Source organism: Pezoporus wallicus, unplaced genomic scaffold (assembly GCF_028554395.1).
Source record: "Pezoporus wallicus isolate ANWC-B61680 ecotype Strahan unplaced genomic scaffold, APGP_CSIRO_Pwel_v1 contig_6354, whole genome shotgun sequence".
Taxonomy (NCBI): domain Eukaryota; kingdom Metazoa; phylum Chordata; class Aves; order Psittaciformes; family Psittacidae; genus Pezoporus; species Pezoporus wallicus.
Window position 1 is genome coordinate 2,345,850 of NW_026638688.1, and position 125,181 is coordinate 2,471,030.

The window sequence follows — 125,181 nt, forward strand, 5'->3', positions numbered from 1 at the left end:
TACCTTGACTATTAATTCCCCTCTCTGCAACTTTCACCCATTACTAGTAAAATTCTCAGGAAAATAAAGGCCCAGTAATAAACACAACAGGGAAGAAATTATTATTTTTATTTTTCAAAAGTATAAAAAACCTGTACATTTGACAAAAGCTTTGAAAATCACAAAAAACTGCTGGGCTACTCCCTTTGTGTGAGGATCAGAGCAGGCAAACAGCTTAGCACTGATCTGACTAAACACATGAGCCTTGAAATTCAATACTAAATGCCAGTTGAAGTATTCTGCCCCATCCCTGGCAGTGTTCAAGGCCAGGTTGGATGGGACTCGGAGAAAAGTCCAGGCACAAACTTGCCAACAGAGTTTTCAAGTTGACAAGCAGGTTGTCTTGACTGCGGTGCCGGGAGACATGGGGGATGTCCCCATATGGCTACAGGAGACATCCTTATATAGGCCCTGGGCATGCATACATATTCATGAGGCTATGTATGGATTACATTAGTAATAATAATACATTAATAATAATAATGTAATCTACATTAGTAGATGGAACTACAGGCGTGCACCAGCACACCCAGCAAGAAGAACTGGCATGGTTTAAGCTCAGCCAGTAGGGTTGAGATAAGAACAGTCCCGTAACTAAGGTATAACACAAAACCACTACTGCTGCCACCAGTAACAATAATGATAAGGGAAATAACAAGGGGTGAGAGTACAATCACCCACCATCCGTCAACCGATACCCAGCCCAACCTGGCAGCGATCTGGGCATTCCAGGTAGCTCTGTCCAGTTTATATCCTGGGCATGACATGCTGTGCTACAGCATAACCCTTTGGCTAGTTTGGGTCAGGTGTCCTGTCTCTGTTTCCTCCTGGCTTCTCCTGCCCCTCCTCACTGGCAGAGAAAAAGACTGAAAAGTCCTTGATCGGAGTAAATGTTACTTGACTCACCAAAGTCTTCAGCTGGTGCTAACAGCACTGTCCTCAGGCTAAAGCCAAAAACACAGCACTGCACCAACTACTAAAGAGAAAAATGACTGCTACAGCTGAACCCAGGCCAATGATCTTTAAGGCCCCTTCCAACCCAAACTGTTCTGTGATCCTATTCTGGCCCATCGCAGTTGAAACAAACAAACAAACAAACAAAAAAAACTGCATTATTTTCTCCTCTGCTTTGAGCTGTTCAAATACACAAACCTTTTTATAGTTTGGCAGTTCAGTAAAACACTTCATTTAAATGCTATAGAAATGCAGGGCATTTCTGTACACTTTTTCTACAAATACGCATGTTCAAGAAAGGAGCAGTCTTCAATTATGATTCCTTAACATTCAAAATCTACTAGGATTTTAGCTCTCCATCCGGGCATATCCTTGTACGTCAGACAGCATACTCAGAGATACTAACTATCCTCATCCAGAATCTCAGGGTATTCCTCCCAGAACTGGTCCCCGATAATGTCACAGTGCAGAGGAACAACTTTAGTCCTAGTCCGAGTCACTTCAACTTCCTTTTCTTCTGCTTCCTTGGGCAGTTTCATTTTCTTAGTCATGACTTCATTAACCTGAAAATACAGTTGACACATTAGCAGACAGGAAAAACTCCAGAGGAAATTCACAAATGGACAAGAACCAAAGCTACAGAAAAAGGATGCACACTACATAGCATCTTTTGAAAGAAAGCCTATTCTCAGTTCAACCGTGAGCAGCTGAAACTGCATGTCATCATCACATGGCTTGAAGAAATGACCTTCAAAGTCACCTGATTCCAAATGTTCCTGAATAAAACACAGTATTTAATTTGGAATTATATAAAGCAAATGGGAAATCATGCAAATGTCATTACCAAGAAAAAAATATGCATAAGGAACAAGCGGACTGTATTCCCAGGTGGAAGCCTCTATCCAATTAGGTCAAACGAAGTAATAATAGGCCAAACAAAGAAACAGTAGGCCAAAAGGTCAGAATTCCTTTGCAGTGGAAATACCTGGGATTTAGTCCTGTGAAGAAGGGCCTGACACAAGCCCCAACTATTATCATATCAAAATGACAACGGTCATTAAAATGTAGTTTTTCAGGAAGCAGAATACTTCCTGCATTTTCACAACTGGTAACACCAAGAAACCACGGGTACAGTTCCTTAAACAAAGTAGATTTGTCTAGCAAAAACATCAGTCTTGTGTAATTCACAGAATCATTCATGTTGTAAGGGACCTCTGGAGATCATCTAGTCCAACAGCCCTCAGCCATTGATACATCTATTAGCTCAACAGTCATTATTTGTACCTAAGTCACATTTCAAAGACCAGTTTCTATGCTATGCTCATAGATACACATCTCTCAAAAATATCTCCAAAATAATTACACATCTCACACATCATTATAAGGTAAATATGGTTAGTTAATACACAGACATATGTTAAATACATAGACATATATTTGGGATATAGCTGGTGATCTTACAGTGCAGCTTATCTGCCATAGTGTCCCTACTAAAACCATAAGCTTGAAGCAAGTGGGAAGACAGCTTTTTACCTTTTGCCATACTAAGACAGTTCCTTTTCTGTACATCAGAGGTTCATTGTTGTAGTTGATGTTGAATTCAGAAAAGAGTATTTCATTCTTATCTCCAGCCAAAGTCCCCTGAGGGGAAATGAAAAGAGAAAATACTTTTAAAGAAAAACAAACAAACTCAATCTCCAGGGTAGAAAAAGGGTGAACATCGGATGAAAGACTGACATTTAGGCGGGTTTTCACCTTGAAGTCACAGGGTTTAACTACCTCTTCCAACAGAGGAATTACTTCCAACTGCCAAATGAGGATATTAATACAGAGAAGGTTTTGTTGTCTGTTTGGTTACATCTTTCAGACAAACAGATAAAAGTCAACAGACTCCAAGAGAAAATGATCTGCTCAAGTCTGCACGTTCAGGCAAAATCCTACAGAAGGGACTGGGAATCAGTACTAGCTGAATCCTGCCATAATACTTCATGCATACATATACTGGATGTTTATATGACATTTCTATGCTTTCTGAACTTGCTAATGAAGGATTAAAATCCTACCAATATTTGTCCAAAAAGACAGTGTTTTCCAATCAAGTTAGCATCTGTACAATTGAAGAAGTTGAATCTACATCCACAAAATTATTATTATAAGAACAGACAATCCAGCCATGGCTGCTGGGTAGGCAATTGCAGCTTTACAAATCTTAGCATTTTCTCTGGAGCTGGAAAAAAACATGATCTAAAGAGACTCTTACCTGCAGTCTATCCTGTGCTTGCACTGGTGTCAAACCACTTCGCTGTACAAGCATCCAAAACACTGTATTATAAAGGTTATTAATATGGCCTACAGAAAAAGAGAAAAGAGAAAGAGTATTTATCAAACCTCAGTGACTACTCGGAAAAAAGAGCTTTAGTTTCAGAGCTGTACTCAAGAAACAGCCAAAAAAAAAAACAGAATTAATAATACCAGTTGCTAGAGATGATATGATCTTTCTGATTAACTCTTAAGGTACTGCATATCATAAGAATTACTAGAAGACACATTTCTTTGTAATTCTGAAATTGGAGAGCAGAGAGTGAAGACTGTTTCTGTGAGAGCAGAGAGCGAAGAGTGTTTCTGTGTAATCTAAGTTGTCTTCATTTGAGCAATAGGGATTAGCTACCAACAAACGCCTAGGAAGTAAATCCAAAGGTGTGTTCTGGTGTGGAATATACAGCACTGATTGAACATCCACATCTCTTCAAGATTCCCCTGGCTAAACAAACTTGGATCATAAAAAACAGTAAGTTAATTCTATTAATATTTGAAATATTTCTTGCGCTGAACTCACTCCCAGGATGCAACAAATATGGTTGTAAACTGAAGGCTCAAAATTCCAGCCAGTATTTCTGTATCCATACAAAGCACAAAATGATGCTAATATTGTTGATTTAAAGCTATCACCCTACCTGCTGATACCTATATACACTGACAATAAAGGCATTTGTATTCAGAGATGAAGACAACTCAACTGCACAAACCCGTTTTCTAGAAACACTTACAATCTGCTTGTCTCCAGCTGAGGTAGTCCTTTAAATTCTGGTTGCTGGGATACAACACAATTCGGGCATCGAATCCTGGTGGGTACAGAAGTGGCTGGTCCTTGAAGTAATCCTTCCAATAGAAAACGTAACTTGAGGCAAACTGGGAGACCACATGAGTCATGAACTTGCTTGCAAACACAAAGCAAAAGGAAATAGAAAGAAACACATCAATGTGACTCGTATCTGTGATTATCTGAGGTGTAGTAGCTATTGTTCTGGTGGACAGCAACATTTCTTAATTAACAGCCCAACAGATGAGCAAGGACAGTCTTCTGAAGAACAGGAAGTACTGAGAATCAAGGAAGTTTGGAAAAAGTAACATTTTCTTAAAAGAATGTTTATTCTGTCAATGCTTGTTTCCAACGTTTCTATCATCAATTTTGTTTCTAAATCTCTGTATCACTGAACATATTTTCCTGAAGGATGACTAGCAAACCCTTCACATGAAAAACCTGAATTAGATACACTGTATACACCCAAACACAGCCCAACTCTTAACTTTTGTATGTAGATAAAGACAAACCTAAAGAATTAGAGGTTTAGAGATGTAGCATCAAAGCAGCTGTTACCTTGCTCTTCTTTTAAACCATTTACTCTTCTTTTTGAAGACAAAACTGTATTCATCACTCTGTCCATAAGCAATAGCAATATCCTCCAGTTCTTCCATCACTGTCTGGGCACACTTGGTCATCAGATGAAGAGCACGGTCATCATTTGGCTTTTTGAACTCATGCTGCTCAGAAAACCTTCAAAGCAAAAATGGTTGAATAAGAACCCCTTAAGAAGCCACTAAAAATGACATCCCTTTTAGTTTCCTCACATTTGCCTTCTATCAATATGGATTTCCAGTATCCTGTCAATACAGAGAATTCGCTCCAGGTATGAAAAGCAATAACAAAAAAACTTTTTATACACTCTGGATAACCCATTCTCTTTCCTGTCAGTATCTCAGCCTTATTTGTCTTTCACGACTGGGTTCTGTATTTCACTTGGAAAGGATGACAAATATAAACTCACTTTCTCCCATGCTGCCTTTTACACTCTATCCAATACAGGCAACATTATCATTTACTTCTTAAAACTTGACAGCTTTACCAGAACTCTTTGACAAACCCAGAGACCAAATCCCCAGCAACGGATACATCATCTAGCACTTGAGAACTGCGTTCTATTGATCTCCAGAAAAGGTGAACGCCGCACAGACACCGACACCAAACACAAATAAAAACCGCTGTACACCAGTTGCTGGCCTTCCCCCAGCAACTGCTGCTCCCCTCAGACACTGGTATAACCGTTTCCCTACCACGCTGCCGAAGGCACCGTTATGAATCAAACCATGGCCCTCGGAGGCAAAGCACCGGTAGCAATCGGAGAGGCAGAGCTAAGGCCTCACTCTGGGGGTGAGGGGAAAGGAGGAGTTGTTAACCCTGCGGAACCCGCCCAGGCCAGGCAGGGGGTTGCCAAGACTCCCGCATGGCGGCAGCCAGGGGCCCTTCTCTCGGCCCAGCACTCACAGCCAGCATCCCAGCGCCTCCAGGGCTTCGCGCCTCCGTACCCCGGACCCGTCCCCCCCCTCCACTCGCTGAGGCGCCGCCAGAGCGACCACACTGCCAGAAGCGCCCCGGCCATGAGCTGCCCGCCCGCCCTCACCTGTGGAAGTTGCGGCCGTCCAGCCGCACCACTATCCAGCAGTTGGGCAGACAGGTATCGTCCGCCTCGAAGTCCCGCACGTACTCGAACTTGCTTTTCGCCATGGACAGGAGGCGGCGGCAGCGGCCGCGCAACCTGCACGCCCACCACCCGCTCCCGGCCGCCTTAGCTCCAGCGGCCCGCCCGCAGCCCAGCATGACCAGAGCGGAAACGGAAGCGGGGTGAACACCCCTCCCTCGGGGGAGCCCCTCTGTGCGTCTCGGCGGACCTCTCTATGGTTACAGCCTCGTCCCGGGGCGTGACCGGCGGCGGAGCCTCCGCCAACGGTCCTCGAGGCGCGCCGTTGGTGGGCGTTGGCGGGAGGGCGCGGCGAGCTTTGGCATCAACGGCCGCGGGCGCCCTAAGGGGCGGCCTTGGGATGGAGAGGGGCCGGCGGCAGCGTCCGGTCCCCCGCAGCGGCCCCCGGCGGCCCCCGGCGGCATCCCGCCACCTCCCGCCACCGGAGGACAGCAAGGGTGCCCTCGGGGTGCTGCACATCAAAGTGGAGGAGCCCGGTGTGGAGCCGGGCAATGGCCAGGGCTACTGCGGGGATGGCAGAGAGTCAGGGGCAGGGTTCGGGTGCTCCCAGGTTCAGGAAGTGGGTGAAGAGGCTTGCGGTGCCATCAAGAGAGAAAGGGACCATGAAGTGTTTGGCGGTGAATGCCAGAACGAGGTGAAGGTGCTGGAGAAGTGGGGGAATGGGAAGGAGCCCTGGAGAGACGGTGCTGTCAAAGTGGAGATGCCTGGTGTGGCCTTTGAGGCCTTTGGGGTGAAGGTGGGAAAGGATGATGCTCTGGCTGGATCTTTCTGTGGGCCCGCCAATGCTCTGGCTGGATCCCTGTATGGGCCAGTTTCTGCTCCTACTGGATCCCTGTGTGGGCCAGTTCCTGCTCTGGCTGGATCCCTGTGTGGGCCAGTTCCTGCTCCTGGATCCCTGTGTGGGCCAGTTCCTGTTCCCACTCGATCCCTGTGTGGGCCAATTCCTGTTCCCACTGGACCCCTATGTGGGCCAGTTTCTGCTTCCGCTGGATCCCTGTGTGGGCCAGTTCCTGTTCCCACTGGATCCCTATGTGGGCCTCTTCCTGTTCCCACTGGATCCCTTTGTGGCCCTCTTCCTGCTTCCACTGGATCCCTGTGCGGGCCAGTTCCTGTTCCCACTGGATCCCTTTGTGGCCCTCTTCCTGCTTCCACTGGATCCCTGTGTGTTTCTGTTCCTATTCCCACTGGATCCCTGTGTGGGCCTCTTCCTGCTTCCACTGGATCCCTGTGCGGGCCAGTTCCTGTTCCCACTGGATCCCTGTGTGGGCCTCTTCCTACTTCCACTGGATCCCTGTGTGGGCCTCTTCCTGCTCCTGCTGGAGCCCTGTGTGGGCCTGTTTGTACCAGCATTGATGACGGCAAGGTGCAGCTACGTAAAGGTTTTGGGTTCCTCTCTGAAGATATGAAGATCCCGGTTGTGGTTCACCCTTTGCCTCCTGGGACCCGCATCCAGATCCAAGGCCCTCTGCCATCAGGCCTGCTCCACATGCCTAAAGTGCCGGTGAAAAAAGTGCCACTTAAAACGCAGTCTTTACTGGAGCCTTCTGTAAAGATCGAAACCAAAAACATTCCCTTCACAGTACTCCCCGCCGATGCAGGTATTATATTAAGAGAGCTTGCAAGGGTTCTATAAGTGGCACACAGGTAATCAGATAGGAGAACATAACTGGAGAGAAGCGTCCCTTTGGATAGAGTGGAGTTTGTACAGCTCTCTTCTTCAGTGTGAGATGTAATAAACATGTGGGAGCATGTTTGTTAAACTCACTGCAGTTTTGTCCACTTACTCCCTGATTACATTAAACCCATTACAACAGTGTTCAAAATTGCACTGAGATGTGATTGCAGGTTTTAAGGTCAGGAGTCTGCTTGATTTTGAAAGCTGTGAAGCATTCATACACCTCACTCAGAAAACTTGCACATGATGAATGAGGAACATTTGAAATACCTGCATTAGATTTATTTTTTTTTTTTAAGATAACTAGGTTTTCAAAACTAGGTTTTCAAAATTAATGACTTAAAAGTGAGGTCTGAAAGAATAGAAGACTTTTCCCCTTTATTGATAATGTAGAAGAGCTCATTTTAAAACCATTTTCAGAGAGGACATCACTTGCTCAGGGATCAGTTGTGAGGCATATGGGGGCTCATCATGACACCAAACCAATCTAAATGCAGTCTGTGTTTACAAAGAGCCAAGCTGGGTGTCATGTAACAGTCATTGGGTAATGCAGGTTCCTCCAGCAAAATGAGTCCAAATCAGAGAAAAGAGAGACGGAAATCAACAGCCAAAACCCAAACTGGGAACAATCTCAGCTGAGAAGCCAGGGACTCCACAGGTGTGGGACTAAGCTGCTGTATCACCATTAGATCCGGTCCCTGCTTCCCTAGGGTTTTGGGTACGTAGGTCTAGTGGAGATGGCAAATTTTGCAGTGACATGATCTGCACTATACAATGTTTCATTTACAAATTCATAACAAAACAATCTAGCCAAATGAAACCCAAAGCAGGGTGTTTGCAGTCCTGTATGCTGCTTTTGGGCTTTTTCTGTCTTTTTATTTAATACTATTTAACAAAAGCCAGGTAAGTGATTCCTTGGGCAGTGGTTCAGTGGAGGTCAGTGAAGAGCACTCCCTTACCCTTAGTTATTTTTCTAGGAACTGCTCTCCAAATGTGCATTGAGCTTCATGTATTCCAAAGCTCCAGTGATTCTTTTGGTTGGTGCCAAATATCCTCTTTATGCACTATTGAATGTAACCTGTATGCATATATTGCATGGCAGATGATCCTCTTTCCTTATTCTGTTGCACAGGTATGCCAGACACTCCATTTAGCAAGGACAAAAATGGCCACGTGAAGCGTCCAATGAATGCATTTATGGTATGGGCAAGGATTCATCGGCCCGTCCTAGCAAAAGCTAACCCAGCTGCCAACAATGCAGATATCAGTGTTCAGCTTGGATTGGAGTGGAGCAAACTGACTGAAGAGCAGAAGCAGCCCTATTATGATGAAGCTCATAAAATAAAACAAAGGCACAGAGAGGAATTTCCTGGTAAACAAGTAACAAGTCTTTTATTTACCTGAATGCTTCAGAAGTGCAAGATTTTTTGAGAAGTGTATCTCTTTCATTAGAGCAAGTAATAGAAAATGATGACAAAAGTTTCAAAAATGCAGTCCTCATGTCAGCTTTCTAGTGCATGAAAGCACATTAATTCTTTACAACATCCAAAATGATGTTTCACCCTTCATAGCCTCTAACCACAGCTACAGCAGCTTTCCTGAATGTTTTAGTAGTCTAATAGCCAGATAGTGAGTTTATTGTGAGCATGGCCTGCTGCATCATTTCATGTCCTCCAGAAAGAGCTGCCCAGGTGGCCTGTGGTGACACATGCATCCATTCCTTAAAAGCAGGAAAAGGAAATGCCACAGGAAACACAAACAGCATTGTATATTCTGTGGGATTCTTCCATGTGTAGACTTGGGATTCCCAAATAATGGTGTGGAAGATGTTGTTTCTCAACCTTTCATCAAAAAGGTTAAAAATTTGTACCCTTCACAAATCCCTTTCTCCGTAATGCTGCAGTTCAGTAAAACAGCAAAAGTACTTTGAACACTCTTTTTAAAAGCTGTTGAGATACCAAGTGTTGTGATCCTTTCTCTCTCTGTTGTCTTAATCCTGCTAGTTCATGATTATGGCTAATCTGGGCAGATAACATCTGACTAATCTGTCATAAACAAGGAAAAGATAAAAGTCTCTCTCATCCCCTTCTCACTGCACCCTTCAAAAGAAAAAAGGGCTTCTTTAAAGTGGCATTAAGGGTTAGACTATGCAAGAACCCGAGCTGCTCAGTGTAAATTCATAATATACATCTCTCATATATACATATATATACATAATATACATCTCATATATATACATAATATACATCACTTAGTGTTTGGTTAATCTTGTAAGGTAAAGCCAAATGTACTCCTCCAAAATCTGTACAGGATTCCTAATATATCATATTTTCCATTGTCTCTTGTAAACTGCAGGTATGTGTGGGACTTAATGGGTTAATGAAGCAATCAGGAGAGATCTACATTTTTAATAGAATCACAGAATCAATCACAAAATGGTGTGGGTTGGAAAAGACCTTAAGGATCATCTAGTTCCAACCCCCTGGCACAGGCAGGGACACCTTTCACTAGACCAGGTTGCTCAAACCCTTGTCCAACCTCACCTTGAACATTTCCAGGAATGGGGAATCCACAACTTCTCTGGGAAACCTGTTCCAGTGCCTCATCACCCTCATAGTGAAGAACCTTTCCCAATGTCTCAGAATACAGTCATAGTTTATTTTCACACCAAAAGCCCGTAATACAGTGTCATGTTCTCTTTAACATGCTTCCCTCAGCAAGGCCATGTCACTCTCCATTGTTCTGCTTTTCTTTGTCTCACAGTTACTATTTAGTAATATAAAGCCAATGCCCAAATATGTCAATTTTATTTCCACCTCTGATAAAATGCCCATTTGCTGGGTCACTGAAACAAATGGGGTATTGCCACTGACTGTAGAAGACACTTTGGGACTCTTCCTTTTTTTATATATTTTAGAATTGCACATCCCATAACTTCATGTAAAGAATGAGACCATCAAAAAAATGGGACATCTGTGTCTTTTTTCATCTCTGACAGATTGGGTTTATCAACCACGACCAAGCAAAAGGAAGCGTTTTCCACTGCCTGTCTCTGCTGTATTTCCTGGTGTTTCTCAGAGTGTCATCACTACAAATCCAGCTGGCATTTGTCCCATCCAGTCACCTGCTTACTCTGTTGTCATCCCCAATGTTAAGAACAGCATTGGATATCCAGTCTGTGAGTTTTCAGTAGTGAATGATTTTAAAAATTCAGAATTTACCTATTGTAATAAAAGTTATGTATGTAGTAGTGTAGATGTACTTAAAACAATTTCTTGGTCTTTCTTGACACCACTAGTTCTATCAGTCCTCTGCACTGCATCTCCATCTCCCCATCTCTACCTACTGTTTCCTCAGCCTTTTAAATCCTTCTGGCTTTTTCATTGCCCACAGATCACTGCTATTGTATTTGTAGCTCTGGTTCCCTCCCTCTCAGTCTTTTTGGATATCTGTTACTCAACACTTGCTTTCTGTCGAGCTACAGCTGTTTCCTTTTCTTGTCCTGTCTCTACCACATGTCTTACCTCACCAGCTCTAACTGCACTAGTGCTCAACCCTGTCCTACCACTTCTAAAACAGCCCATTAGCTCAGTCCATGGCACCTCCACCCTGGTTTTAATGTTTCTTCATAGTGAGGGCAACATTGCTCTAGAGCAAATGCTCCGCAACTTAGGCTGCTTACAAGAGAGAGCAGACAGAACTGTCAACAAGGACATCCAAAAGGATGCTAGTAGGGTGTTAGTAAGGTGTGTGCTGAAATGATAAAGCAGTCACTAAATCTGAAAGTTTTCATTGACACGTTTTCCATGAGCAAGTTACTTAGCTATCTAGGCACACCAGTTCTGCATGTAGGTGTTATGGACTTGCACATGCTCACAGTTTGAGCTCAGCTTTATACAAACAAAAATAGAATTAGAGAAGGAATATATTGAAAAGTTGTACCTAGCCTGGAAGGATTTTGATAAGACATCAATATGGGCAGTGAAATAGGATATAGTATGAGAGCCAACAGTCCTGTGTAATAGCTGACCTGCTCATTTTGTAGTGTAAGAAGTCTGTCTCAGTGTATGAATAGTGGATTTCAGCAACCAATAGCTTAATGGCATTTTTAAGCGTACTGACAAGGGCTGCTCCCTTTACGATGAGACAAGAAAATGAAATGCCTGTTTACACTGTGTGGTAATATTCAGAGATGTAAAAGAGAACACTCAGATTTGTTTAGGTGAAGTTCTGAGTTAATGATGTGATCCGTTCTCAAACTCTTCTGTAAATTTGACTGAATAAAGTACTAATTTTCTTACCCTGGTATATTTTACAACGTTATGCTGTCCTCCGATGCTACTATCCTATTGTGATTGAAATTATTCTTAAATACAAGCTGTAAAGATCTAGATGCATCTAAGTCCTGTTGACTTGGAATTTAGACTCTTAAACTAGGTAGTGGGCTTTGAAAATAAGTATACAATGTGTTTTGCAATCTTTTGTATAAAGGCAGCTCTGTTGACAGGAGGTGTGATTTGAAAGTGTACATTCAAGTGTACTGCAAAACATTTAAAAGTGAAATTGGCTAGTGGGTACTTTGCTGGTGAAACAAGAAAGCAAGCATATTGGAGAGTAGGGTGTTTTAACTGTTGCTTTTGCTTCTCATTGCTGCTTTGGCACCACAAATATTTGTTAGGAATTTGGCTCACTCAAAGGAAGCAAGTAGATCTGGGAGGTTTCTGTGCTTCAGACACTAAAAACACACTCCAGTCCCATTCTGTGACCATATCAGGACATGACACAGACCTCACCAGCCTCATATCCTCAACACTCACTAACCAATTCCTTCTTTCACCCTTGGGTTTCTGTGAAAGGTTGGCTTGTCTGAGTTCCAAGTAGCGTATGACAGTGAGTTGCAACAAAGTAATGCTAGGACGTGTTTTGGGGAAAATGGATCTGGATCTGCCTGTGGTTTGCTATACTGCCGTTTGTGAAATTACTTCCTCTGTTCATGTCTGATAAATAACTGTTCTGTTTCCTAAAGGTGAGCCTCCGGCCATACGTCTGCCAGCTTCTTCCATTCAACCTGCTGGTCCAATTACTCTTTTCCAGACTACTAGTGCAAACACTGCATCAGTGGCTGTTCCAGCTCCAGCCCTGCCCCTGCCCCCTGTAATTTCACCACAGTGCTTTGCTCAACCTGCTAAGACAGAAGCTCCTGATGCGTCATCTGGGCTCAATTGCTCTCTGAAGACATCTGCACCAGTTTTTATTGAGAGCTTCAGTGGAAACCCAAGTAACATAGCCAACACTAATGGCAGATTTTCTGTCTCTAATAGTGAGCCCCCCAGGGAGTACCCAGGAGTTTCTATTTTCCCTAGAGGTTTACCTCTTCCCCAGGCTACCCCTTTTCTCCACTCACATGTCTATGACATTGCTCAGCCAGCTGGTCTGTTTGGAGTACCTCTTCGGTTTCCATTTTCCCACTCTTACATTGTACCTGGACCTCACTATTTCCCATCAAGGTAATGAAACCTTTCACTACAATACCAGTAAGAACAAATGCTAAAAGGCAGTCTTTTGACTGCTTTCCACTTTATGCATCTAAGTGCAGTTGATTTCCACTGAAAAGCATTAGGTAGTGTATCTATATTTAGAAACTGATCAGATAGAATTACAGTACGTGTGTGAGATGTCTCCTGGTACTATCATTGGGGCTGGCATAACTACCAATATTTCTGAATCCCAGCCTGGTGGGAAATATCTCCAGAATTCTTATATAAGTAGTAATACCTGTTTGTTTTTTTTTTATTTTGAAGTCTCTGGGCAGTTAGTCAGAAATCACCTAATCTGAGAATTTACAAGCTAACACATGTAATATTCTGTGGGTATTTCCTAAGCTAAGCATGATCAGAAGGCACCAATGCCCTCCCAGCAGCAGGTGTGCTGCTCCAACACAAGTCGACTGATGGCCTACTGGTGCTTATTCTTTGTAAGGCATCATTTTTATTTCAGAACTATGCAATATCAAACATAACAAATTATTATGACAATTAGACTGAAGTTATGCCTGTTTATACACTGCTCGTTCATACTAATAGCAGCAACCAGTATTTTCCTAGAGCAGTAAGTTACCCAGTCAGAAATTAAGGCTGATGACCTATCAAACCTTAAAGACATTGGAAATACAAGATGTCCTTTAAAGAAATACAGGACACATATTCCCAAAATTGCTCACGATGAACTTTGCTTAGCCCTTGGTCTCTGGAATTACAGTTTTGTGAAGCCTCTGAAGGAGAGGAGTGTTCTTGTACCATAAAAGACTGCTCTGAGTTCACACATTAGCAGGCTTCAGAAGGCTGCCAGCTTTGCTTATACCAGGATCTTTCTAATACAATGATTCATAATTTCACATTCCTATAAACACATTTCTCGCATAAATGACTCATAATTTATGAGTAGCCCTGACAGTGCAAATGCATGTATGCAGATTTATGCACTAAAAATTTAAAGATTAGACTGGAAAGATGTATCATTTCCCCTAAGCCTCAACAGACATTGTACCAACGTCTTTAGAACATCTACGCTGTTTATAACTGTATATTCTCCAAACAGTAACATTGACAACCACAAGGATCCTCTGTCAGTCCTCCTGTTTAATAAGAGTGTAGCAGATGCAAGAGTTTGCTTCAAAAAATAAGTAACAGTGTTTTACCCAATGGCTGTCACAGATTTTGGCATAGAGAAATAACACGAACTGACTTTTGGTGCCTTTTTTTTGCTGTTTTGGGAATACTGGTTAACATACTGCAGGCTGACCAGATGCTAGTTTATCTGTGGTGTTATTTCATTCATAAATACATTGGGATTTGAGTTTGTTTTCAAAGCAACATCATGCATGTATCTAGCATGAAGGCGTGCACATGCACAGATATGGAATTTGTGCACAACTCTTGTTATGGGCCCTAGTGTTTAAATTAGGCAAGGTTTTGAAGTATGCGTTCTGAATATTTCAACAGGGGAAGCTGGCTAGCAGAGAACATTAATGTCATTCTGTTTTTCGCAGCTGAACAGCAATCTGCCTTTCTGAAGCCAACTTTCAATCTCTCTAATTGCAGCACATGCTCATTCAGCCGTCCCCCATTTGGCCGTGCGAATTTCCCCAACTCAGTGCCTGAATGCTTTGGCTTTTCTGAAGACAAGTACCAAAGGCAGGAATTGATGTTTCCAGCTCTGGAGGGAGCCTATCCTTCCAAGGAACACCCAGAAGAAAGCACACGTGAGAACCAACACATCTGTGTGCGCCTTGAAGCAGTATCCTCTCAGAGCAACTGGAATGAGGGGCAGGTTGTAAGGCCCCTACCACAGCTGGGTGTTGGAGGACTGGAGGAGCTTTTCTCAGCCACTCCATCTAGTTCCTCCAGCATCCGCATAGTCAGTATAACTGATAGCGATGAGGAAGAGGAATTAAAGTTGTTGCAAGAATTGTAATTTTTAAAACATTATAATCCAGAGTTATATTTTAGAATGGGAAATAAATGTTTTCCTCAACATTGTCTTTTCAGTCAGTGTGTTCAATGGAAAACCCATCTCACTTGAGCAAGCTGTACAGATCATTTTGAAGAATCTGATGATCTGTTTACGATTTGAGGCTTAGGCCCCCTATGTCCATTGGGATTGCATTGTTGATAGAGGTACAGATGAAATTTCCACATGCTTCCAAACATAGCCCTAAGCCAATGTAAAGTAGATATCATCTGGGTTCTTTGCATTTTAAGTTTTCAGTCTCATATCAACCTTTTTATGCTTTTCTGCTTCTGTGGGTTCATAACTCTGTTTTCCAAGTCCAAGATCAAAACCTCTCATTTGAGAACTGCTGCATTTTGTAGGTAAAGAAGGCGTGAGTGAATCCTGTCTACCCTACATATTGCAACTGTGCTGTGAACAGCCCCCTGGTCCCACTGTATCTGCAATGCAGATGAACCATTAAAAGGGAAGTCTTATAAATAGTAGAAAATGTGTGTTCTGCCTAAATTATCTTCTCAGTGAAAGCTGATCTGGCCTGCAGGAATGCATGTGGGCAAATGGACCAATTCCTACACAAAGTATGTTTCAGGGTATAAAACAGCTGCTTCTGGGATTATTCTCTAGATCTAACTTTCTCCTTCTCCCATTTTTCTTTTTATGCCCTATGTAGTAGGATAGAAGACATATTTCAATGCACCAGAACCTAGAATGGCTGCTTGCCATGGATAATGCAAATTTACTTCCTCCTATATGGGGATGTCCAGCAGTGGTTTAAGGGAGGTGCCTCAGAGCTGCATGGCTGTACCCTCTTCTTGTTGTGAACTTGCTGGTGCTTGTAGCTCAGTGAACTACCCACCTAAACCTGCCTTCCTATGAACCATTCCTTAGCATGCTCTGGCAGCCCTCCATGGGGGAATTCTCTGTTGATAGAAGAAGGTTTTAGCTCCCATTTCTAGGTCATTTACAGACCACTTTTGAACTTATCTCCTAAATGCAGATTCCTGAATTGCCAAGTATCTTGGATGTTATTTCTCCTCTTGCAGTGTGTGAAGAGAGCTGTAGTCAGGGCCAGTCCCTTGGTGTGTGCCCTCCTGCAAACCTGATTCATGACAGGGCAAAGGGTACTTGAGACATGAGAGAGACATACTCTACTCTCTTATAATTGTTTTCTTCTTTCTCTACTGTTTACCATGATCTAAATGAAAAATCACCTCACATGCTTCCCAGCTTGAAAAACAAATCAAATGCAGATTTTCCAAACAGTTTGTTTTCCTCCTGCTGCTGTACAAGTCAAAAGATATTCAAGAGTGCTTCCCAGTGTGTCACTGCCTGTGGCTATCCATTTGCAGATACTTTTCCTCTCCAAAGCTACTGGAAAGTTTTGTGGATTGCATGGTATTAAAAGCCCTTTCACTGTTATACCTGTTCCCCTTCTCTTACAAGAATAATGATTTCAGTATCCTATGGTGTTGAAGTTTGCAGGTGGCATGGAGAGGACTACAGTGCTCTGCATGTACAAATACAGCTTAAAAGATGCAGTGTGTCTGCATGCCTCATCTTCTACCATTAAGTTCTTTTGCCTGCAGGAATGAAGCAAAAGTAGCAGCAGTGACCCACCCTTCAAAGAAAGCCCAGAGACTGCTTTGATATCATTTCACTAGCAGCACACTGGGACAAGCCCTTGCCTAGTACCTGATCATCTTACAGCATTTCACCCTCTTTGGCAGGACAGCTGCTCTAGGGATCTTCCAAGTATGTCCTACATGGGTGGTGGAAAACCAAAGCTAAACAGAATATTCTTGGTCAGCCGAAGCTGTTCTCTACTGTTAAGACTCTGAGTAAAGAAGTTTGCTGTTAAATCACCAGTTCCCTTCATGGATTCACATCCTTCTTCCTTTGATCATTTCAAGTGATTTGAAGGAGGAAAATAATCTGAAAAATTGAAGATTTCGCATTCCACTCAAGTCAGCCAAAGACATAAGAGTTCTTTCATCAGTGCAAGTGTCTGTAATGTAGAGGTAAGGCAGGACAAAAAGTCTTCTGCTTTCTCCTGCTAAGACTTTGATTCTTGGTAGCATTTTCTCCATTGTCAGCAGGAGGCTTTTCAGAGCCATTTGTTCAATGAGCTTTCCTATTTCTGAAGAGAGAGTTCCAATGAAATACTGCTGAGCTTTTAGTATGATACATGTCCAAGTCATTCTGTGCATAAGTCTGTTTCCTGAACAGGCATTCTCCTCCGTAGGTCTTTCTCTTTCCTTCTAGGTGGCTAACTCCTAATTTAATATGAAGGTAATGGGAGAATCATCATCTTTTGCTGTCCAGCTAACAACAATAGTGTAAAATCATCTTGCAAACTGTTGAGTAAGTACAGAAACCCCACTGCAAAAACATTTCCATCAGCTTTGCCCTGAGGAAACTGAAACACCTAATTTTCAAGCCCACTGATCAACTGTATGCACAGCCCCTTTGCCCTGGGTGCTGCATGGAGGCTGCTGCTAATAGGTCTACCCATCCCTTGATCATGGGGGATGTAACTGATAAGGGAACAGAACAGAGACTTCCAAATTCCCAGCTGCAGACTTTTAATCAGGTAGTTGTGGTCCTGGGGGAAATGAGTCTGAGCCTGTGTAATTCCAAGATAACTGAAAGCCTGACTTTTCTCTGTGACTCAGGCAAATGTCCCATTGACTTCGAGAAGAGCCTTTTGAAGAGATGGGTACAGGCAGGATCTGACTCATCCTGTGCCAGAGCAGGTAGTTATAGCATCCGAGCACTGCTACTAAGGCTAGAAGCCCTTGAGTCTTTCCATGCAACAGTGTCTCAGTAATGTAAGTGATGTATCACATATATATAGATTGAACTATAGATAGCAACTGCACAGCCTCTGATTATATTTTTATAGAGGGAGTTTCTGGTGATTATAAATTCAGATATCAATTCTCATATTACCAAGAGCCAAAGATAAAAATATCACTCTATAACAAATGCAAATATTGCATGTATTTTGTTTTTATGATACTTGAACGCTGACAACAATCACAAGCAGTCATTGGCCTGAGTATTGTCACTATCTCGAATTAAAGAACCTTTTTTTCTATTTAATGCTTTTTTTGAGCTGATCTTATAGATGATCTTCTTATAGGGAGCAACCCCTATGAAGATTATTCGTACTGAGGAGGTTTGTGACAATCTTTCAGTCTATTCACAAATAGACATGTTCCCATCAAAGTGCTTGATTTTTTTTCCTTTGGGTAGACAGAAATTTCTTGCAGGGATGCAAGCAGAATAGCTGAATTTGTGTCTAAATTTGGCTTGCATTTTTACTTATTTATAATAAAGGCATCAACAATAGTGCCATTGTTTTCTTTTATATTACAAGCAGCTATAAATAAGTGGGGGAGTTCATAGAAAATGAAGTTTTCCTTTCAAGATCCTCCATATGATTAGAAAAGTGCAGAAATCTGGTTCCTGGATTTTTGCTCTGGGAAATAACATGATTTAGTTGTGTGAGGAAAACTTGTGACCTGTGTTCAGCTAAAAAGTCATTTATAGCCCACTCACCCTGATGAGTCCCTCTCTGTGTCACCAAGATGACCCAGCTTTCTTCTGTAGGGTTATATCAGGAATAAAGTGACTGTCACAAGATCGCAAAGGTTCAGCATGTGAAGTGCTGGGGGAGAAAAGGGATATATATGAAAGCCATAAATCAAAATGGTATCTTCAAATGGAAACACTCATATTCCCTTTGGGCAACAGTGGCAGGATTCAGCAAAGACCTTCAGTGAAAGGTGGTTTCAATAGTATAAATCAACCTCTGGACAAGAGACAAAACCATTACTATTATCTAGCAAACCTTTTTCTAAATGCAATATGAATTTCCTATCAGCCTGATTTACTGATATACTCAGAAGTGCAGCCAGGTGTAAATGCTCCCCATTTTTAAAGCTGGTTTCCTGGAGGTTCACCTATACAGGCACTTTAAGTAGAGATGAATGGAAAGGGCTGTCTGGATAATGTGGATCAATGGCTGGCTGAGGAGTACAACTAAGAGGTAATGCTTTTTCCTGCCACTCTGAGCTGACCCCATAAAAATCTGTGTCAGCCCACCCTTGTTAGTGTGGCTGCAGCTGAGCTGGCTGGAACTCACAGCAGAAATACACTGATATGAGGCTGGAGAAGAGAGGGTTCCAGGAGACCCTATATCAGCCTTCCAGTATCTAAAGGGGCCAACAAGAAATCTGGAGAGGTGTGTAGTGACAGGACATGGGGGAATGGCTTTAACCTGACAGAGGGGATATTGGGATGAGATCTTAAGAAGTTCTTCCCTGTGAGGGTGCTGAGGCACTGGCACAGGGTGCCCAGAGAAACTGTGACTGCCCCATTCTTGGCAGTGTTCAAGGTCGGGTTGGATGGGGCTTGGAGCAGCCTGCTCTAGTGGAACGTGTCCCTGCCCATGGCGGGGGGGTGGAACTGGATGAGCTCTAAGGTCCCTTTCAACACAAACCAGTCTATGAGGGAAAACAGTTGCTTTTCACGAGCTCAGCATATGCAGTCCACTAACTTGGACCCCACTCTCCTTGTGCAGCCCTGACCCCAGCAGCCAGCCACTGTGTCTGGTGGTCCTCCCAGTGCTCATCCCCCTGGAAGGCAGAGGACCAGCAAAGAGATGGTGAGTGGACTTCAGCCAGTGGCTCAGCCCTGAAGGATGCAGGAGAAGCAGGGATGCTCCTTTGGGACCCTCATGGGAGTGAGTGGATATCCCTGAAAAGCAGCACAGGGAGTATGAGCTGTGGATATTCCCAAGTCCTTCCCCAGGTCTGGCCCCTCCATCTGGCTTAAGGGGAAAAAAACAGTGAGCATCATCTTGCTTCTGCCTTTAAAACCCAGCCTGTATCCCCTAAGCTGTGCAGGGGCAGTGTATTTCCCAGGATTGGAAGGGTTTAGGATGCTTCTGGAACCATGGGTTTAGCTATGAACGATTTGCCAGGATTACACATAAACATAGCAAATGAATAAACAACTCAAGCCATAGTACAGCTCCTGCAGGATGCTCTTGACAATGATTTGGCTGCTTCCCTCCACCAGGTCTTCCCTCTTCGCTAGCTTTTGAGGCACAATAGATTTCCGTGCTGGAAAAAGAACCGGGGGGGGAAGGGGGAGGATTTGCAGAGGGACCCCCAGGGGGGTGCTCAGGCTTCCCCCTGCCCCGCGGTGCCGAGGGGACAGCCCAGCCCCACCACTACTGCACCGGCTGCATCCCCGGGGTGGGGTGAAAGAAGAAGAGGAGGAGGAGACACCCCCACCCATCCCGAGGCTGGGGGCTGCAGGGCCGGAATTGGTGGGAGGAGAAAGCAGCGCCGGGCGGTTTTATACAGCGGGGAGGTAGCGGCGGAGCGCGTCTCCTGCCCGGAGCCATGTGGGGCTGGGGGCTGCTCTGCGGCATCGCCCTCTCGTTGCTGCCGCCGCCCCGTGAGTGCAGGGATGCGGCTTGGGGGGGGGGACACGAGCCTGCTGCCCCCTGCCCTAGTGCCCCCGGCTGCATGAGCCCCAGGGGAGGGAAGAAAGGAGGATGGGGGGTGGTTTGGTGGGGGTATCCTTCCGTTTCGCTGCCTCCTCGCCCGCGTTCCCCGCGTCCCGGGGTGCGGGCGGTGCTGAGCGGCTCCTCTCGTGTCTCCCCAGCTGGAGCGGCGGAGCGGCAGCCCGAGGTGGTGGTGCCGCGCTGGGCAGCCCCGCGTAGCCCCGGCACAGAGAAGGTAAGTAGAGGCCGGCGTTGGGCTTGGTTTTGTCTTCAAAGCGGAGTAGTGCTTCAAGGGGGAGGAACGATGCGGCGGTGAGCGCAGGACCTCGCGGGGTGCGTCTGGGGGCTTTTAGAGGTTTGGGTTTTTTTTTGATCGGCGGGGCTGAACCAGAACGCCCGTCTGCGACGGGGAGCGGCTGCAGCCCCTCCACGTGATGGTGATAACGCTGATAATATACCCAGGGGAATGGTGGATTCCCCAATACTGGTTGCTTTTAAGATGCAGCTGGGCACGGTGCTGGGGCATCTAGTCCCGGTCATGCTTTGTCTGGAAAGGTTGGACCGGATGAACCCTGAGGTCTTTTCCATCCTAGTGTTCTATGATCTTGTGGCTCCATGATTTAAATCCTAGGAAAGGCTGGGTGAGCTGGCTGGCACATCCTGGGCACTGAGTGTTGGGCTGCTCCTGGTGACTTGCCTTCATTTTGTGCAAATGCTTGTTGTAATCATTTGCTCTTTGCTACCCTTTAAAACCTCGATCGGGTCCATCTGATCTATATGGCTGTGAAAGGGGAGTGAGGCAATGCCATCAGTGGCATGTAAGGAGCAGCTGAACAGAAGCATCTGCTTTAGGAGATGAATCCCAGCTATGAGGGTGCTTCACTGAGAGAAGCCACCCGGCAACTCACGTGTATTTAACTGTGTCTTAGACACTATCAGTATGTTTCCACTCTGTGGATGGGCGGAGTGGTGTGTCAATAGTCTAGCCATGCTGAGAACAGCTATTGTGCCAGACTGAAACTCAATGACAAGCCGCAGTTCAGCTTTCCCAGCCTTTGTGTTGCCACAATCAAGAAGTTGTAAGTTGCATAATTAAATGAAAGAGGAAAATTCAGATGGTGTTATTTACAACCAGACAAGGGAAAGCTGCAGCATTACACCAAAGAAAAATCATGGCATCTCTCTGTAAATGGTGTTACTTTGGGGTTTATGGTCTCAAAGTTTCTAGGACTTTTTATTGTGCCATATTAAAAACAAAAAAATAAGCTACAGTCATTCTCTCATGCTCTTACTTCTCTTAAAAATATCCTTACAGTGCTGCCTGGAAGTTTTGATTCTCTGTATTATTGATAGTGATACAAATACATCTGGTCAGCATTTCCCCTTATACAAATTTGCTGGGTCTCAGGGGTCATACTTGGCTTGTTTCAGGCAAGTTCCTGTTGGCTCTAAAACCGGTGTTAGCAAAGCTTATGTCCAGCTGGGATGTTTCAGTTACACAGCAACCGATGGACTCTGAAGTAGTGGGATTATTGAAGGAGAAGGGAAGGCATTCTTGGTAATCATGATGTTTGCAGAACCTTTGTGAAGAGACTTGTGTGATCATGGGGAACCTCAGACTCCCCCCAGTTATGGGGAAGGCAACCTGCATTGCTTATGTGTTAGGAAAACAACAGATGTACCCCAAGATGTACTGAGCACCTGTGATTCAGTGAACCAAACTCAGACCCTTAGAATTAGTTGTTGTTGTATACTCTAAGTGTATTAACCTGCTTTGCATCATCTGCATGTGCCTGGTGCAATATCCTGGAAACTGAAGGGAAGATGAATAAACCCCAGAATACGAGCAGGGAACTGATGAAAGAAGTTTGTAATTGAGCTTGGAATTGATGAAATAGCAAATGAGTGTATCTCTGGGCTGACGGATCTTTCATCAGAGCATCCTATTCAGTCAGCCTTCCTTTATTTTGCTCTCCGTTGATCTGTTCTGTGAAATCCTCCCCAACTGAATACGGAAATGTTATGAGTTAATCATTTCATCAGTTTTCTTTCAGTTGAATAGGGAAGCCAGGATTATTTCTTTTCTGGGGATTTTATTCTTCCGTTTCCTTTATGAGCACTCAGACTCAGAAATCCCCAGATGATCTTTGCTAGCGGTCCTGCATTGAGGGAGGTAAAACTGGAGACCTCCAGAGGCCATTCTAGTTGGTCCTCTAGAAAACATAGCCTATACTTTCAGTCTCTTGAATGTTTGGGGTTCCTTTAAGTGTTGGTTTTAGTGTAAGCATTTGCCATTGCACTAAGAAACTGGGGTCCTGTCTGTTAGCACAAGTAGTCCTTGGGGAGCTGGCTGTCCTAGGTCCTCATTTGGAGCTGTAGGCAGATTGTAAGCCATGGATGTGCCTGTGAGCCTCCACACATTAGAAAGTTGCTGTCAGGGTTTCCAGTACCTTGGCAGCCTGAGACTAGTAGAAAAGCAGCTGTGAAATACTGTCTGAACAATGGTTAGAACCTAAAGACATCTAAGGAACCCTGTTGCATGCTTTCTATTGGCATTTTCTGTGAGTAAAGACCTAAATGAAAATTTCTAGATGAAGCACGATTCCTCCTGTCCTGACATAGGCTCCTAAAAATGTCTATTTCTGCTGTGACATCAAAGGAAGCTTTGGTTAACTGGCTTCTGTATTTGACTTGTAAACTGCTGTGATGTGGTCCTGAGCATAGTGTGCAGGAGAAGAAGGTGTAGCACATCTTTCCCACCCAGTTGCACCTCCAAGCACACTAGCACCAGGACTTGTTGCTTGGTCTGAGTCCATTATTCCTCCTGAGACACCAGGGTCACTAGCTCAGGTACAGCATCCCATCAGTGTGCCTGTACCATGGGGATGCAGCAGTGCGCCTGGAGCTGGGAGCCACCATGGCCTGTCCCTTCCATTCCCCAGCATTCCAGGTCTGAAGGCAGGAGGAAGACAAGTGGTGGTTTAAGGTCAGCTGCAATTTCCAGGAGGACAGTTTGTGTTCTGGATATGTTCATGATAATGATGATGTATGAGTAACAGGTACCATCTCCTTTGCACGCAGCATCCCTTCAGAGCTGAGGTTACAGTAAAGGCAGAAGGCCAGGAGCTCATCTTGGAGCTGGAGAAAAACGGGTAAGTGTGCTTGTGCCTTGCACTGTGGTCTCACTGAAATAATGAATAAGGATTACAATGAAATCAACAGGAAAACCTCCACTGACTTCAACAGGGTTTTGATAAAGACAGGATAAGGAAGTCCTTTTCTGGATTTCAAGGTTATTCCAGGTCTGAGACCTTGCTGATATTAATCAACCGAGCAGCACTACTGTAACAGAGCTTTGTCAGCAAAAAAAACAGACAGTGACCTGACCCTCAGTGTGTGAACTTATTTTTGCATCATAATTCTTACTACATTAACTATAAAATGTTGCTGATATGAAGTGCTTTATGCTTGATGCTTTAGAGTCAGTGTGTCTCTAATGAGGATTTCATTTGCTGTGATCTGAAGAGGTCCTGCCCTGTTTCCTAGGAGAAACGATCTGACAGTTTCAATTCCATTAGTGCTGTTCATGCTAAATTGGACTGAAAAGAATGCTTTTGCATTAACTGAAATGCAACCTCCTCTCAGGCACAATGCAGTAATGCTGTCTGCTATCATAGGGTGTGATGGGTATTGAATTCAGCTGCAGCTGCAGGAGGTTAAGGTACATAGAAGGATTCTGGTTTGAAGGCTGCTCCAGAGCCTCTCTGCCCTGTAAGTATATTAGTTTCCAGGGGTGGAACAGCAGCTGGAAATATAACTGCTAAGCAGCCCACTTGCACTGTTGGTGTTTCATTTCTTTTTAAGTGGGTCTGGAGATGTTTGTCTACTGGAATCAGTAGGAATAACAACCTTGGAATAATGACCCTGGTTGTATTTTAAGTGTATTATATGGACATTCCAACCACAGAGCTTGGGAGCTCAGCTTTCCTCCTGAAAGACATCTTCTGACACTTCACTTATTAGTTCTGATGGCAGTGCATAAGCCTAAATGATATTCAGGGTGTTTTGGAGGAAAACCAGATTTTTCTTGACATTGCCTGCAGTGAAGACTGAAATCTGATGGCTGGTGAAAGCAAGTGCATCCTATGGGGTGATATCTGTAATAGGCCATATAAGCTACTGGGAGTTTTAGTGCTGTAAAAGCTGGTTCCCAGGCAGTCATGCACCTGTGTAAAGCTAAACAGAAACAGCTATTAATTCTGTGTGTTTTGGCATCTCTCAGCTTGGAAAACAGAGAAGACACCAGGCACCATGAGCACTGCTAACTCAGTGCTTTTAATGCAGGAAAAACAGCTGTTGCTGACAACAGTCGTCAGTTCTGAACTGAATCTGGAAGCAATGTAACTGGTAATGCTGTGGGGGGTCTTCTTCCTGGGGGAAGAAAGGGCTGTCAGTGTTCTGCAGTCACTATGCAAAGGTGAATTTATCTCTGGCAAGGGCAAGGATCCTGGCTGAATTAATCTATTTGTGCTCCAAGCATGCTGATGTAAGCCCAGGTGCCTCGCGGGAGCAGTGCTGTGCTACTTCCAGTGCACACAAACTCATTGCTGGTGTTAGTAAACAGAATAATAATAATAATAGAAGCTTTCTATTGTGTTTATTTCCTGAAACGCATTTTCATTCATTGAGATGTATACACACACACTTCCACTGCAGGATGAATCGCATTACCGGGGCTGATGAAATACGGCAAGTGGCTTGGAGGTTTTTTGTTCTTATTTTCTGTGGAAAATACAAGTGATTCATAGGCAGCAGTGCTTCACATGGGAATTCTGCCAGGCCTCAGGTCCTTGTTCAAGAAAGGTGATGGCACAATCCCCATATGCAAGTCTGAACTTGATTAAATGAGAGGCTCTGGAGAGCTGCCACTTTTCAGAGACTTGTGAAGGTGTAGAAGTAGTTTAGAGACACTCAAAAGAGAAGGGATGAAGCAAACAAACACATGAAGTCCCTGAGAGCCTGTGGATGCTGTCATTATCAGCATCCCTAGAGCACTTCTAAGTAGAGGTAAACAACTTCTCCTTGTCAAAGCATGCAGCAAGGCAGGATCCAGCCTGACTCCTCAGGTTCCCAGCCTGGGGTTGCTCCACCTCACTCAGCTCACCACTGCTGCTGTTCAGCTCAGGGGTGTGAACACACCAACCTGGCTCCTGTTTACTCTCATGTCCATATCCTGGACTCCCACCACTGAAGAAAGCATGAAATGATTGGCATAAACCAGGTCTGGTTGGGATATGATTTAACCAATGCTCCCAAAGCTAGAAAGGAGATACTCCAAGCTAGTGATACTGTTGTAAGTGATATTCTCAGTGGATTAGGCAGGCTTGTTACACATTCATCACTCTCCTTATGGAGAGACAAAGCTGATGAATATGAGCTTGCTTTGAGAGCTGGGGTAATAGTCCCAGTCTGAATGGCTTTGGGAGTGATGCACTTGCTTTGAAAGAAACGTGCAGTTTTCAATATGTGGAAGAAATGTTCATGGCAAGCCTGTGATTTCCTATTCCATATGAAAAGGACATTGTGTTCATCCACAGAGGCAAGACACAGAAAAGATTGCACATCTTTCCTCAGGACTGTGCACACTTCTGTATTTTGTAATGAGCTCAGCACAGTTCTGAGTGTGGGCTTCGTACATTTACAAACACAATTATTGCATTAGCAGCTAACATAATATTGCATTATTTCCTGTTCAGGAGCTTGATAAGAAGGTGGAACCACACTGTAGTTCCAAGCAGAGTTCACAACATTAATGTTTCTGAGTAACAACAAAAGCATATCCCCAAAACAACTCAGGCTTGTTTCAAGTGACTCAAGTACATGTCCCGCAGCTGCAGGATTGGAAAGCTCAAAGCTGCACAAACAACAAATATATGGAGAGATGCCTATAAAACAGCTTTAAATTTGGCTGAGGCTTAGGAACAGAAGAATCTGAGTTGCAAACCTTGGATGAAAAATGACTTTTTTTAAAAGGCATTTGCATTTGTTAGCAAAAGGCGGCTTTGAGCCAAGCAGGGAGGGGGTGCTGGGACACTGGATACGTGTGGCAGCACTGCCTGGTGTGAGCTTTTTCTTTTCAGTGAAGAGGAGAGCTCATGTTTGCACAGCAGAAACCTGCGTGGAATTTGTCTTTTCACCTGAGCATCAACAAGACTTTCCTCCCTCTCCTCTTCCTCTGTGTGTGTCTCATGGGGACAGGAGACTTGGGAAAGGCGCTCTCAGATGCACGAGGTAGTGAAGGCTTCTCCATGGGGTGTCTCTGCATGCAATGGATCCCATGAGCAGTGTGGGGCACAGATGTGTGTTTTGCCTGCGGCCTGCCCACAGCAGATGTGATGGTGTGGGGCACTTGGTGACAGAGCCTCAGTGGAGATGAGCAGTGGAGATGGCTGAGGACAAAGGAAGTCCAAAGGTTATCATCTGGTCTGACTTCTGGAGCAATCCAGGTAGCTATTTTTAGGCAACTGGATCTGAAAGGGAGCAGCATCATTTCCAGTCACTTTTGGCCCCACCTGGGTAGGCAATGAGTGTTCCAGCCCTGCTCGATGCTCTCAGTGATAAGAGATCTGCATGTCACTTGCATTTCACTGTTTCCTGCTTTTGCTCATTTCCAGGGCCTCTTCTATCAACTGAATGAGCAAAAGGGGAGGTTGCTGCCTGCCTGCAAGCAGAAAGGATATATGAGATTATTCCACTGGTGGGCTATATATCATCAGTGTCTAATGGGCTTCCTGCATGGGGAGAGGGTAAGGGTTATGTAAAGGAGGGAAATTGAGTTTCATCTTGCTCTGCTGTCTCTTGGAGTCATCAGGAAAACAGGGTTGGGACCTGGAAAACCATAGCTGCTTTTCAGGCTCCTGAGTCCCTTGGGCTATTCAGTGATTTTTCTGTGAGGGGCAGAGGGGAAATGGAGCCCTTTAAATCTTTTGTGCACTGACTCATTATCAGCCAGTTTCCCATTTATTTTATTTCCCTTTTCCTGTCCAGGCAACTTTTTATTGTTTGCATTGATAAGCCAACAGGCTATGTGGCAAATCTGGCTTGGGTCCTGATTTGCTTGGGTTATGTGGTGAATATCAAGGATGATGTGGATGGCAGAAGGGGATGGAGAGTCTTTAGCCTGTGATATTTTCCCAGGCTTTATAAATGACTAGTTTAGTTCCATCTCAATAGCTGGGAAGCTACTTATCCCTTCCAAACCACTGCTGTTCACACAGTAAACATGTTCTCAGTTATATCAGGAAAGACTCTTGAGGAAAGGAGCTACAGAGCTCCAGGCTTTGTCTGGATGAAACTCGTCAAGAAAAAAAACACTGGATTCCATTGATTGTATAAAGTGCCAGGTTTTGGCTGGAGGATTCCAGGCAGGTGAAAACTCTGATTTCCCAGCAGTGGTGGATATAGAAAGCAGGCCTACCTGCTTGTGTTGTCATGGGTCATGTGTTGGTGGTGTTCAGATGGGGTTACTACAGGTTTTGACAACAAATTCTGACTTTAGGGAACACTTGATTGACTGGGAGGTAAGGGGTCAAACTCTCCTTCTTACCCTACTTGGATTCTATTGGGAGGCAATGGAGTGGGACCACAAATTAGAGATGTAAATCTGATGTCTAAACTTTCTTGGGAGAATCAATTCCCTCCACCCCCAGATGCTGGCAGCCTGGCTGGACAGATTTACTGTGATTTGAGGAAAGGGACAGGGAAGGAGATGTAAGTGCTTGCAGACTTCACTTTTCTTGGTCCCACAATTGAAGAACTGAAAGTCAATATTTCTCATGAGAGCTTCATGGGCTGTTTGGCTTTTGTTTTTGGGAAGGAAACAAAAAATATGTCTGACTCCTAGATGCTCCTGGGTGTGTTTAAATCAGCACTGTGCATGCAGTCAAGCCCCTTGAGCCCCAGTGAAGTTGCTAATGGGATGAATTATAGAAAGTCCTTCTTGCTTCAATTAGCAAGAGCTCCAGCATGCCACCAAGGCCCTTTTGTTGCCCATGGGTGACCTCTGGCTGGTAGAACCGAGCATGTTCATGGGAGTCCCCTGTGATGGAGGGCTCTGAGCTCCTTTTAGGCTTGTGCTAACAAGCGGTGTTTCACATGCTAAAGCAAACTGCTTCCATTTATCAGAAAATAGGGGTGAGGTTCTGCAGAGCAGCCTTCAGTGAACATAGCTGTGGGAAGAAGGCCCCAGCTTTCTGCTGGTTTGGGGAGTGTGTTGGTGTGTCCCTCTCCCCTCAGCTGCTTCTCTGCTCCTCTGTGGTGGATGGATGAGCCAAGATCTTGCACCGTTCCAAGTGCCACAGGGGCAGCTACCCATGAAAAAGCTGGATGTAGCCCCATGCCCTCAGCCTGCTTCTCCCACTGAATACCATCAGCTTGTGTGTGAAGTATGTGACCTCACTGGCATGGCATCTCGATGTGGCAAAACAGAGCCATGCTGCCCTGTAATGTCAGCTCTGCACGGCAGGGCCCTTCCAGGCAGCAGCACAGCGGCGTGGGGAGCAGGGTTTGGTCTCAAACAATGATATCATTGAGAGGCTGGAGCAGGACCAAGATCACTCCACGTCAGTCATCAGCAGAAACAAGTCTCAAGCCATCTGTACATTATGGCACCAAGCCACTCTTCCTTTGCTTGGCTTCCTTGCTTGTATTTAACCCAGCTCCCAGGGCTTTCTGGGGAACAAATCCTGCCAAGAGCAGGCTAGTCCACCCTGAGCTGCATCTTGAGGAATGACTGATCTTGCCGAAAGCTGGTTGCTTTTGGAAAGGTGTGAGGGCCTCTCTAGAACAGCCTGAGTGCTCATGTGTAGCTTACTCTGGCCTCAAACAGCCCCATGTGTCTGCAGCTGGGACCGAGGCTTAGCAAAGGAGAGTGCTCCTATCCAAAACAAGCTTTTCCCCTTACTTCATCAATTCTTCATGCTGATAACTCCTCTAATGAGGGACTCCATGCTGCCTTTTAGGAAGATGATGTGTGCTAGCAATCTGCCAGCTGCCTGACTGCATCTCAGAAGCCTTTAAGTGATGCTAATTTGCATCCAGACTTCTGCAGCTTCATCCTGAGCTGCTAGAGGGGTCATCACCGAGATGTGTAATGTAACAAAGGAAGGATCAAATGGTACCGTTTTTTCCAGCAGGGAGATGAGCTCTGTGCTCTTCTGGAAACAGTGAAGCAGGTCCATCAGTGCTTTGCAGGGCTGAGCTCCCCTGCAATCAGCTGCTCAGCCTGGCAGTGCTGCTGTCCTGAAATGATGATAGATAAGGCTTTGGAGTATGTGTGTCCACTAACTTCTCCTGTTTATAAAGCAACAAGACTGGCTGATAACTCTGGTGTACTCTGAGCTGGAAAGAAGGCTTCTTTTCTATTTATTTACAGTTTGGTGGAAAGCTTGATGCTAGCTGAGGAAGTGAGTGGGGCTTAGAATGAACTTTCAGAGGCTCAAAGTAAGATAGCACCCAGGGAGTGTTGCAAGAACAAGATGTTCTGTTGGTTTTCCTCTTTCCTCACTGCCCTGCTCACCGCACACCGTGTAATGCTGTGTGAGAGCCCTTCTTAGTGCTGCAAGAGTCCCAAAGCTCTTCTGTGTTAAAGCAGGGTAAGGTCTTCAAAACAGGGCTGTTTCAAGCTCAGAATAAGAAGCTGGACTTTTTATGTGGAGCCTGCTAGATAGGAATGAGCTAGTAGAGAGAGGCTTGAAAGTTGTAACATGGCACTGCTCAGCCAGATGCTTTCAGTTCAGCAGCTGCGTAAGTAACCCTAGAAATTCAGGCAGACCTCTCAGCTCCTTAAGCCACCCTAGAAGGTGCTATAGCCTCAGCCTGCAGGTAGAAAAGGATGTGCACACAGCAAGTGTTGTGTGGCATCATCCTGTGCCCTGAAACCTGCTGTGCTGGGCTCTGGTGCTCAGCATGGCCCGGCTCAACACTTGGGCTGGGTGGCAGCACCAGGGGGCTGGACAGGAGTCAAAGCACTGAGGAGTTTCATGGTTGAGGCTGGACGAGAGATAAAATAGCTATTCATAGTGAATGCTTTCCAAGAATAAAGAAGCGGGAAGAAAACATAAGCGTGCTTGTTTGGGAATGAAACAAATAGGCTGTGCAAGCCTCAGCTACTGGAAATCCATGGGCTGGTGTCTAATTCTGGCTTTGGTAGCACTGGGCGGGGATGCACACTGGTTTACTGTCTCCTCTCGAGATGACAGTCTTACACAGACCAGATACCTGCCAGAGCACGTTGCTCAAGGCAATTTCCTGTGAGTTAATGCAATCTGTTGATTAAACATTTGTTTCTTGCAGCCTCATGCTGAGCAAGCTACTGCAGTCAGGGAGATGAAGGGAGTTACTTTCTGTGGGATGATGCTTCTGTGCTTATCTTCAGTTTACAGACCTGAGATAGCTGAATGCAGCGATCTCTCCTTCTAATCACTGACAGGATCTAGTGATGAGAATTAGCACATCAGAAAGAAACAAAATGAGCTTTCCTGGGCGACAGTGAACTTTGGAAGTGAAGATAAAAGCTGTTGCATTCCCAACATCAAATGCAACACTGGCCCACCGCTTTGTCTGACACTAAGCCATCATACTTGTTCAGGTGTCTGAGCCTTTGGATGGTGGATAGGGAGAGCACTTTCAGACACTGATAAAAGGTTGGATTTTCTGTTGCTCTGGCCTAATTTAGTTAGATACTGCAATCACCCAATCCCTTATTTAAACAGAAAGGGTAGATTAGACCAGACTGCACATACCAAAACCCAAGGCAGACGGAAAAACATTTGGTTTGCCTCTGATGCAGCTTTCCTCATCCAGCCTAAAGAAATCAAGCAAAGAAAAGAACAAAATATTTGCTTTCTTGCTTTCTTGCAGGCCATAATTCAAAATGTACCGCATGAAATGCATTGAACAGGGATGCAGAAGGACTGCCCAGGATGCATGTAGTATCCTCGTGGCATGGCAAATGTCACTTCAGTGGCCTGGTAGCACCGTGGGGTTGCTGCAGAAGCCTGTTTGATAGAAGGGACATGTCCTGTGATCCTTCTCCAAGTTTCTGGACTGAGGACATTATTTTAAAAAGCTGCTTTAAACCTACATTTTATGGCTGCTGAGATGGACACAGGATATGACCTTCTTGGTTTGGCCCAGATTTTGACTTGCTGTACTTTTTTAGATCACTCTTTAGCAAATGCAGATGTTTAAAAAGAAGGAGAAGGCTGTTTCCTCTGGAACAAAATCAAACCACTTACTATTCAGTGCACAGGAGCTCCTTTTATAGGCTTTTGGTCTGATCCTGGGCTGAAGACAGGGAGAATATTGTCTGTATGAGGTTGACACGAACTTATTCAAATTGGGGAATCAGCATTTTCCTAGGAAAAAGATGTGAATTGGCTTCTGAGCAGAAGTTGAAATGCAGATGCAGATTGTTCCATTATTGTGCTCAGTTTTGGGCACTGGTGAGAGTCTGGATTTCAGCTGAGAACTTGCACCAGTGCCCGAATGTGTCCTGAACTGGCCTGTGGTGTGCTTGCTATGCTGGACTTAGTGCTTTGAATCTAATCCCAGTATATCTGGGGCATAACTTGGCAGTAGTAAAGGAAATTCTGCACAGAGACTTTTATCCATTAAGGGACAATGATGATGCTGGGTTTCTGCCATTTAATTTAATTTAATAAATGGCTTAAAAGAGCCCTTAGGAAGATGGGTGCTGTGCCCTGTCAGAAGTGGATGTGCTTCATGAGAAGTGCTCAGGTCCTGCCAGGGCAGAAGATAGATGGATGTGGCAATGTCAGCTATGCTTCCACCTTCTGACCTTCTGCCATCACATCACTCTGCACTGTGAAGCACAGCCTGCGGCATCGGTCCTGCAGCAGCTCAGATGGCTCCTGTGCCACCAGGAAGCCATTCACTGCTGCCTCCCTGGGGACAGCATTAGCAAGTGCCTTGCAGGCAGAATGTGCTGGTCCAGAGCAGATTGCAGAGATACAGCACTGCTGGTGTCTCACAGGTACCAATCTCCTGCCTGCCCTCTCTGTGTTGCACTTGGTTTCATGATACAGATAGCAAATAGTTCACAGTGGTGGTTCACAGCAGCAGGAATGTTCATACTGACTTCAGGAAGAGCTGGATCTAACCAATTTTCTAGCACACGGAAGCATATAAAGAAAGGTTTTACTGTCTTTTGTCTTTTCTTTCACCCCCTCCATGGTGTCTGCAGAAATCTCTTTGCACCAGATTACACTGAGACTCATTACAGCCAGACTGGACAAGCACAGACCATCTCTCTGACCGACACGGTGAGTGCAGTGACTGCTTTCCCTCCTGTGGCTCTCTGTTATGAGAGCCAAGGTCAGCCACCAGCATTGCTCCCCTGTCTCTGGGTGCTGAGAAACTGTTTATTCCTCCCAGTGCTCATCCTCCTGCTTTTAGTTTTGCCACTGGGTACTCCACACTGGGGACATTCCCAGCCTTTGGGAAAACCAGCCCGTGTAAGCTGGCTCCTGTTCAGTATAAAACCCATAAATCACTGATCTCACGCAGGCCTTGGCTGACTCTCCACTGCAGTGGCACAAAGATGTGTATTGGTCATAATGCAAAAATAAGAGATAAAACCCCCATGAGATCATCTTTACTAATGCTGCCCCGGGGTGAGGGGAAGGGATGTGATGAGCACGTTGGCATTTCTACCCCAAAGCCTCCTTGTCCCTGCCAGAGGCTGCCTTTGTCTTGCCAGGAGCCCCCAGACATGGACTTCCCCACTGCCCATGGTGTCACCCTCTCTGGGGCTGAAGGCACATCCTCTGGGTCCTGACCCAGGGCCAGCTGCCATCAATAGGCAGCTCCTGTTACACGCAGAAAGCCTTGGATCAGCCTAAATGCTGCAGCCATCTGAGTTGCTTCCTTGGGGATTAAAGCTCTCAGTTTTCACTGGCAACAAGGAGCTGTTTGATGCACTTACATGGGCCATGCGTGGCAGCTAAAAGGCCGGATTTCAATGCGGACTCGCAGAGATTTAGTTCTGATAGTCAGTTGCCAAACACAGTACAAGGAGAACAACTGCTGGAGTATCGGCAGTACTCATGTGGGACTCTGATGCCCAAATATAGTGTGTGTCCACCCTGAAACTGCATTTCCATCCCTGCTCCCTTCTGCCTTCCAGGACCATTGCTTTTACCATGGGGTTGTGAGAGGCTGGGAGCACTCCAGTGTCACGCTCAGCACATGCCAAGGGCTCCGGTAAGTGCCTGCGATGATGCTGGAGCTGTGGGAATGCTTCTGCTCAGCTTCTCATCATTCTGGGTAGATTAACCTCTTCTCTAAGGCCACCCAACCAAGAATTCTGGGCATAAAAGGGAGCATGTTGGGGAAATGCAGAAATTTGGGTATCATTAGGAACCATGGCCTCCTAGCCAGCTCCTAGACACCGTCCTGCTTTGTGCTGGCAACATGGACTCGTGCAATGAGTGAGTTTAACTCAAGAGTCCATTGGAGCGGAAGACTCAGTGCTGCATCCATTACAGAGACAGGGACAGGACTCACCACATCCCAGCCCAATGCTCTACACTAATGCACAAACCAGCTCCTCCCATTCTCTCACAAGTTTCTGTGGGCACTTCGGGGCAAAGTCTTCAAGTCTGAAATTCTCTCTGGGTTGTGAGACCTGCTCTCTGCTTTCTCCCTGAGTGGTGCTGGGGTTGTGTGTATTCTGCATTTAAACCCTTCACTTTGGTAGTAATGAAGTCTTTGGCAGGAAAAGATGGTCTGTATCCTCAGCAGGAGTAAGTGAAACAGCTCATTGTGACCAGGGAGCTGCATTCATTTACACCAGCTCAGAGTTTGTTTCCAAACACCACATGGGCTTTATTGATATTAGTGGTCATCTGCTCTCAAGCACTGATTGGAAGCTGTGCTGATGGGACCGGCTCCAGCCAGGAAACAGCCCGAGCCAAAGCAAACCTGAGACATCTTAAGTGACTGTAGCACAGGCCAAAGAGCCTAGCGAGATAAACAAGACAGTGCAGCCACCTGTGGCTTGCAATGAGTAATCTGAAAGTTAAACTGGTCACAGGTGTGCCTTGCTCCCACCAGACTGCCTTTTCCTAGGCTCTGCCTTCCATCTGTGAGGGAGAGTAGAGATGTCTCAGTGTGTACATGCAGTTGGGTTCCTGCATCCCTGCACTGTCAGCATGTGCTGGCAGCCCCTTGGCATCCTTTTCTGATTGCCAGGAAGGCATGGGAGCTGCACACACATAGCTGTTTTCATTCTGAGCCTTCACAGGGAGGTGTGCTGCCCATCGAGCCATGCATCTAGTGAGCATCAAGCACAGATGTCCAGCTCTCCTGGCTGTAACATGCTCATTGAGAAAACCAGAGCCATATGGCTGTGTGCAGGTCACAGAAAGAACTGTGTTTTTGTCTTTTGTTGACAAAGTCTTTACATTTTTCGGGTCAGTTCTGTTAAAGATGAGTGTCTGCAATTGGTTGAAAAGTTTTCACTGCCCCTCCAAGAAAAAGCTGTACTTAAAATTAGTGCTTCTCAGGTTCACACTGTTGCAGCACATCTCCAAAAGCCGCTCAATTGAATGTCTGAGGCCCACTGAAATATGCAAGCTCAAGGATTCTCCCCTCTGAACTCAAAATATTCCCATCCTTTTTGTTAATGACCTAAATGTGCTGTTAAGGATAAGCTCCTTGCCAGGGTCAGACGGGAACTCAGCAGCAGCAGAAGGATTTGTCTGCAGTTGCTGTGATAGTAATTAGCTTTCCCTCTTATTGCTTCCCATTTCAACAGAGGACTTATCATACTGAGCAGCAATTCCAGCTATATCTTAGAGCCAGCTCCTGACAGCCCAAACCAGCACTTCATTTACAGGTTGGATGACTTGAGATTGCAGAGAGGAGCCTGTGGCTATCAGGACACCGGGGACACAACCAAAGACTGGCTCAGGGACTTCACAGCTGGGATGAAACCACCACGCCAGAGGGTGAGCAGGGCTGAGGACAGGAACATGGGCACTGGCTGTAGCTAAACTGACTTGTGATGCTTGGTTGCTATAAGTCAATCGTATCTGGAGGTCCCTGCATGTGATGGGGCAGGGGGAATGGCCAGTGAAAAAATAAACCGGGAAAAACAGCCTGTACCTATGTTTTGTGAAGAGCTTCTTGGGGGATATTGGGGAAATAACCTGTGTTGTTGCTGCTGTAGGTGAAACGGGAGGCTCTGCAGGCTACGAAGTATGTGGAGCTTCTGCTCGTGGCTGATTATGCAGAGGTAAGAAACAGGATCATGTTTGTATCAACTGAGCACCGGGCCCAGAGCAAGCATTCCACGTGCAGCATCTCCTGGGGTGGGGAAGGAAGGTGGAACTCAGCAGGTTTCCTCTTGCCATCTCAATGGTCCTACCCCCACCAGCAGACAGGGAAACTTGTGTCTTGGTCTCTTTAGTTCTAGCAGCCATGACTCCTCTGCCACCCACAACAGCCCACTGTTGGTTGGGGGAGAGATGCAGGTTGTGATTTGGATGAAAGATGAGGGTTAGAGATCAGTTTTGACCTCCCAAGATACCAGTGGTTGGCCCTAGTTATTGATGGGAGAGACTGCCTTTAGCCTAGGGTGACTTGAGGGTTTCCAGAGCAACATGCTTCTAACTCTGCAGTAGACTTAATCTCTGGAGAAGATAACTGTGATTATCCTCTGCCCTGAGCTGGTGGCAGCTATATATAAATAGACATTTTTAAGGCTCCAGATCATAGAATAGGGCTGGAAGAGACCCAGTGAAGTTAGCAATCCCTCCCCCATCCCCAGCCCGAGCAGTACACCAGGCGTACTTACTGACAGTGCAAACTATGCAGTGTTTTGCTGATCATTTAATCTCCAGCACAGACATGAGTCAGGCTGGTCCTGTCCGTAATTTAAAACTTGAAACTCCAATAGGGAAAGCCACATCATGCTCTGGGCTATAATTTATTCGGAACAAAACTAAAGGCAGAACCTGTTTGTTTTCTTTATTGGGTAGCAGGATAACAGGGAAACTGTGAGAAAACACATTATACTGCCATATGTTGTTCATTTGATTAGACAAGCTGGGGTGGACACCCTTGCAGTGTTGTCATTAACTGCCCTTGTTTTACTGTCTGCCTTGCCTAGAAGAAAAGTCCCAGGTTTTGTTGTCTGTTAAACAAAAATCTAAACATTTTGCACCTTTAATTCCTTAAATCAAACAGTTCCCTAAAATTAACTTCTAATTGCCAGCTGGTTTAAACAGGCAAATTCATTCCTCACTGAGTGGATGAGTGAGATGTGGTGAGTGCTATGGCAGCTTTGACCTCAGACATGAAGTGATGTTACCATGTATTTTACCTGGCACATTTGTCAGCCGCTGGCTCTGGGGGCTCTGAGAAGTTTGGGTTGCTCCACTGTGTTACTGTCAGTGCTTGAGTAACATTGCTGCAGTGGGATGCTAGGGATGAATTCTGAATATACATGTACTCAGATATACAGTGAGGAAAACTTTTGGGCTTCCTTTCGTAGTTTCCTTCTTATTCCTAGAGTAATGCGACTTGTTTTAATGCACTTTTGCTCTCCTTGTTGCCTTTGTGTTGCCTGACATGTTCATTTTGTTCAGTTTCAGAAGCATCGCTTTAACATTGAAGCAACAAGGCTTAAATTAGTGGAGGCTGCTAATTATGTAGATAAGGTGAGATTGGGTGTGCGTGAAATGGGGAAGCCAAATCACAGATCTTGAATGATAAGAATTGTGACAGAGGGATTCTGCCTTACTGTGGGTGCAAATAATGCTGCAGCAGTTTTTCCCAGTGGAGCAGTTTTTCTCTACTGCTTTCCTCAGTGACGTGGGGAGTGCAGAGCATCTTCCAAACAATTCTGTTGTTGGACATGAGGGATGGGCTGGGGGAATCTCCATTCCTTACCTTGGAGCCATCATGAGCATCTCTGTTTTAATACATCTCTATTAACTGCGTTACCTAATAAAAGGGACTGAGGTATTCTTTCAGGCCGTCTTGGCAACTTGGCAACTAGAAATCCTGGCAGCTAGAGCTGGAAGGAGCCTTCAGAGCTTGTCCTTGCAGTGGTACCAAGTGGTACTTTTTGGATCTACTCCCTTCACTTTCCCCTTTTCCCCTTAAACTCCTTCCACCCCGCTGCCCATGAAGACTTGTCCTATTAGTACTTGTCGCAGGCAGCAGGTCATTTCATTCCCTTTTTCAGGAATTTTAGCCTATGTAAAGATAAACATGATGTGAGTCCCCAGTCTTGGTTTCTCTTCTTCTTTCACTTAAAAATGAAAGTTCGGCATCTCTAGTTGAATCAAGTTTAGGTTTTGAGTGGTGCACATTTCTCTCTGCAGAGCTGCATCACAACATTGCAGTGCATTGCTAGAGGGAGCATCTTTTCTGGACACGTGTATCTGTAGTAACATTTAGCAGGGTTCATACTCAATATTTAAACATCTTAAAAGAAATCAGTGGTGCTCATTTTGTCATCTCTTTTCCTTCCTATATCTTAGTTTTACAGATCCCTGAATATCCGGATTGCCTTGGTGGGGCTGGAGATCTGGAGTAATTGGAATAAATGTGATGTAAGTGAGAACCCCTACTCCACCTTGAAGTCTTTTCTGGCCTGGAGTAGCAAGGAGCGGGTGCACAGAAAACACGATAATGCCCAACTAATCACGTAAGTTTATTTCTCCTCAAGTAAACCGCTTCTGACAAGCGGGTTTGGTGGTGAGAAATCAGTACGTAGGGTTGTATCATCCTAATATTCAGAGTGGCAGATTTACATAGAGGCTGCTCAGTCAGCATTAAGTTCTGGCACTCAGAGCACAACCATGTTAGGAAAAGTGGAAGTCCCAGGCTATGCAACAGTCTCCATGCACATGCATCAAAGTACATCAGCTTTATTGCGTGTGTATCACACACAGCTGCACATGATTTCTCACAGCTGCATGTAGAGCTTCAAGGAAATCTGTACCATAAGCAAGACCTGTTAAGGGGATCTAAACCCTTTGTGGAAGTCATTCATTCCTAGCTCATCCCACTGAGGCACAGCAGACATGGTGCTGCGAGCTAACTGATGGCCTGTGACTCACCCTACTGATCCCATTACAGCCAGTAGCTATGGCCAGCAATGCAGACGTCATAGGAAGATCTCCTTACCTCTTCCATGGTAATTTATCCACCAGTAAATAATGGCAAGTCAGGAGAAACCTGCACAACTGAAATGCAGTTTCCCTTGTTTTGTTTGGTTGTTTTTTTGCTGGTTGTTTTTTTTTTTCCCCCTTTAACACTGCTGTATTTCACCTACCTGGTCATGTCCTGAGCACAATTTTCAGGGCTCCCATTTCAGACGTGCTGGCAGGGATAATGCAGAATTCTGGCTCACCAGGCAGGAGCCGAGCATGGCTGCACCTTGGAGATGTTATCTAGTACTCTGTCAAGTCCCTGAATCCCAAGCTGGCAACTGTGGGGCTTATGGTAAATTAAGTGTTCACAAACAGTTCCCAGTTAAGGATCCAGAAATAGTCTTTTCTGTGCTTGTTGCAAAGCTCGGCAGGAGCACTTTTTGGCACGAGACCATTACAAAATATAGGCTTGGCTGCTTGTCCCATAAACCCAAATAGTAGTCCAAGAAAAATAGGTCTTAAGGCTCTGTAGCTCTGCTATGATGTCCTATACTTGAAGATGCTACTAAAGAAAATGTGTTCACCTCATACTGTGTATATGTATGAAGTTGTGGACTGCAGGGTGCATTTCTCTACCTTGCCTTCCCAAGGGCCTCAGTGCCAATTCATGGTCTTTTCTGGGTTGATTTTAGGGGTGTGCCCTTCCAAGGTACCACAGTGGGCTTGGCTCCTGTGATGGCCATGTGCTCTGATTTCCAGTCAGGAGGAGTAAACATGGTAAGTAATTGCTAATACCAAATATGAAGTATCTTTCCAGCAGTGGACACATAGGATAGACACCTCCTAAAGCTCAGGAAGTGAGTATTTCCTGGGAAGGCCTTTATCTCATCTCCTTATAGGCAGGAATACCTTCAACAGATGTTTTCTACATGTAGTAATGAGAAATGCTGCATACCCCATTGGCTCAGGACAGGCACAGGTAAAATGCTGATATGCCTCTTTGACTCTTGCACAGGATCATTCTGAAAATGCCATTGGTGTTGCTGCTACCATTGCCCATGAGATGGGACACAATTTTGGCATGAATCACGATTCAGCTGGCTGCTGTAATACCCCTGCAGAAGATGGAGGATGCATCATGGCTTCAGCAACTGGGTGAGTTCATCTTACATGATCTAATGGAGAAATGCAAAGGGCTTCTTACAAGAGCCTTGGTGGAGTAAGAACTACAAATGCAGACTGGTGGATCTGTTGCTGCCTGTTGCTGCCAGTTCTCTCTATTTATGGAGAAAATACTGCTGGGCAAACCCTGGCTCATGTATCAGTAGCAAATTGATATATTCCCAATGAATTTATCCTGCCTGAGATTAGCCTTAGGTAACACAGGCACCTGACAGTGTTTAGAAATGGAGCTCTAAACTGTCTGATAAAAAGGAAGATTTTCCTATCTTCAGTCCTGATAGACCCTCAGGACCCCTCTAGCCCCTCATCAGAGTTTGTGCTTCCCATTCTGCCGTACCAAATGATCCATCAACCCAAAGCAGGTTCAACGCATGTAGACACACATCCTTCTGCAAAACCTGGACTGCCTATTGCCAGCAGGTACAGAGAAACAGGGGTGACCAGAACATGTGTGACCTTGGCAGAGGTTTCCGTGGGTTTCATTTCTGTGTTGCACATGATATGCATAGATAGATCATTGACAGGGTTTCTAAAGCATCTGGTACAAAAGCTCGTGTGTGTTAGAATGTGGTAATGAGAGGAAAAAGGATTGCTTCAGGAAAGAACTGATTTTTATTAAAAGGCACAGTGATGGGGCTATAATTCTAAGTCAGAAGACATGAGAACAGATTGACTGCATATTGTAAGAATACTGCTTGGTTTCAATGAGGCACAGAAAGCCTGTGTTTAAAAGAAAACAAATAGCTGGATTTGAGAGAAAGGGGAAACCCACAGGGATCCAGCTTCCATATTTCAGTCACGTAAAAATGTCAGACAAACCCATTCACTTAAAGCCACATTTCCCATTCCCTCAAAGCTTCCTCCTTGGGGTTTAGCAGGGAATTTTCTCCATAGATATCTTCTTTTGTGTACATTATTTTCTCCAAATAAGGAAGAACATTTAGGTGAGAAGTGAAAACATCGTGGCATGCAAGCAGAACACGCAACTTGAGCACACATATTCATGGTCATATATAGAGTGCATAACTTCTGGCATTGTAGCAACAGAAATGAATAATTCACATAGCAGAAAATATTCACATCCTTTGCAATGAGGCAGTAGATAAGAAAAAAAAAATGTTGTTTTTAGCAGTTAGATTCACAAGCAGTTATTCACAGTCTGAATACTGGATTCTCCGGCTTTTTCAGGCAGTTAGGAATAAGCCACAGCATCAGTACTGAGCAGGTAAGGACAGACATACTTGTTAGATACCAAAGTCAAATTTAACATATTTTGCTTCAACAATGTTTAATTTTTAAGGCCACTCTTTCTAGACAGTCTTGCAGTGCAATCTCACCTAATCTTCAAATGTGATCCAAATGGATCTGATTTTGAACAGGCACACAAAACCACAATCTGCTTTAGCACAGTTTTACAGACTTCAGAGGGAGACCTGTGTCCTTTGGCACTTGTCAGGATTTGCATGTGCTCCTTTTTGGTTCTCTAGTCATTGCCCATGTGTGTCTTGATGTTTCTCTACACTGTCCACATTCAGGCACCCATTCCCCAAGGTGTTCAACCGGTGCAATAGGAAAGAGCTGGAGAAGTATCTGCAGTCTGGTGGAGGGATGTGTCTCTCCAATATGCCGGATACCAGAAAAATGTATGGTGGAAAGAAATGTGGAAATGGCTACTTGGAAGAGGGGGAGGAGTGTGACTGTGGAGAGGTGGAGGTAACAATTGCTCAGATCCAGCCATCTGGGATTTAGTGGGACACTATGATTTTATTATGTATTTCACAAGTACAGTTATGTGATATGTAAACAGCTTTTGTTTGTGCAGGAAATGTGCATACCTTCCCTGTATGTAAATGTATACACAACGTAAATCAAGGTTGTAAAGTATCATGTCTAACTCATAGTGTATAATAATGCAATGTATCCCAGAACTCGGGGATTCTGTAATCCATGGCTGAATGGAGGTGATGAAAACTTCATTTGAAAAAGAAAACAAAAAAGCGATCTTAGATATTGCATTTCCATATGTAAGTTCACTTTAGTTACAGCTCCATTCCTGATAATGATGGAGCTTCTCTTAACACTACATCTCACTTTTCCTAGTTCATACTTTGACTAATAAGACGAAAGTGAGCTGGAACTCAGATTTGCCAGATGTTAGGAGCAAAACTTATGGTATCCAGTCAGTTCAACAGAGGATACAGTTATGCAGTACTGTAATTCAGCACATGCTGGATATCATGAACATATTGTAGAAGGAAGGGTGTTACTTTCTGTGCATGTAATTCATCATTTATGAGAACAGATTAGCCTCAGCTTCACACTTCAATGCTCTGGCATGTTCCTGTCTTGAACATCTGCCTTGTAAACTCCACTGCATCTCTCTGTCTTTTAGGAATGCAATAACCCCTGCTGTGATGCCAGAACCTGCTCCCTGAAGTTGGGTGCCGAATGTGCTCATGGCAGCTGCTGTCATCAGTGCAAGGTGGGATCTCAGAGTTTTCCTAAGAGAAGAGAGGGAATAATGGTGGTGGAAATGTAAGGCTGAAAAATGGAGGGGAAAGGGGAGCAAACACAACCAAATGTGGAGTTCAGCTCCTCACCTGCAAACAATGGTCTGAATTTTAGGTACAACAGTTACAGTGCAATCAAACTAGTGGGGTCCTTTCTTCTAGGTGACCAATTTGAGTCCTGTGATAAGGTAAGCTGTGAGTGCTGCTGGAATGAAGTCTCACTGCTTCTCACTTAGGGGGTGGGATGAATCAGAATGAATATTTCTCTCTTTTGGCTCTAGAAGAAATCTAGACAGAGTATTTAAAGCAAACGCTTCCTCTGGGGATTAGTCTGAAGCTCTGTTTGCTCTGCATCCTCTTTTTCTGTGATGCAGTTGAATTCCTTTAGCCCAGGTGCTTGATAAAGGAATGCTAGCAGAGATAATTGTATACATATGACCACTAGAATTTTAAATCTCAGCTTTCCTTATAGAGGCTGGTTAAAATGTGTTTCTGATTTTGGAGCCAAAGATCTCAAGGTTTGCCAACAAATTAACCCGAAAATGAACATAGGCAAACATTTCTCTGGAGCTCAGTTTTGTGTTTGCACGTTTACCTCTGTGCTCTTACTGACCTATCCTGGGTGTGTGGAAAATAATATTCTAGGAATTCACCTGGACTCACTTCTTCCACAAGAGACTTGGAAAAACCTCCTGGATGTGCATGCTCTTTTGTTCTCCATGTCTGTGGTGGGAAGGACAAGAATGAACTGGGTAAACTCATCAACAAAGGAGACAGAAGTTACTCATTAGAAAAAAGTCTCCAGCAGAAATGACAGCAAACAGTGAAACAAACTTCCCAAAGAGGGAGGGTTTTGAGGATAGATTACACAAACATCTGCCAGAAATGGTTGAGTTACATCAGATCCTACCCTAGGGTAGAGGGAGATGGACCAGTGTCCCCTTGAGACCTTGCATCCCTATTTTGTGTGCATGATCTCATCACTACCTAGGGAAGGGATCCAGTCATTAATCTGATTTTACACAGCTCACCCACTTAATGAAGCTGCAGAGTCATTTGGATCACTGCTGACCTCAAAAAGCCCAAGATGAAGTGGATAAAGAGACACATGCAGGATTTTTTCTCATATACAGGGATATGTTGTGCGAACATGAAACCACAAAGGAGCCAAGCAATAATTCAGTCTTTTTCCTTTGTATCTTTTTAGCTGATGTCTCCAGGAACTCTCTGCAGGGAAAGAGCAGGACTTTGTGACCTCCCAGAATACTGCACTGGCGAGTCACCGTTCTGCCCCTCCAACTCTTACCAAATCAATGGGGCTCCCTGTGATGGAGGAAAGGCCTATTGCTACAGTGGCATGTGCCTCACGTATAAAGACCAGTGCATACAGTTGTGGGGGCCTGGTAAGGACACTGCTTGCAGTAAAATACACTGTCTTTTGAACAGGCAATATTGTGTAGCATCTTGCTATTATTACCCTGTGTAAAGCAGTAGTACCTTCCATACATGTTATCAGTAGCAAAGTCTGAGGAGCCTTTTCTCCTGCCCTGCTTGCTGGGAAGAAGCAGCAGAAATTTTCCATGTTCAAACCATCCCAGAAATAGAACAACTGAGTGGTTAGCATGGGGTGAGGTGGGCTTGGAGGCTCCATAGCCACATGAGTCTCTTCCATGCAGGAGCAAGGCCAGCACCAGATGCCTGCTTTGAGAAGGTTAATGCCGCTGGAGACACCTATGGGAACTGTGGGAAGGACATCTATGGCAACTACAGGAAGTGTGAGATGAGGTGGGAGAGTGGCAGCCAAGAGCTGCTCATTGGAGGTACTTCTATGTATTACAAAAATATATGGCAGTAGACGAAACCAAAATATGGGTCAGTTTTATTACCCCCCTCTGCCTCCTGGAAACCAGCTGCATCCCTGCTGGACATAGAGCTCTTAAGAGCTCCTCACACTGCAGCTTTAAGTTTACCATTTCCCCTGCCTTTTGCATTTTAAAACACCTAGCTGATATTTTTTTTCAAAGTACCAGAAGAGGGGTTTTCAAGTCCATAAGTTAAATGTAGCTTTTAAAGTGAGACAGAAACTTCTTAGTTGTATCTGTGATTTTGTTGAGGCTGGCCTACCCACGGGGATATTGAAAAAGTGCCATCAGTACCCAGCTCTGTTGCTTGGGCTAGCTCTTGGGAAGTGCTTGATGTTTTGCCATTCAACAGTGACTCAACACTGCTGATTTAATTCACCTATAGAGCTGATGCCTACAAAACTTTCAGCAAGCCAGAAATAATCACTTTAGCTTTTCCTTTGAAATCAGAGACGCTAAATGTGGGAAGATCCAGTGCCAGAGCTCTGCTTCCAAACCCCTGCAGTCCAACGCAGTGGCCATAGATACAACTATCCTCATGCAGAGAACGGAGCTGAGGTGCCGAGGGACCCATGTGTACAGATCTGACAGTGAAGAAAAGGAGATGCTGGATCCTGGCTTGGTGCTGACAGGAACAAAATGTGGGAGCCATCATGTAGGTACAAGCCTGTAATGGCTTAGGGGGAAGTTCAGGATATCAAGCCATTCATTTCTTATGTCTAATGTCTTTCTAGATTTTTATAACAATTTCTTAGAGGCTTCTGAGAAGCAATGGAAGAAGACACACCAAAGGCCATACCTTAAGTCTTTGCCAGATGAAGGCCAGGGCCGGTGTTGAATTTGGGAACTGCTAGTTGGTTGAGGTTGTCTTGCTTAAAGGTGAGACACGCCATAAGAAATCAAGACACCTGAAAGTTCCCTTAGAGACTTGCCACATGGGCATGGCCAAGCTATCAGCTTCTGAGCTCCCACTCCCCTCTCTGATGTGTGTTAGCTGGGACTTAGGGTAGTGATTATATTTGCTTGGGAACCAGGTTAACTTTATGGCCTGTTGTCTTTCCCAGGGTATTAATTGTGTTGTCTGGGACCCCACAAGTCACAAAATGACACGAGGCTGTAGTATGGTGCATAACCCAGAGAGCTAACACTGAGTTCTTGGATCCTTTCTGTACAGGTTTGCTTTGAGGGACGCTGCCAGAACACATCCATCATATTTGATTCTGAAAGCTGTAACAAGAAGTGCCATGGTCATGGAGTAGGTGTTGTCTTTTTCATCTCCATTTCAGACTAAAGCAGCATGGGCTGCCATTCACCTGTGTATGGCTGTTCAGCTCAGTTCTGATACCATGCTTAGGTTTGCTCTGGACTTCAGCCTCTTGATTTGCTCTTTTCTGTCATGTTTGATGCATTTTCTGGTCTGTGGACTAAAGTATTTGAGTCTTCCTATTCTAGGTCTGCAATAACAACAAGAACTGCCACTGCAACCAGGGGTGGGCCCCCCCATTTTGCAATAAGCAGGGAAGGGGTGGAAGCTTGGACAGTGGTCCCCCCATGCCTGAAGGTGAGTAGGACCAAATCTACTATGATGGCACTTCAGAGGCACTTGAATTAGATGAGGAGCAGAGAGTTTTCCGTTTAACAAACTCTACTTTCTTGTCCTCAGGCTCTTCAGCAGTTGCAATAACTCTTGCAATCCTGGCTCCCATTCTCCTTCTCATCATCGTGTTTTTATTCTACTATCTGAAATGCTGGAATAAATTTGTTATCTGTTCTCTAAAGAAGACCCCGCAGTTCAGGTAAGTTGTCAGCGCGGTGCCTTGCCTGCCTGCATCCATTATGTTAAAACACAATGGAAAATACAACAAAGAAAAAGGAGAAAATGTACCAAGGAAATAACACTCTTTTCTTTCTGTCATTGCCAGTGACACCTCTGGAAATGGACACGCAAACCCTGCATTTAAGTTGAAAACCCCGCAGGAACAGAGGAAGGTAGGGGCAAGGTCAACTTCTACCTCCCGGGGGATAGTTGCTGCTCACTACAATATGGGATGCGGTTCCCTCTCCCACTGTGATTAGGAAGAGGTTCTATCAAAGGATGGGTAAAACACCTACTAGACATACTGGTGTTGCAGGAGAGGTTTTCCACTATGTGGCTCATAGTCCTTATGTAGATCCTCGAAAGTGTAGCAGGGAGCAAAAAGGTGGTTTGAAGCGGAAACACCTAACACCAAGTCTTCTGCACAGGTGATTGGCTTCCCTCAGATCCCATCAAAACCTCCTCCCCAGCAAGCTCCAGGGCTCCAAATAAACCTGCAGCAGCCACCCGCCTTCTCCACTGGCTACATGTGTGGTGCGGGGCAGCCCAATGCAAAGGACACTGCCCGTCGGACACCCCCAAGCAGACCAGCACCTCCTGCTCCCAGACCCACTGTCTCTCAGGTACGGGGTTGTGCTGCTGTCCTGCAGATGTGCTTTGATGGGAGGTTCGTTCTGAGGGTAACACCTCTCACCCTGGTAGGGTGTAGGAGTTACTGTGCTCACTAGCACATGCTCCATTTTGCCACAGGACAATCACTGGTGGTCTGCCTCACTTTGTAGTAGATGACAATGACCATGCTCAACAATAGCACACACCATTACTCTTAGTTCAGGTCCCCTGATACCTCTGACCTGGACATGAAGTCAGGTACCTTGGATCACAAAGCAGCATTCACTTCACCAAGGTAATCTAAACATTTTTTTAGCCTCAAATCAAATAGATAACGTGCCAGGAATGAAAGGACTGTACAGACATTTCCCTGAGCAAGCCTAGCACAGCTCTTCTTACCATTTGTATGTATTTTGTCTCCTGGAAACAAACTCTTCTGGGATTACCAGTCAGTGGTAAATCTGAGGTTCAGTACTGAGTACAAGATCTCCATGCCTTGGGATGATCCCCCAGGTATCTTCTATTTGGCCATTCCTGGACTAAAGCCTCGGGAGCCTCAAATAAATTGTTATGTGAAGCATAAATGAGACTTTTAGCATGTTGCATAGGAAACATTAGACTTAACCCAGACTGACCCCATCTTATGTCAGCATCCTGGCCACAAGTTTCTTTTGAGTGTTATAAGGAAAGGGTTTTGATTTATTTCTTTCGCTAGCAATTTTGGTCTAAGCTTAGTACAGATCCCACATTGTTATGGAAAAGATGGTAAATCATTCAGACTGCCTTAACTTCATTTTACCCAAACATTTCCCTACTTCCTTTACTAGGTTAGGGCCAGCAAAGAAGCCAAGGGCTCAGCTACAGGATAGCAGGAGGCTGGCTCCCAGGCAGTCTCTGAAGGATAGAGAGGAAAACAAACCCAAAATACTTTAGTGAATGGGATTTGTTTCTAGCTCCATTGTTCCTGAGAATAGCAGGCACTTCAGCAGGAAAGAAAACTAAAACAAAAGCAGGAAGCTGGCTGTAGTCAATAAGGAATAGGTATGCTTCACAGCTGGTTGTTGACAAGTTCCCCACAATCTCCACTGTGCTCCCTCCTCAATGCATCATCTCTTTATTCAGTCAGGTCCTCTAGATGGAATGATTTGCCTAGGATTTTCAAAAGAAACTTTGACATTTTCAGGTTGGGGATAACCACAAGGTGTGGAAGGTACAGGAGAAATAATTCATTCCAGTCTTTGCTAGTGTCAGTGTCCTTCCTAGACGTTTGCAGTTTCTGCCAGATTTGCTCTCCTGCTATTCCTATAGGAACAATTTGGACCTCGTGGTTGGTGGCATTTAGCCTGCTTTGTCCTTCCTGGAGTCACAGGGCAAGGTCCTTGGAGAGAGCAGTGGATCCTCAAGCATCGGCTGACGCATCCGACAAGCATTGCATTTGTGCATAGTCTAAGGACACTGCATGGGTTTTGGGTCCCCTCCAAGTTGTGAGTGCAGCTGTGCTTATTAAGTCAACACCTGGAAGCCAGCGACAGCTCAGAGACTAAGCAACAGCAGGCAGTTGGTTCTTGAGTGGGTAACTTCTCCCCAGGGGCATGCTTTACACTGCAACCCACTAGGAGAATGGAAAATACAATGCTCCGAGTATCCTACTGGGGACAGCTGTGTGCACAAACAAAGTCATAACTGATGTAGGTGGGTGCAGGGCTGTGTGTGTTTGTACAGGCACACATACATATACAAGTATATAAGGTTTACAGGCATTGTATTGGCAATTGTGTAGTATGAGTGTCTTAAGTGAATGAATAATGTGGCTGATTAAAAGGCTCTGGAACACTGCTTCCGTATTACTTGCAAAATTCAAGGCTTAAAATTTCTGGATCCTGTAATAGCCAGAATGTGGCATACTTTCAGCCCACAGCTCTATTTAGAAGGTAGAGCAAGGTGGAAACCTTGCTGCCCTGTTTGGTTGTCCTCAGTTTGAAGGTAGCTGCCCAGCAGCCTAAAGCCATCAGTCTTCATGAAACTTCATAGGTGAAAAAGTCCTGCATTTTGAAAGCCACTGATCACCTGTAAGACAGTAAGCCACAGCAGCAGCTACCTGTGCTCCATCCTTTCTTTGGAGAGGGTGAGGTCTTTGCAAGCATGGATTTTTACCTGTATCCCTTCAGTCTTTGTCTCAGGCAGGGATGCTACAAGCAGAGTTGCAATCGGGACTCCTGCCTCGTCTGTAAGGTTTCTGCTGTTTTTCCTCATCCATCCATTAGATATAAAACTGCAACTACTATCTCTGTTTTCAGGCTGGGCATCTGTCCAGGCTGGGAAATCAAAACTATTTCTCTCTTGTGTAGGATATTTCTAGGTCCCGGCCACCGCAGAGAGCTTTGCCAGCCGATCCCATCCCAAACAGATCCAGAGCCTGGCCAGGGCACAGCTCTGCCATCTCGCTGCCTCCTGCACACACTAGAACCCCAGGACAACTCCAGCCTGTGACAGAGGTAGGCACTGAGCACAGTGATGGGAAACACAGCAGCGTCCCCTCACCACGAGGGAATAAAAGTATTCTGAAGGGAATAACCTTGCTATCATATTGCAAAACATCTTCATACACAGTGCTGGTGGGTGGAAATGGAGAGGCTGTTGGGTTGGTTGCCTTTATTGCAGGGCAATAAAGTTTACCTGATCCTTATTGCATTTACTGAGTTAAGCAAAACAGTTGACTCAGTTCTCCACATCCCTGAGCACTTCCTCAGGTAAGAACCTGGGAGAATTTCCTGCGTAATGTGTTAGGGTATGAATGCATGTGAATGGAGACAGGCTTCCCCTGGCTGGCTGTAACATCAGCTCCAGGAAGAGATGGCAGTGTCTGCTTTTCATCAGTGCTCACTCCTCCCTCTTTTCCCTTTTTCCATCTCATCCAGAATACTGGTGTCAGGATGGCTGGAGCAGTGAATATCTTGAAGCCAGGCTCCCGGGGGCAGTCATGAAGCACACTGTTCCTGGCTGGCTCCAACCTTCACAGGGGACTGGATGGCCTTCATCACCCAAAAACCCATTCACGGCCACAGGCAGGGTCTTGGCTCCTCTCCTCCAGCCTCCCCTGTTTCCTATGTGACTCAACAAGCTGCAGTCAGGCTTGGCAGGAGTGCCTCCAGGAGCGGCACCGGTACATGCCAAGCTGAACTCAACCCTCTCTGCTGATAGCGTTTTCCATATAGGAATGACTTGTTCATACGGTATTTAAATATTACTGTGCAATATCCAGTGCTGGGATGGAGCGATTTCACGTGTTTCTAATCAGTTATTTAAGTCTTACCAGGGAGGACAAGCTCTGAGTGCAGGTGCTGGCCTGGATGGACTTTCATGTAAGACCCAGCCCTGTTGGCTTCCTCAGCCCATCCACACAGCTGCAGGAGCATAGGTTGGTGCTATACAGAAACCACTGCCTCCTGGGAGAGCAGAAGGCAGCTGTTGAAACTTTCTTTGGCTTATTCTCAGTTTACAGTGGGTGGCAAATGAGGCCACAACAGGGAGCAAACCATGAAAATATTCCCGGTTAAAGTAATTTGTGGGTCACAGTGGATTTTGATTGGCTTTAATAGAGTGGATTATTTTCCCCATATAATCGTCTTCAGCAAGAGCGCTGCAACTTGCCAAGTCCTCCAGCACTCGCTTGTCTTGCCTCAGTGCTGTACGACAGGGAAGCATCCCCAGTGCAGCCCATGTGCTCTCATCTGTGGCACTGGGACACAGTCAAGGTACGACAGGGAAACTCTGACAAGAGTAAACAGCCAGAAGGAAGCTCAGCAAAACCCAGTGCTGAGACCTTCTCTCCAACATGCGGTACCATGGATCAGTGACATATTTGCACGTGTCTCCTCAGGCTTCAGCCTGTGCTGAGCAGTAGTTCAGCATGGGTTGTCTGCTCCCCATACCGGTGAGAAACCTACCTTCAAATTGCCCAGGTGGTAAACCAACATGGATATTACTGCAACACATGGTGCTTTTGTGGGGCAGCTCGTTTACTCCAGGTTTTTCTCCAGTATGTGAATGGAGAGAGCTGTCTGTGTGCACTTTAAGCAGCTGATGGTTCTGACCCTGAGGACCTTCCCTTATGACTCCCTGCATTTTTTTTCCTCACAACAGTTTGGGCTGTTTTACATTGGTTTTTCCTCAGGATTTTAAATTAAGACCTTTAGTTATGCCAGATTTCTTCCTTTTTCTTTTTTTTTTTAACTTGAAATGATTTCCTTGGAGAACACAGGGAATGCTGGAGCTATGGTTACAACAGTTCCGTTGTGTCTGATTCATTATGGACAAATCCTCAGTGATTGCTGCTGCGCATGTGAGAAACTGTAATATTGGCATAAAGTCTTGTCTGATGGTTCTTTCCCAAAAGTTCTTTCCCAAAGATTGAAAAAGACCCAAAACATAACAAAACAGATAAGCCCCAAGCACTCATTAAATGTGCAGTTATTTGTAGCAGTTAAATGACTTAAATCCTACTAGGTTTTGCAACTTCACTACCTCTTTCTCCACAAGGAAACAGTACACAGGGTCTGTCTTGAATTTGTCATCGAGTATTCCTTGTCTTGACCGTTTTGGACCTTTTTCTACCTTCTATATGCCTGGAACAAAAACCATCCTAAAATACTCCCCAAAATAAGGGATGGCAAGTGAAAAGACGTCAGCTTTTACTGTCTTTTTCTGTAGTTGGAATACATTGCATATAAACAACCTATTATCAAACAACCCCCAGATTTGCTGTTTCTTGGGGCGCAGCTAGTGTTGCTATGTAATGGTGTGTTTTACTGCTCACAGGTGGAGCAGTAGGCTGGACACATGCTGTATGAACACTGTAGTAATACAGCTTCAACCACAAGAACTTGACCTTGTATCTGAGCCCTCACTGAAGGCAGCAGCAGACTTCTGCTGCAGTCAGTGATCTTTATCAAATGGCCACCAAAAAATATCACTAAAACTATTTTCACTGTATTTTATGTGATCACAAAGCCCATGGGCACACAAAGCTCAGAGAACTGCATGTGCCCAAACTCTAATGGAAAACCTTATCGCTGGAATATCGTAAAGTCTCCGAAAGGTAGTTTTAAGTAAATCCTTTTAAGTTTTTATATATGTGCAAGTTGAGTGAATGAGAACGGGGGAACTGCAGGGGGAGTGAAGATGGTGAAACGCTGGGAGAGCACATACCAAAAACACATCTCACTTTCTCCTGTGTCCACATATTAATGGTTTACAATAATGTTCTCTATGCAAATACTTGAAGAATGCAATTCATTGTGCCTTTTGCCTGGTTTTAATAAATTTGTCAGTTGTCATTCGCAAGTGTGTGTCATTAATCGGTGTGCCATTTCATTACCTCGATTCAAACCTTCATTTTACATAGGGCATTTGTCCACAGATGGCAGAGAGCAAGAAATGACTTTTATGAAATGCAGCTCTAGGAAGTGAGGAAAGAAGATCCCGGCTACAGGCTTTTTCTAAGGTTAGATGCATGAAGCATGACACCAACTACAATGACAAAAAGAAGCTCGAGAGGGAGTTACTTGGATTATTTTCTGCTACCAAACGAGGGCGCTGCTGGTTTATTCTCTGCCCAGATGCTCTTCTGTACTCAGCTCTCCATCAGCCTGTTTATCTTTTAGGGCTTCACCCGTAAGATCAGACAAATCACGAAAAACTTTCAGATTCACCTGCAACGGTGTGGTTTTGGTTTTTGTTGGGTTTTTTTGTTGTTTCTTTTTTTGCCTTTTTTTTTTTTTTTTTTTTTTAGAAAAAGCCTTTATTTCATTTTCCACATTCCAAAAAAATAGAATTGAAATATTACTACAACAAGAGATTGCATATTCCCACCCCCCAAACCCATGTTGCATTTGCTCAGCGATGCTCAGGCCCAGGTATAATCAGGTCAGCATCTCAGACAGCATCAGTGCTCCAGGGCTAACCCAGGCAGAGCTGCCTCTGGATCAAGCCAGCCTGGCAAAGCCAGCTCAGGCTTTGCTACTCCCTGTTTGGGATTTACTGTGAGAAGATGGGCTTTAATCTCCGTTTGCAGCAGGATGGGAAAAACTTTAACTGCAGCAGTACCTTCCCTTTTCGCCTTCCAGATTAAAATGTTATTTCTCTCATTTCTTCATCGTCACCACTGACAGAACTCCAAGGGGGCTTTGAAGGTGACCCATGTGCAAGAGTCCAGGTAACATCCATGCTGTATTGAGAAAGATGGAGAGGAGTGAACACAACCACTCTGGAGTAAACTGCATCCCTACAGCTCTGCAGAGCATCATCCACTTATGTCTGTTTGTCTTTTAACATACAACTCATACCTCCCTTTAAACAACAAAAACGCTTTTGAGTTTAAATGATAGCAGGAAATGTCATGGGGCTCCAAGAGCTGGGAGGCTCTCCAAGGTCAAGACATTTCCTAAGAAAAGAAATACTGAAAACTTACAGCCATTTGCTCTTTCAGCCTGAAAAGACAGTGCTGCAGTGTTTCTCCTGACATGGAGTTTACCTTGCCAGAGCTCCCAGCCTGAGCAGGGGCTGCCCCTTGCTAAGTAAGGTCTAGATGAGGGCCAGTGGCTTCCCCAATCACATCAGCATGGCCTGGGCACCATTGCTGCTAAGGAAAAAGCCCAGATAAACAAAACGCCATGTAAAGCTAAGTAACACTAGCTAGTTACTAACTAGTGCTGCAGGGAAACTCCTGTACCTGTCAAAAAACAAAAGCTGAAAAAGATTTATTTGCCATCATCCTATAAAATCATTTCATGGGTCCTGCCACTGAGCCTGAGTGAATGCCTGCTCCAAAATTCACCATGTTTTGCCATATTCATCGATATTCTTGCCCCATATTTGCAAAGCAAGTAATTAATAAGGATGAGCAGAGCTTGAATAGATGTGCTTGTCTCTTACCTGTCAGAGATACTGGTGTGTATTTTGGAGCTCATGCAAGTGCCTAGAAAGAGGGAAAAAAGGACAAAAAACCACTAATCAGTGATTCAGTCAGGGCCTGGAAATAAACACATCAATGGCCACTTGGGGAAGGAGTGCAAGAGTAATTGTTAGAATTCCCTGCCAAGAATAAGAGATGGGAAGGGGCCTCAGAGATCATATTTCAAGAGGATTTTCATTTTCAGTGGCTGCATGTATTAAAACCCAGTAAGGACTAAACCCGCTCCTTGCTGCCACATCATAACAAAGATCCAATCCCAAAGCCCTGAGAAAGACTTGGTTTGACTCTACCAAGTTTTGGATAAGACACTGTTGGTTTTATTTTCTGCTTTTCCTTTTCTAAACTGCTCACTAGCATCCGGAATATTGACATCAACCCATTTACCCAACCTCCAGACCCTTGCATATAACACATTAGGTGTAGATCATGAATACTTTGGGTTTATCCTCTGGGGCGATGCTGGAGTTGTCCACCTCTATCAGGATGTTCTTGTCATCTCGGGTGACTGGTGCTTGCTGCTCACTCTGGAGGACCTGTGGTAGATTCCCTAAACTGACATCCATGTCTTTGAAAGCATGGAGTAAAAACACCCCCAGAATGATGGTGAGGAAGCCACAAACTGTCCCAATGATGTCAACAACTGTCATGGTGACCCACTCCTTAAAGAGGATGACGGAAGTTGTAATGACGATGGTGGTGAACAGTACGTAGTAGATGGGAAACACCAAAGATGTATTGAAAATATCTAGAGACTTATTGAGGTAGTTAATTTGTGTAGTGATGGATGCCACCAGCGTGACGACTAGGATCCACGTCAATGGGTGCTGCAGCACAGGCTGGCCAGCAAAGAAGCCCTTAATGGCAATTCCCAGGCCCTTGACTGAGGACACGGAGAAGGCACCAATAACAGAGCAGATGGTGAGGTAGATGAGGATGTTGCTCTGGCCATAGCGGGGTGCGAAGTAGAAGATCAGGAGGAAGCAGACAGCCAAGAGGATCGCAGCATAAGCAAGGAAACCTGGAAGAGGAAGAGATATAACTCAAAACTGAGCAGTGGGCATGGGGAGCAGTACATCCTGCCCAGCCCCAAGAGAGAACACAACCTCCCGCATACCTGGTTCTTTCAGCTTAGAAGACATTTCCTCCAGAGTGGTGACCTCCTCGTCCTCTGGGGCATGTATCACCATCACAGTGCTGCCCACAAGGCTCAGCATGCAGCCCAGCTTTCCCAGCATGTTGAGCCGTTCTCCAAGCAAATATGAAGATAGGATGGCACTGCATGGGGCAGAAAAATGTCAGCAGGTCCTTTAAAGTCCTTTACAGAAGGAACAGCAGCTAAAATAAGGTAAAGAATGCCTTCATGTGATATAAGAACATAAATTTAGAGTAAATTTGTTGGATTCCAGTGTGTGATTACACAATCACATTGCATCTACCGACAGCTGAACCCGCAGAGACGCAGGTGTGATCTCCAGCTCACAGCTCTTGTATCAGCAAGGTGAGGAAAATGCTGAAGGCGTTAGCACACCCTCAGGAATATTTTCAAGGTCTACAGATTCACTTAGGAGCTGCTGGCCCTTACTAAGCCTTTAGATCCCAAGGAAATGACTCCTGAGAAAAACAGAGATAAAAAACCCCAACCAAACAACAAAAGAGTTACATCAGTTGTAACTAAATCATCAGAACTATTAAGGCCCAGAGAAGCTCTGAATGTACAGGGGCTACAGATATATCTGCAGAAATATATAGTTGTTGTCCATAAAAATTTGGGACAAGACACTGGAGCAGCCCTAATTTGTTTCTGCATTTCACTGTTAACAGACTTTCTAGAGCCTTCAGTACCTGGAGTCGTGTATTTTGATATGAATCTCCTTCTTAAGAATAAATAAAATAGGGTTTCAGCCCTTTTAACAACAGGCAGAAATACAAATGCACAACATTAAAGCCCCCTAAAAGCCTAGGACTTAAAAGGCAAATGACAGAGTTTAAATACAAGCCTGACTTTTTTGACCCTTTTAGATTTCCATGCTGTTCACTATGAGAACAAAACAAAACAAACAAACAAAAGTTTGAATTGGTAAAAGAACTGTAAAAAAGAAGAAAATAACACTGATATTTGCAATAATTTAAGTCCCCAAAGGCATGCTACTTAATTCATCACTTTCCAAATGATCCCCCAAAAGGACAACATGTAGAAATCACAGGACATTTTTTCCTTTAGGCAGAATAATTCACATTCCTCTCACTTCAAGACTTCCTATCTTCCAAGACAAACAAGCAAACAAAAAGGCAAACTGCAAACTACAGACTCATAAATCACCTTATGAGAACGCTCAGAGCCCCCAGAGGCGTCACAATCGTTGCAGGAGCAAAGGCATAGGCAGCAAAGTTGGCAGCTTCCCCTCCACCCACTAAACAAACACAAGAAAAATAAATAGCAGTGGATTACAGCAGGCTTTCTGTGTTTTCTCCTTGGGGCTTGCAGACTAGTGAGACATCAGTTAGACAGTGGTGTTTTTTATGAGGGATTCCATGCTGCTGCTAAACAGGGCCAAATAATGGGTGCAAATCTACTACAGATTAATACAAGGAGAGAAGCATCCCTAGAGCCCAGGGCTACATGGAGCAGGGCTGCAGGTGCCAGGGCTTGGCCTTGTCACAGCTGATCCATATGAGCTCATTAACATAGGGTCATATATATATGACCCATATGAACTCATTAACACAGGCAGCTGCAGTGTGTCTGGGTGGTTAATGAGGGGTGGGCACGTGTAGGAGCCCCAGTGCTGGGTGGCAGCTCCTCACCTACAGATGTCTCTCCATCGGGTTGTGGTGTTGCTCTCTGGCAGAGATGTCCTTGTTCCCTGAGCAGTGAGTATTGTGTGCTTTCTTATGGGTTGTGCTGTGGTGGTTGTGCAGTAGGAGCTGCAAGGGCAGAGCAAGGTGGGGGTACCTGGAGCTGCTGCAGTGGTGAGAGCCAAAAACACCTGCTTTGAAAGACTGGGTTGTAAAACCTGCTGCTCTCTAAACGGCTGCGATTCCATTTGGGAAGACACTGTAATGTACAGCATCAAAAAAGGTTTTAAGGCTGGCTTTAAGAGAAAACAAGCTTTCCTGAAGAAAGGAACTGCTACCAACACTTCCTTCTTATCACCCCTGTGCAGGAGCAATAACCTTTCCCAGGGGCCCCAGGCATGCATGGGAGGTTGTTTGCCCTGTGCCTGGTATGCAGGCAGACCATCCGACTACCTTATTAAAACCTGGCTTTTCATGCATTTGATCTGGTAAAACTGAGCTATCAAGTCCTACCAGCCCTGCAGGAAGATGGGAGATTCTGTGTGGCTCACTGCTTTCCTTGAGGTGCCTTTGCAGAGGATGGGGGAACTTGCCAGAAAAAAGGATTTAAGCCACTAGATGCTGGGCTTATTCCACACCTCATTCACAGGGACAAATGCACTGGAAAAGCTGAAAACCCAGGAAAGCAGCTTCTACTTACTGGTTAACAAGCCAGCCCACCAGAGCCAGTCCTTTAGGTAGCCATGGCCTCCATCTCCTGGGGAAGCAAAGCACACAGATATGCAGGAGTTAACAATTGTGTTCTTCAGAGAAAGAGATGAGAAACAGCCTTTTGTAGAGATATAAATTGCAAGAGGAAGAATGTGACAAAGAAAGCTTCTGGAAGGACACAATATGCAGAGATGTTCTCCTATATGGAAATTATGTTGAATCAAGGGATTAGCAGAAGCTGGCACTTAGGGCTGGACAACACAAATACAATAAAAGCAGTGGTTTAATCCTGGGTGGCAGTGGGAATGACACCGATTGCCCCAAAGGTTATGGGCCTGAGATGCAGCCTGCCCTCCTTCAGCAAGGGGCCTGGGGCTGCCCTTCAGCCCTGGGAGCTGTGGTCATCCTCACCGATTCATCAGGATGCATCGGCCTCTCAGTGTGTCAATAAACACCCCAGCTGAGCTCCCATGGACTGGTCATGTCTTGTCTGGCATGTTCCACTTGCCTGTTCCCTGTGCATCCTCCTGGAGCAGAGGGATGAAGGATGGCAGGGGCTACTCTGTGCTGGGTACCTTCCACCCAAAGACTGGGACACTGCCAGCTGCATCCTGCCTGCAAGGAAGCTGTGCTTCACCTCGTGTCATGCTGCCTCACTGTGGAGTCTCGCGTATGGATGCTAAGGTAAGGCAATGAGTTTTTCCAAACCTTGTTTTCTAATTCAAGTGAGGGTTATAGCTATGAAGGATGAAGAGAGGAAAAGGTGGCTGGTTGCCCTGCGCAGGCATGTGGTGCCATAGTCTGTGCTGCTGTATGGTTGTGGTGAAGGCTCCCTGTGTCCTGTACTAGTGGTTATCTGCTCCATTGGTACACTGCCTTGTATCATAGGGCCTCAGCCTGAACAGTCAGAAATCCTAATGTTAACTTCATGTGCATCATTATGCGACTGAGCATTTCTGATGAAAAATGATTGCTGGCATTGGAACAGCTAGGAAGAAAATGTGCATATAAATGAAGAATGGACATACTGTGCTGGGAACTAACCCGGCTCTGGTCTTAACCCACACGTTGTTAGATGTGAGGAGCTTGAGTTTGCTGACACTGTGAACCTTGATTTTGCTGGGTCAGAGACAGCCTGTGTTCTTGCTGAGTCTGACCTGACTGGTCAGTAATAGCAGTGCTTGATCTGCCTTGGAGAAAAGTGATGTGCTCTCAGATAGCAGGGGTGAAACACTGGGACTGAGAGATTACAGGACAAGACAGGAAAAGGGGGAATGAAGAGGCAGACATCTTTTGCTCGAATTCAGGCTCTTGTTTCTCAACAAGTTCAAATGTGATGCTTTGTTATGCCTTAAAAAATTGCTGATTTATTTGCTCTTGGGGGTTTTTGTTTGGCTGGGTTTGTTTCTCAAGAACTCTTATGGTCAGCTATGCTTTTATGTCATGAATCTCTAATTCTTGGTTAAACATCCTGAAAAATAGGGAGGGGTTTGCACTTGTTTTACTCACTTGGCTCTGTTGTGAGAAGAGTTCATGGAGGTAAAGAGAGAGGCATTTTCTACAGTCAAAACAATACTGGTGTTTCATTGCGCGGATATAATGCCAAAAAGCAAACCTTTTTGAGTTCAGCAGTTGCATGTGGCCAGTGTAATGGCAGAGAATGGAGATGGACCCAAGACTGGCCTAGAGCTCAGGTGCTGTTGGTAGCATTGCTGGTTGACTCTGGACTCGACCCATGCCTCTATGTCCCCATTTGGGAGCAGTGATATTTACTTCCTTTGTAAAATGAATTGAGAATTGTTCCCAGGCCAGAACTAGGCAGCAGTAGTATTTTAATTATCGTTATTTTGTTTTGTAGTTATGCAAGTAGGTCAGTGCCAGGTAGGGCTGAAGCTGCTGCTGGAGTGCATGTTTACAGTGCTGATGGGATGTGTCGATTCCACAGTGTAATTCTGCTGTAGGCAGTGCTCCTTCACCATTTCCCATCCACATATATGTGCACATAAACACACACCTCTCCCTGAGAGCTTGGTGCTAGAGGAAAGTTGTCCACATGTTGAGCAACATAGCTCGGAAGTATCCTTCCTGAAGACCACAAGCAGATTGCAGGCATGCGGTCTTGCATTAAGGAATGGTTTTTGCTAATGCAATTAAAGCACATGGGGCCTCGTCCTTGTCTCAGTGACTTGCTGGTAAAACTGCCTAGTGCATCAATAAGGGCAAGAGTGGGGTCATGGAGCTGCGCTGTTCTGCTGTTTGGCATGGTGATGACTTGTACCTTTTTGCAAAGGGGCTCATTTCAAAAAGCTTTCACACCAATTCCTCACACACAGGCCAGCTCTGATGGACGTGTATTATTCCTTTTATCACACAGTGCATGTGACTTGCTATCTGCAGTGCAAGGCAGGGGAATGCTGCTTTTAGCTCAGCCATTCCAGTGCAGGGCTTTGTAAATTAGCTCCTCTGCTCCAGCACAGTGTTGATAATCTAGGTCTTGCAAAAATACATCCACAAAAGGTCTTATTTACATTGCTTATGGAAGCTGATGTGTTGCCTTGCCTTATGAATGCTGGAGTTCTGGGAACAGGTGGATCTCCCCCTTCTTACCCCCACAAAAGCCATACCTGCCCTGGTGCCTCCCTTCTCTACCAGCCGCAGCAGCCCCTTCTTCTTGAGGATGACACTACTTCCGATGAGAAAGCTGGAGAAGACAGCCAAGCCCAGGCCAATGTAGAATCCATAACTGGTTTCTAGCCGAGTTACCCAGGAGTTATCTGAAGTCCCATTGTCCCAGACAGGGTCAGCATTGCCGATCACTTGGCACACAACCCGGTGGGAAAGGCACGAAAGGGTGAGCAGAGACCCTGTGCAGATAAAACAGCAGTTATTGATATGACTATCAACAGTGCCTCTATTGTCCTTTGGACTCATTCAGATGTCCCTCTGAGCAGCCACCCATGCTCTCACCCTAAGGGCACGCACCCACCAGCTCCCAGGACACCTCTTTAACTGCACACGGAAATAGCAAGGTGTTGAGTGATAGATTTATGGTGTTCAAGCAGCTCATTGACACTGAATGTGCCTGCCAGTCTAGAAAACTGGCACAAGTTTCTGAACTGGAAATGGGAAAGCCACAGGGATCACTATAATAAAGAAATTTGAATTTCCAAATATTTATGCCAGTCTCTGCACCAAGCTCCAATGTCATGGGTTTGAGCTATGCCTTACCGACACTCAACCTTGTTAATTCAAAGGCTTTTGTGCTTTCCAGCCAACTAATCCTTGCATCTGCCAGCATATCAGCTTTGGGTTTGATGTGGAGTGATGCCAGTACCTTGTAACTGTGCATCTGTTCCAGCTCTGTGTTCTGAGCAGTGCCATGGGATCTCCTGTAAAATAACAGGCTTGCCCTGGTCCAGACTTTAATCTCTGTTGTCTCTACTGTCTAAGGGGTTTATTTTACCTATTTGCAGAGTGCCTGGGTGGATGCCAAGCCCTACCAGTGCGGAAGGACTGAAAGCAGGCAGTTTTCTGCTGTTAACACCAACAGCACTAACCCCCTGTGGCTCTAGCCAAGGTGTGTTTCTGTGTGTGGGAGGGAGAATTGCAGAGTTTATTCCTGCCCTCACACCCCTACCACACCCAGCACATCTTCCTATTGCAATCTTCTTTCTGTGTGTAGTAAAGGCAGTGTGACCAACTGTGGGGAATGGAGCAGCCAGGTGGAGTGTCACAAAAGTCCCTTTGTAGGAAAACACTGTAATCTTCTATCTCAACTCAAAGGAATTACAGAGCAAGCATTTCTGTCATGCAGTGCAATGGCTGAACTGCTCATAGTCCTTTTGGCAGCCCCAGATTTTCCTGAAGTGACTGGCTAGTGCTTCCATCACTGCACCCCCAGTCCCTGGCATGTGTAGCTGAGGATTTGGATCCGAACTGGATCCAACCTTTTTCTAATGGAAAAAAAAAAATCCAGTGACTTTCTAGATGAGTTTCCAGATTCCTTAATAGGGCTCTTCTCTAAGAGAGAGCTATCCTTGTCTGTGAAAGTATTTCCTGGGAAACAGGGGGGCATCTTGCCTCCTCGGCAGGGTAAAAGCCTCCACAATGTGCAACTAGGCACAGATATAAGGCAGTGGGATGGGGCTATTGCCAAATGGATCAGGTAATCTTTAAGGGAGAAGCGCATGGGGTGAGTTTTCCCGTTCCTATACAGACCTTGCAAAAAGGAAAAGAGCCCCTAAGTCCAGAAAAGCAAAGCAGTGACAGAGAACAGCCCCGAAGCCGGGGAGGGCAACACCGGGGAACCGGGGCTCGCCCGCTCCCCCCCACCCCTCGCTGCCCCGGCCCGGGGGGAACCCACCGTTGCTGCAGCTGCTGTTGGCCTCCAGAGGCTCCATCTCCTCCGTGCTCCGGAAGGCTCAGAGCATCGCGGCGGCGCGGGCAGGAGCCGGGGCTGGGCCGGGCTGCCCGCTCACCTGCCCGCACACCGGCCCGCCCGGCTCCGGCTCCGCCTCCTCCGCGACGGGACGGGGCTGGCTCGGTGCGGAGGGTGCCGGGCAAGCCCCGCGCCCTGCCCTGGGCGGGCACCTCTGGCCCCGCTGCGGGAAGCGGAGCGGGTGGTTAGGTGGGATGTGAGCCCAGCTGCGGGACGTGGGGTGCACAGCGAGAGGCTTGTGTGTGCTGCAGAGCTGTGGAGCTCACATATGCACGGAGGATGGTGGAACAGGGAAGTAATCATGAGGCATTGTTTGGGCATTTTGTTTGAAATTGTTTAAACGTAAGAAAAAACAAAAGGGTAAATCTAGATTAGATACAAGGAAGAAATTCTTCACTATGGGGGTGCTGAGGGGCTGTCACAGGGTGCCCAGAGAAGCTGTGGCTGCCCCATCCCTGGCACTGTTCAAGGCCAGGTTGGACACAGGGGCTTGGAGCAAGCTGTCTAGTGGAAGGTGTCCCTGCCAGTGGCAGGGGGGTTGAAAGTAAACGATCTTTAAGGTTCTTCCAACCCAAACTGTTCTATGATTCTATAAATTAAATCCCATACTCCTGGAGAGATCTCTTACCTAAAAGTGACTGTAACTGCAGTTAATATAACAAGGAAACATTTCACAAAGTGTCTTGTTGCTTCAAACTTTGGTGTTTATTATTCTGCACTTAGTACTATGGCTATGTACAGTAGGTTGTAGGACTGAAGGATGAAGTTGAGGGATGAGAAACATGTAGAGGTCTAGGGAAGGTGGCTATATCCTGATGGAAGTTTGGTGGTTGGTGCAGGGTTCCCTACATTGTGTACTCATTAGGCAAAGACATGCTCTCTGCTGAAGGTCTGGCCAAATTTCTCTAATGGACATTCCTGACCTTTGAGTTGTAATGGGAAAGGTCTGGCTCCAGGCAAAGGTGCATTTGTAAAAGTAGTATCAACAGAAGATGAGTGTGTAATGACAAGGGCACTCTTATGCTGTGAAGTGTTGTGCAAAAGGAGATCAGAGGTGCACAAACCGCCACGAGCAGCAACTGTGATTTAAGACTCGGCTGCCTCCATGCAGAATCCCAGCCATGAGCTCCTCCATCACTTACATTCATTTTACACCCTTCTACTTCTGACCGTTCAGTTGGTGGGTCTCGCTCATCACGACCACATGGTTCAGCCTGTACTATAGATTGGGGGCTGTGTCTCCCCCATCAACCTGCCACCCCATGCAGCCAAGCCTCTCTTGCTAATACTAGTGTGAGCATTTGGAGCATGCCGGGCAGTGTTCAAGGCCAGGTTGGACGAAGCCTTGGGGGGCATGATTTAGTGCGAGGTGTCCCTGCCCGTGGCAGGGGGGTTGGAACTTGATGATCTTAAGGTCCTTTCCAACCCTAACGATTCTGTGATTCTACGCTGCACCCCGTGTGTTTTGACTTCACCCCCACCCTCCTCTGCTGAGTCCTCCTTTCCTGTGTAGGTAGAAACCTATTGCCAGTACAAAAGCCCTTTCGTTGCAGTAGGAGCCATTAGCCAGATTCAGCTGTACGTCAGCAGAGATAAGTAAAACCAGCTTTTCTTCAGCAAGCCCAAATAGGCAGAAACAGTATCTGTCATAAAGCAGAATAAAGATGTGAGATCTGCAGGATCTGAACCTGTCTGAAAATTAGGTTTTTCTTTTTTTCTCCCCATAAAATATAGCTGTTACTACAGAAATTGCCTTAGACCATCAAGCTGCTGCACTGCCAGCACTGCGCCGCTCCTTCACTCAGTGCCTGATCCTATCTCTGTACAGCTGTTTTCTCCCGCAAACGAAATGTTCAAGTGTTTTGTGAGTCATTTGACTTTAATGGGGTCTGTTCATCAGTCGCAGACCTGCGGGTCACTGCCTGTGCCAGCCAAATCCTACATCCTTTCCTTTATCATAGGGCACTTGATAATCAATCCAAATCGTGTGGTAGCAGGATTTGATGTAGGAAATGAAACGTGTGCTGATTTATCAGTGATCTGCGAGCCACTTCTGCTGTTACATACACACAGGCAAAAGGCACCCTGGGAGAGACAGTGATGACAGGGCTCAGCTTATTTAGTGAATTTAATGGCTGATGCTGCGTAAGAGCTATTGGTGCAATGTGTCACTATGAGGTTGATTGCAGAAAGTGAGCTGATGGCTGAGATGGACAAGGGTTTGCTGTGCTCGCAGTGCTGCCTGCCTGTGGCTGGCTGGGTCTGGGGGAATTCAAGTCTTGTGTTCCCTCACAGGCTGCTCTACCTTGTGCTCAGGTGATGACCCCTTCGCTGGACTTTCTTCGGCACCCTGAGGTCTTGCTTTCAGCTGGACAGTCCTAATGGCGTTGTGGTTATTGGCAGTTAAACCGTGTCCCAAATGACGTGTCGTTGACATCTGTGCAGACTGCAGTTGCCCACTGTGCACAAAGATGTGTTAGGGAGGGAGCAAATTTGTATGGGATAGATCTGGGCTTGAAATAATCCTTTAGGTCATGGTGCAACCTGATAAATTACTGCCACAAAAGAGGAGGTGATGTGGTCAAAAGCAAAAGGCACTTTGGGCCGCAGCTTTACCTTCCCCTGTCTGCTTGATTTCCTAAAGGAGAAGGCTGATGTGACCACACACGTGTGTACCCCTTCTTCATCCCCAAAGATATTTGACCCTGTGGGCTACTTTTTGTTAGATTTGACAAGGGGAGAGATCTCCATGAGAAGCTGTTAATCAGCTCTGGGAAGAGGAGACGTTACAGGGAGGAGGTCCCAGCAGCAGGGGACTCTGCAGTGTGAGCATCTCATGCATCAGGGAAGGCAGGTGCCTAGCTGTCACCTCTGTGTGAGAAGCTTCAGTCAGATCTTGCAATCACCCATGGGACACAAGTGTGTCATGGATTTATTTCTCTCTGGTGCAGGGGTGTGGTATATAAAATCAAGTCCCAGGAGTTGCATTTGATGGATATAGTAAGGCTGTGTATGGGGAGTTAAAAGCCAGGTAAGATTAGCATGGGATTGTGTACTATGCTTAGTCAAGGGCAAGTTGAGACTGATAATAAAGCAGGGATGCAACCAAAACCTCTTTTTTATTGCTTCATATCCTCATTTTAATGGGAAGGCCGTAATTAAGGGAATTCAGCTCCAAGCTATGACCTCACTGGTTGATACTCCCATCAGATGTTCCCTTAAAAATAGTTCATCAGAAATCAGATTCTTCCTTAGCAGCTCATCTTCTAACAATGCAGCTCTTCCTGAAATACTGGTTTCCAAGCCAAAAACACTTGACTGGGTACAGCAAGGCAGCTTTGCATGCAAATAACGTCTTTGGCAACATCAAAAGGCTTTGTTTCCCCTGCTCTTCTCTGCTCATCTCTCTGGTCTGGAAAAAATGATGGAAAAATACTGGATATGAATTGTCCTGCTGTACAAATAATGGTGGAAGTATCCAGCTAACAGGTGGTGGAGACTTTTGTCCTTTGATGTCTGCTAGGCATGGTGCCTGTGGAAACTTTCAGGACAGGGTTGCAATATTCTGCTATGGCTTTGTATAGTTTGAGAACTCAAAGGAGTTGTTTGCTGCTTCAAAGTAAGAGTAAATCCTCTTTCTGACAATGACCTGGTAGTGTAAGGAATAAGGGAATTGCCGGGTGTTCAGAAGATTGCAGCACTACATGAAAGGATGCTCAAAGCTTGAAAGACTGGACTTTTTTGGGCAGGCAGCTGTTAATTCAGCCTATCCCAAAGTAACCATGTCTGCAGCAGCTGAGGCTGTCATTTTGTGCCATAAGAATTTAGACACCAGCATAGTCACACCCATGGTGTGTTCCCACCCTTGCTGTTCTGCCCTCCTTGGGCCAGTGCACATACCTGTGGGTCTGTGCTGTGGGGCAGCTGACTGAGCCAGGGTCATTAGACCATAAAACACACCCCAATTAGTTTCTCCCAGGGTTGTTAAATATTTTATCCAGATCAGTTCAATGGCCCTATAAACCATCTATGCTGGCAGGAGTGGTAGGTTCATGATGGAGGTGGATGCTCAGTGGGCAATTGGAGCCCTCAAGGCATGAAAGCAGCAGTGGGTGCCACAAGATGAAGACATGTAATCAGCAGATTGTTTGTTTGCAGACCTTATCTTCTTGGTGTTTGCATCAGAACTCTTAAATCAAACAAAACTAGGTATGAAAGGCACATCTGGCTTGCAGAAGGGGCCACAGAAAGGGTTATTTTGTTATGCTTTTGGAAGAATAAAGCAATCGCTAATGAACTGTTCTTCACGTTGGTGAAGTGCCATTTAATCTGAAGATGTAAATATATTTAGAAACATTAGGAAGAAGAAAGATGTGGGCCTGTATCTTTGATGCTGGTCCCCTAGGGTTGGTTGTCTAAAATTCAGTCTTGGACCCTGATATTCAAAGCAAATATTGCTACTGGCTCCAGGTGAGACCATGCATCATGTGGCACTTCTTAGGATGATGTCTCTGAGACAGCAGCTAAAATCAACTAAAAAGGAAGAAAAAAGAAACCTTGATGGAGGAAAGGAAAAAACCCAACAACCTGCCCAGTATCAGTGGCTGAATCAGGAAGAAATTCCCACTCTCCTCTCTGCCATTCCCCATTGCAGAACCATGTTGAAATCGGTAAACATTGGGCAACTTTCAGCCCTTGGGCAAACAGTCCTCCACAGCAGCATGTTCACACAGAGCTGCAGGCACATCAGGTGTGCCGTGACTTAAAGGACATCAGAAAGATCAACAAAGTTGTGTGGTCATGGTGTAAAGTTCACTTCCCATTTCATGTGAAGAATCATTGCATTTTTATTCCTAGGAAGTGTTCCCACAGGGAAACCTTGGGAAGAAGACATGAAAGGGAACATCAATCACACTGTTCTGCCTAGAGCTGATGAAGCAAAAGTGCTCCCGGTCGCATAGATCCACATCAGTTCATTCACCCCAATTCCACAGCTCCCAGGATATCTCTTCCCCTCAATTCCCACTGCTCCTTCTCCAGTCAACAAACATGGGTGCTCCTCAGATACTTTTAACACAAACCTAAGAATTGTTTTATATGGAAATTTGGAGAAAAATAGCAAGGAGAGTCTCCTGGAATAAAAGTCCCTTTTTTGAGTTGACAGGTCTGTGGTAGTGAGAGGAAATTAGCTCCCCAGTTTAGCTTTGAGTAGGGCCTGTCAAATTCTATTATTTATAATTATGTACATTTCCTTCCCCCAGCCCTCTTACACTAAAATTTTCAAATGAAAATTTGCTGTGGAAGGACGTTTTTATCAGAAATTGTTAGCTTTGGGATAGGAAAATTTGTTTGCTTTGATGTTGGCCACAAACCTTCATGTTTTTTTTTCCCCTGTGGAAAAACCTCAACCTTTATATCAACAAAATGCTGCTGGTATTCCTCTTGGCTTTTCCGTGTGTGTCAAGTGCAATTGGAGGCTCTCCCCAAATAACAGTTACCACAACAGTGATGATACCACAAGGGTAAAGTCTGCCCATTTCACGAATGAGCCCAATTTTTATTTCTCTTCATCACAAAAGTCATCCCACATTTGTTGTACACACTGGTGGTTGCTGTGTTAAGGGACATATCACCATGTACCAGATGCTTGACTCTTGCAGAAGCATTTCTAATGGAGATGGAAGCTTCTGTTGGCTGAATTTTTAGAACAACAGCAAAAAAGTAATAATACAAAACCAAAATATCTTCTTCAGCTGCATAGCAAATATGGATCAGAAATTTAACACCTTATCAGCTCACGAGCGTAAATATACCTCACCATAAATAAAATTCATTGTACAAAATAACTCAAGCAGCTTTTTCATACAAATATTGGTACATCTGACAACAGGTTTTGAGAATATTTTCTTGGGGTTTATTTTTACATCTTCAATTTTCTTTTGTTCTTGAACACACATAAACCTACTGGACTGGAGTAATGCAGGAGAATTAGGACTAACATGTTGTTCAATGCTAATAAGTGCTGTCAGAGACTAAAAGAAAAATCACTGAAGTGCTGAGCTTGAACTAGTTTGCTTCCCCTTTCTATTGTATCATTGAAAGTCAAGTGCAGCATCATCCAAGAAAGGCATGTGCACTGACAATAGTCACATTTTGTAATGTCAAAGCTGGAGGGAACATTAAAATAACCTAGTCTGACTTCATTCATGACACAGGCCATCCCTTCTTCCCTCTGTACTTCCTGTACGGAGCCAATAACTTGTCTTTGAAATAGGCTTTCTAAGTGGTGGCTGGTAAATCCTGGGGAGTTTGCAGACTACTTCAGAGTAAGAAGTCAAAAACAGGTGAAAAAGCAGTCCCACAGTCAATGGACTTAAAGTACCCAGACAGGGGTCCATATTTCCCTAGGAAAAATAAGTTAGGTGTCTGCAGATTGGGAAAGGATGAAAACTACAGGATTAGAGCATATCTGCAAGAAAGACACCCAAACTTGGCAGGCAGTCTGCAAGTGTGGAGAATATGCCCAACCCCATGGCAATCTGTTACTATTTAGCCCTATTGCTATAAATTTGCTTCCTATTTCCATTAACAATTACAACATTTAAGAAGGATAGTAGGAAAAAAAGTCAATTTTCGTGGAGCTCTTTAAAGGCCTAAGCCTGGACCTCTTTTTCATACACATTCAAGGAGAGTTAGCGAACTGAAGCTGAAGACTACTTGCATCCTTTAGATAATAAATGGACAGTTACATCAAATCTCAGAAATGAAGACCACAAGATTTTTCCTAGCTGGTATCTCATTCTACTTGAGCAACAAAGCAAAACATCTGCATACGCTCTACAGTAAAAACTACTTTACATTTTGTTCGTGTACTTTGGACGTTTTGCTCAAAATATTTAATCCCTTGGAATCTGAAGGGATTTTACGTTTTTGCCAGCAAATCTGAAGGAAACAAATAGATTTCATCTACCTGTTCTTTCAGGTACATGCAACTGTGTTTTGCAGGGTTTCAGAGAATTCTTATGGCAAAACTACTGCAAAAGAATGGAAAGTGGTATTCATATTTAGGTAAAATATCTCATGACTCACTCCAGACCTAAACAGACGAAAACAGGCATTTAAATTCACCTTACTATATCCCTCTCTGCGTCGGTAGCTGAGACTGGGCTGTGTGGTACAGTTTATCCTTCTGTAGCAACTTCTTGTTCATGCTGGTTTCTGAGAAGACTCCAACATCCCATAACATGTCAGATGCAGCAGGACATTTTATTTGTGCTGTGCCCAGAGGTGGCTCCGAGAGCCAGACAGGGATTTGTGCGACCTTTTCAGCAACACTTTCATACCAAAATAACAAGCACTTGCTATTTAGGTCAGGAAAAATAGGCTCTTGGTTGGATCTCTCTTCCTCGTATCTTGTTTTCCACAAAAAATAAAGTGCTTGATCCTCCTCTTCCTTTTAAAAATACGTATTTGTAGATACCCTCACTCCAGTAGTGTATAACTGTTGGAATATGATGGAAAACCAGAACTGAGCTCCTTAGCAGAAGAGTAGAGAGTGAGAGCCCTGCAGAGTTATTGAGTCCCAGATGCTCTTCTGCTGCTCTTCCTCATGATAAGGAGGAAACAACTTGCTTTGCTGAGCTGGGTCCTCCCCTGCCACTAAATGTTTCAGCCATGTTTCTTGAGACTTCACTCTGCTTTCAGGTTAGTGTGCTCTACAATTACCTCCCTGCGGTTTAAATGCCTGTCTTGATAATTAAAGGAGACTCCAGGTGTGAAAATGTCCAGCCCTTTTCATGTGTAGGGCATTTATTGATTATCAAGGCAGTAGGTGGTGAGCATCTCGAGAACAAATTCATCCCCTCAAGATCTCCTCTTGCTTATTGTAGTTTGCTGGAAGACAAAAATATTCCAGCTGGGACATTTCTAATAATTAATTCTATGTTCCCTCTGAGAGAATAAATACCCAGGCTCTGCCTTTTTAACACTTGTAACAGCACACAGCTTACAAGGCACAATGAAATGCATGAAAGGAATATATATTGTCACATCTGTGCTCTGTAACAGCAATTATCTGCTGTGGCCTGGCTAAAGCTGAGAAATTAAAACACCGCAGTGGTGAGGCTAGCATCATTTCCTCTTGGAGTGTGTGGTTTGATCTCCTTTAACTTCAAGCACAAGCTTTTGTATCACTTCAATGATACTACTGAAGGAAAGCAGGGAAGACCACGAGTTACAAAATCCTCCTTGAAGTCCCTACTGAATCTGTTCTCAACATCCAGGGATCTTAGATTAGCTGAGTGAGAAAAGGAAGCAGACTCCAGTGTTCCCTCCCTTTAAACCTGGAAATTTCTGGGTATTTTTTAACGCTTATCCTATATTTCACCTCTTCTAAACAATCCAGTTTCTGAGTGATGGGAAGTTTCCTAAGCCCTGCTGATAGTCACCATCCTCTGAAGCAAGACATTTGGTCACTCTGCCGCTAGGAATTTGTCTAAAACAAGTGAAAATAGTATCCCAAAACATACACAAATTACACACCCCAGCTCTCATCCTTGGCCAGAGATCATGTATGTTCGAGGTAACAAAACCTGCCTCCTGTCAGGACCAGTAATTATGTCCACCCAAATTAATATGTTCAAGAGCACATTCACATGAATGCAGCCTCTTCTGTAGTCTGCAAGAAATCTTGTTTAGTCCACGGAAGATGTGTCTTTGGGGAGAACCCTTTGCATTAAAATAAGTGGATGTTCCACAGCAGGGAAAAGCCAGGCTATTTTCTCTTTCCCCAGCTCTCTGAAGGCTGAGGAGCTATATGGTGACTACACCACTGCTATTCTGAAAACCACATGCCAAAGCTCCCTTTTATGGATGGGAGGAAGGCCAACAATACGGCAGAGAGCATGAAGCTAGCCCCAGCCTGGGGCATGCAGCCATCTGAGACCAGCTCCTCTGTGCCCATCACTTGATTCTCAGGGTGCTGCCACAGGTGACAATCCTGCTTTCATCCCTTCTTCCTCTTACAGAGTGAATCAGGGGCTTGTCTTCAGATCCTCCTGCTCCACATGTCCTTTGGGAGTGCTGAATTGCCCCATTGCTTCTCCGGTGGGAGTGGGCTTCCAGTGCTGTGGAAGCATGGAGCTCTTCCACCAAGGTCCCCATGTTTGGGGCTGCAATATGGCTTCAGAGTGATGCGTTTGATTGGATGAATCACAGGGAAAAACTGGACCACTTCATGGAAGAAAAGCACATTTTGCCCACCCACCCCCACCCACCCCCAAGTCTGAAAGCTACAAGTAAAACCGATCACAGGGATGGTACAGAAGAACATGCACTCAAACGGGACGAGATGGGAAGATGCATCCTCGTGTGTGGTAGGCATACCCAGTCTTTGTTGCCACGTCTCACACCATCTTTACCTCTCCCAGCCATTCTGGGTTCAGTCCTTTCTCCCTTCCCAACCTGCGCAGGGTCAGTGTCCGCACTAGCAGGTAGTGGCCAGCGACTGGTGGATGGGGGGCTGGAAGCAGCGCACGTGCTCCACTGTGGAACTGTCTGTTTCCACAGACTTCATGTACTTGTTCAGGATGGCAAAGATCTCGTTGTTCAGGATCTGATACTTCCTGATCCTGTCAGCCATCTTCTTCAAGGGCTGGAGGGATGGAGAGGGAGAAAAACAGTACATGAAGAGCGTTTTATGTCATCTGACCAGCTAGAAAGTACCAGTAACTGTGCTGCTGCTGGAAACCTCTGCTAAAGCAAAGCTGCTGTAACACGTGCTACAGTTCACTTAGCACCTCCTAGGGACCAGTGACTCACTTCATTATAGGGTTTCATGATGCAAGGCAGAGCATTAACAAGGTCAGTGAGTGGTCCTTAAGTTAACTGTTCTAACGTCTAGACTCCCAGCTGCGTATTGATAGAGCCACTGAGATCACAGGATGGTTCCTGGAAATGCCAGCTTCTCAGCTCCAGCTTCCTAACCCCAGGAAGAAGGGAAAAGCTCTGGGAGAAAAAAGATTTGATTGTCAAGGCAATTAAAACCTTGGCCTCTCTGCTGAGACTGCAGATGGAAATCTCACAGTGAGTATGTCCAGTATGAATAAGGTTAACACCGGCCATGGTTGCAATTCGTGAGTCTGGAGAAAGCAAGATAGAGAAGTGTGGGGGTTCAGGTCCTTTGGGACCTCACCCTTCAACTTACCACGTTTTTTATGATTTCATCCTTCCCGTCCTGCCTCTGCACCTTCAGCAGGTGGTAGCAGAAGTCAAAGAGGTCAAAGCGCCGTTGCTGTCCAAGGAGAACAATGATAGAGCAACCTGCCCAGTTCAGACCATCTCCAAAGCACTGCCTGGAAGGAGGACAGGGTTGATTGGGTGAGGAGAGATGACAGGATAGAATCAGGTGACAGAATTCCTACCACAGCACCAGGAACTTCCCTTGGTGAATTCCTAGGGAAATCAGATTCAGTCCTACTCCTAACAAGTATAAATACAGCTAGAGAAAATTAACTCAGGAGATAAGCAGAATTACACCAGGGCCAGGCTGTGCAGGGTGCATCACAGGACAAGATAGATGAAGTCCTAACCTCTGGCTTGGGTTGCTGGCCCATCAACCCTCCTCCTTCTCCATGTTCCCTTGGGCATGTCCCTTTGCTTTCCTCTTTTCACCAGCTGTTCAGACAGAAACCTCTCTGGGCATCTCTTTATGTCCATGCACAACAAAGTCCTTTCATCAAGGACCCGCATTCCCCCCTCTACCTCTACACTGGCTGAAGCTTTCGCTGCAGCTGAGGGCATCCAGGGGACCTGCTGACACTTGCTCGACACTCACTCTGCAGTGAACTCGTTGGTGCCCACGGGGATGCAGTACACAAACTGCATGGCGCTCCAGAGCCGGTGAAACTCCACGCACTCATCCACGTGCATGACCCCGTTCGTCGGGGGTGGCCCGCGCCAGATGGGGTCCTGCAGGTAGCTCCTAATTCGTGTGAGGATCACCTCGAACATGGAGAGCCCACAGCATAACCGCTCCTTGGTCAGCAGGTCACCCTCCCGGGCAATGGCTATTTGCTGAGGAGGAGGAGGAGAACCAAAGAAACAGAAGTGAAGACGCAATACAGACAGACCCTCTCGCTGGATTTAACACTTCCCAGTCTCTCTGACTCTTTCAACGTTAACACACATCCCATGCAAGGTCCAACCTTACCTCTGATGGCTGCTGCCACGGCACTTCCTACCAGAGAATACTCATCCCTCAAATGGAAGAAGACTTAATATTGTGCTCAGTTATATTTCACCAACCTCAGTATCTTTTGAAATAACTCTGTACATCAGAAAACAGGAGTTGAAGGCAGAGCTCTGACCAGAAATACTGATCCTTAATTCTGCTAGCACGCTGTTCTATCAGTGCTACTTAGGGATGCTGGGTTTAATTTCATGATTTCTGCAGATTATGAAAATAAAACAGGAGAGAGCAGGGACATTTTGCTTCCCAGGACATTGCCATCATCTCTTTAACATGCAGATAGCCTATGGCTTTCTTCATTTCCTTTGTAGTTAGGGTTAAATAGCTCCAAGGAAGATGAGAAGCCACCAGAACCTTAATACTGGAAAACCTGTGGTTTATAATAAAGTCAAATACTCTTTTCCACATGTGAAAGCTTTACACATGTGGAGAATTTCTCTGCCATCCCCCCTCAGATTTACATGTACAAATGTAGAATGGCTCAATTGGATGGAATTAATTTGGCTTTTACACTAGAGGAGAATTAAAAGAGGATTGACTTCAGCCCCATTGCTCCCCCAGAGGGAAAAACAAAAGGGGGACTGTCAGTAAGGAAGCTGGGCCTCCCCCCAGCATGGGAATACCAAGCCCACTGAGCCCCCTGAGTGGGGCTGGAGTGCAAGCTAAGAGGTTGCTCCTCTTAGCTGCCCATTTCTTGCCATTTCCAGCAGCATTACTGACTCCTCTGGCCAGCACTGCCAAAAATGCCATGGGAAATGGGAGCTGAGTGCTCTTAAGAGTCATGCCCGTGGCTGTGGGAGGCTCTGGCTCTGCCATGCTCACCCCAGCAGATGAGCGGCTGCCATGGAGCCCTGGCCCCACCATCAGAGCCTTCTACCCCTCTCACCACTCTGAGAGGCATGCAGAGCAAGCGTGACATTTACCAACCCCCTGCCTGTCCCAGAGGACTTCCTGGAGCTTTAAGTGGTTTTTAAGCATTTGCTCCATTTCCAGCTGTCCCTGTAATGCTTATAAAAACATCACCCAGATCAGAATCAGCATGGGGGCTCAGAGCGTCTGGTGCAACGGGCAGGCACGTGTCCTGGCCAGACATTAGGAACATGAATTATGCTGGGTTTACTTGGGTCGTCTCTATTCTATGCTAAAGAGACAGGAACATCCTGCACATCCCCTTTCCTGACTATTAGTTTATGCTGGCAGTAACCTGAAGCATTCTTAGTTTGGTGGCTATTGAAATTAGGAGCATTACCATTCCTGCTTGTCCATTACAAGGACATTCTGGGAACCTCTGATCAATTAATGTTCAACTAATAGCAAATATCAAGGGAAAGCTGTATTGCTGTGTAGAGGCCAGGCTGGGCCTGGGATCCCCAGGTCTGAAACAGAGGAATGGTATCACCAGTTTCATGGCACACACTTGCACGTGTTTGCTTGGCAAATAAAGATTTTATCCAGCTTGTTTTTATAGCTAAAGGCTGTACATTTTCTCTCCCCTCACCTGCTCCAAGCTCTTACAGGTACAGATTAGTACCTGCACACACTAGTCTATGATAGCAAAATGGAGACACAGTAGAAGTAAAGCTATTTCAAATATAAATTAGGTGTTAGCATTACTGTTTGCTAAGATATAGTGATAGAACAGATACTTTTGGCAACAAACTAGTCCAGTGATCTCAGCATACTGTTTCTTAAGAAATCATGATCTAGAAAGGGATGTATTTGGCTTCCAAAGGATTTAACGACCCTCAGTTATGCATATTCACAGACATAATTTGGTTCTAAAATTCATCACCATAGGACCAGTCTTTGATACAGAACTATACTACTTATATCTAACTCGGTGAAGGCAGCTGGAGAGCTATTAGTCTTGTGGCCAGATCTGCCTTACAGTCTGGGGTCCCACTGATTCCTCTGATCAGGAGAGGAAGGATGCCCTCAGGATAAATTGTCAAAGGCTGCCGCTGTGCTGGCTCAATTATTCCCTCTGTCTTCAAAAGGAAAGGCTCCCATTTACTTCCAGTAAAAAATCAGACTGATCAAGCACTTCAGAAAACTCTTTACTAAATAACCCTATGACCAGCATTAAAAAGGAAAGGATTCCTTTAAGGAACCACTTTCACCCCCCTGGTTCTTTATTAATCACCTACCAAACAGCTGCTTCTGGAATCCCAATGGAAAATAATTATTTACAAGAAACACTGACAGTTTTCCTGCCATTGCACAAATCCAGCTGTGCAACACCTCATTTACAGCTTGTTACCTGGCAAGAATCATACCCAAAGACTGGCAGACCCCAAATAAATGCAGCAGCTTCTGACTCAGCCCCTTCACAGCATGTAGTTACATAGGGCCACCTTTATGGAGAGGCATCTAGCAGGCAAGTTCTGCTCAGATTCTGGACAATTGCTAAAAGGCACTTAGGAATTCTGTAGGAAAAAATCCTGTATGGCCTGTGTCCAAAACTGCAATTCCAAAATGCATGTCCAAAACTGCATAAGGAGCAAGCTTAGAAGCTATGAAGGCATCTGTAGAAAGGGACCATTGTGTTAATTTACATCTGAGCTCAAAAAAAGACCTGGTACTCAACTGTACCTGTGTGATGGATATAGGAACAGTTTACAGAAAAATTCATTTCTAGCAGGACATAAAATCCCTTTGTTTTCATCACCATTATAATTGTGGCAGGGATAAGCAACGAGTGGACTCTAATAGCAGATTTTAATGATGATTTTGCATGGAAAGAAGGAGAGAGAGAAAGACCAACACAAAGACACAAAAACACAGAGCTGAATTCTTTTTCTCGAGTGTCTCCTTTAAAAGGAAGTCAATGGGAAGCGAGAGAGCATCTACTAAGTAAAACAAAGCCCTCAGTTATCCAGCCAATTTCTTTGTTTCATATAATTTCCAATGAAGCAAAGCTCAAAATGTCCTTGATCTATCAGAAAAACAAGAAAAACCATCCACTTTCTGCCTGCCATACATCTGTCACCTCATGCAATTGAGTGTTTGTTCTATTCCCTAGGCAGTACATTACAGAAAAGGGGTGTTTGAATCATTTAATACTTTGAATGATTTTGATTCCATCAACCCCACTAAGTAGGCAGTGGAAGTTTGGTTACTGATATCCATGGAGCTTAAATTTTGCTTACTACATTGATCTATCTATAGAGATATTTTTAACAGTACTCAGTATCTGCTCAAGAGATCTCTTCCAAGCTGAGACCCACCTTAAGAAGACGCTTAAATGGAGCCATAATTTTAAGCATGTGCGGAAGCTCTAAGCATGTGCTAGGAGGAAAACCATTCTCAGATGTATTCCTTGACAGGGATGAGCTTAAAAATGGATCACACTGCAGCCCTAAAATGGGATCCCCAAAAGTGATGGCAATGGATTAAGTCAGGGACAGCCCTGTGGAGTTTCCCCTCAAACCATCCCAGCAATTCTCCACCTTTTTAAAGTGGAGAAGAAGAGATTTGTAGAGTTACTCTTATTCAGAGCTGACTTCTTAGCATGCTTGCCTTAAGCTCCCCACCAGCCCTCCATACTGGAGGCAGCCATACACCATCTCTGGACCCGCTCACCAATTTCCCTTCAAAGTGTCTGCTAGGGCAAGGATTGTGATTTTGTCGTTCAATTGAAGTTTTTGGAAGAAAAAAAAGAAAAAATAAAAAAAAAAAGACAGAAAAAAAGGATCATTTTCCCAAGGCCAAACAGGCCACGTGGGGACTGCTATGAGTTTTCAACAGCCATCCCTTTCAATGAGATCCTTACCTGCGGAGTGCCCAGCCTCTCTATTAAGGGAACCAGGTGAAGTGGGGCATACTTGGCTTCGAGACGCTTCATGCGCACCTCCAAGCGTTCTCCTTCTGTCAAGCGAGCAGCAAACAGTGAAATGAGAGGAGGAAGTGGAGACCCGCAATTTCCGCCGAGTTTGCTCAGAGCTGCCCCCCAGCAACCATCCAATGAGACTTTGGATCAGTGAGCCAAACCGACAGCAAATGAGGGGACCAGTGATGCAGAGAAGGGAGGGATGTGCGATTGCAGTCTCAGCAGCAGCTTTACCAAATATGTCCAAAAGCACAGCCCTGTTACTGATCGCTCCTGTTGAGATGGACATTTCATGCTGTCATTCTTCAAAGAGGCTGTGAAATGGCTTTGAAACCTTAAGGGAACCCCCAGACTAACTAAGGTTTCAGTCTGTAACTAGTCTATGGAAAATGCACCCTTGGCATTTGTTTCCACCTGACTTTTAGCTGTATCCACTGATCTCTTTCGAGGGGGAAGCAGGGCCAGAAGTAATCCTCAACAGAAAAGGGAGAGAAACAGCTTCTGGGCAGAGACCTCTGAGTCTGTCCACTGCTTCCCTCTCAGCTTCTTACCTTTGATGTAGACCCTGGGCAAAATATTTTGGAAGGGAGCAGCATGCAGCAAATCACAAACTTCTTCCTGGGACTGAGGCAGGAAGAAAGAAAGATAAAGTAAGTTAAAAAATACCTACAGGGGTTGAGTGTAGGGCTCAGGGGCCTGGGCAACACCACAACAATTCATACTACAGCACCTATTCAAATCCAACCCAGCTCAGTAGTAACTCCAACAGTTTAACCTAAATGAACTAAAACTGGAAGAAATACCTCTCAACTTCAACCAGGAAGTTTCCTTAAGTTAAAGAAGCTACTTCCTGCCTGTACAAGGCCAGAGATCTGTATTTATTTTCTGCCCCATTTACTAACACTGCAAATAAGAGGGCATAAAGAACACGGAGGTTTTGGTTTCATCTTACGCTGATAGCTTCCTGCTGTTTGTCTTTACATAGAGTGCCCAGATGGAAATTACCCTTTGACTTAGTCATTTTAGGATGTGTACATGTAAAATACACCAATGCATGGCTCTATTGCAAATAGGTATATAATGAGTTGGTCTGAAATTATTTGGTTGGTAATAGAATGTTCTCAGCTAGGGATATCAGACCACAATCCCGGTGGCATAGTCACCAGGGCTAATACAGAAGTCCAGAGAGGAATAACATCATGAGATGCCACCTAAGAGAACGCAAGCCGATGCACTTGAGAAAAAATAATCCCAAACACAGATGCACAAGAAGGAGAAACCTAGAAATAGGCAGGTGGAGACTGAGGAGCGATGGCCGACAATACACTGTATACGAGTCTGCAATGGGAAACAGCAGCAAGGAAACCAAAGCTGTTTAACACAGAGGCATTGCGTCACGACAAGGCATTAGTTTGCTCCTGCAGAAGTCCAGTTCTAGCACATGCTTCAAGTTCTGTGCTTATTGTAGAGATGTAGACACACCTGAAAGCAGGTCATGACAGCAGAGCAAAGATATTTAGGGGCCCAATGGAATGACTCGGCTGGGGCTGTTTGAGATGCACGGGTGGATACCCGACCTTCCAGCCAAGAGGGAGAGGACAGTGTAGCATGGAGCTGCAGGAGGCTGTACTGGCACATGGATGCTGGAATGAGAGCAAGTTTGTGGGAGTGCAGTTTGTGACACAGTGCTGGAGGGACAGGAGCAGACCGGGGTCCCTCTGTGGGCAGAAAGATGCTAATGCTAACAGAGTGTGCCTGTCACCTTGGTTATTTTGTTTCCAAACACTATTTGTTCCTAGGCAAATGCTTTTTCACTGCTGTTTCTCTCTGCTAAAGAGAGTATTTTCACCATTTGCAGCCTGCATTCACCTGGTATCTATCCTAAAATTAGTCATGTTATAAATACAACTCCTTGCCAACACCCATTACCTAGAATTCTGCTTAGAAATTTAGTCCCAAGCAACCCCTCATTCCTCAGATTTAAACAGTAAAAACGGGGTAGACAGCAGCAGACCGCACATCTTCACTAGAGCAGTCTCTGCCAGCAAATGCCACCAGCCTTAGATCATTCTGACAGCTATGAAGATAACCGCATTGTAAAAGCAACTGCTTCTGCTGCATAAGAGCTCCATTAGAGGGAAAACCTTTTAATGTGATAGCTCTACACATCTGACATCTTCCAGCGAGTGAGAACCGGTGCCCACTGCGTGCAAAATGGCTTTATATTCTTAGTCTATTCCTGTGTGGAAAATAGGGGATTGGAGAGGGAGAGACTTTTTGGCTTGCATGGAAAGTGGGCAGAAGTGGACTTTGATGGGCAACCTTCCTAAAGGGACCCCAAATTCTCACCATCTTCTTTTCTTTATTTTCTGCCATTCTAAAATGCCAGTGCCCTGCTGAAGTACAGCTCCTGGGACTGCAGGAACATTTCTGCACTGAAATGAAGGATTTCTAACAGAATCCACCATGTGTCCCTTAAGTGTCCATTTAAAGATGGGAGGGAAAAGGCAAACGCAGTACATCCAGCATAAAATCCAACATTGAGAACAGCAGAAAGCAGTGACGAAGCCACAAAGGGAACAGAAACTGCCAGGATATAGCTGCCGACTCTGGTCATTCTATAAAATAAAGCCAAGCTGCTAGGTGATATACATCTCTCTAGCTAATCTTACACAACTATTGCTCACTGAATACGTTTGATACATCCTATCTGGAACTAAAAGTCTCTATATCTGGGGTTACAATGGCAAAGGCAAGGGCAGAAATACCCGTTTTGAGAACATGCAGAGATTTTCAGTTTTCTCTGTGCTCTATGGTTGGAAACGTGGAGTCTTTGAACTTCCTTCTAGTTTTGCTCTGAACAAAACTTTCTGAGTTGGCTTGGAAATCCCATCTTATGCTAGGGAAGTCTTTCTGAAATATTGCTGGAAAAACTTCAAAAAACACCCCTGTCAAAACCATTATGACATCAAATATACATTTTTAATATAAAATTGTGTTAGGAACTCACCTCAGTTAGCTCTAGGCCAAAGTGTGAGATAGATTCATTATAAAGTGTATTTATTGCATGAAAAACTAGAAGCTAAGAAGATGGGTGGCATGCAGCCACAGTCTGCTCCATACAAGAAAAAGCAACACATAGGGAGCAATTACAAATCAATTCATCTAAGGTTTCAGTAAAGATAAGTCAGAGGAAATTTATCATCAGCTCTTCTGAGATTTCTTTCCTGTTGGATTGCAGTATTCCCTATCACCATTGGAATCAGGTTTGTTTCATTGCACTGGCAACCTAAAAGAGCAAAGGGCTCAAATCTACTTCTTGCTGTACATACATGAATGTAAAAAAGTACAGATCCCTGCCACATAGAGCTTACAATCTAGAAATAAGCTCTAGCTGGTTTTATTTCTGAGAAGGACAAACAAGGGGCAGCTTTGGGTCCAGGAATCAAATCTAGATCTTCCAGTATTCAGATTCTCCTCCAGCAGTCCCAGATGTCAGTGACCAAGTGCCAATACACCATCCATGGACATGCCCACAGACCCCAATAACACAGCCTTGGAGAGACCCTGAGCACACAAGAAGCTGGGAAGTAACATTCACCAAACTCTTCTGTTGGAAAACCCACTTCCACACATACCCTTGAGCTGGCAAGTTCAAGTATGAGCTGTTGTGCAGGGGGTTTTGCCTTACCAGAGCCTGCTCGATAAGGAGGCAGAAGAGAATGGCATTGCCCACTTCTCTGAGGCTCTGGAACACATCAGTCTTCAGCTCTGCGTACTCAATGATGTCCTTCAGCTGATGGTGGAAAAACTCCAGGATTCCTTAAAAGACAAGGAAGGGCAATCAGAACAGTGGCAGCAGAATCACCCTTGATAACTTGGATAAAATGACAACCAGTGCCTTAATCACAAGTTGCAAGCTGTAACTGATAAACTTATTTATGGAGACTGGCACTGGGGAGAACTAGGATGCAGTGTCTTATCCTGCTTTCAGTAACCCTTGGGAAATAGGGGGCAATTCATATGAACTCCATGGATTTCCTCATCAGAGGAAAAAGAGATTCAAGACTGTAATGGATGTTTTGGTGCTGGCTCATGTATTCCAGCCAGAGTTTCCCATTCCATCTCGATGGCAGGCTGCAAAAAAATCTGTGTTAACTAAGTAGAGCTTTTGAAAAATATCAGTGAACCCACAATAAGAAAAGCTTACAAAATCCTGAAAACAGAACAGAAGCTATCGGCAGACGTTCCCTCATCAGCCATCTGCGTGGTCAAAGGGAGATTTCCAACAGGAGATTTCCTGGAAAAATTTCCTATACCTATTCCAGTGTCAATAGCAAAGCAGCTGAAAGTGTGTCCCAGCAAGCACGGCTGCATGTTGCACTGGCATGCCAGATGCCAAACCCTGTTTAATTACTAGTGTGTGCCTGACTCAATGCTGTATCAACACACGGGTGAGCTCTTGCTCAAGCATCTACCTGGGGCACCCACCTGGAGAGCCATATTCATGTCTTGGCAAGCGGCATATCTTGGGCATTACTTCAATCAGAGTCTTCACATACTGCAGGATGGTGCCTTGTAGCTGTCAGAGAGAAAGGGAGGTTAAGCTGGAATGATAGCTTCTCCTGGGGTTAGCTTTGAAAGAGACTGGTTGTGGACGGGTCCACATCTGACAGTACAGGATGGAACTTCAGCTGGAGTTCAAGAACTTGCTTATTTTGGATTTCACTCAAATATAAAATTCAGACTGAGTGTATGGAATTAAAGAGCTTTTACAGCTTCCTCCCAGATAATCAATCACAGCTGCATGGACTTTTGACTTCAAAATACAGCCTGCTGTGTTTGCATTGCTTGCAGCTGAAATCCAAACAAGGCTCAGTCTTAGATCCAGCTGGACTTGTGCTCCTAACACAAAAAAACATTTCACCAGAGCTGCCATAGGAGTCATTCCCCAGAACAGGAAATGCTCCTTCCACCTGACCAGTAGATACTTGGAATTTAAACAAGAATTTACAGGTTTCTGAAGATCTGATGTTTTGAACTAATACGGAAAAGAGAAAAGAATATTTCTTAGTTAAAAGCGCTTGCTGTCATTTGGAGTTTTACACCTGCATCCTGGAGATACATTATGCAGGATTATGCACTAAACACTATTTACCCAAACATAAAATCTTTGTCTTTCTGCTGAATGATGTCTGATCTTGCACACCAGCTACAGCATTTTCAACTAAGCGACACAAGTTACATCTTCAGTGACTATGGTCCTTTACAGTAGGGAGACTGGATATGCACTTGAGGTTTTCAGTGTTTTACATTGCTTTGTGAGACAAGTTCAAAATGTCATCATTGCCATCAAACCAGAATTTAGATATTTATAATGAATGAAGATTGTCTTTCCAGTAAAGCAAGGGTTGTAGCTGAAAAGCATACCATGAAAACCTATGGTTTTGCACACTTCCTCCTCCCTTTTTAATGCTCGGTATTGTTAGTGCCCTTAGGGAGCACATGGGATCATTCCCCTCTGGATATCACATTTTCCTTCTGAAAAAGAAAAGAACTGGAAAGCAGATTGGGCTATTGGCAGCCTGGCTTCAGAATACCTGATAGAAATGGACAGTATGGCTTGAATAAGGACTTGTCTATAGCAGGAAATTTCCTATAAAGACTGAGAAAGTTGGTTTCATCAGTTTTGCTGCCTGCTCTTTGCCTTCCTGCAGCTCTCCAGGGTATCACAAGGCAGTGAGATAGAGTGCTCTTGTGCTATCACTGAGCATGAGCACAGGTCTTGAAGGTGTCCCAGACTGCAACACAGGCAGTGCTGAGGGACCATGAGCACCATGTCCCACCTGATCACTTCCCAGTGGCTTTTAGCAAAGCTGCATGCCAACTCCACCACCCTCAGATGTAGGTGGCTGATCACAGCACTGGTGGAAACACTCCATCATCCCACAGCAATCAGTGGGATTCCTCAGCAACAGTGAAAATCAGCTGTCAGTACAAGTGTTTCAGTGTGAATCAAGGGACATCAAGGTGCCCAGATGTAAATACCCTGAACCCAAAACCCAGGCTGACCATCTAAGCTAGGCCACTCAAGACATCGAGGTTTCTCCATTGCCAGGGTTAGATTCATAATTACCAAGCTCTTGACGATCTTCAACAGCTCTTCCATGACCACAGCAATGCCTTGATAGCCAAGAAGCCTGCAGATTGTCTTGAAATGAGGTGGCCCCACGAAGTTGCGGTAGGAGCTGTAGATGTGACTGTAGGCAATGTTGAGAGGCTGAGAAATCAGAAGCACAGTGACACAGGACAGTTAGACAGGAGCATTTACCAGACATGAGCAATTCCCTTATCACAGTGTTATGTTCCATCACTTCAATTAATTTTTAAGGCAAAGAAGGAGAAATAATAAAACCCACAACAATTCCCATTTCTTCTTGTGGCAAAGAGGAGATTGCTTTTTTTGCTATGTAGTCAGATATATTCTAATCTCAGCGCACTGTCAACGTCACAAGGTTTCTTATCCTGCTGTGTAGTAATGGCACTTTCAATTCCAAGGTAATTTACTCTTTCATACATTCCCAATCAAGGATTTCAGTCACTGGCCCTTTGCTTCTTCAAAACCAAATTCTTCTCTACTAAAATGAAAAGCTTTATATACATGTAATCAGGCAGATTTTTTTTTTCCTATGGGCATTTGCTTTAGATGAGGCTCATTAATAACAACAGGAACTGCAGCATCTGAGCTTAAGGGCAGTTGGAAGAGACACAGCAAAAATCCTTTTTGCATCCTGCAAAGCTCTGTATCAGTCTCTGTACTTAACAGGCATTCCCATGGGACTGTGCAAAAGGCAAGAATCTAACCGTGGTCTAGGGAGAACAGCACCCAGGGCTCTCCCCCTGCCAAATTTTTAGTGGCAGAAAACAAAGTTGTTTCCAGGAATGTGCTGTATCAGTGTAATCTTGGAAATGTGGAAATTGCTGCAACATTTTATCAGTGGAAGATTTCTAGGATCCATTTAGTGTGAGGGAAACAGGAGTAGGGGGAATTAATTCATGTGATCTGCAAAAAAAACATAGGGAAAAATCAGATTTAACTGAAACACCACATGCTAGGCTTGGGCTCTGCAGCAGAAGTGTTTGCACCACGATTCAGCCCAGCAGAGAAGGGCTGCGGTTTCCCCCCACGACATCTATAACTGCAGCCCCAGTAAACAGCAAAAAAAGCCCATTCCTGAAAAGATTCTGGCTGTAGTGCCTCTTCCAGCAAAACACAGATAAACCCTTGGTTCATGCTTACCAGAACTTCCTTAAGCAAGGATAAGAAAACAAATCAAACTGTATCCAAAACGCACCATGACTGTTTCTTGTGTGAGCGCCGCACAGTAAAGGCACACTGCACACTCATGCAGCAGGGAGCTTGCATCCCTGCAGATACCGCAAACCCCACTCTACAGGGATGTGATTCCCTTCACTGCCAGTAATGGAGCCAAGAGAGCGGAGATACCAATGGGTTAAAGAGCTTAGGGTGAAAGGGAGCAAGTGTGAAGTAGTAGAACAGGGCAAAATGTTGTCTCTCCTCCAACACTGCTGCAATACTGAAGCTGAAGGCTTCCCTTGTGCTCCAATTCTGACTCACTTCCTTGAGATTTACTTTAACACTTCATTTGAGTTACTAATGAGTTACAAAGTGAAGTCATTTGCTAAGAATCAGAAAAGCACTTTATTTTGCTCTCAGATACAGAATCTCAGCAGACTGATGTACTGATTGTGCTTTCATAGTATGGCCAGATGCTTTAATCAATTAATTAATTGTCCCTCATTTTGTTACAGCCCCAGTGCTCTGGTCCAGTAGCTTATTGCCTACTATAATAGATAGGCACACTGCTATGTGAGAAAACGAGCAATAGTTTATGTCTTGAAAAGTGTGTCTATTTTAACACCAGGTAATGCCCAGCCTGGAACATTTTCCAAATGGCCAACACAATCATCCCATAGGGAAGCCAGTCACCTGCCCGGGTCCCAGCCCAGCCATGCTACATGTTGTTCTGTTGCTGTGGCTTTTGTACTGACTCATTCCAGCCCCAGATGCCCCCAGAAAGTGTCGTGCTGCAGTGGTGATGACTTCTCACACCTTCCTTCCTTGCCTCCCTGTAGACTTCTTTACCCTGTTGCTCCCCCACAGTGAGCACACCAGCAGCTTGAATTAAGTATCTCCATTTCAGCGTGCTCATGAACCCACATTCATTTCTGGAAGCCTCTTTTGTACTCTGAGGCTAGGAGAAAGGTCTTCTGTCTGCAAATGCACCATGGCCTCCCAAGATGGGCTCCCACTGGCATCCAGCTGTGGAGGAACTGGTCAGATTTCCCCCATAATGGGGCTGACATTTCGCTGTATGGGTAGCAGGCAGCGGGTGCTGCTGCTCTGCCACCCACATCACCTCTTAGCAGGATAATGGGGCTGGAGAGCAGCTTTCAAGTGGGCTTTTCCCTCAAGTGAGGGTCTTGACAATAAGCCTGATTGGGAAAACACACATTTTAGGACGTGCATTGGCTGCAGACAAGCAGGATTCATCCCTCCCTGTCTGCAGGATGAGGTTGGTTCATCGAGCTCTCTGCAGAGCTACACAGTGCATTAGCAACAGGCTCGAGTCTAATAATAATACTCTGCCAGCAATTAAAAATACAGCTCCATTTAAGGGTGAGATACACAGCTTGGGATAGAGACTGTGGGATGTAAAAAATGACACCAGGGGGTATTTTAAGACAAAACAGCTGAAGGTACAAGCTGGCTACACAGCACAGCTCGCTCCCCCGCACTGGGCTGCTGCTTCCACCCCTTCAGAGAGCCAGAGCAAAGCCCCCATCTTGTGTCCTGGGAGCAGCAGCTGTCAAAGACACTGTGAAGCTTTGCCCAACCTTTCTTTGGTTTGGGGCCAAATGGGCAGGTTTGGGGTCTGGGAGTAAAAGCAGGCTGAGTTCCCAGTGTCCCACAGAGCCTGGGTGTCCTACTCCAGGTCTCAGGACAGCCATCAGTACTTGGAAGCACATGGGGAAGGCCCCCATGTTGCTTTGGGAACTCAGGAGGTTATAGCAGGGATGCTATGGAGCAGATTCAGCAGCAAATGAAGCAAACCAAAACCTAGTTGTTATTTCCATGTCTTTGAGACTGTTGTTAGCCATTACCTGGACCTGTCTGAGCTCACCTAAGGGAAGGCAGGGAGAGTTTTATCCAATGAAATACATCAGAGAGAGAGATAACAGGCAGATAATACTTCCTATGCCAGAACTCCCTTGGAATAACGAAGAGCTGATGAAAAAGGAATATACTTAGAGACAAAAAAGGACTTACACATAGCCCAAGACAAGTCCAGGCTCTCAGCCAAACTAACTTCAGTGTGACAGCTGAGACGTGTCTTAGAGTGAAAAACAGTTCTGGCCAGAACTGTCAGAGGAGGTTCTCTAAGTCAAACAGCCTGAATGACTTGGTTCCTTCCCCTCCACAAGTAACCTCCAATCTCCCTATAAAGCTTTTACCATATTCAGCTGTATCTACTGGTTGCTAACACTCCCATGCAAACAAAAACACATATTCCCCAGCTGGGATTGACATGTACAATGCAGCAGACATTTATGTACTGTATTGAGGCTGCCTATGTATATTCTGTGTCTCAGGATAATGCCTTGCTATCCCAGCTCCTGATTTCCATGATCTGTATGCACTACTACTTACAAGCCAATGGCCACGGCAGTCCAGGTAGTATAGCCCATGCAGTCTGCTGGAGGGCATGAGCAGCTCCCCGCTGCCAGCTGCAGCAACCACCGCTTCTGAACACCTTTGGGCTGTTGCTGCAGAAAATAGAGCAGCTCCATCCCATTCAGTAACTATTACAAGCTCCCGCAGCATGTACTGTCCTTCAGGTTACATCTGCCTGCATCTTGCTAAAAAAGGGGAGGCAAACTCAACCAGGGAAAGTGAAACAGGGATTTCCAGTGACCCTGGGTCTGGCAGTGCCAAGAAAAACCGAAGCACTCATGAAAATACATAAACGAAGCCAAATCTAAAGCACTTACAGAGCTAAGAAGTGCTAATGAGCAGTAAGTAGTGGGTTGCTCATAATTTTGCAGCTTCTTTGTCAGACACTTGGCAACCTGCTGTGTTTTGTAAGCGGCTGAAAGACAGAAAATGGCTCAATTTTGCTGGCTACTGGAGAGCACTTAGGGTTTGCATCCTATGGTAAGGAGCGAGGGGTCCCAGGCAGGGCCCGGTCCACCTGCAGATACAGGGAACACCAGTGCTGGAGCAGTCCTGGCACTGGCATTGTTTTGGCATCTCCTCATCCTAGGAAATCAGAATTACGAGTGGATGTGAGTTTGATTCCTGGAGGTAGTACCAACACCACTAGGAGCTTTGCTGCATTTTCCTTTGAGAAGTGGTATCGATCACAGCATGCAGAAAGTGGGACCCTTTGCTGGCCTAATCCAGCTATTTCCACTTTCTTCAGTTTCTTCCTGCTAACACATCTTATTTGTGAACAACAAGAATTTCATTTCCCAGCCACTCTGAACACTGATAAACTCAACAACCCAAACACGATAAGAAAGCAGCTTTCTTGTGTAACCCACCTTTCTGAAGCACAGATTTGTATCTTCATCTCTCTCCCTGCAGGCAGGGATGTACTTTACTCACAGCAAGGCACCAGCTAAGAGCTCTTTATCCTCCTGCTCTTGTAAGCAGGACAGAGCCATGTAAAAGGCAGGAAGCCACCTGGGAGCACTTTCATTTCCATCCCTGCCTGTAATTATTTTCATCTCCCAGTTTTCAGCTCGCTGGCAGCCACAGCTCACTCACAGGGATGGACGGGAATACTGATCTTGGAAAACAAACCCAAAACATGCAGAACTGCCAAACAGAAATCAAAAGCAAGGGTCATGTGTCCTCCCCAGGCTTGTAATTGCCTCTCCTGATGCAGTTTGCATCATCATCTAATCATTGTTGATATTCAGAAGATCTTTGAAACGTTGCACCTTTCCAGGGATAACAAAGAATGAGTAATTCCAGACCCAGAACCAACGTTTCTTCTGGGAAAGTTCCTCTCTCAAGAACATTTTGGCTTCAGAGAGCAGTGAGTCACTTGTTCAAAGTCTCTCCTTAGCAGACTCAGTGCCATGTCTGTCCCCTCCTGGCCAAACACTTGAGCTGCTCCCCTGACTGGCACTGGCTTTGCCTCCCCTCCTGCTCTCTCACCAGACTGACAAGGGACACCCCTGAGCAGTCTATAATGCAGGGGCATTCAGAAGAAGAGCCTGTCTTAATCCCATGGGAGTTCAGCCCGAAGTTGAAGTCTTTCAAAACGCAGTTCCTGCTCTCATCACACAGCTTAGGAAACGTTAAAAAGTTAATGGACATTGCTGCAGCATCAGGGTTGAAAATCTGCTGCTTGTGGGTTTGGCTTAAACCAGTAGTTTAAATGTGCAAGAAATCACAGAATTAAAGACAAAGCCCCTCAGTGCTAAACTATCAATGTGTACTGCAGGCCAGGATCCCACATTTCATACCATATGCCAATATGTCTCTAATGCAGACCCTGCTGGGGACCAGTGATGGTCTTGCTGGGGGACTGCAGATAAGAGGAAAAACAGAAAACACCAAACAAGCCAGCAAACAAAACTACCTGGCTTTTTTGGGAGTCATACTTCTCCCAGGCAGAAGCTTTTAGGGATAACATTCCCAAATCACTTGAAGCTGCGTGCCCATCCTTCCGTATTGGTTGCTATGGTGAGGGATGACGGAGCCCCAGACGGGTATAATATGAGGCAGAGCACAGGGAAGGGATTTTGCAGAGGCAGGAGGGAGGAGAGCAGTTGGGAAGAGGGGAAGGTGCTGCCTGCCTGTGGCCACACTGCTCCCCAGCACTGACAGGAGGTAAGTGGCTGCCCCAGCCCTGCGTGGGCTCCGTGATGGGTGCATGTCCTGCACTGCTCTTCATGTAAGAATGGCTGAAACGATCATTGAGATGAGCTGATTCTTGAGTGAATTAGAGGGGAGTTATAGTGAGAGAGGGAGGAAGAGGGGAAAAAGAAACTGGTTCTATTGCATGCAGCTCTGCTTGGAACACTGGGATGGTTGGGAGAGAATGCCGCAGCAAGCTCAGAGAGCACTTTAGCAGTCTAAAGGAGTGATGTACTGAAGTGATTTGTGACTGTTGCTAGACAGTAGTTTGTTAGTGGTCAGTGTCTTCTATCTGGGGGAGAGCTTTGTACTTATTATTCTTGTATTTGTATTTCCCTAAAGGCATTTATTTTATATTTCGCCAATCTTCAGATTTCACATTTACAATCCTGATACTATATTGTGAGATGCTGCAGGAATAGAAAGAGTTTATGCTCCATTAAACAACAAGTAAGGCACAGCAAATGCAGCAAAAACTTAAACCAGTGAATTAATCATTATGCAGCTTTTAAAATAGCATTTAGGTGTAAAATCAAAGTATCTGTTGGCAGCTTCACAAGCTAAACTGGAGATAGCTTAATGATCAGTTTATGTTAATCACACTTGCAGTCTTTTCTATTCCATGGGAAATAAAAAAGCTAATTAAGCTTCCTATATAGACAACTAGTCAGAAAGAAGAGATTTAAAAAACCCAAAATCTAACTAAAGCATAAAGTATGCCTATGTCCCGGTTGTTATTTTGGTTTTGAAACAGGGTGATACATTAGTCCAGGTACCAGCAGGATTCATCTTTTGTTATTTTAGTCATCTAAAACCTAGCAGCTAATCTAAGCTAGGCAGGCACAGTCCTGAGTCCAATCTAAGTGAAGCAGGGGAAAGACTTCACTGATGTCAGTGGCCCTTGAGCCTGTATACAAATGAGGAAACTCAGCCTCTCCCTGCATCTGGTTTCAGGATCACCATGAACATCGAAGTGCACAACATCACTTACACCAGTGCCACCGTCTCCTGGGCCATGAACAACCCCTGTCCAGAGAACTATTACCACGTCATGTACCGCCCCAACTGGAACAGCATCTTTGCTGGCTACTTACGCCAGAACTTCCACCGTGAGGAGCGAGTTCCTCACCCCCTCAGCTCCCTCGTCCTCCACCGACTCACACCATCCACCATCTATGTTCTCTGCATCACATGCAAGAACTCTTACCCCTCCGGCAACCACTGCACCACCTTTCACACTCTGGACAAAAACCCTCTGATTTTTGGCGGCTCTAAGCATGAATCTACCACCTCCATATGGATGGTGAGCAGCCTGCTGCTCCTCTGCTTCATTGCTCTTCTGGCCTACGGCTGCCTGCAGTTCTGGTCTGCACGGTGCCACCGGGCTGTGAGGCTGAAGCATCCCAATGCTAGCTCTGAAGAAGGGAGCAGCTCACGGGAGAGGCCACTGGATGATGGGCTGAGAGAGGAGTTTCTGGAAGTCCCCATGACCACTGTGCTAATGAGGGGCTCCAGCTTCATGAGGGAGAGCCCGTACAGCTCCTCCCACAGCTTTTTTTCCTATAAAACCAGTGATGATAAAAGAGCCATCCTGCCACAGCATGGCCTTCAATGAGAGCAAAATAAAGGGAGATCCTGCTTGGAGAGCCCTGCTTGGTTCACACTGCTCTTTCCCGGCTCTTGCCAACAGGAATGTCTGTGTGTCCACAGGGACTTTCTGTCCCAGGGTAGAACACGAGGCAGGACATTGATCGCACAGAGAAGGATTTTTGTCAAGTGACAAAACCATTCTCATTTGCTGAGGCTTTGTAAAAAGAAACCAAGTCAGGTCTCTGGGAAGGGAGAGGCTCAGCTGACTGCAGTGTCATTACCTAATCTACATCAGTGCTGTAGATTCACTTCAGTCATCAATCATAACAAACTCCACTCAAGTAGATTCACACTTGAGTGATCCTCCACTAGCATCACACCCCAAGCCCTCATAACACCTGTATAAACAGTCATTGAAGCCTGACAAAAGAGGTATTTGCAGAATCAAGTAGTCTCTTTTGTTCACACAACGATTTTAGTAATTCCTATTTTGAACTCACAAATGGGATTCCTGAAGTGGTACCTTCTTTGGGGAGAAGCATTGCTTTGGAGCTCCAACTTGCTCTCCTCTCTCTGCATTTGGGTGGATGTGACCTGGTCTCAGTGCCAACACCAAGCACAGAGCAGTGTCAGCATCTCCTGATATGGTCATATTATGGAGAAGAATATGGGAAAGCAATAGCAAGAGCACACTGAATCTGCTTCTTGCATGGCTTTTTGGTTTCAGACGGCAATGTGACCCTGCAAATTTGCACCCACCATTCTGTTAATGAAGTTCTTGCATTTCTTTCTTCCTAAATAAATACTTCCAACATCTACCCCTTCTGGCTGTTGTGTCTCATTTACTGACCTTGGATCCATAGAGGTAATATGGCTGAACATTGGCTGGCTTGTCCCGCTGGGGTTCCTGTGTGAATGGAATTGCTGTCCTCACAAACCTACAGTGGGCATGGAAGACAGGGAGGAAAGTGGCCGGAGCCTGGTTAGTTGTGATGAGTGCAGATATGGCATGGCCTGGGAGGAACTGCAGCTGCAGGCTAATTAGAAATTCATCACAGGAACTGGAATGCAAACTCTTGCCTTGATCTCTTAGTGGAGTAAAACTTCAATTTAACCTGAGGTTTATTCTCATTTGGGGCAGGCATACCCATGTATGAGCAGCTACCACAGCTCTGCTGCTCAGTAACCCAATCCTCCAAACCAAACTAGCTCTGTTGCTTGCAATCACTGTCTTAACTATCACGTTAATATGCTACTAACATTTTCAAGACCAAGGGGAGCTAGTGGGCTTTAACTTAATTTTAAGTGTAACTCTTTCATCCCATAGGGAATGCAAACCTCAGTGCATATGAATTTAATGTGGCTGGTTTGACACTTTGAAAGAAGAGCAGCGTCTCCAGTGCCCCCTTGTCTTGCTCTTCCTCCTCACCTGTTGGTGGATCCATTGTAACAGTAGTTGGGTAGAAAGTCAAAGTTGAGCTCCCAGAAGACATGGAGGGTGATGCGCCCATAGGGTGCAGACACGTTGTGGTTGGCCTCCCGGAACATGGCATCAAAGCTGTCCAAAGTCATGTGCTTGCACAGCAACCTGTGAGTCAGGCGATTTATTTCCAAGAGCCACTCCAGCTCCTGCAGTACATAAAGCAGCAGCAAATGCAATGTATTACCAAGATGACAATAGAAACAGCTCATTTCATTGCCGGGGAATGATTTTATACCTGCACCCACACAGAACTTTGCAGGTGAGGATGTAGCAAATGCTAAAGACATCAGTTTAACCCAGTGGCCAAGGCAAATTGCACTTCCTTCCACTCAAGAGGGTCCTGGTCTGGTATCTCTAAAACCTGCAGGAAGGAAAATGAGTTTGCTCCCCACTGAGCGCTGCCCGGCTTTCACATCAGAATCCTCCAAAGGTGGAAACTAGTAATTTTACACTGCTTGACTCTGATGCTCCTGTAACACATCAGACAGCAAGTCCTGTACGCGCACAAATGATGCCTCAGCCACCTTCACCCAACAGGGGAATCAAAACCAGGATTTCCTTCTCCCAGATTACAGAACTCTCTTCTGTGAGCTCTGCAAAATCTAACTGCTGACTGTCATATTACGATTTATGCAGACATTTAATGGTCCAGTAATAATGCAATTAAAGTTGCCTAAGTAGAAATAGTAGAGACTCGGCAGCATAAAGGAAGATACGTGGCTGCCTGAAACCTGCTGTAGGTGGGACCTGGAGCAGAAGACAGTTAACTGTATCCATAGCACTGTATCATTCTCTCTATTCATACTCACAGTCAGTTAACAGTTCTTACCACTATGGATGTCAGGTCCTCGCTCTCAAAGCGGCTAATGGCCTGGTCTAACGATTTGTACATCGCTGCTGAGATACGCTGGGTAATGAGCCTGTTCAGGTCAATTGATCTACCCAGCAACTGGGAAAAGGACAAAAGACATTTGCATGTCATATACAGATGCAGAAAAGGTACTTTAGTTTTCTTGTAACAGACACAAATTAAAACCAAACATCTGCTTAAATGTGAAAGTGGTGATGCAAATGCCTCTGTTAAGCTTATCATTACTTAAGGGGGAAGGAAGGAAATGTGGAGCATAACTTCTTTTCCCCTCAGGCCCTGTGCCCCGAGCATGGTGTGTCAGAAACAGGTTCAACCCTTCTCATTCCAGCACCAACCTCAACTGAGCCCAGCACTAGGATGGTAGCCACCAACAAAAGGCTAATAGATCAAAAGCTGTAAGTACTGTAGTCTACTGCTTGCACTGTACCTGGACATGCCTCTGCTTGAGCAGTGTTTCGTAGCGGTTGGATGGTGGGTATGGAATAATCACCCCGTAATTCTTACATTCAGCCCGGAAACGTTTGTCCAATAAAACACTGAAGAAAAGGAAACAGTGTCAGGAAAAAAGAAACACACACTATCAGCTTCTCTCTGGATCTTTTCCAGAGTTGTTTTAGTCTTTCTTTTCATCTTGCTCTGAATGCCAAGAAATTTCCACATATTATTAACTACTTAAACCACTAAATCACAGAGCAGCGGTTGTTATGTGGGAAATGCCATAGTGTTGTCCATCTTTCTTGGCTTTTATGGTTACAACATTCAGCAAGATGAAAGACTGTGCTGAAAGGTATCACTAGTGCCAGGTACTGGGGTTGTCCCACAGGTGTGCTCTCTCCTTGAAGATCTGCTGTGGGAGCATTTGGTTGATGAGGGTGACTGCTCTCCTTCCATAAGGCCAAATCTGATCTAGAGACAAAACTTGCAGAGGTACACTGAAGACTTGCTTCACCTTTGGGGACATGAGATGAGGACTCTCACTAGAGTTCATCCATGTTCTTTAAATTGATAAGAAGGAAATGTCACAAAGGGCCTAGCTCCCTGTAAGGGAGCAAGTGGCTCTGCAGAAGTTCCACAGTCAGCTGGTCTGATGTGTGACCTAAGATACTGAGTTACCCTTCTCACAAGTTCTTCTGCTTTACTAGGTGAGGACAAGTGCATGTTCCTGTTTCCTACAGGTGGGAGGCTTTCACTCATCTGCCTTGTACACAAACAGAAGTCAAGCAAGGACACGTCTTCAATAGGCTCGGTTTGCTTTCCTGCCGCACTCACAAACTGTACTCAGAAAGCCACTTAGATGCCAATTATTTTTCACTTTTAACCATGTCTCCTTGCCACCATTAATTCATTTCCATATCTACTCTGGTCTGACGTGGACAGCCAGCTCTGCGGGACAGGGATGATCTGTTTTGTTGTGTGTACTTGCAGTAGTTATTCCCTGAGGGAAATCTTTTGGTTAACAGCAATTTGGATACAGTGATTATCATCAGTCATCATCAGCAGTAAGGTTCTCTACCTGCCAGCCATCGCTTTATAATAGGCGAAGATCTGATCTGCCAGCTTATACACAAATTGATCAAAGCATAAATTCACCTGGGGGAGAAAAAACAAGACTTTGTGAGGTTGTACCAGCACAGAGCAGCTCCTTCCTACGCATGCAAGATCAATACAGCTCAACACGGAGCTCTAATTTAATATATACATCTATGTCACACTATCTAAAAACTGCACTGCGGTTCTCACGTACCGAAGTTAAACAGAAAATTGCAGCTACATTTCTCTCTAATAGTTTCTGCATATTCTAACAGGGCCTGGTCCCCCATCCTCAATCATCTCTGATTTCTCATTTCCCTCTGATATCTCATAACATCAGATTCTTCCATGGTCCCAGTGTTCGACAGCCTTTGGCTTCCATGGCTCCCCATGGGTACAGAGAAGCTGAAGCCCTCAATCAGCAAAGTCTGTGAGATCTCTGTAAATCCTGATCTTTTGAAAACTTCTCAGTCTGATGGGGTATTTTTTTTGAGGTGCCTATGATGAATTCACTGAACTGCTGGGGGGATGTCAACAGGGCAATGTGACCCCAGTGAGCTATTTCTGTATAGTAAAGATGAAGAGAACTTACTTCAGCTTCAATTTCATCATATAGAAACTGCTTTTTGAACTTGGTCAAGGCATAGTATGCGCTGTCATTATAGAGATCCAAGGGGTACAGTACATACCTGAGGGCAAGAAGACAGATCATGTCTTAAATTGACTCTGGAGCATATCAGCATAAACTGCAACCGGAGTATGCACCCTGCTCATTGCAAAAAGTGGCTTTTCTCTGGCTTCACTTCTATCATTTCCACTCCCTCTAGCCCCTCTTGCTCTTCGTGTCCTTCTGGAAGCAGCTACAACAGATCTGGATTTGAGCTAACTGTGACTTGCTCAGTCAAACACTCCTTCTCTGCCCTTAAGAAAGCTTTCACCCTGCCCTCACTCCACAGAATTCTCTGACAATGTCCATAAAATGGAAAATAAAGTTTTCCTAATGAGGAGGACATTATGAACATAATTACACTTGCATAACAGCAATGCCTCTCAGTACTTATCACATATATGAATAAAAAAAGTGTTCAGGTGCCTCAGCCAGGGCCCACATCCTTTTGGTTGCACATGCTGTCTGACCGCTGCATGCCAATGACGGTACCATCAAGCTGTGCCCATATCCAAATATGGTTTATGATGCATAAGTAAGTGCTAGTAGTAGTGTGCATCTGCTAACAAGGTACTCATATAGTACATATCCATGTGACAGCCAGTCAGGAAACATCTGTTTTTCCTCCCACGTCACAAAGACTGCTCATCACCAGCCTACCCTTCTGAAAACAAAATCCCAAGCCCCAGCACATGCACAGCCCCAACACAGCCCATCAGCTCTTACTCCATCATGGAGGGTTCTTTGGTTTCCAGAATATGGTCCGTGAGGATCCAGGGCATGGACATTTCAATGGGGAACTGGATGCGGCGGCCCATGGTCAGCTCCAGGAAGAATTCCCGGAACCAGAGCTGGGACAGGTCACAGCACTGCTGCAGCGCTTCTGAAATGCAGAGAAGATCCCCCCAGTGGGAGGGCACCCACATTATTCCCATGGGGATGGCAGTGAGGGGAAAGCACATGAGGCACATCCTGCAGCCCCATATTGGACTGGTTTTGGATATGGAACATTTTCATAGGATAGCTCTGTTTTTAAACCCAGAACATGTCCATGCTGTCTGAGCACTTTGTAATGAAGAAAGAAAAGGATCATTCCTTTTGCTCTAGAACTCCAAGGAGAACATTTCATGGCCTGCAGTTGCTCTGGAAGATTTCTGCTGTTCCCAGAAGTTTGTCTGGGACAGAAAGAAAACTCCAGTCCTAGAAAATAAACTGCCACCTATTCCTGTTTTATATTGCTAACTCATTCCTGTTCACATAATGATTATTGCCTAAACCACACCTGAATCAGGCAGAAGTTGGACATTTGAAAAAAATCAAGGAAAATCTTCTGCATATTCAATAAGGAGCAAAGCTGATCTATCTTTGGTTTTCTGAGCATGCAAGAGTTGGATTCAAGCCTCCCCCTGCCATAGCCTCACCGCTGATGTTGAGAAGGTGGGTGAAGAAGAAGGACTGCTTGTGGAACTCCTCAATGGCCAAGACTATCGGCCCATCCAAGCTGCTCCTCAGAGTCTTCTTTGAGCCACTCTTGTCTGCTATAAGGGACTCCAGCATGGTCCGCACCATGTAAAGCTGTGGAAGAAACAGTCGGCATGCAGTTACCACCCTGCAGTGAGACACCACTGCATACAGCCGTAGCGCTCTGCAATAAAAATTAATACCTCTTCCATAAGCTACTCTCTTTCAGAGCTACAAATAATCACACCCAAAAAAAAGGAGGCTTTGGGAACAACAAATTAGGCATCAAAGCAACATTTAACACACAACAGTGTGAAGATTTTGTGGAACAGATCATGGAAACAGCTGATAATCCACAGGGTGGGAGACTCATGTAAGACCCTTAACTCTACACAGGAGATGAATGTTTACATACCTGTGTACTCGAAGGTCCTACTGCTCGTCTTGGGACTTTAATATCAAATCCACCTTTAGGATCCTTCTCACCTCTCAGGCAAGGATCATTTGGAGGCTCTCGACCTCCCTCCCAGTCACAGATCGTCTTCCGAATTGCCTGAAGGACACTGGAATAGGTGGGAGAGGGAAAGCAGTGCTTAAGCTTGATGCTGCTTCAAGATGAAAATATTAACTGGTGTGCACTTAGAGAGGAAAACTGTCTGAGGTGGGGACATACACTGTTATCATTGGGGAATCAGAAGTTACCTTAGATAGAGCTGCTGGCCAAGGTACGTGGCTGGTTGTATACCGTGAGGTGTATGCAGGGCCACATGCTTATAGTGTTACACAAATAAATACACGGGCTTTGTGTTGCACTCAGGGACAGACTGACCTGATCAGAACGTTCTTCTTCTTCCTGACCGCCTGCCTGAGTGGCTCTCGCAGGGTCACCTGGGCAAAGTCCTGCAGGGCTGCATAGATAGTGTTGCGGATGGCTTGATTAAACACGCTCTCCATTCGGCCCATCAGCACTTGCAGACCTTTGATCATGGCAATTACCTGAAGCAAAAATTAAAAATGGACGTATTCGCTATCTTTCCATCGTAGGAAGAGGTCCATAAACCCAACATCAAGAGAATTTGGGACTAAATTAATTCTACTCAAGTAACTTGGGTCCAGTAATTAGGCGGCTGGCTTTTTTGACTGCTTAACTGCTTTACAGATCACAACAAGCTGAGGAGAGCATTTATATCACTAGTTTCTTGCAAATGGTCCCTGTCCCTTGGCAGGCTGTTTCCATTCCTGATCTCTTGACATCTTTAATAGCACATAATCCAAGGAAGATGCACATACTTTACATGTGGATGCACTGTGTGGTTTCCATAGACCTGCATCTGCAGCAGTGCACAGTGCTTCTTGTACGAGAGTACAGAGACAATTCCCAGGAGCGAGTGAGCCACAAAAATGAAGGCGCTATTCAAACCACCCTGACTGTCTAAGGGAAGATGAAGGTGTAGGGGCTTCCCACAGCCAGGCTCACTTGTGTTTGCACAGTGTCTGAATGTAGCTCCAGATCTTGCTCCAGATCACAGTGCTCTGCAAGGCTGCTGCATTGGGTTTGCACGGCAAGGTTTTGGTAGTGGGGGGGACACTACAGATGTGGCTTCTGTGACAAGCTGCTAGAGGCTTCCCTCTGAGATGGACCCACCACTGGCCAAGGCCTAACTCATCAGCGACGGTGGGAGTACCTCTGGCATAATGTATTTAAGAAGGGGAAAAAGAAACCTGCACGGTGGCACCTGAGAGGAATGAGAATATGTGAGAGAAACTCAGAGGTTCCTCTGCAGCCTGTGGCTCTGGGCAAACTAAGCACCATAGGGATGTCAGAACCCTTAATCCCATGGGGATGAGGAACTGGCTGAGTACTGTGAGATGCCCTACCATCCTTTTCCCCTGGCCTTAGGAAGATAGACAGGAAACCAGCCCTGGCTGGTTCTTGCTCTTCTGTAGTTGGCACCAACCTCCACAAAGGCAAACTTCTCTTCACTGGTGTAGTTATACCGTGTGGCTCTCTCATACTCTTCTGCTGTTCCTGGGCAATCCTTGTTGCAGAATTTATCTGTGGGATGAACCAGCTTCCAAGAGTACTAAAGGATGGAAAAGACACCGTCAGCAATGAGTAAGAAGCCAGGCTGGAAAGACTGAAGAGGGCCCTATTCCAGCAAAACACCCCCTAGACATTACTGCAGTTGTTTGACATTCATTTGGGCTTTATTATCACAGTACTGGTTTAGTTTATCTGGGAGGTTAACGGTCATACTGGGCTTTTGACATCCATGGACTTGTGTTGAAATGTGGTTTAAATTTTGCAAATTAAGAATTTCCATCATCATCTGAATTGCAGTTTTAGTTGCTCAAGGCCCAGACTCATCCCAGTCAGCTTTTACTACTTAACCAAGGTGTTCAGGTTAGGACAACAGTCACACAGTCCCCCTCTTAACACTGGACACCCCAATACCTGCAAAAAGTGGTCAGGTCCAGGGTGAGATGATCAAGCTCTCTTTCTACATTTTGTACAGAGGGTGTTCAGGGTCATTAGCTGCCTGATCTTAGCATGTTTATTAATGGCTTAAAGCTAGGTGGCATGAAAGCAAGCTCACCTTTCACAGGCTTTGTTGCATGCCATGTTCATGCTCACCTGGGAAGAGGAGGATGTAACACACTCAGCGCTTCCATGACTGCACTCACCACTTCCATGACATGTGCACTCCACTTGGACAGCAGCTGCAGGCCCCGTAAAGCAAGATCAAAGAGCTCCCTGTACTCTTCATCTGATTTCTGGCTGTCCAGTCCCGAGCCAGTGACCACCTGGAGAAGATCACATCACGTCAGGGCTCAGCAATCTGCTGCAGAGGCTTCACTGAGCCGAACAGCAGCCACAGAGTGCTCTTCAAATCCCAGCTAAAACGAATTCCCCATGACCTTAAATAATCAAGATAAAACTGAGCAGTGCATATATTGTCCCTCAGGAAAAGGGATATAACTTGGCAAGGCTCTTTTTACCCAGGCAGTCAATTTTCTACAGAAAAACGAGTCTGACCTGTCACCTCAGAGCAAATAACTGACTGTTTTCATTCCACTTTCCCATTCCTTTTTGATAACCTAATACTACTGAAATCCTTGAGAGTCCTTTCCTGATTTAAAGATCAAATAAGCATTTACAAATGCCAAAAAAGAAAAGGGTTGAGAATGCTAACAATTCATTAACCTTGGTGAATGAGGATCATACATCTGCAAAAACCAGTGACAGGTTTTGTGCATCAGAGAGGGTGCAGGCATTCAGTAATGACAAAAACTGAGATGCTCTTGTGAACTTTCCTTGCAGCCCTGACCAATAGCTCTGTGTAACAGAAAAGACCCATTTGCAAGTCATGGCTGTTCTGCCACCTGGCTCTTCATAAACACTTAGCTGTGAAATCTTTTCTGCTTCTTATTTTAACAAAGCTGTGGCCAAAGATCAGAAGCTGTTGCAGTAGATCTTCTGGTGCATAGGACTTTGGACCTGCTGGGGCCTTTCATAAGCTGCTTTTTAATGGCTGGATCGAGAAGTGGTTTGTTCCATCTGTGTCCTTCTTCCCTCCTCACTGTATGTCAGTGGCAAACCATACTCCTGCTGCTCTTGTTCTCTCCCAGCCCCATCCATCTAATGAGCCTGACAATGGCAATTCCCTGCTGAGCTTACCTCGCTGTTGCTGTAGCGAGCGAGCTCTGAGATGAAGCGGATGTGGTCATCTCGTATCTGGACCATCTGCTCACAGATGTTGTACTGGGGACTGATGCTGCTCTGAGTGCACGTCCACCTAGGCAAAAAAGCAAGGGTTTCAAGGACAGGACATGGGCTCCACTCAGACACCCCTAGGACAAAGCCTTGTGCTCAGCTGCTCTCTTCAATGTGCTCAAGACATGCCATCTTCAGGGCAAATGTCAGCCTGTGTCATCTCTCCTGTTCCCTGGTGTGTGGAGTCTTCAAGACGTGGTCTCACCTAGCATGATGGGGATGCTTGCCTCACCTTTCAGCCTGAACATCTCTGCTCCATCCACCCTGAAGGCTGCTCTCCAATGCTGGGCTCACCTACCCCATGGGTAGAGATGGCTATTTCCCAGGCCATTGTTGGAGAAGCTTTCAGGGAAGGATGAACTGCAAAGACCCAGCATCATTTGCATCCTTTCTGCTAAATCTAAGGATAATCATCTCCTTAGAGTTCATCCCTCCAGGTCTGAAGCAGCTGGGTCATGCTGCCTTCACCTGCAGGGAAAGAATCTGTAAGAGGCCAGCAAGGGAATAGCCCTCCCACTTTGCTTTTGGTCTGATTCACACTGCCAGCTCAGTGAACAATGTGGAGTATAAATGATGAGCAGAATATGATTAAATGAATGAGATTTTCATTTGCATTGAGCCACATGAACCACGTAACAGTGTAATGACGTCCTAAAAGAAGGCAGCACTCCCCTTCCAAAGGCACAGTCGTATGAAGAAATGGTTCAAATCAGGTCTATTTAATTAAATATCTAATTTTCCCCCATTCTGCATTAGCCACAGATGTGGAACCAGAACGGCTCCACCAAAATGCTTCATACAAGCAAACATCTCTCAGTGAGACCTCATGTCTTACTCTGTGATCACAATGTAAAAGTTCAGATCTTGCTTTCCCTCCCTCAAAATAGTTGTCCATCTTATGATGGATATAGTCATCTTCTCCAATCTAGATTGGCAGTACAAAAGGCAGGTGAGAAACCTGCCTCTGATATAGACATAGACATGAAGACATATTCCTACAGTTAACTGTGAGACACTTGTTGCCAATATCTGTGGTGACAGAAGGTCCTGGAAGTGCTGGCTCATGTCATCCCTCATGAAATCCATCCTCCCACAGTCCCATTGCTTCACTCTTACCCGTTTCAATGTCCTGTGCTCCCCACCGGACAATCGGCAGGTTAGCAGGAATGGCCAGGGCAGCACCAGCCCTCCCTGCCACACACAACCTAGTCCATAGTGCAGAGACAAAGTGCCATGCAGGAAAAACACCACTTAATTCCACTTTCACGGAGACAGGGAGGGAAAGAAAGTGACAAAAAACAATTATTAGTAAGAAATGGGGATTATATGGAACCATCTTGGCAGAATTAGTGTTGGGAGTCCCATGCAATTTGCTGGGAAAGCAAGTGAGTGAGAAGAAACATTGGTTAGTAAGGTACAGCACACAGACCTGGTAAGACAGATTTCAAGACAGACACTAAAACTGTGCACAGGTAAACAGCCCGCGAGCTACCCTGGTTTTGAGATGAGAAAATGAATGCAGCTGCCACACATTCCATTAAAATGTGCTTTCTGAATGATCTGGGATAAAAAGGTGCAAAGTTTTAGGCAATTTTTCCCTTTTAGATTGAGTTTCCACAAATACTTTTTAAATTTGCATTTTGTAGAACTTTAGGGTTTGGGTTTTTTTTTCAGTTTCAATTGAAAACCTTTTGCTCAGGAAGCTCCATCACGTTGTTGCCAAACTTTTCATGAACGATTAATGGCACCGTTCAACCAGCTTTTGGGAGGGCAGGGGGGGCTGTTCCTGGGCAGAAAAGCCAGATCCTCTGGGGTGGAAAGGTTTGAGCAAAGGGGAGCAGTGAGATGAGCCTGCAGGTTAGTTCCTGTCCTGCTGAGACAGCTCAGCTCGGCTGCTTCTTGCAGCCACTGGAGAAATACGACTTTCATGCAATATGGTCCTACAGGTGAAAGACCACTCACTGGTGGAAGCCATCACAACCAGACACAGCTCAGATGGGCTTTGCTTACGTGTGGTTGCAAACACCATTCCAAAGATATCCAAACCTAACACCAATTCTTCTAGCAATAGTTACAAAGTCAAGTGGGGCCACATGCCTGGTACAATCGGACACAACATCTGCAAATTCACCTGAGGGGAGCAGCAGACTGCCTGCAAACCCAGGCCAGGAAGCAGTGCTTTACAACACCACACTGCTCCTGAGCTCTCCCACACAGACTCCATTTCTGCTCTTCTCCCACAGTATTCATTGATTTCCAGTGCATCTGAGCCTATGGTTCAACCCGCTGCCAATCTTCATGAAGGCTGCCTGAGCTACAGGAGACACCCTGTCTGCTGCAAAGGGATCCACTGCTGTGTTCATGCTCTGGAGGATTTTGTCCCTGGGCTCAAAAATGTGGATTAAAATCTCTCCAGAGCAGGGACACACTGCTCGCACTCACACACCTCGCAAGCACTCAGCTCTGACCCATGCACCAGCCGCCTTTCCTTCCTCCTTCCTTCTGCCTCATTTCTGGCCACCAAGCATCCTCCCAGCCCTTGTCAGCAGAGCAGAGGTACAGGCATGCCCACTGCCCTGCCTGCACATGGGGTACGGTTACATGGAGCTTCACAGCTGGCTGCACACGTGCTGAGGGGCTGGTGAGGACATCTGCCCATGCAGGGACAGGGAGGTACACACGTGCACACGGAGCTGGCACACCAAGACTCACACCTCACAGGGACACACACGGGTACCAGTGCACAGACCTCACTCACATCAGACAGTTGCAGCTCCCATGGCTTTCGGGACACACACAGAAGCCAAGAGACATTATGGCAGGCACTCACTTGGATTTGTTCTCCTCATAGTGAGCACTGGTCTTAATGTATCTGGCCAGTTCTATCTGCATATCGCCGAATAAAGGAACCACCTGCAGCTGCTGGAAAAGAAAACAAAAGATGGTTGAAACACAGCAGAGAGAGAGCCTGTGGCCCAGAGCAACACAAGGGACTGCGAGAGGGCATCCTCCATCTCTGGAGCTGTGGGAAGTGTCAGGCTGTTTAAAGCAAGGTGCAAACCTAGACCTGGGGTCATTTCACACCTAGAAAGTGACTGAAAACAATCACACAGCTTTTTCTGTGAGCAAAATCACCCCTGCAAGTGCTCTGGAGCCCTGGACTCACAGACAATGGGCTGGCTATGGCCAGAATGGTTCAGCGCTGTAACCAGCCTTAGGAAAAGCTGTTTTACAACAAAAAGAGAGGAGCATATTCCTGAGCAGGTCTTATTGCCTCCCACCATAATCCTCCAAGAGAGCAGAGGGATCAAAAGCCACCATGCTGGTATTCTGCCAACACACTGCATGGCTCCCTTCAGAGAGAAGCTGCAGGCTGCTTTGCTGCCTGGACTCCCAGGGATACAGCATCTTTCCGCAGGGAGTCAGATGTGTCTTAACATTTCTCCACAAAGAGAAAGACACAGGCGATATAGCATGGTTTTGCTCAACTTTTACATCTCAGGAGGATGTGGATGGAAAATAAATTCCAAGTGCATTGAATATACCCCAAGCTCAAACAGATCCCTGCCCCACTAAACTTTCATCTGCAAAGAAAACTGAACCAAGAGCTACTGACTTTTCTTCAATAAAATATAAAGCTTCAACTTCACCCAGCTACAAAAGCTTTGCCCCAAAATGCAGGGAAGATGGTGGCAAATTCCCTGTCCCATCATCACATACTTCTCAGGCTGACTTCTATGGAGGACGTGTAATGCTGTCATCAGGGACTCCCAGTGGCGCTTCCATAAAAGGTTTAAATGAAGGGGTAGTTCATTTTCACTACTCAAATTCCTGGTCAATCCACTAGAAATTTAATCAGAAGGCAATAAGCAGATGTAGTAAGAGGAGTATTTGGCCTTTTCTTATTGAGTTCTGCTATGCTAGTTTGGAGTGGTATTTAACTGCTTAGGTGAGACCACAGCAGATATTGGAGAAGTGCAAATGGAAAAAAAGCTGGAGAAGAAAGTTATTCCATGCAGTGGAAGACATTTTACCTGATTCACTGATGGCCCACAGCACTTTGCATCTGTTTGAATGCACCAAGATGACCAAACTCTATAGATTACACTGAGGGCTTGCTTTAAACTAAGATTCAGTTGAATTAGCAAAGCTGAACCAGGGAAAAGATGGAAGACAATGAGTGATGACATGATAAATCACCTTTGCAGAGCTGCAGTCCTCAGCAGTCTCCACATTGCCTGGAGGGAATTCACCCACCTCATCATCACCCTGTCCATGAGGTTATGGCATCTGTCCATACTTTCCTATGTGGACATTTCAGCCCTGCTCTCAGAGCTGTCTTCAGGAGATGATGCAAATTGAGTTAAATAGGTCCCCAACTCACTCTGCATGAGGATGCACCAACCTTTAATGAAACCAGCTCCCTGGGCTTGCCCATTCCCTTCCCTTGCACAGACCCAGTGCATCATCTATAAACTGCAACTCAGAGCAATAAGCAGGGAGGCATCCTCTACCCTGTCACAACCAACCTCTTCTTTCAGGCTCCTGGGCAGAGAGTCAAGGAGAACCCTCTCTGCTGAGAGTGATGGGGAAGAAGCACTCTGCCCTCCCAAAAATCATCGTCTTCTCATTTTCCCTGATGTGGAACAAATGTTGTTAACAAAAACTGATCTTCCCATCTCAGAAGAAAGATTAATACAGAGGAATGAAAAGGACTCCGGAAGGCTCAAGCTCAGTAGGTCTATAAGAAAACTAGTTGCTCCATCTGGGAAGTTATTCTGTGATTCTTCTGCTATAACTGTTATTCTTTGCTGCCAATATCTTTGTCCCTTGCCAGAGTCCACCATGCCTCCTACAGCTGACCTGCCCCAGAGCTGAAATGCCCCCTACACTCATCCTGTGTGCAGAAGCACACAATGGAAAGGAGGCATCATATCCCTCTGTGAATGACACAGGTGGTGCTGTGCAGGGTCCATCCACCAGTGGTGATCAGTGACTCACAGACACCAGATTTTGGGGGGAAGCAACGGGGTTATCCAAAACTTTTCTCATGCTGAGTAGCCCCAGGATGCAGCCTGGCCTCCAGCTGTGGACCAGCCTGTGGCTGGACTCAGCTGCACATGTGCATGGGAGGTTGCATGGCTGCTTCCCAGTGCATTCAGTTGTCTTTTCCCAAAACCCAGACCCCAGATAAGACAAAAGCGGTTCATCGAACTACCATGTGAGCCCTTTGAAGAATTCACTGAACACCTCCACGTCCCAGCCAACACAAGCTTTCCAAGCTTTTTCTGTCCTATAGGGAGCACAGTTTACACACGAAGTAAGACTGCCAGATCACACACTGACTGGCCAGCTGCATCCTCTGTCCCTCAGCTCAGCAGCTTGCTGAAAGGGCAGTGCAACCATCACCTGCACAGACCTCGGCAAACCAGCCAGGTGGCTGAAAGCATGGCGCTCCTCCAGAGACTGCAAACCTGCCTCAGATACGTGCAAAGAGATAGAAGCAATATCTGGCTCACCCTTCCCTTGTCCACGAAACATAGTCCATGCACCATCCACATCCTTTGCCCCTCAGCAGGAAGCAGGTAGGGTCACTGTGGCAGGGCTGCCTAGTGAGGGTGTGCAGCATCCTCAGCTCCCAACAGCTCCCATGGGAGTAGAGCCAGCCCCAGGCACTGCTCACCCATCCACAACCTTGCTGGGACTGAGGGCCAGCATCACTCGTCTCACCCATGCTTCAGCGCTGTGCCCATGCACGTCCACAGGAATCCCAATCCTCATCCTTTGGCCAAGATAATTTCTTGACCTTTAGGATTTTGGGACCTGTAATGATTCCTGTGGTTTGTGCAATGGTACAGGTACAGGTTGCTAATTCATGGTCTGCAATAAACTCCAGCCTCACCAAGATAGGTCACTGACCTTGAAGAATTTGTCTATTTTGCTAAGGTTGATTCTCTTCTTGGCATCCAACTTGTAAATGTTGCTGACATTCCCATCCATGAGATACAGGCCAAACCCCATCACCTGCAGAAGACAGGAAGGTTTCATTAGCTTGAAGTCAGTAGCACAAGTTAAAGACAGTTCTCCATCACTTAACATGAGGAAAGACCATTTCAGGCTCCTGTACCACCTGAGACTGTATAGAACATGCACATATCTGCAAGGATGTACATGGTAGATGGAGGACACATGATGGATTGCTTCTGTTTTCTGTGTAAAAACACACAACATTAACTTTGGCAATTTGTTCCTTCTCTCTCCCCATAACAACAGCCCAAAAGCAAACCTTTACTCCTGGAGAGGAATTGAAAACTTAAAATCTTGGATTGATTTTTTTCACCTTTAATTCAGTACAAATCGTTACAGATATTCAAACTATCCACATTATCTTTTAAAGAACCTTAGCTGACTCATGCCATAGTAATAAAGTTCTTATGGTAACAGTGACTGCAATCACTGTAGTAACTGGCTGACAGTAAGGACAAATATACAAAACATGTACTTAGTCCCAGGCAGGCAGAGCAACCTTGGGAAAGACTGGGGGAACAGACAGAGATGGAGATAGAGAAGAGCATAGGAAAGGGAAAGAGGAGGAATACTTCTATGTGGGAATATGGAAGAAGGCCAGAAAGGACAGTAAAGAAATGATGGGAGAAGGTCCAAATTAGAGCAGGAACAGAGGCAGCTCATGGCACTGCCCAACAGAGGTGTCATATCAGGCACTGGGGTGAGACATCTCCAACCCATGGCCACATCCAGACTGTTCAGCCACAAAGAAGTGAATATGGGAGGACTGAGGTATGGCAGCAGAAGATACAGAGTGACAGAGATCAGAAGGGAAACAGGAAGAGGACAAAGGCAGATTTGGTGCTGAATGCAGATGCTCTTTCTATGTCATAACTAACTCGTGTGTCCAGAGGATACAGGCTCTACAGAGAAGGGATGTGTGTAAACCCAAAGGAGCAAAAAGTAAAAAGAAAAATAAGAGAAACATAGCCCTGGAGGGAATTTCATTTTACTAAAATAAAAGTGAAACTACACAAGCACCCAGCCTCATAAGAACGGCCAAACCTCACCTTTAAGAGCATGTGTTTCTCACTGGGAGTGAGATACATCTTGTTTTCATAGTAATCCACACAGATGTTGACAATATCAGCTAGCAGTTCCTCATAGCCAGGGATGACCTCTAGTTGCTGGTGCAGACACTGAAACATCAACAGGGGCCACATTATCCACATGGACAGAGGAATAGCAGAAACCAGGGGAGAAACGTATTTGAAGGATTAAGAGTGGAATGGTAAAAGGTTTCTTCAAACCTCACCTGTGTGTTTTAATTCAGTTACCAGCAGAAGATTAACCTCACAGTACCACCTATATGGAACAACCTGCTTTCTGCAGGACAGTTTCCCCCTTCAGACTGATCACGACAGCCAAACAGCAGACAGTAAGATGTAAAGGAAGATGCCTCAGAGCAGACTTTCTGTCTCTTTCCTGTCTTTGAGCAGTACCTAATTAGCAGAAGCTATAGAGCCAGTGGAGTGTGGAGGGCCAAGGGGGCTGATCTGCAATTCCCATGCAGTTGCAGATGCGGACTGGATGGATTTCCTGAGGAAAATGGGAAAAAGTTCTGGCAGAAACTTCCCCTTCAAGAGCTCTTCTTACATCTTTTAGATCATCTTTGTCTTGTCATAGAGACCTTCAAAACCACTCAGGATGAACCATGAGAAGGAGATACTGCTAGAGTTACACAGCCTGACCAGAAGACCATCAGAGTCAGTGGCAATGACTCAACAGCTATGGCCAAATTCTGGCCTCGAGTGCTGTCAGCCATGGCACAATCACTGCCTCTCTCTGCTCACAGAAAGGTTAAGTGGTTCAGAGAAAAGGGACCTGCCTGTGTGATGCGGTTGTGGTTTGCCAGGAACATGGAGAGGTTCTGGGACTCCTGGATGGACTGGGGGTCTGCCATCTTTCGCAGGAACTGGGCAGCTCTGCAAGGGAGAAATCCAAGGTCACCGAGGATCACTCACCCAGTGTGAGACTCACCATCCATCTTCCCTGTTTGACCTGCAGCTGCAACGCAGCAGCCTCAGACTCCCCTACAGTACAGCTCTGCTTTCCTTTCTTTACCAAGAGGGAACTGAAACACTGCAGGGCTCAGAGATTTGCCTAAACTCACAAAGGGAGCCTACAACAGCACAGAAACCCAACCTCCAGCCGCGTGCACCTGCCATCATTGCGGGCATACCAGGCACACTGCTGTGCTCACTCCTGTTTCTCACCTCTTGTAGGCAGAATGGTCATTTTTAACGCTGCACTTCATATTCTTCAGCTCATCCAGGACAGCAAACATGTTAATGAACTTGCCCAGTGTGAGGAGATAGGCCTCGGAGACAAAGTCCTTCCTCCGCTCAGCATGGCACAGGCGCTTCACCTCGCTGCAGAACCGCTCGATAGCCTTGCGCTGGAAGGAAGCAGGACAGGGTCATCACAGCTTTGACATCCTATGGTCATCTCATCACCATTGGGACCCCCTTCACCCACCCACCACCTCCTTCCTTTAACAAAAGCATTTTTCTGCTGGGGCTGGAGGCTCCACCATGAACCAAAGCTGCGTAACAAATCACTGTAGACAAACACCCGCAGTGCTGGAGGGGAGAAGGTGGCTGGAACCCTCTATCTGTGCCTGCCTTGAGTATTGCGTGTTCTGCAAAATCAGGCTCCAGGTTTTTAGGATGGGCATAAAGACCTTACAGGATATATAACCTAAAACCGGTGGTGAAACCCAGCTGCAGCCAGCTATAAACACAGCAGGTGATGGGGAAAGGTCCCCAGAGCCCACAGCAGCTCAGTGCTTGCCACGTGGGCACTGCTCTGTTGGGATCTAAGCAGTATTTTGTTAGGTGCCTCAAGTGTAGCAACTGCTAAATTTAAGCTCTGGTGCTCTTTGGCTGCCCCCCGAGTTCAGGCGGCTGTAAGCACATCCCTGCTCCTGCTGGCACAGCAGGAGCGTGTCCAGCTGTATGGCTGCATCCCACCACCCCAGGCACCAGCTGCATCACCAGCCCTTGGCTCTTCCTGTCTTTGCTTCAGAGGGAGGAGTAGAAGAGCGAGCTGTGCTGGCACTGATGGAGAAACAGCTCTTCACATCCAACAGACAGCACGCAGGAAAAACAGGAGCCTGTGCTGCCTGTTAGCTCCACATAGTGGGGACTCTGGGCCTTCATGAACTGCAGGGGATGAGGTGTGCTCATTCCCAACTCGTATACAGGATTCTGGGGATGAGTAAGGGACACACATTTTCCTTCAGAGAGGTCTCAGGTATCTGTTGGTGGCTGCAAGGAAGAGACTTAGGGGCTTGGGGACTCTCCAAGCTGGCCTGGCAGGCAAGTGCCTATCTATTTGACCACTTACTTGAAAATACATGAACTTCATCAGCTTGGTGACTTCTGGCTCCAGGACTTCCACTGTCTTCTCATAAATCTCCACTCGGTTTGGCTGTTCGTTGCACTTCACCTGCATTGCAAAGACAAATCATTCTTGTCAGCACCGGTTTCTAACACAGCCATGGACTGCAGCAACCACCATCTTCTTGTTTCAGAGTGAATCCTGTCCCCATCTGAGGACAATGGAGGAGCTCAGAGGGAGCTTTTTCCTGGGGCAAGTTGTCATCCGTCTCATTTCCAACAGTCAGGTGACAGCAGAAGGGGCTATTTCTCAGGTGTGAAATTCTCTTCATGCATTATAAACAGCCTCAATCCTGACTCCGAGAAATAAGTCTTCTAAATGCATTTGTCTGGGGTAGAACACATGCAATACGGAGTCTGGACATGTTACATAATGTGGGGATGTTATATTATAATATTATCTGAGACACTGCATTGTAAAGACCCATGGACACACGAGGCACCACGCTATGGCTCTGCTATAGCCTTGCTGGGATAACTTGCTTCTGCTGCTGACCAACAACTTGGGCGTGTATGTGGCTACCAGCAATGAAGTGAGTCACGTTCACTGGCATCCTAGGAAGCTAAATTGAAGTTCCCCAGTTGTCATCCATCTCATTTCCAAGCAGTTACTTGGAGTCACTGCCAAACTTTCAGGGAAAACCCCAACTGCCCAGGGCAATGCATGCTGCTGTCCTCCTCTGGTTTTGTTTTCAGCTGTTGCTGACACAAGGCTGTGAAGGGTTTGACAGCTCTGATGCAAATTTAGTATCCCAGCAGCTGATGAGGGAACAACTCAGCCAGCTTTACACGTGGGAAGATGTAAAAGTAGCTTTGCCCTCCCTGTAGTGAGGCATGTAATGTCCCTACTCTGGTGTTTCAGACCGCAGTCAGGCAATATTGATGGCCATGAGGATGCAGCTCACAGCAGGGAGGTGTACGTTTAGGTGTAGGCTCTGCTCTTCACCTCAAAAACCAGTCTCTGATGTGGTACAGAGAGGTACATGACCAAGCAGCCAAGCTTTGGGGCTGGGGACAGGACCCCTGCCTGCAGCCATGTCCCCCATGGCAAAGTGCAGGGGTCACTGCAAGATCAAAACTGATGACTCTGTAAATGAACCCTATACCATGGTATTGTCTGCTCCTCCGTCACATGTGGCATTGTCTGCAGCCCCAGTGGGGAGAATGGGCCAGGGAGCAGGGACCCCGCAAGCTGTGCATAGACAGGCACAAACATAGTGGTGACCAGGATGGGAGGACACTAAAACAGGTTAACTGTGGCACTCTTGCCATCAGCTCAGCCACAACACACCTTCTGTTATTACAGCCAGAGAGGCAGCAACAGCACAACATCAAATATAAATGGGAGAGAAGCAAACATCCAATCAGCAGCAGAAATCTCCCCATAGTGGGGTCTCATGGGACCATCAGCAGACTATAACCCGAGGGGAGCTGAGGTTTGACCTTTCCCGGGGAATCACAAACACAGCCATTGCCAGCCATGTGAAAATATTTGTTCGTGGCTCCATGGAAGCGCTACAAACCCTTTTATCTGCAGGGTTAATGGAAGTGCACTGCACCCACCCAAGTGCACCATCAGTTGGTGTTATTGCAGCGATCCAGCACGTGTTCACACTGCGGAAGACAAGCTCCGAGCTGGAGTCTGAATCACCATGTGGGCAACCTTACTCATGTCTGTAGGTGTTTGCAGGATGAAGCCACCAAAATTCAGGCTGGAGAGAGAAGGACTAGAAAACAGTTGAAGCAGAACTAGCAGCAGAGATGGAGAATGATCAAAACTGGGGGAGATCAGGATCCTCTGGTGTATCAGCAGCAAAAAAAGGCATTTGGGGAAATGCTTCTGGTGTGTCAAGGTGCTTCTTCATATGTCTTCACATAACACCCACAATCTGGGACTCGCATGGGAGCAGAGAGAGCATCCCGGCAGTTTGGGATGCTGAAACCTGCCCCAGCTGCCTAATCTGCTCTGTGCAAGTCAGGGAGAGCCTGAGTCTGCCACGTATCAAGAGGTTCTGCTGTTTTCATCCCAGGCTGCCTGGGCTCCCTTCTCCACACAACACAAGAGTCCCACTCGGCACTGGGGCTATTTTTAACCGAAGCTGAAGTTCCTGATACCACACAATGGTAATCAGGAGAATGTGATATAAACCAGATCTGATGAGTTTACACTCAACTTCCAAAACCTAACTGCCTTTTTCTGAAGTAAACTCCATCGCCCAACACCAGGAGAGAGAAAAATATTCAAGCAGTGCATTGGGAAGGAAATAACCACACTGCTGTAGTTAAAGCAAAGCCTACCCATTCTCCAGACAGAGGAGTGGATAAAGACCCAAGTGACAAAATACAGCATTATCCTCAGCTCTGGATCAGAGCTCTGCTCAGCCTAGTCCTGTTGGCAGCTGTAGGACAAACAAGCTGGTACTGTGGGGATGAAATAACTTCAGATGTGGTTGCTCTGGGGAGCAGGGGAGGGGTTCAGGAAACTAGGAAATGCATATAAAGGCAGCTGGGTTGTGGTGAGTGTGACTGAGCTGAGAGGTGCTGTTAGGGGGTCAGGGACAGAGCCTCATCTATACATGATATTGCTCTTCAACATCATACATCTACACAGAGTTGCTCTGCAACTCTGAGGTTGCAAAGCAGATATCCTTTGCTAGGACAGCAGCACAGATCTGCTCCTTAAATGGTTACCAGCTCCTGAGGCTGGTGGTTGAGACTCTGGTGGGGAGAAGACCATTTGAAGAGTCAGGGGTCTCTCATTGCAGCACCTCTGTTTTCTTCAGTCTTCTCTGCTCTTTTGTTCTCTGTCTCCAGCCCAAACTAACCCACACTAAGAACAAAAACAGTGAGGTGTTCTGAGAACATTCCTGCCTGGGAAATGGCTTGAGTACCTGGGGGATGGCTCGTGAGCAGCTCCTCCATGTGTAAAGCATCACAGCGTACTCATGGCCTTCTTCCAGCATTTCATTCTGAAAGACAAAGAGAGGTGTTGCTGGGGCAGGGCACACACCAAAGGCTCAGCATCAGTGGGGCAGCCCTCAGGACTCACCATGCTGGAGTGCACCGTTGCCTGCTCGATGTACCTGGCAATGCCGGTCACAAAGGCATTTCTGTCTTCAAAGTTTGTGTCAAAGTTAGCCTGTGGGTGGAAGAGACAGGCAGGTTAACGTACAGCTGGTGGTTTGCTCACCTGACATAGTCCAACATGGGATGTGTTGGCAAAAAGAATCAATAGGGCTTCTGGGGCATGGGAGCAGCTTATGGGCAATTTGAGGTGCTGTGCCTCTATGTCTGAAGTAGATTCATACATGCAGCCTGAGAAGCTTCTGAATCACACATGTTCATTAAAGGAAATCCTGCAGATTCTATGTGTGAAAATGTGGCAACCAAAACTGACAAACCCTTGTAAAATTAAGCCAGACTCAGCTGGGGATCAGCTACAGGGAACTGCAGCCACACCAGAGAGCAAATCCACAGCAATTGTTCTAAGGATTTTAGGTGGGTAACTCATTAATTTCCATTTGTGTCCTGGCTGCTAGGGAAACACCACATCCTGTCAGCAGGAATGGTAAAGAATAAACACACAGAAAGGGCAGGGAGTGGGAAGTCTGGAAAACATAAATATGAACGTCAGCACTCATCCAGGTGCTGTTATCAGTGCTAGCACTGCTCTGGCAAGCAGATGCTTTGGGACAAACAGCTGATTTGGAAGCTGAACTACTACTTGGGTCAGGCCAGGGGACTAAGTGCAGAGAAAGGCAGGGTATGAACAAGCACCTCCTCATCTCCTCTGTGCACCAAGTGCCCATTCACATGCTCTGTGCTCAGGCAGCTTCCTCTGTGAGGGCTGGCTGGTGCTGTCTACTGGAGGGCAGAGTCCCAAGCACTCAGAGCTGCTCCTTGCAATGGCATTAGCATTGCAGTGACCACACTCACCTCGATAACTGATTTCCTGAGTGGAAAAACCAGGAGCACAGACCCACGGCCACAGGGCTACTCTTCTTAGTGCCTCCGGGACATCACATATGACCAATGTGACAACAACAAAAGCTGAGGCTGCCTATGTATTTCTGGTTAGCAAGGGAGAGGGCTACACACAAACCCAGTGTGATGAGGAAACAGGCTTGGCCAACACCTTGATACCCAGTTTAAAGGAGGTTTTTAGCCCCAGCTGTGTGCACACATGGCCCTGAAAGGAGGCTGTGCCATAAGGCCTGATCCTGAGCCCCTCAAAAGACATAAGCCAGCATAGACTAAATATTTATTGAGAGAAGAGATAAGCAAAAAATATCAAGATCTTCCAGGAAGAGATGAAATTTGAACTGCCCAGAACTGCCTCTGGGTCTGATAGCCCATAGAGATACTAATGCTACTGAATGAGCCCGCATTTGACCTGCTGAAAGAGATACTGTAATTTCAGACCCCTGTGTGCACAGCACTGCAATCACTGTGCGGGTGTATTTATACACTGCCATGGGCAAGTCCACGAATTCCGGAGTAGCAGGATGGAGAAAGTAGCCCCATATTATATTTAACCCTGGGTGTGTGCTATAGGGAGGGTGTGGTAGACAAGCAGCCAAGGCATCCTGCTGTGGATCTGAAAGCAGGAGGTTGAGCCTTGCACTGGGCTCATGCCAAGCTTTGCTTGGTCAGTGCAGCTGCAGCTAAATCTGTGGCTGTTCAAGGCAGAGAAGTGATTCCAGTGACTGCCCTCCCTTGCATGCCACTGGCTCCCCAGACCAGCAGCTCCAGCTGTGTAACGGCAAAGGCCAGCCAAAGGCAGGCAGAACGTTGATTCTGACCTTAGATGCGTGCACTGCCATAAAAAGGAAGCACAGAACTATGTGCACAATAAAACATCGCTGAGAACTTTCTGCTGTTATCACAAATCTTACCTCCTGCTTCCTACCCATTCAAGCACTCTGGCCGTCATTTTTAACTTCCCTATGTCTTGCTCAGCCTTAACGATGCCTTTCACCAGTCCCAAGTGCTTTCCTTTTAAAGGCTTTGGGAACAGCTTTGTGGCTAGATCTGTTCTGAATGTTTCCTTAAACACACTGAACCCAGGATGTTTTCTGCTAGTTCTCACAGCACCACGTGCCCCTGTGCTTTGTGTGAGCTAAAGAACAACGCTCCCTGCCCTGCCACATCCGGAGGTGAAGGTACCTGGTACATGATGGAGGATGGAGGCGGTTCGATGCATGGCTGCTGGTCCGGCAGAGGCAGCTCCTCCAGCAAGTCCACGTTGGACAAGGCATCCTCTAGCGTGACGTGAGTGGTCATGGTTCTGGATGTTCAGTCTCCACACTAAATGCAAAGGAAAATAGGTGATACAGACAGCAGCCAGAAGACCGAGTGGAAAAGTGCCAAAGGACAAAACCAGAACCACGACTGGTTGGCACTGCAAGGAGACATGATCCCAGTTTATCTTGTTTTCCTTTTCTTGTGTATTTAACCTACATCTCTATGCCATCTCTCCTTCCAAGATTCAACAGCAGAGTAGAAATGCAGAATAAGAGGAACACAACTACCCACCCATGCCCTTCTCTGCTAACTCTATGCAAAACTGTTTGAGACAGAGAACTGCTGGGTGCTGCCGTGCAGCTTTAGCAGCCCCAAGTGAAAGCATATGCTCCAGAATGCAAAGTGGTGTCAAAAATACCTCTTGAAGCAGCACAATTAGAGAAGTCTGACTGATGCTGACACTCACATGCTCTCCTTCTCACACACATGAACGGCACTGGAAACTGTAAACAACAACCTGCATTCTCAAAGGTGAACTGGAAAGGATGGAGTGCTGCACAGGCTGGCTGTGGCACTGCAAGCAGCAGAAAAAGAAGTTGTTGTTGTTGTTAAAGAGCATTTCCTTGCTTTTAGTTCACAGGCAGTGTCCCCTGCCCGGTCCTGGGCTGCCAACAGGGCCATTTGCACATGAAATAAAAAGCAAGGGGAAATGTTTCTGACATCTCACTGGCACTTACCCCAGGCAGGCTACCTAATGGGAACCAAACCTCTATGTCCTTATTGCCTCTGCCATTCACCTTCACTGGAAGTGCACAAGCATGGAGGGACGGCTGCTGTCACACAGGCCGAGCGCTTGTATAACCACAGTCACAGGGCTTCCCCAGTTAATACCTAATCCATGTGCAATAGCTGTGGCTGACCTAGAGCTTAGGTCTCCTAGAAAAACACCCCCTGCATTTACATGTTTGCAGAGGGAAAATGCTTTAATATTGTCATGTCACTCAATTAATAGAACACCCTTTTTTTCCCCCACTCAGCCTGTCTAGTTTCAAATGCAAGCCATCAGTTTTATCACTATAATCTGCAAGACAGTGGAGCTCTCTGTTATCAAAGTCCCCATCAAGATACTCACACATTTCATAAAGCACCCTGCAACCTGCACTTCGGCTCAGGCAAGCAGACTGAGCTCTTTGCCTGTCTCGTTACAGAACACATTTTCCAATCCTTTAATCATCTCTTTGGCTTTTCTCTAAGCTTGATCCCATTTTCAAGCTTTTTTTGCTGAAGTGCAGACACCGTAGCAGGACACAAGGCTCCAGTGGCGTCTCCACAAGGACCAGATACAACAGCAATATAACCTCCCTCCTTGCATACAATCACACCAGTTCCTTTGGTCACAACAGCATCTCTGTAGGTGCTCATATTCAGCCCATTATCTGTTACAAATCCCTTAGGTCCTCTTTCTTCTTTTAGTTGAGTCATTGTTTCCAAGAATATACGTTTGCTTTTCATTCCTAGCACTGGGAGCATGAAAGGACAATGACTTCAGGACATCCATAGATAGACACACATTCAGCCAGCAAGGACCACGGCCAAGGGGGATGCACACTCTGTGTATTCCCAGGGCAGCTTCATGTTGGGTGATGAGAGGGATGAGTCTGCTGCTGTGCCTCTTGTCATCATTTATGCCTGCATGCATGGGCTGCAAGAATATGTATGAGCCTGGTAAAACCCATTCCACCTCCACAAATGCCTCCCCAAGGTATCAGGCAGCTGAGAAACAGGTTTGGTTTTACCTGCAGCTGAAGCACCATGAAATAAGTGCCTGGAAAAAATAAATCTCAAGCAGCCTTTTCCCTACACACCCAAATTTTGTTTCTTTCCTCACCCCTCTTTGTTAAAATGGTTTCCTGTTACAAATTGTAGCAACCGTCAAAACTAGACATTACATCCTGGCACCCCGTAGGCAGAAGCAGCTTCCTCCCTGCCTGCAAGCACCATGTGCTGCTCTGCACCAGGCTGGCGGCTCAACTGGCCCAGCTCCATGGACCTCCTCTGCTGCCCACTGCTCCCCACCACCATCCTCCAGTGCCTTAAGACTCACCTCTGGGTTCCCAAAACAACACCCCCGGTACTCACAAATGTGTCATTACATACTTCAGGCTTGGGAAGACAAAACCCTTCCATTTTACAGCTTTGAGGCTGTAGCTGGTTACTTGGGATCATTTCTTATTTTTCTGTATATCAAATTCTAAGGCCACTTGTACAAGGTGTTTGCTGTAATCAAAGATGCTTCTCCAATAACCCAGTAACCCTGTGAGACCCAAATTCGGTGTCAGGGTCCTGCTGTGCTGCGCAGTGCACTAACCTGCAAGACTAACCCAGTCCCTGCCCTAAAGATCTCGCACTTAGAGGAAGGGAGGCAGCATGTAGAAATACATGAACAGGAAAGGAAGTGTCAAACTATAGCAAATGATGGGTGCAATCTTCCGGCAGCCCTCCCTGAGCTTTGCCATGGCTGAGCAAAATGCAGGAATCTGGACATGTATGGAAAAATTACACAGACTTTGAGGGTTTAATAGAGGAGTCTTGATGGGGACTCCCGATTTCCATTCTGCACCCTCTTAAGTCCAACAGTTAAACCAACAGAGACTACAGGGAGGAATGTGGACTGCCAGGACCTTCCCTACTCATGCATATAGCGTAGTGCAATGGACAGCAACCTCACAGCTGGCGCATGTGGTGGAGGGGATACTGGTCCAAGGCCAACAGACCTTGATCATCACCCCAGACCATTCACAGAGGAGCAGCCTTGAGAGGTTCCCAAGGTACCAAGGCTCCTCCCCTGCTCCTTGGGGTGGCCGTAGGGGTTGTGGGAGCCCTACTTTTGGTTGGGGTCCGCTGCCAGTCATGAGCATCTAGGAGTTTGATGGGGTGTGCACTGGTACAAAGGCTCTGAAGGCATCAGAAGTTGCTTGGCATGGTTCATGGGGTGCTTCATGGTATCTCCCCACCACAGGGACTGCCTGAGAGAGCTGAAAGGGGAAGTCCTGCTGCCTCACCTTCCTGCAGAAAGGTTTCTAACACAAACATACTGGGGCTGCCCCAGCAAATACAGCTTCATCCTTTCGGTCCAGCAATGAGGAGGGCAGTGACCAAGCAGCTCCAGCCCAGGGAAGATGGGGATCCCTGGGGACACTCATCAGAAAGTCCTCATTAAGCCTTAACCACCATCCACCACCTGGGCCTCAGGGCAGAGGTGGCTGTGCTGGGAAGAGGAGAGTTAGCCCATCTGAAAAGTCTTTTCCAACCTCATTGATTGTATGATTCTATGGTGGTGGTTTGCCAGCAGCACTTCAGTGCACGTGGTCATGAGGCCAGGGGCTGCACCACCCATGAGCAGCCTGCTCAGGAACGGGGCTTTTCTGCTGCTACGGCATGTGAACACAGAAAGCACATCCTGCCTGAGCAGCCTCAAACACAGCCACACGGGCTACTCTGAGCTGTCTCATGAAACTACTGTTCTCTCCATATCCTGCCACTGGTCAGAGGGGCCAAAGCCTCTCTGGTTCTACATGTTTTGGCAAAACTGAACAGGAATCTGGCAGAAGGCAACCCCACTCCAAGGGAACCCTGGAAAAAGATGCACCACCAGGCTGATTCTGCTAATAAGAGTTAGTGCTCAAGTGCAGTGCTGCCCACACTTTCTGCCCAGCTGTTGCAGAAACTTCCTCTCTCCATCCCATGTTTCCATCCCTTCTGGTCATCTCTTAGACCTTCTAAAGCCAAATGGTCACACGGAGGCACTGGGGCTTCTAGACACTACAAGGAACTGGCCATGTGGAGTCCACGCACAGAGCATGGCCCCACCACCCCAAGACTGAAATTAAGAGCTCCCGACACAGTGACTCTGTTGTGGCAGCAGCCTGGAGGGCAGATTTAACAGATGGTGTAGGAATGCTTTAGAAAGACCGAGGGTGAACATCCCAGATGTCTGAACTCGCAGGGCAGGTCCTACCTTCCCCATCAAAATGCTTGCCCAGAAGTATCGGTGCAACATCATCCTCTCTACAGCGAGAGGAACAAAGATGATGTTATTGTTAGAGCAGCTCAGGGGAACAAAGAAAGACTTTTAAAAGCAGGGTAATGATGAATACGTTGCATGCATGTGTGCTCCGCTTCGAAGCTGAGAGCTCTGGGGAAGTGGTCCAGGCTCTTTCGGATTTCAGCTTGCCTGCTCTTACAGCAGACATCCACACTGGAGCTGCAGCAGCTGCCAAAAGCAGGAAAGGAGGCAAGGAAAAATGGGAATTGCCCAGGAGATTGGCAGTAAGACACGGTCCTAGCCCTGCAAGTCTGGGGTGAGACAAGCAGCAAAATGACTTTTGCTGTGGAGATGGCAGTGTAGAGAAGTAGGACAAACTTCTGCTGGTCACCTCCTGAGGATCTTGGATTGTTCTCCAGTCCCTGGGTAACCTGGGAATGTCACTTAATTTTTTTTTGCCCTGTCATAATGTTTCTCCTTCTTACTCCAAACTAGCATGTAACTAGTGGTCAGGAAGCATCCTGGCCCAATGAGTACCCCAGCAGGCTGATGCCTTGGGTGCATAAAAGCAGAATGTTTCTGGTACCTACTGCCTCACAACAAGAGAATAACTGCTCCTGGCCACTAACAGGTTTTAAGTCAAGAAGAACAACTTCAGGGTGCAAAAGTTTAGTTTGACCCTTGCCTAAAATGCATGGGATTAAAGTCCCTTGTGTTTTAGGATGCGTTTCATCAACCCCTTCTCTCCCACTGTAAGAATTACTTATAATTTCAACCACCACCACAGTCAGGAGAGGTTCTCTGCAGGAGCAAATAAACACAGCCAAAGATGAGGGAGGCTGGCAGAGCTGGGCTCCTGCCCTACACAGACACAGATGTTAATAACCATGAAATTACCCTTCCCATTAAAAAAGGAAGGCAAACTGCACGACTCCTGGAGCCAGTCTTCTGTATCTCCACTCTACATCTTCTGTCATTCCATTAGGGCCCAGTTCCAAGCATTTATGCCGCCTGTCTCTCAGCAATACAATTATTTTGGAATTTATTCTTTTTAGAATAACTTCATCATTTTATTTTTTATTTTTTTTTGTTTTGTTTTGTTTTTCTGGTGCCAAAGAAAGAAGGTCAGGAAGGAGGCACATACACAGATGTGGAAATTTCCCAATACAGCTGGGAAATTTAGAGCAAGTTTACAAGCAAGCCCACTGCTGCCAGTTACAGCGCTTCTTGGGAAATCAAATCATACAGGACAGCATTGTAAATTATTTATCTTCCAGAACCAGTCTTCCTATTTTTCATGCAAAGATGATGACTGTTTGTTAATAAAATTACCATCGTGAAATGAGCATTGCTCAAGAGACCCTGGTCAGAAAATGGAAGATTTTTCCATATTCCTCAGGCTTCATTAATAACAACTGTACAGAGAAAAGGAGAAACGAATTGTCCTTTGCAGGGAATTACCCTAGAATTATACGGCTGTGACAGACACCAAAACACCGGGCTAACCACCCCCCAGTGACTAACCCCAGACAACTGTCATCATGCAAAACACGAGGGTGCGCTTCCCTTCGGTGTCAGCGCAGGGCAGGAGGGATCCGGGAGGGTTTAGCGACTCGGCCGAATTCTTGGAGATCTTTGTGATCCAACCGCCCTCCGGCCAGGAACCCCCCGTGGAAAGCGGCAGATGGCGAAGGGGACAAGCTCTGCTGCTGGCAGCGTCCTCTGACAGCGCACACAACCGCCACCCTTCCCCCTTCTCCAAAACAACCCTGAGCACGCAGGCAGGTTTTAGCGTGTGCCTCTTGTTCTTCTCCTTATTCCTTCCCGGTCCTTCCAACCCGCAGATATTCCCTACAGAACGCATCCATTCCTCCCTCCCCAGGTGGGATGCGGCTGGCACGGCGCATTCCCAGCGTCTTCGATGGGAAGTTCTATACAAAGCCGCGCTGCCCGGGCCGCGCCTCGCTCCTGCCGGCCTCACGCACTGGGAGCTGCCGGCTTTGGAAGGGGAAGGTTTCACCGCCTCCAACCGAAGCCAAAGCACGACCCTGAGGGCTCATCTCCAGCCCCTCGCTCCCGGCCGTGGCTCAGACCCCGTCCCTTCCTCCTTCCCCATCCTCCCCCAGGGACACCATTTTTCCACACCACGGATGATGCGGACGCTGGCCATAGCCCCCGCCGGGGCCACCTTCAGCCTGCTCCATCCCCTCCATCGCTCTATCTCCCTGCGCCAGGCACTGCCGCGACTCAGCGCTGCCGCTGCCGCCCGCGGAGGGGCCTGCGGGGCCCTCCAGCACCGGGGCTTGGCACCTTCTCCCCGGCCTGGGAGCGCGGAGCCGGGATGCGGAGGAGGGGGATTTGCGCTATTTCCATCACCCCCCTCCCGGTGCTTTGCAGCGGCTGCGGAGAAGCTGAACGCTGCAGGTAGCTCTAAGCATTGTGGGATACAACCCCGCACATCCCGGCCCGCACGGGCCTCCCGCTCCCGCACCTGCCCCGCCGCTGCCCCGCGCTGAGCCCACCCGGCACGGCCGCAGGGTACCGGGAGCGGCGGCGGGCGCAGCCCCCGCGCAGCCCCGGAGGAGGAGGGTGGGCGGGTGAATGGGAGCGGGTAAGGCCGCGCAGCCCCCGCGCAGCCCCCGCGCAGTCCCCGCCGCTCACCTGGCGCTCCGCGGGTGCGATGCTCCGCTCCGCGGGATGCTCCGCGCCGCCCGCACAAAGAGCAGGAAATGGCTGCAGCAAGTGCACTTCCGCGGCTCTCCGCCGGCCCCTCCGCACGGCGGCGGGGGGAGCCCCGGCCCCCGCCGCGGGAAGGCGGCTCCTCCCCCGGGCAGCGCCGGGGCTGCGCGGCGGGGCAGGGGGGCCGCGTCCTCCCCTCCGCTGTTGCTGGCGGGGGGCGGCAGTGCGGCCCCCGGTGGGGAGAGGTAAAGCCGGTGTGAGGAGGAGGACGGGGCTGGGGTCGGCCGCCGCAGCCCCTCCACCCCCCGGTTTGATGCTGGGCGAGCGCATTTGGGTCCCTGAGATGGCAGGACCCGTGTGGAGTTCCCCATCGCCCCGTTGCTGGGATTGCAGGGTCTCAGGTGTCCAGCCTGCCTTCCCCACATCACCCTTCAGCTGTGCCTACCATTTTAACGAAAGCCCCCGGTACAGAGAGAGCCTTGGGTCACCCAGCATGTTAGGGACCAAAAGCAGAAGGCAATCAATGCCTTTGCTCAGAATGCTATGAGCCTCTTCTGAGTCAGCACTGCATCCGAAAGATCTTCCTTTTGGCATTTTTGGCACCTGGCATTTCTTCAGGGACAAGCTTCCAGTCCTTCTGCTCATGCTTCTTTTTAAAGCTCCAATACAGCTCTTCAGATCTACTGTGAAATCCAAGCGGGATTACAGTTTTCAGAGGAACATTGCCTCGTGGTGATTGATAGAAGCCCTGCACAGGGCCTTAATTCATTTTTCTGCAGCCCTCAGCTTCTGTTATGGCTGTTTGTTTGTTGAAAGACATTGCCGGGTACACAAAGACTCTTGAGGGTCTAGATACAGGTCTAGATATATGTCTTTGGTGGTGCTGGCAGTGACTTTTACCTGAGCATCAGCCTATGATGCTGACCATTCCTGATTCCTTAGAAACCATTGCCCTTCTGTCTGTGCTAGTGTGGGCCTGAGCTTGCTCCCCACGGCTATATGCTGGCTCTGCAGGGAAGCTTGAACACCAGGTTTATACCACAGCTCTGCTACTATAAGCTGAATGGATGCCATGGGCTGAAGGCAACAGGGTGTGCAAACTACAAAAGCAGCCTTAGGAACTCTCTTTGTTTTTATAGACAGGACCACACGTGAAAAAAACCCTATTGATAGCATGTGTGGGAGTAGACTCTTCTTCCCCTGCATAGCGTTTCTTCTACCTCACCTTTGACTGGAACATTTTATAGCCATCATTCCTCTTTTTACTATTTATTACTAGTCAGAAAAATTCAGTAAGTGAGCACTGTTAGTGCAGATCCAAAGATTTAACAGCTGATATTGTTCTGAGGCCGTGGGTGAAACAAGGTCAGCCCAAGAAAACTGTGGCAATAAAACCTGCTGTGGACTATTTTTTTGCACAGCTTAATCCACCCCCATTATTGACCATGCTCACGGTGATGGGAATTCCTTGGATGCTGTGATATTCACTTTCTACTCGATGTTGTCTTAGATTGTACAATAATAGAATGAGCTGCTTTGTGTTTGTTGTGCAGCTCTCTGCAGGCTGGGAAGAATGGCAGCGAGGGGCAGTCCCCATGCAGCTACAGATGCAGGAGTGTGTGCATCAGTGTTTATGTGGGGAGAGGTAACATGATGGTGGGGTGGGGTGAACTGAGCACAAGAATACACACAAATCTGAAGTGGCTGCCAAGTGAGATTTAGCAGAGCCATTCACCTGAGTTGTACTGTGCTGATGAATGCAGTGTTCAGAGAGGACAAAGCCAAAGATCACATAGAAACACATTCATCACATGGAAACATGTTCATTAAAAAATGTTTTGTGAAATCCTAGATTTTTTTTCAGGCCTAATTTTAATCCTTAAAACAGAGCCTGAAAAATTATATCCTTGTAATTATCCTTGCAACAACCCTCACTTCTCTGGAGTGACAAACACATGCCCAGGAAAGAGCTTTCCATGGCTAGCACTGCCCTGGCCTCCACTGGGAAGCATCATCTGCTCTTTCTGGATGAGGTTGCTGACTGCCTAGCTGGAAGACCAGCCTGGCTGTGCCAGTGCCCAGCCATCACGGCAGCAGGTAGGGGGACATTTAGCTCTGGTCAAATGTGCAACATGGGCAGAGCCATGCACCCATCACCCAAGCTGTCTGCGATACCGGCAAGCAAAGAGGGTTGAGCTGGTGAAGGGGGAATGGTTTAAACGTTCAGCACATTGCAGATGTTTCCAAGTAGGCTGTGAAGGGGTATTCAAAGTAGGGTTATTCACTTCACAGCAGGATACTGGTATTCACACCTCTACTTTGTGGGGAACATATCTAGTTAAGCCGCATGAAGGGCACAGGTCTAAACTTGCCATAGGAAGGGCTATGGTGGGAGAAGACTGTGTTACAGTGTATTAATATCATGCACTTACCATCCTACAGCATGATGGTAACTGCATGATATCCTACTGTCCTTTTGAGATTGGTGAAATCCCCTGTAAGTAGTCATGGGGAAACACCCTACCCCCATTTTGTGCTGATTCAGAGAACTTCAAGGCACCACAATGGATGTTTAGACTTAACAATCTATAAAAATCTAATTTACTAGATGTGCCATATATTAAATTACCCAATTTGCAGAGATTCTGGATACTTCCTACCCACATAAACCCAGCACATAATCTAACCCCAGAACACAGACATAGTTCTGGGAAACAGAGATATTTCAGAAAGCCAGAAGAAGCCTCTCTGCTTCTTGGTGGGGAGGATTTGGAGGAGAGCAAGCTGGGTGATTATAAAGTGCATGAGGATGGATTTTGCATTTTTGCTGTTATAGCGGAAGCCACAGTTGGGACTTAGCAATTTTATTGTTTGTAAAAATACGTATTGTGTACATAGAAATACTGCAGAAGGAAACTGAACATAAAACATCATAGTATTGTTTTGTGCAACACACTAATAAATATTACACTTGTTTCATCCAGATATAAATACAATCTCAGAAACATTACCCAGTGGCGCAATATTGCTGCTACTTAATAGCAACCTCCTCAAGCTTGACAGACCCCTGGTTCCTCTGAGGATGGAGGGGGGCAGCAAGCCAGGAGCTTAGCTTCGTGAGCCTGCAGATACCTCTGCACAAGGTGCTTGTGCGCAGGGAGGAATCATTTCAGAGTGGTTGTATGGATTGTCTAAGTGCGGTTGAGAGGGGGAGAAAACAGGGCTATGGTCACTGTCCTCAAATTTAGCTGTAGATGGGGAGTTTAACATGGGTAAGGCTACTGAAAACTTCACTGGATAAATGCCGTGTCACCAGGATGGGACAACAGGCTGACTCTGACAAAAGGATGAGAGGGACAAAGAGAAACTTAGCTTAAGTAGACAAAAATTCAAAGTCTGCGTCTAGATGCACATCTTCCACATGCTGGTTCAGACTACCAAGAGGCAGCAATCCTGATTTGAAAGTAGAACTCTGATCCTGCATTTAGGATTGACAGCCTTTGGTCTGAATGTTAGCATTCTCCTTGCCTGGAGAGTTGTTCTTCATGGTATTCGTAGGAGTAAACCAAAGACAATAACATGGAACCAAAGCAAAGTGGGAAGATGCATATGGCAGGGACTAATGCCTTGTTCATATCCATATACCTCAAAAGATATCCTGGCTTCTTAAAGCTACCCTAAAACCATAGGTCTGAAAACCACCAAAAATGAAGCCTCCTATGAAGAAATATTTTAACAC

The 125,181-nt window shown here is 46.0% G+C and overlaps 6 protein-coding genes across 12 annotated transcripts; 3 read left to right on the forward strand and 3 right to left on the reverse strand.

The window, feature by feature from the left end:
• Positions 1–1,387: 1,387 nt before the first annotated feature.
• Positions 1,388–5,929, reverse strand: THG1L (tRNA-histidine guanylyltransferase 1 like). Of its 3 annotated transcripts, XM_057411995.1 has the most exons (6): positions 5,733–5,929; positions 4,652–4,828; positions 4,041–4,210; positions 3,254–3,342; positions 2,527–2,634; positions 1,388–1,556 (listed from the first exon to the last, which is right to left on the reverse strand). In XM_057411995.1, the coding sequence occupies exons 1-6, from the start codon at positions 5,927–5,929 to the stop codon at positions 1,395–1,397; spliced, it is 903 nt and encodes a 300-aa protein (XP_057267978.1). In that variant the 3' UTR covers positions 1,388–1,394. The 3 variants fall into 3 exon arrangements, with proteins under 3 accessions (XP_057267978.1, XP_057267979.1, XP_057267980.1); XM_057411996.1 differs by lacking the exon at positions 5,733–5,929 and having other exon boundaries at positions 4,041–4,206; positions 4,652–4,783; XM_057411997.1 differs by lacking the exon at positions 5,733–5,929 and having other exon boundaries at positions 4,041–4,115; positions 4,652–4,718.
• A 321-nt stretch (positions 5,930–6,250) lies between these two features.
• Positions 6,251–15,022, forward strand: SOX30 (SRY-box transcription factor 30). Its single transcript, XM_057412005.1, has 5 exons — positions 6,251–6,444; positions 8,618–8,857; positions 10,484–10,663; positions 12,512–12,992; positions 14,586–15,022. Exons 1-5 carry the CDS (start codon positions 6,432–6,434, stop codon positions 14,956–14,958), a joined length of 1,287 nt encoding a protein of 428 aa, XP_057267988.1. The 5' UTR covers positions 6,251–6,431; the 3' UTR covers positions 14,959–15,022.
• A 5,277-nt stretch (positions 15,023–20,299) lies between these two features.
• Positions 20,300–51,368, forward strand: ADAM19 (ADAM metallopeptidase domain 19). The gene is made up of 23 exons (XM_057411951.1): positions 20,300–20,463; positions 20,674–20,747; positions 23,594–23,664; positions 32,778–32,856; positions 33,720–33,796; positions 35,352–35,544; positions 35,766–35,831; positions 37,186–37,257; positions 38,086–38,252; positions 39,393–39,477; positions 39,716–39,855; positions 41,418–41,595; positions 42,275–42,364; positions 43,600–43,795; positions 44,069–44,177; positions 44,705–44,909; positions 45,429–45,509; positions 45,707–45,815; positions 45,918–46,050; positions 46,177–46,243; positions 46,499–46,693; positions 49,031–49,177; positions 49,601–51,368. Exons 1-23 carry the CDS (start codon positions 20,409–20,411, stop codon positions 49,664–49,666), a joined length of 2,655 nt encoding a protein of 884 aa, XP_057267934.1. The 5' UTR covers positions 20,300–20,408; the 3' UTR covers positions 49,667–51,368.
• A 1,087-nt stretch (positions 51,369–52,455) lies between these two features.
• On the reverse strand, positions 52,456–61,671 carry NIPAL4 (NIPA like domain containing 4). 2 transcript variants are annotated; one of them, XM_057411976.1, is made up of 8 exons: positions 61,526–61,671; positions 59,787–60,026; positions 57,152–57,208; positions 55,976–56,066; positions 54,770–54,930; positions 54,090–54,673; positions 53,616–53,658; positions 52,456–52,908 (listed from the first exon to the last, which is right to left on the reverse strand). In XM_057411976.1, exons 1-7 carry the CDS (start codon positions 61,560–61,562, stop codon positions 53,647–53,649), a joined length of 1,182 nt encoding a protein of 393 aa, XP_057267959.1. In that variant the 5' UTR covers positions 61,563–61,671; the 3' UTR covers positions 52,456–52,908; positions 53,616–53,646. The 2 variants fall into 2 exon arrangements, with proteins under 2 accessions (XP_057267959.1, XP_057267958.1); XM_057411975.1 differs by lacking the exons at positions 52,456–52,908; positions 53,616–53,658 and having other exon boundaries at positions 54,069–54,673.
• A 5,452-nt stretch (positions 61,672–67,123) lies between these two features.
• CYFIP2 (cytoplasmic FMR1 interacting protein 2) lies at positions 67,124–121,618 on the reverse strand. 4 transcript variants are annotated; one of them, XM_057411906.1, is made up of 31 exons: positions 121,425–121,617; positions 114,641–114,781; positions 112,524–112,613; positions 112,366–112,443; positions 109,422–109,523; positions 108,290–108,471; positions 107,902–107,998; positions 107,084–107,212; positions 105,927–106,031; positions 102,838–102,926; positions 99,912–100,029; positions 98,918–99,037; positions 98,191–98,316; positions 97,062–97,228; positions 96,648–96,795; positions 96,193–96,346; positions 95,498–95,654; positions 94,697–94,793; positions 94,088–94,164; positions 93,002–93,110; positions 92,533–92,652; positions 91,650–91,849; positions 91,071–91,158; positions 82,814–82,957; positions 81,169–81,259; positions 80,369–80,499; positions 77,229–77,301; positions 76,621–76,715; positions 72,435–72,673; positions 71,805–71,952; positions 67,124–71,252 (listed from the first exon to the last, which is right to left on the reverse strand). In XM_057411906.1, exons 2-31 carry the CDS (start codon positions 114,755–114,757, stop codon positions 71,085–71,087), a joined length of 3,759 nt encoding a protein of 1,252 aa, XP_057267889.1. In that variant the 5' UTR covers positions 114,758–114,781; positions 121,425–121,617; the 3' UTR covers positions 67,124–71,084. The 4 variants fall into 4 exon arrangements, with proteins under 4 accessions (XP_057267889.1, XP_057267887.1, XP_057267888.1 ...); XM_057411904.1 differs by having other exon boundaries at positions 102,838–102,929; XM_057411905.1 differs by lacking the exon at positions 121,425–121,617 and adding an exon at positions 115,456–115,563 and having other exon boundaries at positions 102,838–102,929.
• On the forward strand, positions 88,449–90,496 carry FNDC9 (fibronectin type III domain containing 9). Its single transcript, XM_057411908.1, has 2 exons — positions 88,449–88,603; positions 89,585–90,496. Exon 2 carries the CDS (start codon positions 89,592–89,594, stop codon positions 90,243–90,245), a length of 654 nt encoding a protein of 217 aa, XP_057267891.1. The 5' UTR covers positions 88,449–88,603; positions 89,585–89,591; the 3' UTR covers positions 90,246–90,496.
• Positions 121,619–125,181: the final 3,563 nt, after the last annotated feature.

Coding starts and splice junctions, on each gene's coding strand:
- FNDC9 (XM_057411908.1), top strand. CDS start 89,592: ATGAACATCGAAGTGCACAACATCACTTACACCAGTGCCACCGTCTCC.
- THG1L (XM_057411995.1), bottom strand. CDS start 5,929: ATGCTGGGCTGCGGGCGGGCCGCTGGAGCTAAGGCGGCCGGGAGCGGG. Junction 4,829..5,732: donor GACGGCCGCAACTTCCACAG/GTGAGGGCGGGC, acceptor TTTGCTTTGAAG/GTTTTCTGAGCAGCATGAGT. Junction 2,635..3,253: donor AAGCACAGGATAGACTGCAG/GTAAGAGTCTCT, acceptor ATTTCCCCTCAG/GGGACTTTGGCTGGAGATAA.
- CYFIP2 (XM_057411904.1), bottom strand. CDS start 114,757: ATGACCACTCACGTCACGCTAGAGGATGCCTTGTCCAACGTGGACTTG. Junction 80,500..81,168: donor ACATGAATATGGCTCTCCAG/GTGGGTGCCCCA, acceptor TTGTCTTTTAAG/GAATCCTGGAGTTTTTCCAC. Junction 76,716..77,228: donor GCCCAGGGTCTACATCAAAG/GTAAGAAGCTGA, acceptor CTCGCTTGACAG/AAGGAGAACGCTTGGAGGTG.
- SOX30 (XM_057412005.1), top strand. Junction 8,858..10,483: donor GCACAGAGAGGAATTTCCTG/GTAAACAAGTAA, acceptor CATCTCTGACAG/ATTGGGTTTATCAACCACGA. Junction 12,993..14,585: donor CCTCACTATTTCCCATCAAG/GTAATGAAACCT, acceptor CTCTAATTGCAG/CACATGCTCATTCAGCCGTC.
- NIPAL4 (XM_057411975.1), bottom strand. CDS start 61,562: ATGGAGCCTCTGGAGGCCAACAGCAGCTGCAGCAACG. Junction 60,027..61,525: donor CAACAGCAGCTGCAGCAACG/GTGGGTTCCCCC, acceptor TTATCTGCACAG/GGTCTCTGCTCACCCTTTCG. Junction 57,209..59,786: donor GAAGGGAGGCACCAGGGCAG/GTATGGCTTTTG, acceptor TTGCTTCCCCAG/GAGATGGAGGCCATGGCTAC.
- ADAM19 (XM_057411951.1), top strand. CDS start 20,409: ATGTGGGGCTGGGGGCTGCTCTGCGGCATCGCCCTCTCGTTGCTGCCG. Junction 33,797..35,351: donor AGCACATGCCAAGGGCTCCG/GTAAGTGCCTGC, acceptor CCATTTCAACAG/AGGACTTATCATACTGAGCA. Junction 37,258..38,085: donor CTGCTAATTATGTAGATAAG/GTGAGATTGGGT, acceptor CCTATATCTTAG/TTTTACAGATCCCTGAATAT.